Genomic DNA, 144,179 nt, shown 5'->3' on the forward strand with positions numbered 1-144,179 from the left:
TCCGCGGCCTCTGACCATCTCCTGTTCTTCTATCCTGTCCGCGGCCTCTGACCATCTCCTGGTCTTCTATCCTGTCCGCGGCCTCTGACCATCTTCTGTTCTTGTATCCTGTCCGCGGCCTCTGACCATCTCTTGTTCTTGTATCCTGTCCGCAGCTTCTGACCATCTCCTGTTCTTCTATCCTGTCCGCGGCCTCTGACCATCTCCTGTTCTTGTATCCTGTCCGCAGCCTCTGACCATTTCCTACATCATGTCTGCAGTCTCTGATAGGAGTCGGGAGAAGAGTCATTAGTGGGAGCGCCGCAGGGATCATGGGGGTCACGGGAGAAGTCAGACGTGTGTGAACTGTGGAGAGGAGACCATAGGAAAACCAGAGCCACCAAGCTGGAGCAATCTGACTGAGCCCTGCATGGTGCACCTGAGAGGAGGTCAGTGACAGCGCCGCCAGGTCAGTCTGGGGGGGTTGCTGATGTAAGAGAAGTGAATACAATAATAATCTAAGGGGCACTGATATAAAGGTTCCCCCCTATATTAGTAATAGTAACTCCCCTTACCTTAGTGTATTCACTCTGCGGAAGGTGGTCTCTGGTCACCAGAGCCTCCCCTTACATCAGAGTTCCCCCTTAGATCATGATCTGCAGCGTTCCCCTTTACATAAGAGTTCCCTTTCACTGTAAGGGGGATCCCTGCAGGCTCTGATGTAAGGGGGGGACCCAGTGCTGGCCGGGTTATAGTGGCCTGACCTTCATGTAAATGGAGAAATATGTTTTTTGACTTTTGTTTAACTTAAACACATTGCTAATAGCACTAGCTATGTGTTTATAGTTTAAATATTTATACTTGCACTGTTTAGCACTGAAAACAGTAATTGTAGGTACTTTTTTGCAGCGTCAGTAAAAAATTGGTGCCGTTCGTAAATTTTGGCATTCTTGCCAGTAAATTTCACTTCAGGGGGTTGGCAACGCTGGCCATAACGCCAGGGCGCCGTGATGTGGTCAACCCAAAGGTGGGTGCCACACTCGAAGTAGACCCAGAACCACTGGCGTTTGCCCCATAAATACCCCTCCCCAGCATGCACAGCGAGGACAAACCCTCCTGATTGCTGGGAAAAAGCACCCAAACCTTGACTCCACTGCTGCCACCTGCAGCACTGGGGCTGGAAGAACACCCCAGTACAACAGAATAAGCCTGCAGCACAGCCAATCTGAGACAGAGACCCTATTTACACATGGCAAATTTGGATCAGAGTTTAACCACTTCCATACCAGGCACTTATACACCTTCCCGCCCAGACCAATTTTTAGCTTTCAGCACTGTTGCAATTTGAATTACAATTGCGCGGTCATACAACACTGTACCCAAACTAAATTTTTATCATTTTGTACCCACAAATAGAGCTTTATTTTGCTGGTATTTGATCACCTCTGGGATATTTATTTTCTGCAAAAAAAATAAAAAAATGACCGAAAATTTAGAAAAAAAAAGTATTTTTTTGTTTCTGTTATAAAACATTGTAAATAAGTACGTTTTCTCCTTCACTGATGGGCACTGATGGTACTGCACTATGGGGCACTGATAAGGCGGCACTGATGGGCACCGATGAGGTGGCACTGATGTGGTGGCATTGATGGGCACTAATATGCGGCACTGATGGGCGGCACGGATGGGCACTGATAGGCGGCACGGATAGGCGGCATGGATGGGCTTGGATAGGCGGCACGGATGGGCACGGATAGGTGGCACAGATGGGCACAGATAGGTGGCACGGACGGGCCCGGATAGGCGTCACGGATGGGCCCGGATAGGCGTCACGGATGGGCCCGGATAGGCATCACGGATGGGCCCGGATAGGCGTCACGGATGGGCCCGGATAGGCGTCACGGATGGGCCCGGATAGGCGTCACGGATGGGCCCTGATAGGCGTCACGGATGGGCCCTGATAGGCGGCATGGATGGGCACTGATAGGCGGCATGGATGGGCACTGATAGGCAGCATGGATGGGCACTGATAGGTGGTACGGATGGGCATAGATGGGCACTATTGTATGTGTTGTACTAATGGATGCCAATCAGTGCCAAACAATGCCTGCCAATCAGTGATGCCCATTGTGGGCACTGATTGGCATCCATTTTGTGTGTCCTCATCCCTGGTGGTCTAGGGTGGCATCCTTTTTTTTTATTTATTTTTTCACTGGTGGTCTATATGGCCATCCCTGGTGGTCCAGTGGGCATCCTCGGGGGGGGGGGGGGGCTGTGCTGATGATCGATCAGCACAAACCCCCCCCTGTCACAGGAGCAGCCGATCGGCTCTCCTCTACTCGCGTCTGACAGACGCGAGTGAGGAAAAGCCGATTACCGGCTTTTCCTATTTACATCGTGATCAGCCGTGATTGGATCCGTTAGACTGACACCCTGCAACAATGATCGCCGCGATGCGCGCCCCCAGGGGCGCGCAGCGGCTCAGAATCCTGAGAACGTCATATGACGTCCAGTCAGGATTCTACAACCACTTTGCCGACGTCAATATGTCATTGGCGGGCGGCAAGTGGTTAACTACACTGTGATCTCCCTCTAAATTTAACTAGCACCGATACGATAAAGCTACACATATATTTCAGTGACAGACAATAAGTACACATAATTTGCTTTGGGTTCTTTCTGTCCTCTGTAGGGGTTAACTTGTAAAGAGCCTCCGCCTTCTTTATGCAAACAGATTTTTAGTTTCGTTTCTTCTTCTTCCTTGTTGCTAGAATGGCGTCGTCTGCTCTAGGAGACGAGCTGAGCTGCTCCATCTGCCTGAACCTTTATACGGAGCCGGTGTCGCTGAGATGTGGACACAACTTCTGCCGGGATTGTATTGTGACTGTTCTGGATACACAGGAGGGGTCCGGAGTTTATTCCTGTCCGGAGTGCAGAGAGGAGTATGTAGAACGTCCTACTCTGGAGAAGAACAGGAAGTTGTGTAACATTGTGGACAACTTCAGATCTACACAACAAAAGGAGGAGAAAAGTGAGATCCTCTGTACGTATTGTGTGGATTCTCCGGGGGAAGCTGTTAAATCTTGTCTACATTGTGAGAATTCTATGTGTGATAAACACCTGACCGCCCACAACAAGACAATGGACCATGTGCTGGTGGAACCCACCTCGTCCTTCAGTAGTAAAAAATGCTCCATCCACAAGAAGCTTCTGGAGTATTACTGCTCCGAGGACGCCGTCTGTCTATGTGTGTCCTGCTGTCTGGTGGGGAAACATAAAGGACATGAAGTGGAACTTCTAGAAGAAGCTTTGGAGAAGAAGAAGGAGAAACTGAGGAATATTCTCGAAAAACTGACTATGACAAAAGAGACGGCTGAGAAGAACGTTCAGAATCTACAGGACCAGAAGAGTAAAGCACAAGAAAAAGCAGACGATGAGAAGAAGAGAGTCACTTGCCTGTTTGAGGAGATCAGGAGACAGCTGGAGGTCCAGGAGAAGAGAGTCCTGAGTGAGATCTCCAGGCAGGTAGAGGAGGTCTCGCTGTCACTCAATGATCTCATTAAACAGTTGGAGATCCAGAAGGACGAGCTGTCCAGGAAAATTGGTCACATTGAGAAGTTGTGTAACATGACCGACCCAATAACTGTCCTACAAGGTCAGGAATCGCACACCGGTGACCAGAATGTGGAGGAATCTTTTGTTCATGATCTGGATGATTTTATGATCTCACTTGTTTTACACAAATCTATAACTGACCTTATCACTAATATGCAATTGAAAAACAATCTTTATACACAGGATGGAACTGATCTGCTACTGGATAGAAAAACTGCCTTTGACTTTGTGGCTTTATCTGATGACCTGAGAACAGCATCCTGCTCTGAAACAGAACAGAATAGGCCAAAATTACCACAGAGATTTACAAAATACAATCAGGTGATGAGTATGGAGAGTTTTTCCCGTGGGAGACATTACTGGGAAGTAGAGGTCGGGGACTGTGGGGATTGGGATGTGGGTGTTTGCTATCCCAGTATAAAGAGAGATGGAGAGGAGTCTAGTATTGGGGATAATAACAAGTCCTGGAGTTTCTGCAAAACTGAAAATAAATATGGATATCTACATGACTCTCAGAAAGAACCGTTATACCCGGAGTCTCCTGTGCAGAGATTGGGATTATATTTGGATTATGAAGATGACCGTCTGTCCTTCTACCAGCTGAGTGACCCCATCAGACACCTCCACACCTTCACCACCACCTTCACCGAACCCCTCCATGCTGTCTTCTATCTGAATAAGGGAGCCTGGGTAAAGCTGGTATCTCCGGTGTTTTCTATCAAACAATAATTTACATAATTTATTTTTTATAAAATGTTGTCATCAATACAAATAATAAAGTAGGTGAAATCCTCTTGGGCGTAGTTGCATCTGAGAACATCAAAGAAGCTCTATATTAGCAGTGAGGCCTAGTTCACATCGGAGGTTCTTGTCATGCGATTTGACAGGTCAAATCGCATGACAAGTCGCACCCTATTGTCGGCAATGGCACAGTTCAAATCGGTGCGATGCCGACTTTACGGTGCCGCATCGATTTGGAAAAGTAGTTCCTGCATTACTTTTGACGATTTTGGGTGCGACTTGCATGGACCTCTGTGCATGAAGCCACACAGATGTCTTCCAAGTTGCACCTGAAGGCGCACTCGCAGCTTTGAAATTGTGCGGCTTCTGATGAAGTTGCGCGATTTTAAAGCCGCATTCTATGAACGAGGGCTTAACCAACATTATTTGAAAGAGATTTCAACAGCATTCAGAACGATACATGTTTATATCCCCTTATGCTAAGGCTACATTGACATCAGTGATTTAGGTCGGTGCAAACTGCAGCGCGAGGAATCTTCTGATGGAGTTGGATGGGGGTGGAGCCAAGGGGAGAGGCTGCAAAATGAGGTTCCATCTAGGGCAGTGATGGCGAACCTTGGCACCCCAGATGTTATGGAGCTACATTTCCCACAATGCTCATGCACTCTGCAGTGTAGTAGAGCATCATGGGAAATGTAGTTCCAGATCATCTGGAGTGCCAAGGTTCGCCATCACTGGTCTAGGGTGTCAAAAATCCTTGCACCAGCCCTGGCCATTACAAAATGAATATGCCAGAAATTATTGGGTAAACTTACTAAGTAAAGCTGGCCTCATACCTGTAGTATTTCATTGGAACCTTCAGACAAAATATAAAAATTGATTGTCTGACCATCTGATGGCGCCTTCCTGGACTTTATTTTTTTTTGATTATCCTATCAAATTCTCAATTTTCATAAAACGATCCTTCTGCTTTCAGATTAACTTTGCCAAGAGAATGCACAATAACTAGTTATGATTTTTCTCAGCTGGGAGCGATTCGGCCGCCCGGAGCGTCGCTTCTCTCCCCCCTCCTGTCCGCCGGCGCCTACATTGCCACTCTGGGCACCCAGCCGTGATGGCTTTCGGCTTCACGGCCAGCCACGCACTGTGCATGCGCGAGTCGCGCTGCGCTCCTGGAGTGGACAGGCGATCTCCTGAGACTCGTCACGTGTCCCAGGAGATTGCCTAGAGGGAGGGGCCGTCTAGGTGGAGAGGAGGAGTCGGCTAGGCGGCAGGAGGAAGTGCCACTCAAATGTGGCATGTAAGGGGGCGAGGAGTGCTTAAAGCGGAAGTTCCACTTTTGGGTGGAACTCCGCTTTAAAGTAGTTGTAAAGTTTTGTTTTTTATTTGTTTTGTTTTTTTAAATAACAAACATGTTATACTTGCCCCCTCTGTGCAGTTGATTTTGCACAGAGCAGCCCGGACCCATCTCTTCTCGGGTCCCTCTTCGCTGCTCCTGGCCCCTCCCTCCTTTGTGTGCCCCCTCAGCCAGCAGCTTGCTATAGGGGCACCCAAGCTGAGTCAGAGCTTCATGAATCCATTCAGACATGGAGCCCCAACCTGACTCTGCCCCCTCTCTCCCCTGATTGGCTGGCTGGCTGACTGACAGCTACGGAAAGATAAAGTTGAAAAAAATTACTGAGGCTCAGTTCACACCTAAACCGGCCGCAGATCGCACAGCAAGATTGTCCGTCCCTGTTCTCCGTTTCAGGGGATGAATCAGGGCAGAATCTTTGCCTGGATTCTGCCCTGAAACGGAGGCAAAGACGCACAGTGCGCTCCGCAGCCACCCCAGGGCCATGTGAACCGGCTCCATAGAGAGCAGGTCACATTCTTCTGCTATGCAAATTGGGTGCTGAGAAACGCCACATCCAATTCTCATAGGTGTGAACTCAGCCTCAGTGTCCGCTTTAAAGCTGAGTTCAGGAAGAAAAAAAAAATACAAATTTATTTCTCATTAGCCACTGTGCATATAAATCCATTTTGTGTGCTTCAACTGCTTTTACAAACCCAGATATTATATAAAAGTAGCAGTGACCTCATCACTGTGCTGTACATATCCTGTGCTGTGGGAGGTGCCCAGAAGGACCCATTCACTACAGGAGGGGGCGGAGACCAGACCAGTCCCCCTGCACAAGGAGAGCGGGCAGCAGTGATTGGTCTTTCTTACAGGAAGTCTCACACTGGATTACTATACAGATCTGGAAGAAATGCACAAAACTCATCGAGATTCAAGAATACACACGATGAGTATATATAGACAATGGGCTAGATTCATAGAGAGTTACGCCGGCGTATCAGTAGATACGCTGTCGTAACTCTGAATCTACGCCGTCGTAAATTTAAGCGTATTCTGGAAATCAGATACGCTTAAGTTAGGCTAAGATACGAGGGGCGTAAGTCTCCTACGCCGTCGTATCTTAGGGTGCATATTTACGCTGGCCGCTAGGTGGCGCTTCCGTCAATTTCAGTGTAGAATATGCAAATGCGCTGGATACGCCGATTTAGAAACGTAAGTGCGCCCGGCAGATTTTTTTACGTCGTTTGCGTAAGGCTTTTTCCGGCGTAACATTACTCCTGCTATATGAGGCATAGCCAATGTTAAGTATGGACGTCGGGACAGCGTCGAATTTTGCGTCGTTTACGTTGTTTGCGTAAGTTGTTCGCGAATAGGGCTTTGCGTAAATTACGTTCACGTCGAAAGCATTGACTATTTACGACGTGATTAGGAGCATGCGCACTGGGATACGTTCACGGCCAGCGCATGCGCCGTTCGTGAGAAACGTCATTTACGTGGGGTCATGTTTTATTTACATAAAACACGCCCACCTCTTGACAATTTGAATTCGGTGCGCTTACGCCGGCAGACTTACGCTACGCCGCCACAACTTACGGAGTAAGTGCTGTGTGAATACTGCACTTGCCTCTCTAAATTGTGGCGGCGTAGCGTAAAAAACATACGCTACGCCCGCACAAATTTACGTCGCCGTACCTGAATCTAGCCCAATATTTTCTTATCCCGGAGTGCAGCTTTTTCTATTTTTAGAATTTTTTTCTTTCCTTTCTTTTTTTTGCACATCTGTCAGATAAATTACAATGAAGAGATTTTTTTTTTCTCTCTCATTTAGGCACAAGGTAGCCACACCCTCCACCCATATAAAACCCGCCCACTTCCATACAAGTGACTGGGACCACAGCGACACATTCTTCCCCATTCTGAGTTGTGGGAACTTAGGAGAGTGGTAGGAAACACTGCAGAGGTGACACTCATTCTATAGAGAGCTCCTCTTATAGGAGACTGTAATACGATTGGTGTCGGGTTGTTATGTCACTGTTGATTTTATTGGTTGATGTTCGAGAAGATCTGAAGACTTTTTGCTGTTCTAAAAGGAGTAGGGAAGGATTAGACCCTCTGTCAGGTTTTTATTGCTGTCTGTGTCCCCTCTGGAGAGATCCATCCTCTCTATTTGTTCTGGTGAATAGTATCACTGAGAGAGAAAGTCATGAGAAATCCAGAACTTTGGAAGATTTCCATCTATTTATAATCGACACACCTGTACCCAAAAGACACCATACACAATACAATCTGACCATACAATTTCCATACAATTTCTAAACCAGGGTTTGACAAATTTGTTTGTAATCTAGGAGCCAGCTAAAAAAGTTAGGAGCCAGAAAACGCACCCATCCCGACGAGCTTGCGCGCAGAAGCGAACACATACGTGAGCAGCGCCCGCATATGTAAACGGTGTTCAAACCACACAGGTGAGGTATCGCCGCGATTGGTAGAGCGAGAGCAATAATTCTAGCCCTAGACCTCCTCTGTAACTCAAAACATGCAACCTGTAGATTTTTTTAAACGTCGCCTATGAAGATTTTTAAAGGGTAAAAGTTTGTCGGCATTCCACGAGCGGACGCAATTTTGAAGCGTGACATGTTGGGTATGAATTTACTCAACCTAACATTATCTTTCATAATATTAAAAAAAAAAATGGGGATAACTTTACTGTTGTCTTATTTTTTAATTAAAAAAAGTGTATTTTTTTCCCAAAAAAGTGCGCAAATACGGCGTGACAGAAAGTATTGCAATGATCGCCATTTTATTCTCTAGGGTGTTAGGATACAAAATGTATATAATGTTTGGGGGTTCTAATTAGAGGGAAGAATATGGCATTGAAAATAGTGAAAAATAGTGAAAAATTGCATTAGAATTGCTGTTTAACTTGTAATGCTTAACTTGTAATACCAACGGCCACCACCAGATGGCGCCAGCTCACACATCTGGTGGTAATAACTTGTAATACCAACGGCTCACCACCAGATGGCGCCAGCTCACACACAAAAGTTGCCAGGACACTATTTCTAGTCGCCATGGCGACCTGGCGACCGGGAATTGTCGAGCCCTGTTCTAAACAATCTAATTGAGATTTACAATTGAGATTTACAAAAAACTTGGTAATATGAGGACAAACCTCATCTATCCAATCAGGAAGTCCCTTGTACAACATAGTGGTTGGTAGATCCAAAGGAGATTGTATAATAACATTTGTGGTAGACTCAAGAATGTGTTTCGTCATAATTTGGAGAGATTTCCCCACTTCCTGTTGTGTCTCTGGGACAGGAAATAAAAATAAATTCATCAATTGGGACACAGACAGCAAAAAAAAAAAAATGCATCTGCAAAATAAGGCAAAAGCCTTTATTAAAGTTGAAATCCAATCAGATTTTTGGTGTCTCCCTTCCCTCCTCATCAACATGTCATTTAAAATTTCAAATAAAACATTTTGATTTTCATTACATGACTGGTCTCTGTGCTTCTTTATGCAATGCAGGCAGATCAAGGCTATAATAAGGCTTACCTGTAGGTACTGTGAATATCACAGTACCTAGAGTTTCCGGCTTACAGAGTAGGGCCTTCAGAGCAAGTGCCGGAAAAGGCAGTGCGCATGCGCGGGAGTGATGTTATCGCGTCCCTGACCCCAGCTGTCTCAGCAGTGACATTGCAGAGGCTTTGTTCTAAGGTAAGTTTCTCATAATGTGCTAGCATTTAATGCATACTAGCACATTATGACATTGCCTTGCAGGAATTTATTTTATTTTTTAACCACCAGAGGTTGACTAAAGTGTACGTGTAAAGGCCACCACTTGCCGACTGCCGCACACACATATACGTCGACAGAATGGCATGGACAGGCAAATGGGCGTACATGTACGTCCCATTAAATTTGCCGCTGTGTGGCTTAAGTGGTTATCGTGGCACGTGCATAGCCCTGTTCATCTGTATTGTTACAATTCAGGTGGGCGGTTAAAACTGTGGCTCAGCCACCTGTTTGAAAGCACCTAAAGAGATGGGAACTCCAGGTGTGATCTCTATTACATAATTACTTTTGCCCAGCTTGGCACAATGTAAGCATGCAGTACATATTCCCTACCTGTGGGGCCACTGGGGAAGCTGACGATCCCTGGAGCATTTAGTGATGGCAGCGATCTTCCAGGTCCTGGGCTGAGCAACTTCTCCTTTGCATACTGACCACAAGGGGGCGCTCGCTCTGCACTGCTGCCATTCACAGAATGAGGTGCATTTTGAGACATCACTGCCCCTCCTCTCCATATCTTCCAAAGCCTCAGAACAACTTTAATTTAAATAAATGACATTCTGTAAATGGCAGAAATCCCCTGTGGTCAATGTGCAAAGGGGAAGCTGCTTTAGCTTTAACCACTTAAGCCCCGGACCTTTGGGCAGCTAAATGCCCAGGCCAGGTTTTGCGATTCGGCACTGCGTCGCTTTAACAGACAATTGCGCGGTCGTGCGACGTGGCTCCCAAACAAAATTGGCGTAATTTTTTCCCCACAAATAGAGCTTTCTTTTGGTGGTATTTGATCACCTCTGCGGTTTTTATTTTTTGCGCTATAAACAAAAATAGAGCGACAATTTTGAAAAAAATGCAATATTTTTAACTTTTTGCTATAATAAATATCCCCCAAAAACATATAACATTTTTTTTTTCCTCACTTTAGGCCGATACATATTCTTCTACCTATTTTTGGTAAAAAAAAATCGCAATAAGTGTTTATCGATTGGTTTGCGCAAAATTTATAGCGTTTACAAAATAGGGGATAGTTTTAATGCATTTTTATTCATTTTTTTTTTTTACTACTAATGGCGGCGATCAGCGATTTTTTTCGTGACTGCGACATTATGGCGGACACTTCGGACAATTTTGACACATTTTTGGGACCATTGTCATTTTCACAGCAAAAAATGCATTTAAATTGCATTGTTTATTGTGAAAATGACAGTTGCAGTTTGGGAGTTAACCACAGGGGGCGCTGTAGGATTTAGGGTTCACCTAGTGTGTGTTTACAACTGTAGGGGGGTGTGGCTGTAGGACTAACGTCATCGATCGAGTCTCCCTATAAAAGGGATCACTCGATCGATACGCCGCCACAGTGAAGCACGGGGAAGCCGTGTTTACATACGGCTCTCCCCGTTCTTCAGCTCCGGGGAGCGATCGCGACGAAGCGGCTATAAACGAATAGCTGCGCCGTCGCCCCGGATCGCTCCCCGCGGGAATCCGCCCGCCGCTGCCCGCCGACCCCCCACCCGCTAGAAGGCAAGGACGTATATATACATCCTTCTGCCTGTACGTGCCATTCTGTGGACGTAAATTGCCGTGCGGCGGGCATTACGTGGTTAAATATGTATCCTTAATAGCCACAAAGGATATAAATCCAGATAATACCTTGTAAAAATAGCAGTGCCATCATCCCTATGCTGCACAAACCTGGAGTTAGAGCTGTGGGAGGTGTTTAGGAGCTCCACCCATGCCAGGCTTCCTGCAGAAAATCCCATGTAGCGCCTGGTTACTTCCAGGTACCGGTGCTTTGTTAAATTTAGACGGGGATCAGAGAGTTGGTTGGCTCTGATCCAGTTAATCTGTTCAAATTGGGTCTGTCTCAGTTTGGCTGTGCTGTGGGCTTATTCTGCTGTTCCTGGGGTGCTATTCCCACCCCAGGATGGTAGGTGGCAGCAGTGGAGTCAAGATTTGGGTGCTTTTCCCAGCAGCCTATCAGGAGGGTTTCTCCTCGCTGTGCATGCTGGGGGAGGGTATTTATGAGACAGACGCCATTGGTCTGGGTTCTTTTTCGAGTGCGGCATCCACCTGTGGGGTGACTGCATCACGGCGCCCGGGCGAAATGGCCTTCCAGGCCGGGGTACACATGCCACGCAGTGTTCCTGGTTCTGGGAGCATGTTGGTCTGGAACATTTAAAGCTGTGGTGGGGCCCCAGTAATCGACTGGGTCCCCAATCCTGAGAAGATCCCAAGCGAGATAGCTGTTCGGTGGGGAGTCCATCTGAGGAGAGCCAAGAGAGGCTGGCAATCCAAAAGGGTCTCGACAGTCCACCGGGGATCAAGGGAACGGATTACTGAAAGGTTGGTCCCCTGTCAGTCGGTAACCTGCAAACTACCTGAAGGAGATCCAGGCCAAAGTCTATTAAGGAGGATTATCTCCGCTACCTCAATCCTAAGGAGGGTCTGTGGCAGAGACTTTTCCTCTAAGTTCCGGGTGATACTCTGGCTGCCAGGTCAGTGAGAAAGGCCTGTCCAGGTACGCTACACCCACTCTGGCTGGAATGGCGAAGAAGACTCTGGCCCGGATTCACGTAGGAGAGCGCATCTTTGTGCGGGCGTAACGTATCCTATTTACGTTACGCCTCCGCAACTTTGACAGGCAAGTGCAGTATTCTCAAAGCAAAGTTGCGGTGGCGTAGCGTAAATAGGCCGGCGTAAGCCCGCCTAATTCAAATGTGGAAGATGTGGGCGTGTATTATGTAAATGTATTGTGACCCCACGTAAATGACGCTTTCTCCGAACGGCGCATGCGCCGTCCGTAAAAGTATCCCAGTGCGCATGCTCCAAATTAACCCGCAAAAAGCCAATGCTTTCGACGTGAACGTAAATTACGCACAGCCCTATTCGCGAACGACTTAAGCAAACGACATAATCGACGGAAAATTCGATGCTGGCCCGACGTCCATACTTAACATTGGTACGCCTCATCTATGCCTCATATAGCAGGGGTAACTTTACGCCGGAAAAAGCCTAACGTAAACGGCGTACCTGTAATGCGACGGCCGGGCGTACGTTTGTGAATTGGCGTATCTAGCTGATTTCCATATTTCTAGGCGTAAATCAGCGTACACGCCCCTAGCGGCCAGCGTAAATATGCAGTTAAGATACGACGGCGTAGGAGACTTACGCCAGAATTTGTATAAGATACGACCAGTGTATCTGATTCTTTGAATCAGGCGCTAAGATACGACGCCTCAGACTCAGAGATACGACAGGGTATCTGGATATACGCCGTCATATCTCCTACGTGAATCTGGGCCTAAGTGTTGTTGGAAGCAGGACTGTTTCCCTATTGCTACGCCTAAATCTGCTATTTCTCCTTTCACTTCAACTCTCCTATCACCACAAAGTTTTATTGTTTTTACCCGGCTGGATAATAAAGAGCACAGAAAAAGACACTTGTCGTGGACATTCCGTTACTGCTACATTCACCATACACCCCTAGACGGCGGAGGAGCCATGAGGTAACATGCCACCCAAAACAAACCAGCAGCTCATTCGTGGTAGTGCTACATACAGGAGGGGGCGGAGTCATGGGCGTCCGCTGAAATTTTTTCAGAGGGGGGCGCTTTGGCAGCGGCGATACACAGTTGCATTTTACCCTTTCTCCCCCCCCCCCCCACACGTTAATATGGAAAAACACCCCACTGTGCCCCCTGCATCTTTCAATATCTCTTTGTCACTACTGTGTACCCCCTCTCCACAACTGCACCTCTGGACCCCTTTACATTACACAGCACCCCACATCACTGGCCCTCTTTACATTACACAGCACCCCACATCACTGGCCCTCTTTACATTACACAGCACCCTGCATCACTGGACCCCTTTACATTACGCAGCACCCTGCACCACTGGACCCCTTTACATTACACAGCACCCTGCACCACTGGACCCCTTTACATTACACAGCACCCTGCACCACTGGACCCCTTTACATTACACAGCACCCTGCACCACTGGACCCCTTTACATTACACAGCACCCTGCATCACTGGACCCCTTTACATTACACAGCACCCTGCATCACTGGCCCCCTTTACATTACGCAGCACCCTGCATCACTGGACCCCTTTACATTACACAGCACCCTGCATCACTGGACCCCTTTATATTACACAGCACCCTGCACCACTGGACCCCTTTACATTACACAGAACCCTGCATCACTGGACCCCTTTACATTACACAGCACCCTGCATCACTGGCCCCCTTTATATTACACAGCACCCTGCACCACTGGACCCCTTTACATTACGCAGCACCCTGCATCACTGGACCCCTTTACATTACACAGCACCCTGCATCACTGGACCCCTTTACATTACACAGCACCCTGCATCACTGGACCCCTTTATATTACACAGCACCCTGCACCACTGGACCCCTTTACATTACACAGAACCCTGCATCACTGGACCCCTTTACATTACACAGCACCCTGCATCACTGGCCCCCTTTATATTACACAGCACCCTGCACCACTGGACCCCTTTACATTACGCAGCACCCTGCATCACTGGACCCCTTTATATTACACAGCACCCTGCACCACTGGACCCCTTTACATTACACAGCACCCTGCATCACTGGACCCCTTTACATTACACAGCACCCTGCATCACTGGACCCCTTTACATTAGAGAAGAGGGACAGGCACTCTAAATAAGGGACAACTAGAGGGGAGGGAAGCGCTGCAGTCACCGCTTAAATTGGCCCCAGGGCCTGGCTCTCCCTGGCGATTCCAGGGCAAACGACCCCCCTTGCCCTATGGAGCGGACGCCCATGGGCGGAGTCTAGACCAGTCACCCTGCACAAGAAGAGAGGGCAGCAGTGACTGGTCTTCATTACAGGAAGCTCCTACACAGAGGTAAAGTGTCACACTGGATTACTGCACAGATCTGGAAGAAATACACAATGCACACCAAGATTGAAGGAAGAAATTACATGCCGAATGTATTTAGACAATATTTGCTTATCCTGGCGTTCATTTTAAGCCTGCTTCCATGAGTTTAGCTTTGTTTCAGTTCACTGCAGGAAAATTAACTATTTTTGTGCGGAGAATCCAATCACAAAAATATTGGCACACTTCAGATAAGAATTACAATTTAAAATATAACATTCATCCCATGAAACCCTCTCGGACTCCAGCATGTTCCTTCACAGAGTTGTCCACTGGCTCAAGTATTCCAGGTCTACAAGTGAAGGGGGCGGGCATTTGGTGACATTTCTGTACAATTGGTTGGATGGCTTTGGAGATGTTGTGTTGATTCTCTGTATTGGTGAACACTCGATGCCTCGGTCTTGCAGTCTAACGTACTTGAGTGCTTGATAATACCCTGATGGTCACCATTGTTATAGTGACCTAAGAGCCAGAGTAGAGTTGTCACTTTCTTGCCCCGTATTAATGGGATGGAGTTCTGTTAGTTTAGGCCAGCCCCCCCCCCCCCCCTCAGTTCCATGGCAAAAGGCGCACATAAAGCGTCCAATATCATTATGATGGGTCACCGAAGGCACAAGGGCGCCTTGTTCATTTTCCACATCTGCCATTTTTTTCGGATCTCATACCGGACCTAAAGGGGATGAAAAATCAGACAAGTCTATTTAGTTTAAAAAAATAAATAAAAATCTGTTCCTTTTATCCAATCAAGAGAAAAAGGACAGGTTATCTTAGAAGAACCCTCAATCAATGGATGCTTGCCTTTTCCATGCTCCCCTACTATGCATCAGAGCCCTCTACAAGTACCTATAGGTAGATTCACGTAGGGGCGCTTAACTTTAGGGCGGCCTAGCCTAGTCTTTTTAGGCTACACCGCCGTAAATTAGTTAGGCTAGTAGTGATTCTTAAACCACTTACCTGCTAATTTTCGGCGGCGTAGCCTAAAACGAGCGGGCGTAAGCGCGCCTAATTCAAATGACTTGGAGGGGGGCGTGTTGTATGGAAATGAGGCTTGACCTCACGTTTTTTGACACTGCGCATGCGCCGGGCGACTACATTTCCCAGTGCGCATTGCGGCTAAGTAGGCCGTACGGGCCTATTGATTTCGACGCGGACGTAAACGACGTAAATCCCGATTCGCGGACGACTTGCGCAAACTACGTAAAAAATTCGAACCTCGCGGCGGGAACGGCTGCCATACTTAACATTGTTATTCCACCTCATAGGTGGAATAACTTTAGGCGGCCTATCGCTTACGGAAACGACGTTAATCGACTGCGGCGGGCTCGCGTTCGTTCGGGAATCGTCGTAAATGCTCATTTACATAATCTACGCCGGCCGCAATGGAAGCGCCACCTAGCGGTAAGCCAAAATATTGCAATCTAAGATAGAACGGCGCAAGCCGTCCTATCTTAGATATGTTTAAGTGTATCTCTGTTAGAGAATACACTTAAACATAGGTCGGCTTAGATTCAGAGTTAGGTCGGCTTATCTGTAGATAAGCCGGCCTAACTCTTTGTGAATCTACCCACTAGTGCTTTTGGATGGCATAAGGGAGACTTATAACCCCTGTCATGGTTGATTTTTTTTTTTGCCAGCTGTGTCCTATTTGTGAGATTTCCCCTCACTTCCTGTCTCATAGCCAACACGGGAAGTGGGAGGAAATCTCTTCAAAGTGAGGGAATCCCTCTTTGTTACCAGGCTCAACTAGTGTCCCCATTGGAAGATATCCCCTCTATTGCTGTTCAGGGACAGCCCGAAATGTGGGATTTTTTATTTTAACTTTTACTTTTTATGAAAACAGTAAACTTGACAAATAGAGAGGGTGATTCTACCTAATGGAGACCCAGACAGCAATAAAAACATGGCAGGTGTTCTAATTCCTCTTTACTCTATCCAAAACAAAAAAAAAGAGTTAATTGTTGGGTTCCTATGATATTCGGTTCCATCTAGTGGCCATATTGTGGTATTTCAGAAATATGCATTGTGCCCACTAGATGGCACTAAGGATCAAAGGAAATCAACATATTAACTACATAACGACCAGCCGACGGCAGGTTGGCTCTCCTGCGCGAGAGCACGTAGTATAACGTCGGCTCTCCTAGCGGCCGCTCGCTCCTGACTCCCGCGCACGTGCCCGGCGGTCGCGATCACAGCCGGGCACCCGCGATCGTTCGTTACAGAGCGGGGACCGGGAGCTGTGTGTGTAAACACACAGCTCCCGGTCCTGTCAGGGGAGAAATGCCTGACCATCTGTTCATACAATGTATGAACAGCAATCAGTCATTTCCCCATAGTGAGGCCACCCCCCCTACAGTTAGAACACACCCAGGGAACATACTTAACCCCTTCCCCGCCCCCTAGTGTTAACCCCTTCCCTGCCAGTGGCATTTTTATAGTAATCAATGCATTTTTATAGCACTGATCGCTATAAAAATGCCAATGGTCCCAAAAATGTGTCAAAAGTATCCGAAGTGTCCGCCATAATGTCGCAGTACCAAAAAAAACGCTGATCGCCGCCATTACTAGTAAAAAAAAAATAATAATAAAAATGCCATAAAACTACCCCCTATTTTGTAAACGCTATAACTTTTTCGCAAACCAATCAATAAACGCTTATTGCGTAGACGAATACGTATGGGCCTAAACTGAGGAAAAAAATCGTTTTTTTATATATTTTTGGGGGATATTTATTATGGTAAAAAATATTCATTTTTTTCAAAATTGTCGCTCTATTTTTGTTTATAGCGCAAAAACTAAAAACGGCAGAGGTGATCAAATACCACCAAAAGAAAGCTCTATTTGTGGGAAAAAAAGGACGCCAATTTTGTTTGGGAGCCACGTCATACGACCGCGCTCAGTTCTTACCCTAAAGTCTCGTACGCACGATCCAATTGTTGGCAGGGGATTGTCTGTTGACAGACTGTTGTCCTAAAATCTGACCCTTTAGTACGCTCCTTTTGACAATTGTTGTCCAATTTTCTGCCAACAAATGTTAGATGACGGATTAGTACATTTTCGGCGGACAACGGTTGGTTGTCAGATTTTCTGATGGTCAGTACACAAGTCTATCACATGCAAGTTGAAAGTACAAACACGCATGCTCGGAATCAATGCTCACCAAATGTGAAATTAACAGAAGGGGCCCAAAAGGTGGCGCTCAAAAGCTGAAATTCCTCGTAGTACGTCACTACGTTTGTGTTTGTTGCACGAAAATTGTGTACTGTTAGTATGCAAGACAAAATCCTGGCACACGCCCCTAAGACAAAAATCTGATGCTCAGTTGGCCAACAATTGGATCGTGTGTACGAGGCTTTAGAGCCGGCGGGGGACCAATGCTGCAGTATGATTCTTATTTAGAAATACACTTCCCTAACTTTTCTTTTGACATGTTAAGTCAACTTCATTCAAATATCTGAATAAAGAGAATGATTTAGTGTTGCTCATAGCCAGTGCCGGCCCAAGACATTGTGCTGCCTGGGACCAAGAATTAAATTCTGCCCCCCCCCCCATAAAAAAAAATCACGCCAACCAAAAGGCCCCCACATTCATTATTTTATATCATGATAACTAAAGGGGACCCGTCATGGCTCTATACATGTATAAAGAAGTATAAAGAGGACCTGTCATTGCTCTATGCATGTATAGAAGTATAAAGGGGACCTGTCATGGCTCTATACATGTATAAAGAAGTATAAAGAGGACCTGTCATGGCTCTATACATGTATAAAGAGGGCCTGTCGAGACTCTTTACATGTAAAGGAATATAAAGAGGCCCTGCCATGGCTCTATAAATGTATATAGGAGTATAAAGAGGACCTGTCATGGCTCTATACATGTATAACGGAGTATAACGAGGGCCTGTCATGGCTCTATAGATGTATAAAGAGGGCCTGTCATGGCTCTATAGATGTATAAAAGGACCTGCCATGGCTCTATACATGTATCCAGGAGTATAAAGGGACCTGTGAATTGCCGGCGGCCACAATGTCTTTTGCGCAAACTAATCAATGTACGCTAATTGTGTTTTTTTTTGGTACCAAAAATATGTAGAAGAATACATATTGGCCTAAACTGAAGAAAATTGTTTATTTTTCTAAATTTTGGGGATATTTATTATAGTAAAAAGTTAAAAAATATATATGTTTATAGCACAAAAAATAAAAACCGCAGAGGTGATCAAATATCACCAAAAGAAAGCTCTATTTGTGGGAAAAAAAGGACATCAATTTTATTTGGGTAGCGGAGCTGGCGGGCATCAGTATGCTGCCCCCCTAAAAGTGCTGCCTGGTACCCATGGTACCACCCGGTCCCATCATAGGGCTGGCCCTGCTCATAGCATCCAGGTACATAGCTGCTTGCTTTCACTCACCTCTTTATTGGCAAAACAGTACAGCACAGAGACCAGAAAACCCTGTAAGAGTAAAAGAGAATTGAAGGTTGTAATTTTAACCACATAATCATGTTAAATAATCATCCCCCTGCTCGTGTACTCCAGTATTATCAATGCATCAAACTGAGGGGGGAAAAAAAGGTACAGATACATTGTGTTTTAATACAGAAGGATGAAGGGGGCCCTGCTCAAGCCATTTACAATCTAAAAGGGAGGGAAAGGTGTTCCTGAAAGGTATAAGATGTGGAAGATGATCTGATAGAGGTGGCCGAACCGCATCCATGTCGCAATAGCAGGAGATTCACATATCTCTACTGTGGCTCTGGTGCAAATTTGCACAGGAGCCCTATGCATCTTTTGGTCCGTTTTTAAGTCCAAATTCAGCCAAAAATGTGGGCTGAAATTGGACCTGAAACAACGAATGAGGACGCACCAGACCCCTGCTATGAGCCGCATGCGAAGATGGTGTGTGAACCCAGCCTGGCCTAGGCCAGTAAAATTGCAGTAGTCATGGTGGAAGATAACCAGGGAGTGAATATGTTGTTTTGTGGTATTGTTAGTTAAAAAGGGGTGAATTCTGGACATTTAATGGAGGTTTAGCCAGTGAATGGATGTGGGGCCTGAAGGAGAGGTCAGAGTCTAGGATTAAGCCTAGCATCCTGGCATGCGTGGAGGGACCAATAGTGGTGTTATTGATCTCATGAGGTGGGGGTGGGGTTGGGTTTGGAGGAAATATTACAAGCTCATTGTTGGACAGATTGAATTTGAGGAAATGGTGTGACACCCATCAGTGGCGGCTGGTGCTCCATTTTTTTGGGGGGGCGCAAACAAAACCCCAACCAACCCCCCCCCCCAATGTCACTCACATTCAATGTGACCTGCATTTAGACAGATGGATAGATTGGATAGGATAGATAGATAGATAGATAGATAGATAGATAGATAGATAGATAGATAGATAGATAGATAGATAGATAGATAGATAGATAGATAGATAGATAGATAGATAGATAATCAGATAGATAGATAGATAGATAATCAGATAGATAGATAGATAATTAGATAGATAGATAGATAATCAGACAGATAGATAATTAGATAGATATATAGATAATTAGATAGATAGATAGATAGATAGATAGATAGATAGATAGATAGATAGATAGATAGATAGATAATTAGATAGATATATAGATAATCAGACAGATAGATAGATAATTAGATAGATATATAGATAATCAGATAGATAGATAATCAGATAGATAGATAGATAATTAGATAGATATATAGATAATCAGACAGATAGATAGATAATCAGATAGATAGATAGATATATAATCAGACAGATAATTAGATAGATAGATATTCAATCTATCTGATTATCTATCTATCTAATCATCTGTCTGACTATCTATCTATCTATCTATCTATCTATCTATGTGACAGATAATTAGATAGATAGATAGATAGATAGATAGATAGATAGATAGATAGATAATCAGATAGATAGATAGTCAGACAGACAGATAGATAGATAGATAGATAGATAGATAGATAGACAGACAGATAGATAGATATTCAATCTATATATCTGATTATCTATCTATCTAATTATCTGTCTGTCTGACTATCTATCTATCTATCTATCTATCTATCTATCTATCTATCTATCTATCTATCTAACAGATAATAAGATAGATAGATAGTCAGACAGATAATTAGATAGATAGATAGATAGATAGATAGATAGATAGACAGACAGATAGATAGATATTCAATCTATATATCTGATTATCTATCTATCTAATTATCTGTCTGTCTGACTATCTATCTATCTATCTATCTATCTATCTATCTATCTATCTAACAGATAATAAGATAGATAGATAGTCAGACAGATAATTAGATAGATAGATAGATAGATAGATAGATAGATAGATAGATAGATAGATAGATAGATAGATAGTCAGACAGATAATTAGATAGAGATAGATAGATAGATAGATAATCAGACAGATAATTAGATAGAGATATAGATAGATAGATAGATAGATAGATAGATAGATAGATAGATAGATAGATAGATAGATAGATAGATAGATAGATAGATAGATAGTCAGACAGATAATTAGATAGATAGATAATTAGATAGTTAATCAGATGGATGGATAGATAATCAGATAGATAATTAGATAGATAGATAATCAGATAGATAGATAGATATACAGATAGAGACAGAGGGACAGAGAGAGACAGGGGGACAGAGAGAGAGAGAGAGAGAGAGAGAGAGAGAGAGACAGAGGGACAGAGAGAGACAGATATAAGAGACAGATATAAGAGACAGATATAAGAGACAGAGATAAGAGACTTGTAAAGCATGGCTGTAGGTCGCAGAGCAGGGAGCCCTCCCTCACACACAGGAGATGTGTGTAATGAAGGCTCCAGCACAGATCGGGTGAAGCATGGCCCCCCCTCCACTCTCCATCACAAGCTGACAATACATCCAGCAAGGTGCTGCTCTATGTGGATGGAGTGGACACTGGACAGACACTGGGTTAAAAGAATAAATAAAGGGTTTTAACAAGAATATTTTACTTACCTCCATGTCCTGGAGCCAGAGAACTGAAAGTGAAAGTGACACAGCCGTCTGCCCGGGAAAAGCACTGCTCATTTCCTAGCAGTGCAGAAGGAACCAATGTGAGGGGCTGGAGAGACACAGGACCAATGTGATTGGCTGGAGTGGCGTCCTGCACAACGCCACAGAGCTTAAAAAAAAACCTTGCAAATGAAACGTCTTGCTGCAGCATTGGCAGGACGTTTCAATGATGCCTATGCCTTAATATTTCACTGTTCCCGGCGCCCAGAGCCCGCCCCGAACACTTTAAAGGACTTTTTTTTTCTTAAAGGGCCAAAAAAAAAAAAAAATGTTTTTTCATTTTTTTTTTCATTTTCTTTTGTTAATGGCTTTGGGGTGGGGGGGCGGCGCCCAGGCGCCCCCTATGGACGGGCCGCCACTGACACCCATACTGATATGTTGCTCATCGATTTGTGATACATGAGGAGATTGAGGAGGTGAGCCAGAGAGATCTGAGTGTCGTTGGCCTAGAGGTGGTGTTGGGAGCCATGGGAGGTTATCAATGGTCCCAAGGAATAGCTGTAGAGCGATAATGGAAGAGGCTCAAGGATAGAGCCTTGTGATACCCCAACAAAGGGAGAGGAGTGGAAGAGATTAAGTTGTAGGTGACACTGAAGGAAAGATGGGAAAGGTAGGAGGAGAACCAAGGAGAGCGCAAGAGCCATGGAGGTCAAGGGAGCGGACTTTGAGGAGAAGTGTATCAAGGGAAAAAGAGTACCGCTCCAAGCCCTGCGACCTATGCTGTGCTCCCGCCCTGTAGTACTGACAGGTGCAAACTCTGTGCTGATCCGTGGAAAAAAGAAATGTTCCTGGACTGCCGCACTCTGATTCATTCTGTTTTATTGAAACAAAATGAACAAAGGATAAAATCCAAAGCTGTATAACATCCAAAAATTCATGCAACACTGCAATCAATGGTAGAAAGTGGACATAGGGGACAAAAAAGCTAACATGTTTCACATCATGGATAGATGCTTAGAACAGCAGAAAGGTCTAAAGCCCCATACACACGGTAGGACCCTTGTCTGACCAAAATCACATCAGAATTCCGATGGAATTCCATCGGAGTAAAAGAGAACATGTTCTCTATCTAAATTCAGACGGAATTTCTGATGGGGCATACACATGGTCGGAATTTCCGATGGAAAAAGTCCATCTGACTTTTTCCATTCGGAAATTCCGATCGTGTGTACAGGGCATAAGAGTATGAGTATGAAGTAAGAGCAATTTGTTTTAACAGTTAGTAGGTCATTATTGAGTTTTAATAGAGCCGTTTTAGTGGAATGTTATGAGTAGAAGCTAGAAAGTAGGGGGGGGGGGGTCAAAAAGGTTACTATCCATGAGGTAGCAACTTGTACGGTTGTGGACAAGGTGTTCAAGAAGTTTGGAGGCAAGCGGAAGCAGAGATGGGTCTGAAGTTTTTCAAATAGGTGGGGTCCAGTTAGGGGGGTAACCAGTACATGTTTTAGAGGGGAGGGAAAGGTGCCTGTGGAGAGGGAAAGATTGAAGATGTGTGATAGAGAGGCCCAGATTCACAGAAAGCAAGGCGCACATTACGCCACCGTAGAGCACACACAGTACGCTACACCAACGCAGCGCAGACAGGCAAGCATAGCATTCAGCAAGCCAGTGCTCCCAACGCTGCGCCAGCGTGGCGTGGGTTTCGAAGGCGCACATCGGCGTAGGTGGAAGTGGGCGTGAACCCATGCAAATGAGGCATGACCCCATGCAAATGATGGGCCGAGCGTCAGACAGGTACGTATCACAAACTGGGCATGCGCCATGACGTGCACGCACCCCTATGTGCCTGCTCACAACCACGCCGGGAAAACTGCCTAAGCTACGCTGGATCACTGCGTACACACGTCCAACGCACAATACGCCAGCTTGTGTTCCCTGGTGCAGACCTGAGCATGTCTGTTGCTGGGTTGCACCTCCTTTATGGGGAATAACTTTACGCTTTCTCGCGTAGCATGCGCCGGGCACGCGCACGTTCGTGAATCGCCGTATTTCCCTCATTTGCATGTTTGAATGGCTAATCAATAGGAGCGGCACCATGCTCCCAGCCTAAATGTGCGCCCACTCTACGCCGCCGTAAGCAAGATACGTCGGCGGGGTGTAGCCTGTTTTTAGGCGCATATTAGTTTGTGGGTCTGGCGCACAGATACGACGGAGCACATTTGCACTTACGTCGGCGTAACTTGTTATACGTCGGCGTAAGTGCTTTGTGAATCTGGGCCAGAGTATACAATAGAGCAGGAAGGAGGTCATAGTGGTTGTGAGGACAAGGTCAGCCTCAAAGGAGAAAAGTATTGAGTGTGGTGACCTTGGTTGGAGGAGAAAGCTAGACAGTTTGTAGTGAAGCCATTTGTAAAAAATATATAAAAAATTAGCAGAGCTATTCACCCTGTGTAACTGCATTAACGCTCATTCTGTTCAAATGAGGGGAAAAAAATGATGCTGCTAGGCTATTTTCTCTTCAGGTCAGATGCTCTTCATTCATACAAATAGTGTAAATGAGGTAAATACCACATTATGACCACAAGATGGAGCTGATGATTATAGTAAATAAATATTTATCTCCATCTAGTCGCTATAAAATAGCCTAGTAACATTTAAGTTTGTGGAAATTCCCCTAGAACGAATGTACATGACAGGACAAATGACTCTGTACTTTTTTTTTTTTGTAAATGCACCCCTTAGTAATTAATCTACATTTTTACTTGTTGCCAAACTCACCTGGAAAGAGCTGAAGAAGAGGTTAAAGAAGACTTTGACATATCGCAGAACTCCTGATGTTTGCTCATCTGTGGCAAAGATGAACACAACTTCATGGATCCCAAAAAGAGGAATCAGTGTCAGTGTGGCCTTGGCCAATCTGTGGGAGAGAGACTGAATTCATTATAAATTGTGAATGGAAATAGTTTTTTTTTTTTTACAGTATTTGTATCTAATGGGTCAAACCACCATATATTTAAGTAGTAGATAGGTTGGCAATAAGTAAAACTTTACACTGCCTCCTTGTATACCTCCAGAAACTGCAGTGTACCATCATCTTGCCCCCAAAATATATCTAATCTTGCGAACTAAGGGCCAGATTCACAGATGAAATACGCCGGAGTATCTACTGATATGCCGGCGTATTTTCAAATTTCCCGCGTCGTATCTTTAGTTTGAATCCTCAAACCAAGGTACGACGGCTTCTGGGTAAGATCCGACAGGCGTAAGTCGTCCGTGAATTGGAAAGGACGTAACGCACGTCGCCGTTCAAAAAATTACGCCGGTGCAACGTCATTTCGCGCAAAGCACGGCGGGAAATTTCAAAACGAAGCATGCGCAGTACGTTCGGCGTGGGAATGATACACGCCCCATTTGAATTAGGCGGGCTTGCGCCGGACGGATTTACGTTACGCCACCGCAAGTTTACAGGCAAGTGCTTTGTGAATCAAGCACTTGCCCGTAAAACTTGCGGCGTTGTAACGTAAATGTGATACGTTACGCCGCCGCGGATTTACGCGATTCGACCTGAATCTGGCCCTTAATTGTTTTAAAAAAAAAAAAAAGGTGGAGAGGTGGACAACTAAATAAAAATGATTTGTCTTGCCTTCTAGACCAGGGGTACTGAATTAAAATTCATGGAGATCTAAATCGGTAAAATGTTCTTCTAGCCAAATTGTGGGAGACAGGACCGCAATTTTATGCGGTCGCAGTTTTATGCTAAAAAGTCAATAACCTTCCACTGAAAGTCTCCATCCTTACCTACCATTGCCTTCTGGCTCACCACCATCAACCATGCTATACCACTGTATAAGTTGACATATGAGGCCAGAGGGTGTCCAAAAAAAATCTTGAAGGTTTGGGGCTCTTGGGTTGACTCCGACAGCACCATACCACCTGCTCCTTGAAATTTGACTGATACCTCTGCCCATTGAGTAGACCCGAGTGAGCAAATTGATAATTTTATTGTTTCTTTCACCTATTTTCATATGTTTCTATGAATATACTGAGGGGCAGATTCACATAGAATCCGCGGCGGCGTAGTGTAAGCCATTTACACTACGCCGCCACAACTTACTGGAGCAAGTGCCGTATTCTCCAAGCACTTGCTTCGTAATTTGCGGCAGCGTAGTGTAAATGGCCCGGCGTACGGCCGTGTAATTCAAAGGGGGCGGCTTGTATTTAAATTAAGCGCGCCCCCGCGCCGATCGAACTGCGCATGCGCCGGCCGTAAAAATAGCCCAGTGCGCATGCTCCAGCTCATGACGGAAAACGTCAATGAAGCCGACGTGAGCGTCATTGACGTAAAGTCCTATTCGCGAACGACTTAGCAAAACGACGGAAAAAGACAACGCTGACCCGACGCCATACTTAACATGGCATACGGCGGACTGACGTAAGGTTACCCCTTATATAGCAGGGGTAACCATACGCTTACGGAAACAACGTAAACGACGACGAGGCGGCGCAAAATCGTTTGTGAACCGGCGTATCAGGCTCATTTGCATAGTCAAATGAGAAATCACCGTAAACGCCACCTAGCGGCCAGCGTAGAATTACATCTAAGATCCGACGGTGTAAGTGACTTACAACTGTCGGATCTACGCCGTATCTATGCGTAAATGATTCTAGGAATCATACGCATAGATACCCGGGGCCAAAATAACAAATTCCTGCATCTCTAAACGAATTGAACGTAACAAATTATTAATAATAAAAAAATAATAATAAAAAGTTATTATTATTATTATTAATTTGTTACGTTCCATTAGTTTAGAGATGCAGCATTCGTTATTTCGGATAATTAATAACTTCGGATAAATTTGTATTCATTACTTTCACTAACAGGCAAATTTGAAAGAAAATTCCAATATCTATAATTTAATAGTTAGTAATAGTTATTAGTTAGTTATTTTAGATTTTCTAATCTTTGGGTTTTCTTATTTTCGTTCTGTTGAATTTTTGGATTTTCGTTCTTATTTTTGAATGTCCGAATTTTCTGAAAAATTTGTTAAATGAGTTTTCGTTAATTCTAATATTCAACAAATTTGTTGAATTTCGACGAAAAACGAATTTGGAACGAAAAAAAGTTGCACATATCTAAAATACAGTATGTAATGGCACACAATCTTGCAAAAGCTGATCTTTTTAATATTCTTTTATGAGCAATAAAAGTCTAGCTCTTTAAATTAAAAAAAAATTTTTTTTTTTTTTGGCCTATACATTATTGATCTTTTTTAAGTGTTAATTTGTATTTTATGGCAGAAAATTACCATGATTACAATCAGTCCCATTACATTAAGTGCAAAAATAAAGAATTATCATATTTCACGTAGGTGTATTTATATTGCAGCCATCTCAGTGGGGGGGATAGACTCTCCGGGGATGCAGGCTGTTTTCACAAGGATCTGCCAGGGATGGATTCTGCTTCTGGCACATCACATTAATGTATACAGGAGCGAAGGGCAATTTTTTTTGGAATGACAAGACTGCAGAGAAATACATATAATTAATGCATTAAAGTATAGCAGATGGAAAATGTTTACCATGCTCTAAATGTGTGTTTGTTCCAGCTATCATTTATGTACTGATCTGTGTTTACTCTGCATTTTCACGCAAGCTCCCGCTGCACCTCTTATTGAGGGATAAACCCTACAAAAAACCGAACATGCAAAACAAAAACAAAAAATCCAACAAAATCATCAGAAGGGACATTATTTTCCTACGGTGTGATGTGTCCCTTGTGCTAATGTCTTCTAGTACAGTGCAACAGGCTTTAATAGAACTGAGGAGCTGTCACAGGCTCTTATCAAGACTCTCAACTATGCTCACTCTATCTACCTAGCTCTGCCATTTATAGAAGCATTACTACAGCTTCTAGGCATTACACATGATCTATGATTGGAGGAGGTGGACCTTTCAATCATCTGCCTATCTTCCATTCATAGATCACATGTCATTCATAGAAGCTCTAGTATGGCGGATCCTCTGATTCTCCTCCCGGCCAATCGGGAAGTAGGTCTGATACCCGTCACCCGTTTGGCTGAAAGCGTCACTGGTGAAGCTGACTGATGGTCTGATGTGCCTACACACCATCGGTTAAAAAAACGCGGTGACGTAAAACACACAACGCGCTGAAAAAAACGAAGTTCAATGCTTCCAAGCATGCGTCGACTTGATTCTGAGCATGCGCGGCCTTTTGACCGATGCTTTTGCATACTAACGATCGGTTTTGACCTATCGGTTAGGCGTCCATCGGTTCAATTTTAAAGCAAGTTCTCTTTTTTTGACCGAAGGATAACTGACCGATGGGGCCCACACATGATCGGTTTGGACCGATGAAACGGTCCTTCAGTCCGTTTTCATCGGTTTTGACCGATCGTGTGTACGCGGCCTGATCCTGCCGCTGCTCCTCGGATACCCGCCGCCTAGATGGGGTAAGTGCCGGCGGACTGTCCGGCAGACAGTAGGGTGTGTGTGTGTGTGTTTGATTCGCCGCGGGGGAGGAGGGGTTCTGTTTGTCCCCCCCCCCCAAACAAAAAAAACACCAGGCATGGTGCCGCAGGCTTTATAGGGTTGAGACAGGCATCCAGAAAGTGACATATCGCCTCCCAGTCTCCTGTCAGCTGCCCTCTGAAAAGTGATCCTCCACAGATCAGTGAGCAAAGCAAGTGTAAATGAGCCATTGCAGAGAAAGCAGTGTCATCCTCCTGGTCTTGTTTTCTGGCTGATGTGTATGGATCACAAAAACGACCGCACAGAATTAAAAACCTGTGGGTAGATGGGGCAGTTGCCATGGGCAGATTTCAATAGGCATATTCTTTAAGTTGTTTCAATTTTAGATTTTGGGAGAAATACATTTATAATTTTTATTTTTTCCCATTTTCTTCTGGGTAGCATTCTTTACATTTGGGGTTTAAAGCCAATTAAATCTATAAAAAAACACTCCGTAAAGAATGGCTCATGGACGGCGGTGGGCTTACGTGACAAATCTGTCTATGAAGTGGGTGCCAGAAGCAGTGAGTCTATCAACTAGACGGAAGGTCAGTGATTGATTTTTTCCTGTGACTGATACATTGTAACACTCAATTTGTGTCACTGATGGTAAAGCCATCCCCGGCTGTCACATTGTACATCCCCGTGTCACGCTGTATGTGACCCCCATGAGTGGAATGAGTCACTGTAGCGGTGAGTCACTCCTCTGATTGATATTTCAAAAACAAAGGTAATGCGGACGCCAGTCCACTTAAAATCCATTTTTTATGATCTATTCTAGAAGGCAGGTTGAGTCCAATTACATTATAAAGCCATAATGCAATTGCAACGTATGTGTACTAATAATGAAGATCAGTAAACTGAGTCTTGGCTGCCTCGTACCTCGCTGTACTTTATTAATCACTTCAGCTCTGGAAGATTTACCCCCCTTCACGACCAGGCCATTTTTTTTTTTTACTAGTAATGGCGGTGATGTAGCATGACAGCGATATTGCGACAGACAAATCAGACACTGACACTTTTTTGATACTTTTTTGATAACCAGTGACATAAATACAGTGGTCAGTGCTAAAAATATGGGAAGGGGTTAACATCGGGGGCGTTCAAAGGGTTAAAGTGGTTGTAAACCCTTACAGATCACTTTTACCTACAGGTAAGCCTAGATTTAGGCCAGGTTCACACCTATGCGAATTGAGTGCGGCTTAAACCGCATCCAATACGCAGAACATTTCTAAATACATTGTTTTCAATGAGGCTGGTTCACATATGTGCGATGCATTCGCACTGCGCATTGCAGTAAAACCGTGTGCGTCTTTTAGGCATTGTGGTGCGGCTCATGTGCGAATTCAAGCCCATTATCTTCTATGGGTACGCAGCTGATTCGCAGATGTGTTCAGTTCTCTTCAGGAATTTCTCTCATTCAGCTCAATACACTTCTCCCCCACTCTCCTCTCACCCGTAAGTTCTCCCAGGTCTCCAAATTTGCATCTAAAACGTTGCTAATCTGCTGAACACTTCTCTTATCTCTCTGCAGAGATAAGAGAGCTGAAATTTGCACCGCACTAGTGTGATTCAGGCTTACCTGTAGGTCCAAGAAATATCTCCTAAACCTACACGGTTAAGGAGATATTTCCAAAAGACATGCACCGATGTCTACGGCGTGCAGGCGCACTGAGCATGCCGTTACTAACAGCGATCATGCCGATAGTGGCGGCACCCACGCACGTGCGCGGGAGTGACGTCATTGCGGCTCCGGCCAGTCACAGTGCTGGAGCCGCGATACGAGGAAGACACTCGGGGGAAAAATGGCGGCGGCGGTGGTGAGGAACGAGCACCACTGCGGGGGCTTCGGTCTCAGGTAAGCCGGGGTCAAGTCCTGGGGAAAAAAATTTGGGAACTCCCACCCAAGATCCACTCCCCCACCAAAAAAATAAAAAATTATACGCTCATAGGCATAATTACTAAATCGCAAGTTCTTTCTAAATCCCGCGATAACTCGCGGCAGACCTCCGCAATGTCTCCTGGGAACAATGACAAAAGCTCCCAGGAGACATTGCGGCAGCGAGGAAGTGACGGAATACCCGCACACTACCCGATGAATCCATATACAGGAAGCAGCCAGTAACATAAAGTATTACTAAGGTTCGCCTGCCCCTGACAGCGACTCGAGCTGGGCATCGCCGCTTAGTGAAGGATTGGCTCGGGCGGCTCGGCTGCTCTAGTCCTGCAAAGGGAACGGAGTTCCTGCTGTGAAAAAAGTGCAGGAACTCCGTTCCCACGCATTCCCGCAGGACTTGAGCCCTGCAGGTAAGTAATACATAATACTATGCATACTAGCTCATTATGCCTTTATCTTGCAGGTTTTTTTTTCAAGAGGGTTTCACCTCTTTAAAGTGATTATAAAGTCATAAGTTTTTTTTATCTTAATGCATTCTATGCATTAAGATGGAAAAACTTCTGTGTGTAGCAGCCCCCCTAATACTTATCTGAGCCCATCTCTATCCAGTGATGTGCACGATTGCCTCGGCCCTCTGGGACTCTCCATCCTGATTGGCTGAAACACAGCAGCGATGCCATTGGCTCCCGCTGATGTCAATCAAAGCCATTTAAGAGAGAGAGAGGGTGGGGCCGAACTGAAGCTCCATGTCTGATTAAACACCACCAATTGAAAGCTCTATTTGTGGGGAAAAATTAATACACATCGTGTGCAAGGGAGGAGCAGCAGGGGGAGGGGCAGCAACAGCCTCTTCCAGGAGCCCTACCGCGGATCCAGCACCTACACCACCACCTCGTCATTGTCCTCCCAAGCTAAGGCCATGGATCGTTGCATTCTTGCCCGACCCGTCCCGTAGGGTAGTGCGAGTGAGGGGGCCAGGTTTGTTTGCCACCCCCCCCTAAATGATTGAGCACCAGTCACCACTGTATAAAACAATACATGAAAGTGGGGCAGAACACTCTCTGTGCAGAAGTAGTGATTTCTCTATAGCGGTCCAACATGCCCCTATAGCTCTGCAAATGGCAAAGCTCATGCTCTCTGCTGACTGAAGAGCTCTAGCTCTGTTTGCACAGGAGGGGTGTGTCTGACCTCTGCAGAGAGACTACTGCTTCCACACAGATAGCAAAGGCCCCTTTGTACAGTATTCTGTCAGGGGACAGTTTTTCCTGCACAGGCTATCACTAAGTATTACATCTCTCTGAACACCAAGATAATAATAAGAGGTATATAATCATTAAAACAAGCTGTTTGTTGCCACAGACTACTTAAATGTTGCTGCCCCTATGCCACAGCCTGTGTTTGCCACTAACAACAACCAGTCACATCTGCCTTGTTTTATAACCAGCACTTGGAATCTGCCAACTAGAATCTGGTTGCTTTGCAGAATTTGCAGCTCCATTACTCTAGATTTGATTTCAAATAGTTTCCAGTCAGATACCCATAATGCCTTGGTGCTTCTTTATTCACCCCTTTGCTGGAATGCCATCTGTATATAATGATGAGGAGATTAAAAGGGTTCACTAGTGTTCATGTCATCGTTGCCATGGTGACAGCATTGTACACCTCTTGCTGGTTAGTAAAGGAGATTTTTGTTATAGCAATATTTGCAGGTGGATTTATAGTAATCTCTTTTAATAATGAGCACTGCATGGCGCATATATATATATATATATATATATATATATATATATATATATATATATATATATATATATACACACATCACATCAAATATGCATGTGCTTGTCATCTATTTCATTTGAGGCAGATGTGACATAAACATTATTGTTGCATGTACAATTATGACAGATTTTTGAGTATAGCAATTATGCTTTTAAAGGGAACTATTCATGATTAGAATTCAAAGGCATTACATTACAATACATAACAATTTTGACCCCTTAACTACGACAGTTCTCTGTCTGTCTCTGATTCTGTACTTACTAAATCACTGACTTGGAGCAAACATATAACAAGTGCTAGCTAGTACTTTCACCAGTTTGTATTAACACAGTATGGGCTAGATTTACATAGATCAGCGGATCTTTAGATCCGCGTGATCTATGTGATTTAAGATCCACCGCTGCAAGTTTGAGAGGCAAGTGGGTAATTCACAAAACACTTACCTCCAAACTTGCGGCGGCGGATCGTAAATCCCCCGGCGGAATTCAAATTCCGCGGCTAGGGGGAGTGTACTATTTAAATCAGGCGCGTCCCCGCGCCGATTTAAATGTGCATGCGCCGTCCGCGAATTTTCCCGGCGTGCATTGCTCCCAATGACGTTGCAACGACGTTATTGGTTTCGACGCTTACGTAAATGATGTCCATCCGTATTCGAGAACGACTTACGCAAACGACATAAAAAATAAATAAAAATTTGACGCGGGAACGACGGCCATACTTAACATTGGCTGCGCCTCATAGAAGCAGGAGTAAGTATACGCCGGAAAAACGCTTACGTAAACGCCGTAACAACACTGCGTCGGGCCCGCGTACGTTCGTGAATTGGCGTATCTCGCTGATTTACATATTTCTCAGCGTAAATCAGCGAGAACGCCCCCAGCGGCCATTTTTTAATTGCAGTTAAGATCCGACGGTGTAAGTCACTTACACCTGTCGGATCTTAAGCATATCTATGCGTAACTGATTCTATGAATCAGGCGCATAGATACGACCGGCCTAACTCAGAGATACGACGATGTATCAGGAGATACACCATCGTATCTCTTTGAGAATCTGGCCCTATGTGTGTGTGTATATATATAGGTACATTTTAGAAAAGCCCTGAAACGTTACCTCTTTCTTTCTCAGCCATAGCAAGGTACTTACTGAACTTCATAGCTGTATATCTTCATTGTGAGATCTAAGGCACTACTGCATCTGACTGCCAACATCAGGAGATATGAAGTTGGATATTGTGAGGTCACTACTGTTCATGGTTCTCCTTGCTGGAGAGGAAGCTGTACCTGAAGACCTGCAGTGCAAGGATCTCCCTGCTTCTACTTCATTTATTCTGTGAATCTGGGCTTTCTGCACCTCTCCTGCTGCTTCTTGATCATTACCCCACCAGCCATCAGGGGATCTTATACTAAGATGGTCACTTCCACACGGTGACATAGTGCAGAAGTCATGGTAAGCCAGTAATGCTTGTCTTTTCTCAGCACAGCTTCTATGGTATAGGTCTTCTTTAGGAGGGCACAAATGAAAGCATGTTATGACTAAGGCCGGCTATACATGGTTCGAATTCCGCTGAACCGGACAATATTCGAACCATTAGTGGGCAGGCTGAATGTACCAAGTTGATCATTCATTTTCATATGTCCATGCTTATCACACTTCAGCAATAAGACTTGTACATTGCTGCAAACTATAGACAACTCAATGTTTTGCAGACATAATGAAACAGCTCTTGTGCCTAAAGGAATTAGCTGACAGGGCTCACCTTAGCTTGTAGTCAGCATATCCTTTCTGATTGGCTCTCAGTTTTGATAATATCATCTTCAGGATCCTCATAAAGATCAGAAGGTTGATCTGAGATGGAAATAGAAAGACTGATGTTATAGGGAAAATGCGCTATTGGAAATACATTTTCCATTTCACTGTGCAGTCATCTTTGTAAAGTTGCCTACATTATGTGCAAAAATTAAACATTGTACACAATGCTCCTGTTGATATTGCATTCCACACTCCATAGTTACATCTCAGGTTATAGATTGGCTCATCTTAACCGAAACAGTTATAGCTGAAATGCAAAATGTTCTGCTAGTGCCCCCAACACCCCCCTCCCCCCAGACTGACAATGCTGCTTTCTGCTGTACTCCTGTTCTCCTTCATCCAGAGTGGAGGCACTCTAAGACCCCTTTCACACTGACACGTTTTTCAGGCGGTTCAGCGCTAAAAATAGCGCTGCTATACCGCCTGAATAAATCATGCCCTGCAGGCTTCAATGTGAAAGCCCGAAGGCTTTCACACTGAAGCGGTGCGCTAGCAGGACCGCTCCAAAAGTCCTGCTAGCCGCATCTTTGGAGCGGTATAGGAGCGGAATGTTTACCGCTCCTTCCCATTGAAATCAATGGGAAACCGCGGTAATAAAGCCCACAATGTGCCTCTACAAAGGCGCATTGCAGGCGGTATTAACCCTTTTTCGGCCGCTAGTGGGGGTTAAAACCGCACCGCTAGCGACCGAATATCGCGGTAAATACGGCGGTATATCAGCGCTAAAAATCGCGTCGCTATACCATCACCGCACCTCCACTGCCCCATGTGAAAGGGGCCTAATACAGGAGGTGTGTTAAAACGAAAAAATAAAACCGAATCCAGCCACCACATCCAGGGATTGGTAAACTGTAATATATTATATTTTGATTTTGTGTTTAATAATTACAACCTGCTACAATATCCATTATTATACAGAATGCTTCATCTCAAGTGTTCTTATTGATCCTTTTATCTCTTTGTTTTTTCTCTATCCTCTATAACCTCCCTATCCTCATTAATAGCGAAGTTTAAAGCTCTATTCAGAATACGTATTGTCTTTATAACCTCTTTCTTTACATTTCCGCCATCGTTTATCTGTTTTAAGAGGATGCAAATCAACTACGGCATTGTTTTATATAAAGAGGTTACATGGATGATATTTTGAAAATAGCTTTTTCATCATTACTATTAATGAGAATTGACAGGAATTGATAATCGAGAAGAATCAAAGAGATAGAGGAACAATGACCAGCCAATATGTGTCACTGAATATACTGAGAGTATAAAAAGAGTCATACAACGTACTCTGTATTTAGTTTCTGTTAATTCTTAAGTTTTGAAAAATAGTGTGAACATTGTAGCAAAAAGAGCTCCCACTAAGTACGGTCAGGTCCATAAATATTGGGACATCAACAGAATTCTAGTCTTTTTGGCTCTATACACCACCACAATGGATTTGAAATTAAACAAAATTTAACTGCAGATTTTTAGCTTTAATTTGAGGGTATTTACATCCAAATCAGGTGAACGGTGTAGGAATAACAACAGTTTGTATATGTGCCTCCCACTTTTTAAGGGACCAAAAGTAATGGGACAATTGGCTGCTCAGCTGTTCCATGGCCAGGTGTGTGTTATTCCCTCTGTCATGAACGTTCTGCTCGCTTCCGTGGGCATATGCCTGCGCGCGGGCGCGCGCCTGTGCGCATGCGTGGAACACGGCCGTTGCCCGCATCTGTGCGCATGCGCGCACGTTTGGCGCACGTTTGGTGCACGTCATACGCAGCGTCCTGCTGCCTATAAAAGACACTGCCTGAATGGGGCATATTGCGGCTTGATCTGCATGTGTTCCTGTGTTCTTGTTTTGCACCCTGCATTCCGCATCCTGACCCAGTGTATGACCCGGCTTGCTGACTCCGTTACCTTCTCCAACCCTGACCCCGGCTTGCCGACTCTGCCAGTCTCCTGCCTGATTACCAGTTACCTGAACCCGGCTTGGACTCCGACTATTCTTCTGCCTACTGTTCATGCTGATCCCTTCCAATTGTACGACCCGGCTTGTCTGACTCTGCTACTACGCCTGCCACTCTGCTGACCTGCACCTGCTGTCTGCATCCTCTACTCTGCGACCTGCATCACCTGCTCCCTATCCAGCAGTTCCAGCTTCCTCTGCAGCTACACCAGATCTGGCACCCTTACTTCACCGTGCTCAGAGACCTCTGTTCCCATTCCAGCGGTCTCTAAGCCGGGGCTGTACGGGAGGTCTTCCTCCACGCTTCAGGCTCACACTCAGGTACGTAACACCCTCATTATCCCATTTACGAGGAGCTGATAAAAGGTCCAGAGTTCATTTAAAGTGTGCTATTTGCATTTGGAATCTGAGCTGTTCCATGGCCAGGTGTGTGTTATTCCCACATAATCCCATTTACAAGGAGCAGATAAAAGGTCCAGAGTTAATTTCAAGTGTGCTATTTGCATTTGGAATCTGTTGCTGTCAACTCTCAATATGAGATCCAAAGAGCTGTTTGGAACATCCTTAAGGCTTGGTTCACACTGGTGCGTTTTGACATGCGATTTGGCAGGTCAAATCGGCGGTATTTGCCGCAAATTGCCGGCAATGGCACCGTCCTAATCGATGCGGCGCTGCACCGGTTTCAAAAAGTAGTTTCTGTACTACTTTTTGCGATTTCCGCCTGCGATTTACATTGACATCTGTGCAGAAACCTGCACAGATGTCTCTAAAATCGCGGCCGAAATCAGGACTGCCAGCGGAAGTGAAATCGGGAACTCGCAGGGCTTCACTCCCGAAGCCCAGTGTGAACCTGGGCTAAAAAAGAAAGAATGCACCGCTGAGCTCAGCAACACCAAGAGACCCGGAAGACCACGGAAAACCACTGTGGTGGATGACCAAAGAATTCTTTCCCTGGTGAAGAAAACACCCTTCACAACAGTTGGCCAGATCAAGAACACTCTCTAGGAGTGCCCATCAATGCCGCCTCACCTGTTAAGCTGAAAGTCTGCAGTTAAAGCACATCTTGTTCGTTTCATTTGAAATCCATTGTGGTAGTGTATAGAGCCAAAAAGATTAGAATTGTGTCGATGTCCCAATATTTATGGACCTGACTGTATATACTTATCCCCTAGCATGGTTTTTGAAAAGAAACAGAATTCTTTTTAAATATTATCAAAGAACTAATTATTTAGATGTCTCGCACATTTATATGTATTTAAAACCCGCTTTACAATTACAAGTCATTCTCTACCCCAAACTCGCTCATAAATCTTGCGGTTGCGCACAACAGCAACCACAAGATTTAGAGGGGAGGTACAGGTACGTCCATATGCACAGCCGTGCCATTCTGCCAACGTAAATAGTCGTGCAACGGTCGGCAAGCGGTTAATTGGTAAACCATAAATGCAACAAAGAACACTTCAGTTTGTCCAAATATGACTGGCTTTCTACCAAGACCCATCATCTCTTTAAAATATATATATATTTATATAAAAGAGATAATTCATTCACTGAATCCCCATTTCATACAATTGATTTCTGACAAATACGATTAAATTCCAGCAGAATGATCCAATATAGAATGATGACATTAATTAAAAAAAGGTGCACCAGTTTGTACCATGTCAATAGGTATATGTGGTTGGTTGATGAGAAAAGAGATTCTTTACTAACCTTGCCGCGTTGCAAGTTATCTTATTGGTGATTGGTATGCTACCAGTGTATGTACCTTGTTCATAAATAAAGACTATAAATAAAAAGAATACACCAAGTGATAAAGGTAGAAGCGTTGTAACCCATAGCAGCCAATCGGGTTCCATGAGCTCAGTGCAAGCAGAAAAAGATTCATTTGGATCAGGTGCTAGGGGTTACTGCATTTTGTACATTCCTCTTTGTCTTATTCAAATAATCGTGATAGCAGTAACATATGTGCCGGCGTATAAGACGACTGGGCGTATAAGACGACCCCCTAATTTTCCAGCTAAAATGTTGGTTTTGGGATATACTTGCCGTATAAGATGACCCCCTTCCTACTAGTCATGCCTCGCCTCACTGTGCCACCATTACATGCCAGACTGTGCCACCATTACATGCCTCACTGTGCCACCATTACATGCCTCACTGTGCCACCATTACATGCCAGACTGTGCCACCATTACATGCCTCACTGTGCCACCATTACATGCCTCACTGTGCCACCATTACATGCCAGACTGTGCCACCATTACATGCCAGACTGTGCCACTACATGCCTCACTGTGCCATTACATGCCAGACTGTGCCACCATTACATGCTAGACTGCCACTACATGCCTCACTGTGCCATTACATGTCAGACTCACTGTGCCCCATTACATGCCTCACTGTGCCACTACATGCCTCACTGTGCCATTACATGCCAGACTCACTGTGCCCTATTACATGCCAGACTCACTGTGCCCCATTACATGCCTCACTGTGTCACTGCATGTCTTGACGATCCCATACCTTATCCTAAGACATGCAGTATCTGTCAGACCGCGGCCGTCCATTTTTTTCAAAAGCCGCGCCTCCTTCTTCTGCTGTTCCGTAATAGGCGGAACACTCAGCTTCCCAGGAGACACTGTGTTCAGTGTTCCGCCTATCACGGAGGCCCTCTCGTCCGAGGACGAGAGGGCCTCCGTGATAGGTAAACACTGAACACAGTGGCCCGGATTCATATAGGAGATACGACGCCGTATCTCCTGATACGCCGTCGTATCTCTGAGTCCGTCCGTCGTATCTATGCGCCTGATTCATAGAATCAGGTTCCGCATAGATCTCCTTAAGATCTGACAGGTGTAAGTGACTTACACCGTCGGATCTTAGGCTGCAATCTCCCGCTGGCCGCTAGGTGGCGCTTCCGTTTGTATACGCAACAAATATGCAAATGAGGAGATCCGCCGATTCAGAAACGAACGCCCGCCTGTCGTTTTTTTTTTACGTCGCTTGCGTTCGGCTTTTTCCGGCGTATAGTTACCCCTGCTATGTGAGGGGTATCCTATGTTAAGTATGGCCGTCGTTCCCACGCCGAGTTTTGAATTTTTACGTCGTTTGCGTAAGTTGATTCAGAATACGGCCGGAAGCAAGTTACGCTCACGCCGAAACCAATGACGTCCTAGCGACGTCATTGGGAGCAATGCACACCAGGAAAATTTGCAGACGGCGCATGCGCTGTTGGATCGGCGCGGGGACGTGCCTGATTTAAATTGTAGCCGCCCCCTAGCCGCGGAATTTGAATTCCGCCGGGGGATTTACGATACGCCGCCGCAAGTTTTGAGGTAAGTGCTTTCTGAATTAAGCACTAGCCTCAGAAACTTGCTCCGGCGGATCGTAAATCAGATATCTTTAGATCCGCGTAACCTATCTGAATCTACCCCAGTGTCTCCTGGGAAGCTGAGTGGTTCCGCCTATCACGGAACAGCAGAAGGAGGAGGCGCGGCTTTTGAAAAAATGGACGGCCGCGGTCTGCATGTTAGGTTACCGGCGTATAAGATGACCCCCGACTCTTAAGAAAAATGTCAGGGGTTAAAAAGTCATCTTATACGCCGGAAAATACGGTATGTCTCAAGAAAAGAACTAAGACAATCAAGATGTCATGACACACGTTGCTTGGTTTAAGTATCATTAAACAAAAGCAAGAAGTTGCACAAAACCTTTCTTTGTTGATGCGCAAATCATGTTCCTACGCTATACATCAGATTTGTGGAGTACAATGGTTGAGGAGCATCTGTAGAAAACGCGACCAACTCACCACAGAAGCCAGCAGGATGGGGATGCGAATTATCCACCAGTATGCCATGTTGTCATTAAGGGCCCAGCATCTGGAAAATAAACATTTCAATCAGTTATGCCGCGTACACACGATCAGGCTTTTGTCTGGCCAAATCACATTGGAATTCCATCGGAAAAAAATAGAACATGTTCTATATCTAAACTCTGATGGAATTCATCGGACTTTCAGATGAAAAACTCTGATGGGGCTACACCCGATCGGAAACTCTGATGGGAAAAGTCTAATGTTTTTTTTCCATCGGAAATTCCAATCGTGTGTACGGGGCATTAGATCAAGGCCTAATGGTGCCCTCTGTTTTTGCTTATTCCAGTATTCCATGTGGGCTTCCCCCACAAGTCCTTAGATGGCTGCAAATCCATGCCTTACTTCGAGTTGTTGAAGACCTGAGGTTCTACCTTGCTGGAACACAGGAAGGCTGTTCATTTGGGCTCAGGGCAGCCATCAGGAATTATGGGGCCCCTTACACAGCTTCAGGCATGGGCCCCCTGGAGCAGAGAACCGGGGGGGGGGGGCCCCTTTACAAAAAAAAGAAAGAACAAATCTGCGAATTGAGAAGTGGGGGGGGGCCCTTTACAAAAAAAAGAAAGAAGAAATAAAGAAAAATATATATAAAGAAGGGGGGTAGCCATCTGGGGACCTCTGGGCCCTTTAATAAAAACATAAAAAATAAATATATATAAACAAAAATATAAAAATAAACATTTAGAACAAATAAAAAAGGGGGTTTGCCACATGGGGCCCTGGGGACCTCTGAGCCCTTTAATAAAAAAAAAAAAAAAAAATATATATATATATATATATATATATATATATATATATATATATATATATATATATATATATATATATATATATATAAAAAAGAAAAAAAAAAGAAATAAAATAATATAAGAAAATATTTATTTTTATAAAAAAAAAGGGGGGTTGCCATCTGGGGCCCTGGGGACCTCTGGGCCCTTTAATAATAATAATAATAATATATATATATAAATATATATATATATATATATATATATATATATATATATATATACACACATACATACATACTTACACATACACATATATATATATATATATATATAAAATAAATTAAAAAATATATAAAAAATATATATTTTTTTATAAAAAAAAAAGGAGGGTTGTCATCCGGGGCCCTGGGGATCTCCGGGCCCCCCGTACCCCTAAAAAAAATTGGCCCTTTAATAAAAAAAAAAAAAAAAAAGGGGGGGGGGGGTTTTATCCGGGGCCCTGGGGGCCTTCAGGCCCCTAGGGACCTCCGGACCTCTAAAAAAAAATAAAAAAATTGGCCCTGTAATAAAAAATAAAATATATTAAAAAAATATATTTTTTTTAAATTAAAAAAAAAGGGGAGTTGCCATATGGGGCCCTATGGGCCTCCGGGCCCCTGGGGACCTCCGGGCCCCTTACAGGTGTACTGCCTGTACCCCCCTGATGGCGGCCCTGCTTGGGCTGATCTACAAAGCTTCTGGTATGATGGTATGACATGGCCCATGGAACATAGATTATAGATTTTGGACCAATACACATCTTAACCTCCTGGGCGGTGTTCCCGAGTCTGACTCGGGGTGAGATTTTTGGGCTAGGATCGGTAACCCCGAGTCAGACTCGGGCTCGCCTCGCTGGATGTACAGGGAGTTTTACTTACCTTGTCCCTGGATCCAGCGATGCCACCGCGCTGTGTGAGCGAGCAGGACCTCGCTCGATTCACACAGTGCCTCCGTGTGACGCCGATCTCCGTTCCCTGCGACGTTACGACGCACGGGGACGGAGAACGGCGCCAAATTCAAAAAAGTAAACAAACACTATACATACAGTATACTGTAATCTTATAGATTACAGTACTGTATGTAAAAAAAACACACCCCCCTTGTCCCTAGTGGTCTGTCCTGTGTCATGCATGTCATTTTATATAATAAAAACGTTTCTTTCTCCCTGCAAACTGTAGATTGTCCATAGCAACCAAAAGTGTCCCTTTATGTCAAAAATAGTTTTAGATCAGCTAAAAAACAGCGATAATAAATTATAATCACTTGCAGAATTGTGCGATAGCGATTTGTGGGGAAATTCGTCATAAAAAAAAAAAAAAAATGACAGCAACAATTCTGCAACTGAGCAAATTTCAGTGATTTTGATTTGATTACATTATTGAATAATTTTTATTATAATTATATTATTATTTGTTATAATTATTTATAATTATTTATTATATTATAATTTATAATTTTGTTTTTAAAAAAATGTCATACCCGGGATGCCTATTAGAAGCTTGTTTGGTCAGATTTAAGTGAGTTATTTCTAAAAATTACAGACCTACAATATAAAATGCCAAATTTCCTTGCAAATAATGGTACCGCTTTCAGCATGTTTTTTCTGACAGAATCATACCGCCAGGGAGGTTAATGTTTAATTTACCTGGCTACAATACTTTTTTATGCTTCAGCAATTGCAATTACTTTTTTGTTACCAGCAACAAAACTCTAATGCCACGTACACACGATCGGACATTCCGACAACAAAACCGTGGATTTTTTTCCGACGGATGTTGGCTCAAACTTGTGTTGCATACACACGGTCACACAAATGTTGTCGGAGATTCTGAACGTCAAGAACGCGGTGACGTACAACACTACGACGAGATGAGAAAAATGAAGTTCAATAGGCAGTGCGGCTCGATTCCGAGCATGCTTAGGATTTTTGTGCGTTGGAATTGCATACAGACGATCGGAATTTCCGACAAGAACTTTTGTTGTCAAAAAATTTGAGAACCAGCTCTTAAATTTTTGTTTTTCGGTTTTTTCGACAGCAAATGTCCGATGGAGCCTACACACGGTCGGAATTTTCAACAAAAGTCTCACATTGAAAATTTGTTGTCGGAAATTTTTGATTGTGTGTACGTGGCATTAGGCTTCTACAGATTACTGCCACACAACACTCATGTGGCATGGCTTTAATGGTGTGAACTTTGGTCTGTGATCTGTCAGTGACCCAATCCCTGGCCTAATGGTTACTATAGACTTATAGCTAGATTCAGAGAGAGTTAGGCCAGCGTATCAGTAGATACGCCGACCTAACTCGGAATCTGCGCCGTCCTAAGTTTAAGTGTATTCTCAAACTGAGATACACTTAAACCTAGCTAAGATACGACAGCCTGCGCTGTCGTATCTTAGGGTGCAAAATTTAGGCTGGCCGCTAGGTGGCGCTTCCATTGAGTTCGGCGTAGAATATGAAAATCACTAGATACGCCTATTCACGAACGTACGTGCGCCCGTCGCAGTAAAGATACGCCGTTTACGTAAGGCATTTTCAGGCGTAAAGGTATTCCATCAAATAGCTGGACTAGTCAATGTTAAGTATGGCCGTCGTTTCCGCGTCGAAATGTGAAAATTTTACGTCGTTTGCGCAAGTCGTCCGTCAATAGGGCTGGACGTAATTTACGTCCACGTCGAAACCAATACGTCCTTGCGGCGTACTTTGGCACAATGCACACTGGGATATGTACACGGACGGCGCATGCGCCGTTCGTAAAAAATGTCAATCACGTCGGGTCACGAGTAATTAACATAAAACACGCCCCCCCCATCCTCATTTGAATTAGGCGCGCTTACGCCGGCCACATTTACACTACACCGCCTCAAGTTAGGAGGCAAGTGCTTTGTGAATACAGTACTTGCCTATCTAACTTACGGCGGCGTAGCGTAAATATGATACGCTACGCCGCCTTAAAGATGCGGCGCTCTTACTGAATCTAGCTATTATATGATAACACTGCAGATAAATACATGGAGAACAGTAATAAAATGGTAAATAAAATCTTAGTGAATCTAATAAAAAAAAATATTGGCATAATCTTAGTATTGCTATACAGTACTGTGTTGGATTTATAATTGATCAAGAATAGTGTTTTATCTTACTCTTTGTTCTCCTTCAGATATTTCAGTGTCATCCAAGGAACAACAAACAACACCGGAGTCCCTGCAGAGGAGATTAAATAATCATTATTTTGTAAACTGTATCTAAACACAAGAATAACAATTTTATATATTGCAGTTTATCAGTTTTTAGATGTGGTGGATGAATTCCTAATTGGTTTTCTTTATTCAGGCTTTTTTGTCCTTTATATTCACTTGGCACACTTCCTTTCCTAGGATGACAATTCTCACTCAGAATACTACTGTACAGTGGAACCTCGGATTGCGAGTAACGCGGTTAACGAGCGTTTCGCAATACGAGCACTGTATTTCCGAAAATCCTAAGTCGGTTTGCGAGTGTTGTCTCGCAAAACGAGCAGGATTCAGGCCAAATCGGTGTGCAGTACCGCATTTGGCCTGAGGTGGGGGGGGGGGGCGCCGGAGACAAACGGCGATGATTGGCACAGTTTGGAAAGGCCCGAGGACCGTTCGGCTGACCTTGGCAAACCTTGGAAAGGCTTGTAAACTGAGTCTTTCCAAGGTTTGCCGAAGTCAGCCGAACTGTCCTCGGGCCTTTCCGGAACAAATTAATTTAGTTTTCATTGACTTCAATTGGAAACTCGCTTTGATATGTGATTAATTTGTTCCGCATTGACTTAAATGGCATGCAATACCGCAGGCGGCAAGAGGCAGGGGGGACGCTGGAGAGCCTCGGAAACGGCCGGAAAGGCCTGAGGACAGTTTAGCTTACTTCGGCAAACCTCGGAAAGACTCCGTTTACGAGCCTTTCCAACGTTTGCCAAGTTCAGCCGAACGGTCCTCGGGCCTTTCCGAACGGTGCCAATCGTCGCCGTTTGGCTCCGGCGCCCCCCCCCCCACCTCAGGCCAAATGCAGTACCACATTTGGCCTGAGGTGGGGGCACTGAATTACGAGCATTCTCCTGGAACGGATTATGCTTGTAATCCAAGATTCCACTGGATATCTAGCATTGTCACCCTGGAACACGAAGTGCCCTAGGACTACCAAATACCCCTCATTGCCATAAATTAGAGGAGGGGTTCTATAGTTCCCAAAGGTGAAGTGGCCAGGAATGATAACAGTACAGCAAGTTACATGTTCACTGGATATCTGTCAGGATCAACTGATATTTATTTCACTTGTGTAATGTAACACAATTATTTTATTGGTATATTTAATAAAACAAAAGGGACCAAATAAGAGACATTCATTGGAGAGTTCATAGGTACCTGTAGACAAAAAATGAGCACTTTCCTGATTGGCTGTCTCTTCTGCATACACCCTCCTGGCTAACACATTTTAAAGGGAGGGTTCAGTAGATATTTTCAGCCCATTTTACTGCCATCATGTTACCCAATCACAAGCCAGCTGTTGGGGATTTCCTCCTGCTTCCCCCACTTTTATATCAATAGACATGCATACTCTGCTGATCCAAGGGTACATTTTTACTCAAAGATCTTTCCAAAATAGACCTTTCAGTCCTTGCACTTTGCGTCATATCTGACTGCCTTCCAGAGTAAATAAATAGCTTTATAAACTTCCCAGAAATGGCCAGTTTGATTGGGAGGCATAGTTTTCCCCAGTCATTCCTAGTCATCGGAATTGTCCACTTACCCCATCCAAGGTACAGGTACAAGGTGTAATTGTTCTTCTCGGAAAACACGGCACCAATCAGCAGTTTATATAGATAGACTGCTTCCACCACAAACCAGTAGTGATTGGCCAGAATACAGTACTGCATTATCACTTGTGCCGTACGACATCCGACAGCAGCCTGTAACAGTGACATTCTATGTTAAGGTTAATGCTTATTCACAAGGTGCAGCAGAAAGCCAAATGAAATGTTTAAATTGCTTTGAATAAAATACATTTGTCTCAAATTACTTTAACTCTGTTCTCAGTCCTCAAGCTATACAGTGTTGTTGGTTATACTAATGATTTGCTGGTCTACCTCCATTTCCACCAGTTTAATGTAACTCAACCTGCATTCAGCTTGGAGTCATTGGGCCAGATTCTCAGCAGAGTTACGACGGTGTATCTCAGGAAACTCCGCCGTATCTCTGTTTTTTGGCCCGGGTATCTATGCGAGTGATTCCTAGAATCATTTTCGCATAGATACGGCCAAGATCCGACAGGTGTAAGTGACTTACACTGTCGGATCTTAAATGTAATTCGGCCGGCCGCTAGGTGGCGTTTACGTTCAGGTATGCAAATGAGCCTGAAACGCCGATTCCTGAACAAATTTGCGTCGCGTAGCCGTCGCTTACGTTGTTTGCGTAAGCGTAAGGTTACCCCTGCTATATGAGGGGTAACCTTACGCCAGTCCGCCGTTTGCCATGTTAAGTATGGCGTCGGGTCCGCGTCGTCTTTTCCCGTCGGGTACGTCATTTTCCTAAGTCGTTCTTGAATACGACTTTACGTCAATGACGCACATGTCGGCGTCATTGACGTTTTCCGTTGAGAACTGGAGCATGCGCACTGGGCTATTTTAAGCCCGACGCATGCGCAGTTCGATCAGCACGGGGGCGCGCTTAATTTAAATACAAGCCGCCCCCTTTGAATTACGCGGGATACGCCGGGCCTTTTACACTACGCCGCCGCAAACTACGGAGCAAGTGTTTGGGGAATACAGCACTTGCTCCTGTAAGTTGGGGCGGCGTAGTGTAAATAGCTTACGTGACGCCGCTGCAGGATCTTAGAGAATCTGGCCCATTGCATCTAGTCTGTTTTGCTGTAACCATGGCACCACCAGTATTGTACATTGCCCACCCTGGTCCTGGGGTATGCACATACACTAACTATGTTACCAAAAGTATTGCAAAAGTGCCGCCTGCCTTTACACGCGCATGAACTTTAATGGCATCCCAGTCTTAGCCTGTAGGGTTCAATACTGAGTTGGCCCACCCTTTGCAGCTATAACACCTTCAACTCTTCTGGGAAGGCCGTCCACAAGGTTTAGGTGTGTCTCTATGGGATTGTTTGACCATTCTTCTGGAAGTGCATTTGGAGGTCAGGCACTGATTTGAACAAGGACCTGGCTCACAGTTTTCACTCTAATTCATCACAAAGGTGTTCTATCAGGTTGAGATCAGGACTCTGTGTAGGCCAGCCAAGTTCCTCCACCCCAAATTTGCTTATCCATGTCTTTATGGATCTTGCTTTGTGCACTGGTCCAAAACGTTTGCTGGACGGGGGATTATGGTGTGGGGTTGATTTTCAAGGGTTGGGCTTTTGGCAGCTTAGTTACAGTGAAGGGGACTCTTAAGGCGTTAGCATACCAAGACAATTTCATGCTCCCAACTTTGTGGGAACAATTTGGGGATGGCCCCCTTCCTGTTCCAACATGACTGAACACCAGTGCACAAAGCAAAGTCCATAAATACATGGATAAGGGAGTTTGGGGTGGAGGAACTTGACTGGCCTACAATACGAGAATAAAAACAAATGTCCAAAGAGGACTTGAATCTGCTTCAAGAGGCAATATAGCTTGAATTCAATCATATTTCCAACTTCAATAATAGTTCAATTTTCACAAAAACAATAAATATGATTCTAAGAAAAAAAAATTATAAATGAATAAAATGTAAGAGCACCAGATGTAAAAGATCTGAAAAGCATAATTGTTTTGTAATTTTGTCCTTTTAGTTGCTCAAAAATGTTAGATTCCAATGTTAGTGGTCTTAAAGCTGAGGTTCACCCGTATATATGACTTTTTCCCCTTAGATGGATGCTCGTTTTGTCTAGGGGAATCGGCTAGTTGTTTTAAAATATGAGCTGTACTTACCGTTTACGAGATGCATCTTCTCCATCGCTTCCGGGTATGGGCTGCGGGACTGGGCGTTCCTATTTTGATTGACAGTCTTCCGAGAGGCTTCCGACGGTCGCATCCATCGCGTCACGATTTTCCGAAAGAAGCCGAACGTCGGTGCGCAGGCGCAGTATAGAGCCGCACCGAAGTTCGGCTTCTTTCGGCTACTAGTGACGCGATGAATGCGACCGTCGGAAGCCTCTCGGAAGACTGTCAATCAAGAAGGAACGCCCGCTCCCGAAGACCCATACCCGGAAGCGGCGGAGAAGATGCAGCTCGTAAACGGGTAAGTACTGCTCATATTTTAAAACAACTAGCCGATTCCCCTAGACAAAACGAGCATCCAGCTATGGGGAAAAGGTCAAAAAATAAATAAATGGGTGAACTCCCGCTTTAACATTCCCTGTTCTTCAGGGATATTTTTTAAAGAATTTTTTTTATTGATTTTACATAAAACAAAGATGAGTTTTACAACTCGTAAAAGCAAGGAAATGCAACATACAAAACGTATTAATGTAATAAAGTGTTTCTGTACAGTAGAACTCCAGCCAATCTTATTTAACATATAAAATACATCTTCAAGGGTCAGCGACAATACATATATCCTGGGTCATCCCATTTAAAATGGGGTATGTGAAGCATAGAGAGTCATTCATTATGGATACTTTGAACCTCAGCATTGAGAGTAAGAACATGTCGTCTTGTCTATAACAAATATTATCCCATGTACAGGTATTGATACAAATAAATTATTATTCTATTGGTATTGTATATTCCGTTTCCGGCCAAAGAGGGACCAGATTTTTTTTTTTTATTTCTGAGGACAACCTCAAGCTTCATATATAATGGTTGGCATATTCTGAAAAAGGGGGCATGTTAAAAACCTGAATATCACTTTAGACATTTTAACCGCTTCAATACAGGGCATTTTCACCCCCTTCCTGCCCAGACCAATTTTTCGTTTTCAGCGTTGTCACACTTTGAGTGACAATTGTGCGGTCATGCAACACTATACCCAAATAAAATCTTTATGTTTTTTTCCCCCACAAATAGAGCTTTCGTTTGGTGGTATTTGATCACCTCTGCGGTTTTTATTTTTTGCGCTATTAACAAAAAAAGAGTGACAATTTAAAAAAAAAGACAATGGGGCAGATTCACGAAGAATTAGAACGGCGCAGCCACCGTATCTTACCGGGCTCTAAGTCGAATCCAGGAAGATTTTGCGCTGTAAGTTACGGCGGCGTAGTTTATCTCGCGGTGCGTAATTCAAATCGGTGGATAGGGGGCGTGATTCATTTAAATGAAGCGCGTCCCCGCGCCGATTAAACTGCGCATGCTCCGTTTTGAAATTTCAGGCCGTGCTTTGCGCGAAATGACGTCGCAACAACGTCATTTTTTTAACTTAGACGTGACTTACGTCCATCCCTATTCACGGACAACTTACGTAAAAAAAAAAAAATTTGAATTTCAACGCGGGAACGACGGCCATACTTAACATGGCAAGTCTATGTATACACCGCAAAACAGTAGCTTTAACTATACGCCGGAAAAAGCCGACTACAGACGACGTTAGAAAATGCGACGGCCGCGCGTACGTTCGTGGATCGTGGTAAATCGCTAATTTGCATACCCAAAGCGGAAAACGACGCAAACTCTACCCAGCGGGCGCCGAAGTATTGCACCTACGATCCGAAGGCGTACGAAGCCGTACGCATGTCGGATCGAACCCAGAAGCCGTCGTATGTTGGTTTGAGGATTCAAACTAAAGATACGACGCGGGAAATTTAAAAGTACGCCGGCGTATCAGTAGATACGCCGGCGTACTTCGTCTGTGAATCTGCCCCAATATTTTTTACTTTTTGATTTAATAAATATCACAATTATTTTAAAAAAAAACATTTTTTTCCTCAGTTTAGGCCGATATGTATTCTTCTACATATTTTTGGTAAAAAAATGAAATAAAATCGCAATAAGCGTTTATTGATTGGTTTGTGCAAAAGTTATAGCATCTACAAAATAGGGGATAGATTTATGGCATTTTTTTTTACTAGCAATGGCGGCGATCTGTTTTTTTATTGTGACCGTGACATTGCGACGGACATATTGGACACTTTTGACACGTTTTTGGGACCATTCGCATTTATACAGCGATTAGTGCTATAAAACTGCACTGATTACGGTGTAAATGTGACTGGCAGGGAAGGGGTTAACACTATGGGGCGATCAAGGCGTTAATATGTTCCCTAGGGAGTTATTCTAACTGTAGGGGGAGGGGACTCGCAAGGGGAGGAGACCGATCGGTGTTCCTCTGTACTGGGAACACACATCGGTCTCCTCTCCTCTGACAGGACGTGGATCTGTGTGTTTACACACACAGATCCATGATCCAGCTGTGATAGCGGGCAATCAATCGCGGGTGCCTGGCGGACATCGCGGGCATGCGCACCGGGACCCAAGCGATGCGGCGCGCGCCCCCTAGACGGCCGGGAAACCCAGGACGTCATATGACGTCCACCCGGAGGGAGGGAAGGTTCCCGCCGATGTCATTTTACAAGAATCGGTTAAACAGATCTTTGAGCAACTAAAAAGGAACAACTTCAACAATCTTCTCCTCAGATCACTTACATTTGGTGCCTCTATTTTTTCATTCACTCAGAACCACAAAGGTCCTCCACCAGTGAGGACAGACCTTCCTTGAGTGCAGCCTAGAATAAAGCCCCAAAAAATCCTTGCAACAGCGATTTCACTATGATCGTCATCATTCCCCATGTGATCCAACTCCACCACATCCCCAACTATGGCAGAGTATACAAGGACAAATCAAACCATAGAGCTTACATATCATCTGGAATATCTGACAATAGGTTATGGAATTTTTAAACATTGTGGAGAAGAACAAAGTGACTCTCACCTTGTTGCTGATCAGGACCTCCCAGTCAGACACATCAATGATTTGCATACCCCATCTCTTCTCCTGCAAAACGTCCTTCACGATGACTGAGATGCCACGCAGTGCAAAGGAGAAGAATAGGTTGGTGTGGATGTAATTCCGCGTACAGCGCAACTTCCTGGAAAGATATCAGGAAACAAAAGGATTGTAAGGGTTAGTAAATTCATGAGAGCGGTTTTTGATATGGGCAGAAGACATTTACCCAAGACCCATCAACCCACCAACTCCGTAAACATATGATCAGTGAAAAGCAGACACTTACCTACACATAGTGAGGATCAGCAAGGACGAAAGGAGCGCCAACAGAGACACTGAGTACCCAACAGTGTACAGGACTCTAAAACTAAGTAACAAGTCCTTTGTCACCTCCTAAGAAACAAAGACATGAATTCACCAAATAACTACCGTGTTTCCCCGAAAATAAGACCTACCCTGAAAATAAGGCCTACTGTGATTTTCAGGGAGGGCTGCAATATAAGCCCTACACCGAAAATAAGTCCTAGTTTAACCACTTCAGCCCCGGAAAGTTTTACCCACTTCCTGACCAGGCCATTTTTTGTGATATGGCACTGCGTTGCTTTAACTGCTTAAATTAAATGAAATTGCGTTGTCGTGGGACGCTGAACCCAAATATAATCAATGTCCTTTTTTTCCAACAAATAGAGCTTTCTTTTTATGGTATTTGCTCACCTCTGACAACCGTGTGCACGAATTTACGCACAGGTACGTGATTTTGCACACCGGGCCGCCCTGCCGCAGTATGTACGTGGGACAGTTAAAGTGGCTGTAAAATCCTAGAATCCACTCTAATACAGTATTATATCATGTAATCATGTTTGTTTCTGTAATCGAATTGGGCAAAATACCTTCGGTACAGCGCTGCTCGGCACTCAGCTGATCTCCTGCTGCTCCCCTTTGTCTCCAGGCTTTCAGCAGGGGGAAATTGGGCCCGCCCCCCTGCAGTGCTCTGAGCGGGTAAGAGACCACTGGAGGGGTCGCGGAAGTGCTATAAGAAGGTATTTGGAACAAGTATATTACAGAAACATACACAGGTTACATTATATAATACAGTAATAGAGTGGATTCCAGGATTTTACAACCACTTTTACTCTATTCCACTGGGGATTCCTGACAGGCAGGGAGGGAGAGGGGGATGCAGAACATGACACGATAAGACCTACCCTGAAAATAAGCCCTACTGTGTCTTTTGTTGCCAAAATTAATATAAGACCCAGGCTTATTTTCGGGGGAAACACAGTAAATAAGGACTACACTCATTTCTGAAGCACAAGATTCATACATTTGACAGGAGCTCCTCAGTTATGTGGCAAAATAACAAATTAAGAATGTACTTTAAAAGTCAGTAACATTTTGCAAACTTGAGTTTGGGAAATCTGAATTTAATAATCTTCTGGCATCTCGGGCAGAATAATTATTGCATTCTGAGTGGGTTGAAATATTCCCAAAATGCTATTAGGCATTCACATTTATAATCAGCTGAATACTAAACATAATGAATTTTGCATATCAAGATTTACTTGTCAAAACAGACAAACCCAACTGGAATACATATTTCTCTATTCCTGGCATGTGGTTTTGCTAATAAACATTTAAAGCCTGCTTTAATGATAAAAACTGCTTCTTCATCTGAATTGTAGATACTATTTTGGGCTAAAAATGAAACATTAAGACATTAAGTATCTATCTATCTTTCCTGACACTCTCTGTCTGGTTGAAATGCCCCATGGAGTCAGTAAACTTTACAAAGCAGGGAGAAGGAGAGAGGGAGAGGGACAATGCATTTAAATTTTAAGCTTGAACTATTGATCTCTGTATATAACAGGATTTTTTTTTTAAGTAAGACGTATGAGATTAGCCTGCTGTATAAATATTTAGAAAAATTGCAATCATTTATGCTTATTTGACTTAATATTTTCTTTAATTATATTTGCTGACTATAATAAAATAAAAATTAAAACAAAAACAAGTACAAGACCACAGTACATATTCATTTTTAATGAAATAAAAACACAAAATGAAGTCACCTCATCTCTTGTCACCTCCAACTCATCATCGCATTGTGATGAGTTTCTCCAAGGCTGGGTTCCATTGATCGTCTCCCACTGACCATCTACACCACAGCGTCTTGATACCAGTCCATTCTTCACTGCCAACACACACAACATTTATTGGCTGAATAAAATGTGTTCCAAATCCCTGAACTCTGGCCTAATGTATTGCATTGCGATAAAAGGTCTTGAGTCACTTCTTGATGATTTATTTGCTGGTCATTATAATGGGGCCCCAGCCATGGTTGTATTTGGTATACCCTAAAATTTAAATGACAACATCCCATTGCATAGTTTCGACACTTGTATCATGGGCCTATCCTAAAGTTTATCTATATCCAGAACCTTTTTCTTTAGTTAGCATTGCAAAGGGTTAGGCTAGGTTCACATCACGATTTTTACATCCGATAATCGGACCGTTAAATCGGATGGAATCGTATATGACAAAATCGTATGTAATCGTATGTCAAAATGTATTTTTTAATTCGGATTCATAAATCGCACAGCTAAATTTTCCATCCGATTTTCACTAAAAAATCGTATCCTGATTTTAAATAATGTCTGGCAATGGCCATAAAGTTTTGGCTATTTGAATGTTTTTTTTTTGTTTTGTACAATAAAGCTTGTTTCAATGAACAAAAGGGGTGTGGTTTAGAGCGTGGAGAAAGAGAGACGAGCTTCTGATTCAGTGATCAAGCATTTCTGTGTTTTATAGCATGATTACCTCATTACTTTTGAGATTGAGGATGCTGCAATGGAGGAAGAGGCAAAGGAGACACTTTCTATCAGGGTATGAGTATCTTCAGGGGTGGGCAGCCTGTCTCCTCACGTACTTCCTGTGTGTGTGTGGGAGAGAAGCCACGCCTTTCAATTATGTAGAGAAGTGCTTTCTGGGAAAAAGAAGATTCTTGAAGTTTCTAGCTCGTTCCAGTGTCTAGTGCGCATGCGTAATAAAAAATCGGGTACGATTTATCGGATAAAAACGCACAGTCATCCGATTTATTACGATTTAGATTGACCACAATATAAAAAAAAATCGGACACGATTTTAATACGATTTCAAATCAGGACCAAAAATCGTGGTCAAACACGATTTTTGATGCGATTTTAAATCGTATCAAATCTGATGCGGATCAAATCGGATGCACTTGGGGACCTTCATTAATGAATGGAAGTGGATGGATACGTTTTGCCATACAGATTTGTACGATTTCAAACCTAAGAATCGTGAGAACAAGTAGGATGATAAAATCGTGGTGTGAATGCACCCTTAGAATACCTTTTTGGCCAGTTCACACCATAGAAACGCAGTCCGGATGCGTTCCAGGTGCTTTTCTGCAATGCACGTTTTTGACGTGCTTTTGATGCAACCTTTTTTCGTAACCTTACATAAGGACAAGTGTGTTCACTAGTGTGAACGATGCCATTGAAAACCATATAACCTACTTTCCATGCTTTTTTGATGCCGAAAAAAAACACACTGGACTGCATGTGGTGTGAACTGGCCCTTTGGGTTTCACTGCTATCCAAGAGATTTCAAGCAGGAAGTGAGGGAAAATCTACATCAGAGAAAATAATACAGAAAAGTTAAGTTACAGGGGTTCTAAGATTACCTATATAACTTTTTATTTTATTTTATGTTTTACCCCAGGCTGTGTTGCTGTTGGAAAGTTCCCTTCATTTCCTGTCTTATGAAAGAAACGGTTGCCCCCAAGGACAGGAAGTGATGGAAAATCTCTCTAATTGGCCTCGAACAGCAGTAAAACTTGACAAGGATTCTAATCTGTCTCCACCCTATCAAAAAAAAAAGGGTTGGCTATAGATACACTTGAATGAAGTCCAATGGGCTAGATTCAGCAAGAATTTACGTCGGCGTATCTATTGATACGCCGCGTAAATTCAAAGCTGCGCCGGCGTATCTTCTTTCTGTATTCAGAAAGCAAGATACGCCGAAATTAGGCTAAGATCCGACTGGCGTAAGTCTCTTACGCCGTCGTATCTTAGTTGCATATTTACGCTGGCCGCTAGGTGGCACTTCCGTCGATTTCAGCGTAGAATATGCAAATGAGCTGGATACGCCGATTCAGAAACGTACGTGCGCCCGGCGGATTTTTTTATTTCGTTTGCATAAGGCTTTTTCCGGCGTAACGTTACTCCTGCTATATGAGGCATAGCCAATGTTAAGTATGGACGTCGGGACAGCGTCGAATTTTGTGTCGTTTACGTCGTTTGCGTAAGTCGTTCGCGAATGGGGCTTTGCGTAAATTACGTTCACGTCGAAAGCATTGACTATTTGCGACGTGATTAGGAGCATGCGCACTGGGATACGTTCACGGACGGCGCATGCGCCGTTCGTTAGAGGCGTCATTTACGTGGGGTCATGTTTTATTTACATAAAACACGCCCACCTCTTCTCAATTTAAAACAGATTTACGCTACGCCGCCGTAACTTAGGGCGCAGGTTCTTTGTGAATCCAGCCCCAGCCTCACTAAGTTACGGCGGCGTAGCGTATCTCAGATACGCTACGCCCGCACAAACTTACGGCGGGCTTTCTGAATCTAGCCCATTGTTATTAGAGGCAGCATAGGGACTGCTTTACATGCAGTGCAAATCCTTTAATCAAGTGAAAGGAAAGAGAGTTCCATGTTTCCAGAACTTAAAAAAACCTTGAGATTCCTCTCTACACCCCCTGCATCCCCTTCTCCCTATAGTTTTCTTGAATCTAGTTGAATTTGTCCAATATTGTTTAGAGTTGTCCAGAAAAGAGAGACAAAATAAGAGTTATCACAATCTTCCCATTCTGAGACATGGTGCCTCCTCTAACCCTTTACTTTATTTTTCACTCTAACCTGAGCATATAATATCAGCCCTACTTATCCAATACCAAAATCTACCAACCCTACAAAATAACATGGAATTGACTACAAATGGGAGCGAATTGACTTTCAATCACTCAGGATTCATTAACCCAACTAATAAGGCTCCAATGTAACAGCAAAATGAAAAATGTGTGTAGCGCCCTGCTCCTATTGAGTAGGCGCCATTTGTAAATTTATGTTATCTGAGCTGTAGTTTAGCTCGGAAAGATTATGTCAAATTATTGGTTTCTGTTCCAGTTTAGCTGCGTTGCACATTTTCCACTTGACTGTAGGTGTCGCTGTCACCACGGGTCAAGGTTGAAAATGCAGCGGGCTGAGTGTATTGAGTATTCTTTTCCCAGAAGCAGCCCAGCAGGCGTGGTCCCCGCCGCTGTGTATTCTGGAAGAGGGTACTTAAGGGACAGACACTGCTCTGGCGGGGTTTTCCGATCCTGACCTGATGACCCTCCTGGCCTCAGGGATGTGCTAGCAGTTTTTTCCGGCCTCGGGGCCCGCTGGCCCGAGACTCCGCTACTGAGAGTAGGCCCAGGAGATGCTGGGGCCTACTGGTCCAGGGGTGGTCCTGTGCTGTCTTGCGTGTGTATGCAAAGCAGGCTTGACAAGAATCACGTTGAGAAAAACGTTGTTTTTTTCCATGACATTTAAAGCAATCATGTGTACGCGGCATAAGTGTTGGTGCAGACATTTGTGAACAACTCTTCAAGGAGGACCCCTAAGGCCCCATACACACGACCGGTTCATCCGATGAGAATGGACCGCTGAAGTGGCCTGATGGTCTGATGTGTGTACACACCATCAGTTCAAAAACCGATCGGGTCAGAACGCGGTGACGTAAAACACACGACGTGCTGAAAAAAGTTCAATGCTTCCAAGCATGCGTCGACTTGATTCTGAGCATGCGCGGGTTTCGAACCGATGCTTTTGTGTACTAAACATCGGTTTGGGCCGATCGGTCAGCGGTCCATCGGTTCGATTTTAAAGCAAGTTTTAACATTTTGGTCCGAAGGACAAAAGACCGATGGGTGGTACACACTGTCGGTTTGGACCGATGAAACGGAACCTCGGTCCATTCTCATCGGTTTTGACCGGTCGTGTGTACGCGGCCTTAGACAAATGTGGTGAGGTAACGGCAGGTCCAAATTCAAACCAGCGCCCCCTACGGGGGGTATTGCTACATGTAAACTACTTCTTTTTTCTATATAGTATATACCAGCTCTCTCCACCAATACATTTTTATATGTTTTGTGTTTGCAGTGTTATATATTTATTAAAAATGTTGTTAAAGAAAATCCAACCGTAGATTTTAGCTGCTGTTGACCTATGTCGGTGAGGTACATCAGTTGACTACTTGCATTCCCATCCCTATAATTTTACTTATTTCTTTGATACATTTAAAGCTCACTGTTAAAATAAATTTCCACTTTTAAAGCAAATTTGTTGTAGAAAGATACCTTTCTGGAACCAGGGAAGGTAATGGGGACAGGATACGCTTGTGATAGTCCCGGGTGTTCCATCTGGCCAGCAGGCATACATGTCAAAAGTACGGTTGCAGTGCAGCCCTATGAAACAAAAGACAGAGAAGCAAGTTCGGGGAGAGGGGGCCATTAGACCGCAATTAAAATGAAGGATGATCATTACAAGGAAGAAAACCTTTTCCTATTATTACTAGATCTCTCTCGTGTAGGTAAAGGGGTGAACCGGGGTTTTTTTCTTACACAGGGGCGGACTGACAACTCATGGGGCCCCCCGGGCAATAGAAGATTATGGGGCCCCTGGGCTTACAGATGGCCACCATGCCAGGAGGCAGTGCAGAGGCGGGCCAGCTAAAATCTCGGGACTTTCACATCAGAAGCATGTTGGCTTCAGACATATCAGGGACAGATGTAAAAAAAACACAGGGCCAGATCCACAGAGCAAGTACGCCGGCGTATCTACTGATACGCTGGCGTACTTTCAAATTTCCCGCGTCGTATCTTTGGTTTGAATCCTCAAACCAAGATACAACGGCATCTGGGTTAGATCCGACAGGCGTACGTCTTCGCACGCCTTTGGATCTAAGATGCAATCAATTCTTCGGCGTCCGCTGGGTGGCGTTCACGTAGTTTTCCGCGTCGAGTATGCAAATTAACTATTTCCGACGATCCACGAACGAACGAGCGTCCGTCGCATTCTTTTACGTCATCTCTAGACGGCTTTTTTCGGCGTATAGTTAAACCTGCTATTTGGTGGCGTATAGTTAAACCTGCTATGTTAAGTATGGCCGTCGTTCCCGCGTTTAATTTGAATTTTTTTTTTTCGTTTGCGTAAGTCGTCCGTGAATCAGGATGGACGTAATTTAAGTCCACGTCAAAACAATGACATCCCTGCAACGTCATTTAGCGCAATGCACGGCTGGAAATTTAGGGACGGCGCATGCGCAGTTCGTTCGGCGCGGGAACGCGCTTCATTTAAATGAAACACGCCCCCTACCCGCCCAATTTGAATTCCGCGCCCTTACGCCGCGAGAGATACACTACGCCGTCGTAACTTACGGCGCAAATTCATTCAGGATTCAAACCAAAAAAAGTAAGTTACGGCGGCGTAGCGTATCTCAGATACGCTGCGCTGGGGCAGATCTTTGTGGATCTGCCCCAAAGTCTTTAATTTCATTTGTAAAAAAAAAGATACAAAGTCATAACCACTATCTATCTATAAATATATATATATTTTTTTAAAGAAACACTGGTTAAAAGTATTGATATTTGCAGCAGGCATGGCAGAGCTTCCCCAGCGATCTGGAACCTGCTCATTACATATACAGCTGAGTTTACACCAATCTCCATCACAAGAAAACAACAACTGTAATTATCTTCCAAGGGGGCACCACTACTGGCTGAGATGTGAATGCCGCATATTCTTTCTATAACCATATACTGTATGTCATCGTAAACACAGAGCACAGTCCTGTAATACTGTTATTTCCATGTGACTCATATAACGGCCAAACGTCACTAAGCTCCTGTGGACTGGCAGATTAAAGTGACACTTTATAAACCAATAAATGTACCACTGAAAAGAAAGCAGTTAATACTTACAGTACCTGCCAACAACACGGGAAAGGTTAAAACGATCCCTTGCAGTGAGACTTTGGGGCTTGTTCACACTAGATGCCATGTGGGAACGCGCTGCAAAAAAATTGCTACCTTTTGCAGACACACGGGTGCCATTAATTCTTGTTGGTATCCCCATGCAATGGGGTACTATTCCTTCCACTGGCATCAGAGATGCTAATTCTCACACTGACACCAATTATGGGGCACAATTCCTCCCACCAGTGTTGCCAACCTACTAGATTGAAATTTACTGGCACGACACCCAAAATTTACTGGCGCAGCCACGTTTTTACTGGCATTTCACCAAAGTTACTAAATTAAATTTTTAGGTGCAAATTTCAGTATTTAGGCTACAAACAAGTATGCTAGGCAAATAGCAATGTGATTTAAGGTAGATATTAAGATAAAAAAACATATTTTTGTTATTTTCGATATAATAAGGGCAAATTATTTAGTCACATCACCCCCTGCCTCCATCCCCCTCTGCCACCAACACCCCCTGCCTTCATCCCCTCTGCGGTGCCACACTATCTCCCTGCCTCCAAACTCCCCCTGCCTCCAATCTCCCCCTGCCTCCATTCCCCTCTGTAGTGCCACCAACAACCCCTGTCTCCATCCCCCACCCTCTGTGCTGCCACCATCCCCCTCTGCGGTGCCATCAACATCCCCTGCCTCCGATCACCCCCTGCCACTAACACCCCCTGCTTCTATCCCCCTCTGCGGTGCCACCGCAGCCACCATCACCCCCTGCCTCCAATCACCCCCTGCCTCCAATCTCCATGTGCAGATCCAAGCCGAACCGATCTCGGCTATTTTTACTGCCACATTCCTGTAACCACGGACATTGACGAACGGGGGGGAAAATGCCCGTTTATTACGAACTGTCCGTAATACTACGGACGGTTGGCAACCCTACCTCCCACAGACACCAATTATGTAATTTTATTACTTCCACTGACCACCTAGCCTATGGCAGTGTTTACTCCCACTAAAGCCAGGGCATTTTCTATCCCACTGGTCACAGTCTGGCTCCCCTAAAATTTAAAGGGCAGTAAACTGGTCCTTTGTTTCAAAAGTTTGGAGACCCCTGGTATAGAAAATCGGATGGCCCTAGGAAAAGTAGTAGCCCCCTATCTTTTGACATTGATAGGGATTGCAATAAACACAGAGAAGCTGCTTCGTTTTGACCAGTTGTGCTCTCCATGATCTGCTGACCAATTGTGATCTCCCAGATTTACTGAAGATTCTTTATAATTAAAGATGGACACGGGGGTGGACTGACAACTCATGGGGCCCCCAGGCAATAGGAGATTATGGGGCCCCCAGGCAATAGGAAATTATGGGGCCCCCAGGCAATAGGAGATTATGGGGCCCCCAGGCAATAGATTATGGGGCCACACAGTATACATATACACAGAATATACACACACACACTGAAAAGATACTGGAGAGGCGAGGCAGCTATAATCTTGGGACCAAAAGGATGTCGGTAAGGGACATTTCAGGGACAGATGTAAAAAAAAAAACACAAATTCTTACATACTGTCCCTGGTTTTACTGAGGCTGGCAACCCTGATGGGGCCCCCTAGTGGCATGGGGCCCTCGGGCAGTGCCCGAGTGACCAAATGGTCAGTCCGCCCCTGGATGGACATCCACTGTACCTAAAGCCTCGTACACACATCCGAGGAACTCGACAGGCGAAACACATCGCTTTGCTCGTCGAGTTCCTTGTGAAGCCGCTGAGGATCTCGGCGAGCCAAATTTTCCCATTCCTGTCGAGGAAAAAGAAGACATGCTTTCTTTTTGGCCCGACGAGATCCTCGACGGTTTCCTCGTCGAAAAGTGTACACACGACCGGTTTCCTCGGCAAAAAAAAAAAAACCCAGCAAGCTTCTTGCTGGTTTTTGCCGAGAAACTCGTGTGTACGAGGCCTTAGGCTCCTGCTCTTCTTGTGAACCCTCCTATATATACCAATAACACTCTGTATGCATAGTATACACATAAACTTGCCTTTGAGTAAAATTCACTTGTTGACAGCTAACAGAAACTGGATTTTAAGCCTATTAAATAAAACCCAATAATGATAAAAATCCGTCAGGTCAATGCTATGTCAAACCATTTCTGTGTGCTTAATTGTGCAGTCACAGAAAAAAATAAACCACCAAGCTCCCAGTCTATGACAAAAGACGTGTAAAAGAGTGGTGCCAGCTAACCTAGAGGGCGCGGTGTGCTTGTCATCCATTGGTAGCAATCTTCTTTATATCGCATCCACTCTTCAACGGTTTTCTCCAGAACCTTCCCAGCAACACTCTGTACAGGACAAATAAAAAAGTCACAAGTCAGAGCATTGTCATTTCTCACATATTGGCAATACAGTATTGACCCTGTTGCATGCGACCGGAAAAATAGATTTCTGGGTAACGTGATCCTGACTTGCCCCGCCCCTCCCGGGTATAGCTGTTAACCCCTTGGCGCCAAGCGTATGCGGCCTTGGCTTTAGTGGGTTATAGCAGGATGATGCCTGCAGCTACAGGCATCATCTCAGTACTGTTTTTTAGAACGGGCTTTCTAGGGCTAACAACCGATACGGCTAAAAGCCGCTCGGCTGTTATACCGGAGAAGCGGGAAGGGACATCCCACCTCCCACCGCTTTTACCGGGCCTCCCGTCCCACCAGGAGACCCGATCCGCAATGCACCACTTCCGGTGCCTCGAGACAGACTTCATTCCAGTCTCCTGTATGTAAACACGAAAGCAACGTCACAACGTCACTTCTGGTTTACTCGGCTGCCAATGGCGCCGGTTTAAAAAAAAACAGTATTCAGAATCTCCATTTTTTTGGCAATCTGAATATTTTGAAGTGCAAAGGAGGGACTTGGGGTCTTTTAGACCTCCGATCCCTCCATAAAGAGTACCTGTCACCACCTATTACTGTCACAAGGGATGTTACATTCCTTGTGACAGTAAAAAAAGTGATCAAAAAATTGTGTAAATAAATAAGGAAAACATTTTTTTTTAAAGCGCCCCTGTCCCCGCAAGGTCGCGTAGCGGGGAGAGGTCCCAGAAGATTGCCCGGCTATGCAGGACAGCACAGGAAGACATGCACTTGCAGCTTCACAGCCAGATGCCCACAGTAGTATTGCCAGCGCCGTGGACAGGCGGGGGAGAAAATGGAGGGTTCAGGTGGCCATGTTGCTGGATTGTGGGGCAGGTGAGTGTCTTTTTGCACACACTCGTGGAATGGCGACAAACTACGGTACCTAAAAATCTCCATAGGCGATGCGTAAAAAAGAATTAATGGTTACCAGGTTAGAGTTACAGAGGAGGTCTAGGGCTAAAATTATTTCTCTCGCTCTGACGATCGTGGCGATACCTCACATGTGTGATTTTAACACCGTTTACATATGCGGGCGCGACTTGGGCGCATAGAATACATTAAGGTGAAAAACTCTGAGGGCTTACAACCCCTTTAATGCTATATTGGTACACATGGGAGCTGGAATTTAGAGAAAAAAAAAGGTGAACTTTTATCCTTTAACCATTTCCCGCCCAAGGACGTCATATGACGTCCTGGAATTTCAGTAAGGATATCTTAATGGATGGGTGCAGTTACAGGCATTATTCAGATATCACTATTTTCAGCCGGCGATTCTGTGCACCATAAGAATGATCATAGCCGCAGTTCCGATGCTTGATCATTCTTATATGTGATGGGACGGGACGTCCCCCCCTCCCGCTGCCATCTGGTGCTTCTCCGGTACCGTATGACAAGCATAGCGATTTCTGATGACCAGATGGTCACCATTCATCTCTATGACCGTCGGAGGCCTGGGCGCGAAGCTATTGCGGCTGTCAGCATGAGATCGATGAATTTTTTTTCCCAGGCCCCCTGCTTTTCAGCAGGGAGGAGAGATGTGGGGTCTTATTGACCCCGCATCTCTCCATAAAGAGGACTGGTCACAATATATTCTTATTACAAGGGATGTTTACATTCCTTGTAATAGGAATAAAAGTGATCAAATAAATTAAAATGTAAAAAAAGTGCAAAAATAAAAAAAATTAAGATAAAAAAATAAAAAATAAAAATGTATTTAAAACGCTCCTGTCTCCGGTATCTCGCACTCAGAAGCGAACACATACCCAAGTCCCGCCCACATATGTAAACGCTGTTCAAACCACACATGTGAGGTATCGCCGCGTGCGTTGGAGCACGAGCAACAACCTGTAGAAAAAATGTAAGCGTTGTCAATGGAGATTTTTAAGTACTGAAGTATGGCGCCATTCCATGAGTGTGCGCAATTTTAAAGCGTGACATGTTAGGTATCTATTTACTCGGCGTAACATCATCTTTCACATTATACAAAAAAATTGGGCTAACTTTACTGTTTTGTTATTTTTTAATTCATGAAACTGTTTTTTTTTTTTAAAGGCATTTGAAAAATTATTGCGCAAATACTGTGCGAGATAAAAAGTTGCAATGACCGCCATTTTATTTCCTAGGGTATCTGCTAAGTAAATATATATAATGTTTGGGGGTTCTACGTAATTTTCTAGCAAAACAATGATGATTTTTGCATGCAGGAGAGAAGTGCCAGAATAGGCCCGGTATGGAAAAATGATATAAACAAGGTTTCGAAAAAATAAGCAACACAGATAATTAAAATGACTTATGTCATGTTGATCCCATTTATATGCACAAGTAAATCCCTACATCCCTTTCAATAATGCACATTACAGAAGAAGTCACTGTTACGTTGAAGGTTAATAAATATAATTATCTAACACTTCCTATGATGGAGAAATTGTTTCCTACACTACAGGACCCCGTGAATATTTATAATTATTCAGTGATTATGATGAGTAATTGGACATAATTAAAAACATTGGCTCGAATGTAGATCACCCTAATTACACAATGCTGTGCTGGTAAGGGGCAAAAGTACTTCCTATCGGGGCCCCGAAGGTTGCAAATGGCACTAATTGGGTGTATTACCTTGCCCTCATTCTATATAACCAATTATACTCTGATTACTGTTCATTTGACATCAATGTACTAAGAATAGGACTTTGAACATTGATAAATCTTTGAAGGGATTGTGGCACCAAAAAGCAGCGTTTCCGAAAATTTCTTCAGCCATGGCACCCTTTAAAAATATGCAAAATCTCAAGACACTCCAGGTGACTTATAACTTGATTTTTTCAGGATGGACAACCAACCAGTGAATAAAGATCAGCAATTACTCTTCGAGGACTCTAGCACACCAAAGCCATTCGTTTCTAACACTAATTGGTTTCTAAGCAGAGCTACATCAGTGGCTAGATTCACAAAGAGTTACGCTGGCATATCAGTAGATACGCCGTCGTAACTCGGAATCTAAGCCGTCGTATGTTTAAGTGTATGCTCAAACTGAGATGCACTTAAACCTATCTGCGTCGTCGTATCTTAGGGTGCAATATTTCCGCTGGCCGCTAGGTGGCGCTTCCGTTGAGTTCCGCGTAGAATATGCAAATGAATTGATACGCCGATTCACGAACGTACGCTTGCCCGTCGCAGAATAGATACGCCGTTTCCGTAAGAGGTACGCCGGCGTAAAGATAAAGCTGCCCCCTAGGTGGCCTAGCCAATGTTAAGTATGGCCGTCGTTCCCGTGTCAAAATGTGAAAATTTTACGTTGTATGCGTAAGTCGTCCGTGAATGGGGCTGGACGTAATTTACGTTCACGTCGAAACCAATACGTCCTTGTGGCGTACTTTGGAGCAATGCACACTGGGATATGTACACGGACTGTGCATGCGCCGTTCGTAAAAAATGTCAATCACGTTGGGTCACCAATCATTTACATAAAACACGCCCCCCTCATCCTCATTTGAATTAGGCGCGCTTACGCCGGCACCATTTACGATACACCGCCGTAACTTAGGAGGCAAGTGCTTTGTGAATACAGCACTTGCCTCTCTGACCTAAGGCGGCGTAGCGTAAATACTATACGCTACGCCGCCTGAAAGTTACGCTGCCCTACCTGAATCCAGCTATATAAGTCCAGTATAACAAACATGTTATACTTTGATAAACTGAATAAGCTAACTAAGCTAACTAATGACTCATGACCTTCCTAATTGATACAGCTGCTGGCACTGATCACAATCTCATAGGTGCATAAATATATAAAAACAAATAAAATTCCGTGCTATATTAAGATTACCAATGTGATATGACACATATAAAATGCATAAATATCTTAGTGCAAACCATGCATGCTATTAAACATATCAAACATATATTATATAAAATGTCCATTGTGCTGGCAAATTAAACAATAACAGATGAAAAGTGCCACACTATATTGAAGTAACCAGTGTGATATGAAACATATAAAAAAGTGCTTAAATGACTTGGTGCAAAAGGGATCAGTCACGTGTCTTCCTCAGGGGGATTGTCACAAACCCCCTGAGAAAGACACGTGACTGTTCCCTGTGTCAAACACGCTTAGGGGAGAAATATATCACTCTGTGTGTAATAATAAACAACTAAATTAACTTTTTGATGATATTTAAATTTTATGAGATGCACCTGTGTATATATATATTCTGGGGTCCCACGGCGACTCTCGCAGCTCCTCCTCGCAAGAGTTAACCCCCTCTGGGAAGCTCTCTACCTTGCGGGCGCGCTCCCGTGTGATACACTCTGCAGATATTGCCGGCAAGTGTATGACTCGGCCTCCGGAAGCCAATGGCTGCGCTGCTATCAATCTAACCAATGAAGAGCCAACAAGCCGCTTGGAAAGCGATGTGGGAATGAGCCCACGGAAGTTAGGGGGTTAAGGTAAGTAAAACAGGGGCCCGGGGGGAGGAGTGCAAGGTGTTTTTTCACCTTGACGCACAAAGGTTTACAACCCCTTTAACCAATAGAAAACATATATCTTTCTCTGCTGGCATGTGTAAATCATTCATGTAAATACAGATAGGGATAGATAGATAGATAGATAGATAGATAGATAAATAGATAGATAGATAGATAGATAGATAGATAGATGCCCTAATCTATCCTCATACTTATTTTGTATATACTGCTATAAATACATTGGGCTAGATTCAGGTAGGGGGACATAAGTTTGTGCGGGCGTAGCGTATTCTATTTACACTACGCCTCCGCAACATAGACGGGCATGTGCAGTATTCACAAAGCACTTGCTTCGTAAGTTGCGGCGGCGTAGTGTAAATCTGTCGGCGTAAGCGCGCCAAATTCAAATTGTCAAGAGGTGGGCATGTTTTATGTAAATAAAACATGACCCCACGTAAATGACGTTTCTCACGAACGGCGCATGCGCCGGCCGTGAACGTATCACAGTGCGCATGCTCCTAATCACGTCGCAAATAGTCAATGCTTTCGACGTGAGCGTAATTTACGCAAAGCCCTACGACTTACGCAAACGACATAAACATTTTAGAATTTGACGCGGGAACGACGTCCATACTTAACATTGGCTATGCCTCATATAGCAGGAGTAACATTGCGCCGGAGAAAGCCTTACGCAAACGACGTAAAAAAATCCGCCGGGCGCACGTACGTTTCTGAATCGGCGTATCCAGCTCATTTGAATATTCTACGCTGAAATCGACGGCAGCGCCACCTAGCGGCCAGCGTAAATATGCACCCTAAGATGCAACGGCGTAAGAGACTTACGCCAGTCGGATCTTAGCCTAATTTCGGCGTATCTTGCTTTCTGAATACAGAAAGAAGATACGCCGGCGCAGATTTGAATTTACGCGGCGTATCAATAGATACGCCGGCGTAAATTCTTTCTGAATCTAGCCCATTCTTCTTAACAACCAAATTCTTCTACATGCTTGGCATGTATTTTTCAATCCATCTAGAAAATATGTTTGAAGCTTGTGTGGAATGGAATTGATGAAACAAAAACACGACAAGATAGCGCTGTCCACTTCATCTAAGCAGCCAGATTTGTGTTTTAATCAATACTACATGTCAAGTATTCTGCCAGTGCACATGAGTCCCATTTTCCGTGAGCCTGCCTGCTGAAATGTTTTTCTGGAGAAGACTTGTAGCAGCATGTGAAGCACACAGCAAATTATTGCACATGGATGGAAATGATTTTAGAATGCTTATAGCCTAATAAAATAACGCAGTGAACAATGATGGGTTTTATGCCAAAGCCACCAATCACATTCGTGGAAGGACTCATTCCCACCAGACTGCATTTTCCTGTGTTTTAAGGGAAACTCAATTAAAGTTAAAAAGCAGTAATAATGTATGGGAGTTATTTAGTAATGGGGGAACTGGTGCATGCAGTATTTTTGGTCTGATGATCTGCAATATCTTCTTCAGATTAATTCTATAGGGCCCTTGGAAGCTCATCTAAAATGCACATATAATAACTGCCTGAGCAAGTATCTTAAAGAAGAATTCCAGGTATGAATATTTTTACATTATTCTGCTTGAACCAATTTAACTATGCATTTACTATACCCAGGGCCACCATCGGGAACCCCTTACACAGCTTCAGGCATGGGCCCCCTGCAGCAGAGAACCAGCGGGGGGGGGGGGGTGCCGCGAATTGAGAAGTGAGGGGGTGCCGCGAATTGAGAAGCGAGGGGTACCGCCACGAATTGAGAAGCGGGAGGTGCCGCCGTGTTGAGAAGTGGGGGGTCCCGCGAGTTGAGAAGCGGGGGGGTGCCGCGAGTTGAGAAGCGGGGGGGTGCCGCGAGTTGAGAAGCGGGGGGGTGCCGCGAGTTGAGAAGCGGGGGGTACCGCCGCGAATCGAGAAGGGGGGGTATCGCGGGTTGAGAAGCGGGGGGGCTGCTGCCGTGAATTGAGGTGGGGGGGCTTGGGGTTCTGGCCGGGCCCCTGGGGACCATCTGGCCCCTTACAGGTGTACTGTCTGTACCCCCCTGATGGCGGCCCTGACTATACCTAAATAGGACGCAATATACCTTGCGAAACGCGTAGAGGCTGCTGACATCTACAGGACCACGCGCTGATCGCAAGATTTTGCATACACGGCTGGAGAAGCTTGGTGCCGGCATACGGGCACAATAAAATGTGAGTGTAATACCTGCTTTTAATTTAAAAAAAATAATAAATGTTTTACATACTACACTATGAGGGGCGCTCTGTGAGCTTTTGTAGAAAAAGAGACCACACTAGTATACCCAAGGCATCTGGCAGTTGTTGGAAACGCATAAGAGGAGTGGTTATCCCGGGAATGAACCAAAGGCATTTATTAAATGAGATCTGGTGAGTGGCCATTTTTTACAGTGATTGGACTACCACGGAAGTGGTGAAATCACGTTGTGTTTTAATATCTCACAGGAGAAGTATTGATCGTTTTATGAGCACTTGGCTATTATAATGGGACTTTAAAGGGAAGAGGATCAACTTAGAAATCCTCTACTTAATTGTTATATTTGTATATATTTTTTTCACATATACATTTTATTTTATTTTTTGTGGTTATTGTAAAAGTTGTTTGTTTCTATGGTAAGGATTCCCTAAATCTGATATAGGGGAATGCACGTTTTCTAAGAGCACTATTCAATACGTGTATGGCACAGATATGTATGTGTTTTTTGCATTTTTTCTGAAAAGAATACTTGTATATAAGCACTATGGGCCAGATTCATAAAGAATCGCGAGGGGTGTAACTTATCGTCTTTACGTTACACCGCCGCAAGTTTTTAGCGCAAGTGCCTGATTCACCAAGCACTTGCGTGTAAACTTACGGCAGTGTAACGTAAAGCTGTCCAGCGCAAGCCCGCCTAATTCAAATGGGGCGTGTACCATTTAAATTAGGCGCGCTCCCGCGCCGAGCGTTCTGCGCATGCTCCGTGCGAAAATTTCCCGACGTGCATTGCGCGAAATGACATCGCCCAACGTAATGTTTTGAATGGCGACGTGCGTAACGTACTTTCGTATTCCCGGACGTCATAAGGAAAAAAAAAAAAATTTGAAATTCGACACGGGAACGACGGCCATGCTTTAACATGGCTCGTCTAAAGTTAAGCCATGAAAAAGCAGGCCTAACTTTGCGATGGGAAAAACCAACTAGCGACGATGTAACGAACGCGCGTACCTTCGTGGATCGCCGTAAAAGCTAATTTGCATACCCGACGCTGGAAAACGACGCAAACTCCACCCAGCGGCGGCCGAAGTATTGCATCCTAAGATCCGAAGGCGTACGAAGCCGTACGCCTGTCGGATCTTAGCCAAAAGCCAATGTATCTTTGTTTGTGAATGACAAATAAAGATACGACGCGGCAAATTTGAAAATACGCCTGAGTATCAGCAGATACTCCGGCGTACTTCTTCTCTGAGTCTGGCCCTATGTACACATTTATATATAGACATATACTCGGCGGATTGTCAATAGAGGTGATATGTACTGGGGCTAACAAATAGTGCCCAGAAGTAGGTGGATATAGATTAACCACCAGGGTAGCGCAATCCCTATACTACACTCTATGTACACTCTATGTACACTCTATGTACATCGCAATCTGCATTCTATGTATGATGTTAGTATGTGTCCTATTGTAATAAATGGTAATGTATTCATAATCTTTAATCCATACACCAATCTGTTGCAGTGTTGCCAACCATCAGTATTTTTTCTGGCAGTCAGTAAAAAAATTGGCACTTTTCTTCTGCCAGTAAATACCAGTAAGAGGAAAAGGTTGCCAGTAAAAATATGGCTGCAACACACGGCTCAGAACTGCGGATGCATAGTTCTGGTCCGGAGGCGGTCAAGACTGTCCAAGTGCCTCCTACAGTGTGTTCAGTCAGTGCCGGCAGGGGACGGGACTGGTGGAGGTGGTGCCTGAGAGTGTTGTGTGATGTCATGGTGCAAGGGAGCCAAGTGGAGTGGCCGGTGCCTCGTGTGCATGTCTGAGGGATGGGAGCAAGGCAAGCCAGGAGCAGGACTGTCTATGCTGTTTGGAGTGGAGGGACCACCCGGTGCGGAGAGAGACTGTCACTGTGACTCCAGAGGGGACGTGTTGTGTTAGGTATCTTTGCTGCTGCACACTGATGTCAGTGTCACTGTGAGTCAATTTCATGTTTGTGTGCTGCCCGTTCTAATTTCTTGCCCTCCTGAGCCCTGTCCCTGAGCTACCTACTTACTATATCGAAAAAAGAATAAGAAATATGTTTTTAGACTTAATATTGTTTTTAGACTTAATATCTACCTTAAATCACATGTCTAATTACATATGGGGCCAGATTCTGGTAGAATCCGCGGCGGCGTAGCGTAAGCCATTTACACTACGCCGCCGCAAATTACTGGAGCAAGTGCCGTATTCTCCAAGCACTTGCTCCGTAATTTGCGGCGGCGTAGTGTAAATGGCCCGGCGTAAGGCCGCGTAATTCAAAGGGGGCGGCTAGTATTTAAATTAAGCGCGCCCACGCGCCGATCGAACTGCGCATGTGCCGGGCATAAAAATAGCCCAGTGTGCATGCTCCAGCTCACGACGGAAAACGTCAATGACGCCGACGTGAGCGTCATTGACGTAAACTCCTATTCGCGAACGACTTAGGAAAACAACGTAAACGACGGAAAAAGATGACGCTGATCCGACGCCATACTTAACATGGCATACGACGGACCTTCGTAAACTTGCCCCTCATATAGCAGGGGCAAGTTTTCGCCTTACGGAAACGTCGTAATTTCACTGCGTCGTCCGCGCGTACGTTCGGGAATCTCGCGTAAATAGCTAATTTGCATAGACGACGGGGAAGACGAGGCGACACCTAGCGGTGGGAAAAAAAATTGCATTCAAGATCTGACAGCGTAAGAGCCTTATGCCTGTCAGATCTAATGGATATCTATGCGTAACTGATTCTAATGCCGCGTACACACCATCACTTTATGTGATGGAAAAAAATTACATTTTCTGTGAAGTAAAAAACAACGTTTTTGAAACTTCAATTTTCAAAAACGACGTTGCCTACACACCATCGTTTTTCTCACAATGTTTTAGCAAAGTGAGGTTACGTTCACCACTTTTTTCCATTGAAGCTCGCTTCATAACTAGCTCCTGGGCATGCGCGGGTTTAAAAACGTTGTTTTAAACGTCGTTTTTTGCCACACACTGTCAATTTCTGTGAAACAAAAAACAACGTTTTGAAAAACGACACATAAAATTGAAGCATGCTTCAATTTTTTTTTGTCGTTTTTCACAAGACATAAAACGACGTTTTCCCCCACACACGGTCATTTAAATTGACGTTTTTAAAAATGTCGTTTTTTTTCATCACATAAAGTGATGGTGTGTACGCGGCATAAGAATCAGTCGCATAGATACGACGGCCCAGATTAGGACTTACGACGGCGCAAATGGCGTTGCGCCGTCGTAAGCTCTTTGAGAATCTGGGCCATTGTACTTATCTGTAGCCTAAATACTAAAATGTGTACTTAAAACTTTAATTTTGTAACTTTTGTAAATGGCAGTAAAAACTTGGCTGTGCCAGTAAATTTTGGACGTTGTGTCAGTAAATTTCAATCTGGTAGGCTGGCAACACTAATCTGTTGTGTTATTTCAAAGAATTTTGCATTGGCTAAACGTTAACTCAAATTAATTAATCGTTCAGGCGTTCCGATATAAAATAACAAGGTCTTTGAACCTGCAGACTGGAGAAATGGGAGCCGTTCACGTACGCAAGACAAAGCCTGCCATCGTAAGTAATTTGAACTCAGCTGGCAAATTAGTAGAAGTGTTTTGTTGACAATGGTTAAAAAACAAAGCAAAAATAAAAATGAGAGTGTGCATCATGGAGCTGTTAAGATTTTTTTTTTATAATTGAATGGTTTGTATGAGAATGTGGATGGCAGGGTATTCAGCTGTAGCTATAGAAAACATAAAGAAATGACAGATTCTGGAGCAGATCGCTGATTAAAAGAGCATCTACAAGGAATAACTCTAAATGTCAACCTCCCCTTGGTCTAATAATTGGAACCATTATTGTGAAGAGCCCCAGAGACATCAGTTTAGTGAGTCTGTGGCCCCGGTTATGGGTGTACTTACCTGCGAGTGACAGAGGGTGCACAGGCTGAGCAGGGAGAGCAGAGGCGAGGAACGCATCCAGCTGAAGGGGCAAAACAAAAACAGGATTAGCCATCAACACCCAGCAACACGCTCACAATGTTACTATCACAGCATGTCTTCTGAGAATCAGAGCATTTAAAAGGAGCATGTCCCAATGAAAATATGCCATACCTGACTTGTCTTTAAAAATGCATTCTCTACTGTTATCCACAATCTTTTTTTGCTTTACTGTTTAGTGAAGTTTGGGTGAGAGGCACTTAAAGCGGAGTTCCGGCCACAATTTCACTTTTTAAATATAAATTCCCCTGTAATACACAAGCTTAATGTATTCTAGTAAAGTTAATCTGTAAACGAAGGTCCGTTTTGTTAGGTTGTTACAGCATTTAGACACTTTATAAAATAGAAATTGACTGGGGCCATCTTAAGTGTGGGCATCATGAAGCCAGACTGTATGACTTCCTGGATTTCAGCCTTGCAGATCTTGCACATGCTCAGTGCTGCACAAGCAGTGTAATAGGTTTCAGATCAGGTTTCAGCACCTGTACTGTCCAAGTCACATGATTCTTCGAGACTGGGGAGTGCACAGACTGCTGGAAAGTTACACCCACTACATTCCCAGGAGTCTGTGCGGTGTAGGTTAGGAAGCTTAAGCACCTAGGTGCAGGAAGAGGGAAGAGTAAATATTCTGCCTAGCAACAACACTTTGAAGGCATCTAAAAAATTATTATTTTTTTCTTAACCTCCCTGGCGGTATGATTCTTTCAGAAAAAACATGCTAAAAGCGGTACCATTATTTGCAAGGAAATTTGGCGTTTTATATTGTAGGTCTGTAATTTTTAGAAATAACTCACTTAAATCTGACCAAACAAGATTCTAATAGGCATCCCGTGTATTACATTTTTTTAAAAACAAAATTATAAATTATAATATAATAAATAATTATAAATAATTATAACAAATAATAATATAATTATAATAAAAATTATTCAATAATGTAATCAAATCAAAATCACTGAAATTTGCTCAGTTGCAGAATTGTCGCTGTCATTACTTTTATTTTTTTATGACGAATTTCCCCACAAATCGCTATCGCACAATTCTGCAAGTGATTATAATTTATTATCGCTGTTTTTTAGCTGATCTAAAACTATTTTTGACATAAAGGGACACTTTTGGTTGCTATGGACAATCTACAGTTTGCAGGGAGAAAAAAAGGTTTTTATTATATAAAATGACATGCAGGACACTGGGCAGACCACTAGGGACAGGGGGGGTGTGTTTTTTTTACATACAGTACTGTAATCTATAAGATTACAGTATACTGTGTGTATAGTGTTTGTTTACGTTTTTGAATTTGGCGCCGTTCTCCGTCCCCGTGCGTCGTAACGTCGCAGGGAACGGAGATCGGCGTCACACGGAGGCACTATGTGAATCGAGCGAGGTCCCGCTCGCTCACACAGCGCGGTGGCATCGCTGGATCCAGGGACAAGGTAAGTAAAAAGTGCCTGTGGATCTAGCGAGGCAAGCCCGTGACTGACTCGGGGTTACCGATAGTAGCAAGAAAATCTAACCCCGTGTCAGTCTCGGGAAGACCGCCAGGGAGGTTAAAGGACTAATGACATTTTTTTAAAACTACTGATGTAATGTTATATTTATGGGTGGAACGCCACTTTAATCTAAATCTGCTCCAAAACAGAGTCCATGGTGTCAAGTCTTTCATTAGGGGAATACTGTGATTCGATATCAGCTGGTTTTAGAATCAAGATGGCCTACTAGGTGTCAGAAACCATGAATCAGACCAAGACAGAAGTACAGTTAAATCACACTTGTTTAATAATAATAATAAAAAAAAAAAAAGGTAAACAGAGTAAGCGTAGTCAAAACATAGCCAGAGTTCAGTAACCGGATCGGGTAGTCGGCCAAGCCAATGTCCAAGAGTAGGGATGAGCCGAACACCCCCCCTGTTCGGTTCGCACCAGAACCTTGTCCTCTGGTTAATCTATCGTGTGTACGAGGCCTAAGACAAATTCTTTATTAAAATCGAGAGCTACTCACACAACTAAAAAACATGCACATATCTTCATAAAAACAATCCAGGTCAAGCAAGACGGCATCTGCCTTTACTTCCAGGTAAACTGATGACGTGATCAAGCCACTCTTCCCTATGCGTTTCGTCACAATAGGACTTCTACTGACAAATATATCACTGTTGTGTTTGCAGCTCTTTTACTGTCAGGGTTGAGTTCACCTGCTGATGGCACTGGGGTTCAGTTTGCAGATGGCTGCAGCTCTAGTGTCCACCTGCAGGTGTCTCCCAGAAGACAGCAGGTTCTGATCAGCCACACCTGGCTCCAGCTGCCAGGTGGACGTCACTATCCTGTCTGATTGCCTCCTTGCTGCCAGATTGTGCCTGATAACCTTCCCTTGTCCTGATCAATCCTGCACCCTTCTGCCTTGATCCATGCTCTTGTTCCAAGCTCTTGTTCCCAGTTGTGTCCCCAGTCGTGTTCCCTTCCTTGCATCCATGTTGCCTTTGTGTCTTATGTTGTAGATATTTAGATAGATTCAGTAAGAGTTAGGCCGGCTTATCAGTAGATAAGCCGACCTAACTCAGAATCTACGCCGACTTATGTTTAAGCGTATGCTCAAACAGAGATACGCTTAAACATATCTAAGATACGACGGCTTGCGCCGTCCTATCTTAGATTGCAATATTTTGGATGGCTGCTAGGTGGCGCTTCCATTGCGGTCGGTGTAGAATATGTAAATGAGTACATACGCCGATTCACGAACGTACGCCCGGCCGCCGCAATACATTTACGCCGTTTCCGTAAGCCATTATCAGGCCTAAAGTTAACAATGTTAAAGTATGGCCGCCGTTCCCGCTTCGAGATTCGAAATTTTTACGTTGTTTGCGTAAGTCGTCCGTGAATAGCGATTTAGGTTGTTTACGTCCACGTCAAAATCAATAGGCCAGTGCAGGGAAAGTAGCCGCAATGCACACTGGGAAATGTAGGCGCCCGGCGCATGCGCAGTAATAAAAAACATCGAAAACGTAAGGTCAAGCCTTATTAACATAAAACACGCCCCCCTTACACACATTTGAATTCGGCGCCCTTACGCCCGCCCGCTTTAGGCTACGCCGCCGTAAGTTAGCAGGCAAGTACATTGTGAATCATGTACTTGCCATGCTAACTTACGGTGGCGTAGCTTAAATTCCTTAAGCTACGCCGCCGCAAAGTTAGGCATAGGTACCTGAATCTACCTAAAAGTATATAGATGTAGTTAGGTTCATTCGTTTTTCTTGTTCTTGTTTGCTGGAGTGGTTAATGCTTTCACTGGTTGCTGTGTATGTTTATTGGTGTGTGTTCACTGTAAATAAATATCACTTTAATGATAAATACTTTGTTTGGTCTCAGTTCTTCTCAGAAGAAGCTCCATTCGGAACTCTTCAAATCTACCTTGGGAAACAGAATCAAAACAATCCATCCACATCAAACAGCCGCAGATACACTGGATGCCATAAACGCAGCCCTGCTACAGTCAGCCGATTTAGTAGCACCGAAACGCAAAGCCTGCATCCGAAAAAGAAAGTCCGGCTGGTTCAACAACCAGCTGTCGCTTCTGAAGCAAGAGCGCAGAAGGGCGGAAGCCACCTGGAAAAGAAGTCCTGCAGAGGATAACCTCATCATCTACAAGGCAATAACAACACGATATCATAAAGAAATCTTCAAAGCCAAGAAACATCATTTTTCTATGGCGATTAACAGCGCCCTAAACCGCCCCCGCGAACTCTTCAAGATGGTCACCCAGACCATGAACCCAGGATGTCTTGAAGTCCCCAACTCAGACACCCAAGAGTTCTGCAATGAACTATCGGATTTCTTCATCAACAAAATTGAAAGAATCCGGGAAAGCATCATGCAGAACAATACCCCCCTCAACCCCACCGTCAATCAACCACAAAACACCCACAGAAACGCTCTACAATCAACAAAGTTCACTCTGGAACCGATCTCCATCGATACCACAAAAAATATCATTGGTGCTTTGCGGAACAGCACATCGCCCAATGATATCATCCCCACCAAACTGCTGAAGGAATGTGCCGACATCCTGGCACCACCCATCACACAGCTTATAAACCAGTCATTTAAGGAAGGCACAGTGCCATCCCTGTTGAAAGAGGGCACAATCCAGCCCATCTTGAAAAAACCTAACCTGGATCCCAAGGACCCAACTCACCGCCGTCCCATAACAGGCCTAAATATTCTCTCCAAGATAATGGAGAAAGTAGTGGTACAACAGCTGCAACAGCATCTAGATACCCACAATCTACTGGATCCATTACAATCAGGCTTCCGTCCCGGACACGGGACAGAAACGGCCTTACTCAAAATATGGGACGATGCCCTCGAGGCCGCAGACGAAGGAGAATCTTGTCTCCTGGTTCTGCTGGACCTAAGCGCAGCCTTTGACACGGTAGACCACAAACTGTTACTGATGCGACTAGCCAAGGTAGCAGAAGTCGCAGAAGGTGATTTACCATGGTTTTCTTCCTTTCTTGAAAACCGATCACAAACAGTTAAATTGGGTTCTTTCACGTCGGAAAAGCGCACGGTGTCATGTGGAGTCCCCCAAGGATCCCCCCTGTCACCGGTGCTTTTCAACATCTATCTTCGCCCTCTCTTTGATATTATCAGTAGCCAAGAACTACTCTATCACTCTTATGCAGACGATACGCAACTGTATTTTCGCATCTGCAACAAAAAGGATCATCATCCCAGTTTAGAGAAATGTCTCTCTTTGATAGAAAACTGGATGACTAAGAGTTATCTTAAACTCAACAGTTCCAAAACAGAACTTCTTATGTTTCACGCCAGCCGAAAGAGTCAACTGGCAACAACCTGGACACCCCCGCCCATTCTGGGCCAAATCATCTCCCCTAGCTCCAAAGTCAAAAGTCTCGGGGTCATCTTCGACACCTTCATGACAATGGACGCACAAATAGGGTCAGTAGTCAGCGGAGCGCACCATCTGTTGCGCCTACTACGCAGACTTATTCCATTTATCCCCAAAGAAGACGTAGCAGTCGTGGTGGGAACAATCGTGAATTCCAGACTGGACTATGCTAATGCCCTTTACCTCGGACTCCCAAAGTACCAAATCTCCCGTCTGCAAGTCGTACAGAATACGGCCGCCAGACTGGTGACTGGGGAAAAAAAATGGGAATCAATCTCACCTTCGTTGAGAACCCTTCACTGGTTGCCAGTAAAAGACAGAATTGCATTTAAAGCACTCTGCCTGACACATAAGTGCATCCATGGGAAGGCTCCGCAATATCTTTGCGACAAGATAGAACCTCACAATTCGAATCGCGTTCTGCGATCCACCGACCAAAATCTGGTCAGGGTACCAAAAACCAAATACAAGTCCAAAGGAGAAAGAAGGTTTGCTTTTCAGGGTCCGAGACTATGGAACGCTTTACCAACCAGCATTCGGTTGGAGGAAAACCACCTGACTTTCAGAAGACGAATCAAAACTCTGCTCTTTTGATGTCATGAGACACGAACAACTAGCGCCCAGAAGCGATTCAGTTCGCATGCGCCGCGCTTTATAAGTTTTTCATTCATTCATTTTTCATTCATTCATTTTTCATTCATTCATTCATTCAGTTCCTCTGTGTAGCTACGTGTCTGGTCACCTTAAGGTGAAAAAAACATTACCTTTACAACCCCTTTAATCCATTATGGGAAATACTATACTACGCTTCTTGACCGGCATACTTGTTCTGGATTATTGACTCTGAATTTATAAAAAAGACAGTGGCCCAGATCCACAAAGAACTTACGGCGGCGTATCTATTGATACGCCGCGTAAGTTCTACGATGCGCCGGCGTATCTTTGTTTTGTATTCACAAAACAAGATACGCCTGAATGTGGGCTAGATCCGACTGACGTACGTCTTAGTACGCCGTCGGATCATAGGTGCATATTTACGCTGGCCGCTAGGTGGCGCCTCTGTTGATTTCCGCGTAGAGTATGCAAATTAGCTACATACGCCGATTCTCAGAACGTACGTCCGCCCGGCGCATTTTTTACGTCGTTTGCGTAAGGATTTTTCCGGCGTATAGTTACCCCTGCTCTATGAGGCGTATGCAATGTTAAGTATGGACGTCGTGCCAGCGTCAGGTTTTCCGTCGTTTGCGTAAAACGTTCGCGAATAGGGCTTTGCGTAAATTACGTTCACGTCGAAAGCATTGACTATTTGCGACGTGATTTCGAGCATGCACACTGGGATACCCCCACGGACGGCGCATGCGCCGTTAAAAAAAAACGTCATTTACGTGGGGTCAAGTTGAATTAACATAAAACACGCCAACTTAGTCATTTGAATTTCGCGCCCTTACGCCGACACATTTACACTACGCCGCCGTAACTTACGGCGCAAATTCTTTGTGGATAAGGAACCTCCGCTCTAAGTTACGGCGGCGTAGTGTATCTGAGATACGCTACGCCGGCCTATATATGCGGCGAGGTACGTGGATCTGGCCCAGTCAGTCACTATAACAACCAGGCTACTAGTATTTTCAGCCAACTGTCAGTATTGGCAGGTTTGACGGGTTTGGTTGGACTAGAAGGCGCCTGTAACTGCGTCTGTCTTGTAATGCACTGGCAGTAAGAATTCTGTTACATTTCACTGTGTAGCTGAACAGTTTCCTCAGTCACAGCTGTTGTATTATGTGGATGGAAGACACCACCAGGCACTTCAGACAATACGTGGGTAGAGTTTAAAAATAAAGAGCCGTGATTATACATTACTCACAAATTATTAATTAGCCAAATGATCAGAGTAACTGTAACCACTTCCATACCAGGCACTTTTACACCTTCCTGCCCAAGCCGCTGTACCCAAACTATTTTTGTGTATCATTTTGTTCCCACAAATAGAGATTTATTTTGGTGGTATTTGATCACCTCTGCAAATTTTATTTTTTGCGCAACAACTAAAAAAATCCAGAACATTTAAAAAAAAAAAAAGTTTTTGGGCCTGATTCACATAGAAATGCGTTACGCTGCGGCGGCGTAACGTATCCCATTTACGTTACACCGCCGCAAGTTTACAGCGTAAGTGCTTGATTCACAAAGCACTTACCTGTAAACTTACGGCGGCGTAGCGTAAATCCGCCCTGCGCAAGCCCGCCTAATTCAAATGGGGCGGGGACCATTTAAATTAGGTGCGTTCCCGCGCCGAACGTACTGCACATGCTCCATCCCTAAAATTTCCCGACGTGCATTGCGCTAAATGACGTCGCAAGGATGTCATTGGTTTCGACGTTAACGTAAATGGCGTCCAGCGCCATTCACGGACGACTTACGCAAACGACGTGAAATTTCTCATTTCGACGCGGGAACGACGGCCATACTTAACATTGGCTAGACCACCTAGAGGGCAGCTTTAGTTTTACGCCGCGTATCTCTACGGAAACGATGTAAATTTAGAGCGACGGGCAAAGCGGACGTTCGTGAATCGGCGTAACTAGTCATTTGCATATTCTACGCCGACCGCAATGGAATCGCCACCTAGCGGCCGGCCTAGAATTGCAGCCTAAGATCCGACGGTGTAAGTCACTTACACCTGTGAGATCTTAGGGCTATCTATGCGTAACCTGATTCTATGAATCAGCCGCATAGATACGACAATCGTATCTCAGAGATACGACGGCGTATCAGGAGATACACCGTCGTATCTCTTTTGTGAATCTGGCCCTTTATTTATTTCTGTTAAATAAGTAAGTTTTCTTTTTTAATTATGGGCTCCGATGAGGTGGCACTGATGGGCACTAATGAGGTGGCACTGATGGGCACTGATGAGGTGGCACTGATGGGCACTGATAGGCGGCACTGATGGACACTGATAGGCGGCGCTGGTATGTGGCACTGATGGGAATTCATAGGCGGCACTGATGGGCACTCATAGGTGGCACTGATGGGCACATATGGGTGGCACAGATAGGTGGGCACTGGGCATGGATGGGCACTGAGAAGTGGCACTGATGGAAACTGAGGGGTGGCACTGATGGGTGGCACTTGTTTATTTACAATTTTTCCAATCAGTGCCCATGTTGCCAGTCAGTTCCCATTTGTGGGCACTGATTGGCATCTATTGTGCATATTTTTTAAATGTGGATGGCCATGGGGGATGTACCTGGTCATCCACATGTTTCCTCCAATCCCTGGTGGTCCTGGAGGCTTCCCTGTGGTCTAGTGTGGGCAACCGAGGGGGGGCTGCGCTGATAAACAATCAGCGTGAACCCCCCCTGTCAGGAGAGCCGCCGATCGGCTCTCCTCTACTCGCGGTCTATCAGACGCGAGTGCGGAAGAGCTGATCAATGGCTCTTCCTGTTTACATCGTGATCTGCCGTGATTGGACACGGCTGATCACGTGGTAAAGAGCCTCCGCCGGAGATGGAAACGTCCATCTATGAATTATATAAAATATCTTTTGCGGGTAAAAGACAATGCTGGCGGCTGCAATACTAGGACAGGTGAGTACCCGATTTGCAAAGGTAACAGCGGGAGAATCATCTGAAGAAAAAAAGAAAAAGAAAAAAAAAACATATTCCCGTGGAACCCCCGCTTTAACAACCAGCTTTTACTGCGCCCTAGTTGGGCGCAGTGCATTGCAGGGCATGGCAAAACAGACAGTTTCCATTGTCGGCTCATCGGGTGGCTGTGTCAGTTTCATTCCGGGACATTGTATTGTCCTGGAATGAAGGTGCCTGGGACCTGGGACAGAACTGCAAAATGCGGGACACGTGGTCACCCTAACCCACACACACCCTCCAAATCACATCAAATAGTGGGTGTAGTCAGTCAAATTTCACGAACAGTGGGAGGGTCTTAAAGGGGCATTAAATAAGAGGATTTCATTACATACAGAGGGCCAGATCCACGTACCCTGGCGCATATTTCCGTCAGGCGTAGCGTATCTAAGATACACTACGCCGCCGTAACTTACTTTTTTTTGAATCCTCAACGAATGTGCGCCGTAAGTTACGGCGGCGTAGTGTATCTTTGGTGGCGTAAGGGCGCGCAATTCAAATCGATGCGATGGGGGCGTGTTTTATGTAAATACATCGTGACCCGACATAAACAACATTTTTTTTGAACGGCGCATGCGCCGTCCGTGGGGGTATCCCAGTGTGCATGCTCGAAATTAAACCGGAACAAGCCAATGCTTACGACGGTGACGTCATTCTACGCAAATCCCTATTCGCGAACGACTTACGCAAACAACGTAAAAAATTCTAAATCCGATGCGGGAACGACAGCCATACTTAACATTGAGTACGCCACCATATAGCAGGGGTAACTATACGCTGGAAAAAGCCGAACGCAAACGACGTAAAAAAAATGCGCCGGCCGGATGTACGTTCGTGGATCGCCGTATCTAGCTAATTTGCATACTCGACGCGGAGTTCGACGGAAACGCCACCTAGCGGCCGCCGGAAAAATGCACCTAAGATCCGACGGCGTACTAAGACGTACGCCTGTCGGATCGAGCCCAGATGCAGTCGTATCTTGTTTTGTAGATACAAAACAAAGATACGACGCGGGAACTTTGAAATTACGCGGCGTATCAATTCTTCTGTGGATCTGGCCCAGAGTGTAGAGTTCAGGGGGGGTTACACACAGAGTGCAGAGCTGTCACTTGTAAACACAGAAACCGGACTTCAATGTTTACAAGTGATTGTGGTGAGCAGCCCCCCCCCAAGGGTCTGAGCCAGAGGTTCAACCAAGTTCCCCCTGAAAAAAAGCCCTATATACTGTGGGCCAGATTCTCAAAAGGCTTACGACGGCGCAACGCCATTTGCGCCGTCGTAAGTCCTAATCTGGCCCGGCGTATCTATGCGACTGATTCTTAGAATCAGTTACGCATAGATACCCATTAGATCTGACAGGCGTTTACGCTGTCAGATCTTAGATGCAATTTTTTTTCCCGTCGCTAGGTGTCGCCGACGTCGTTTTCCCCGTCGTCTATGCAAATTAGCTATTTACGCGAGATTCCCGAACGTACGCGCGGTCGACAGTGAATTTACGACGTTTCCGTAGCATTTGCGACGTGTAAAGTTGCCCCTGCTATATGAGGGGCAACCAATGTTAAGTATGGCCGTCGTTCCCGCGTCGAAATTTAAAAATGTACGTCGTTTGTGTAAGTCGTCCGTCAATGGCGCTGGACGCCATTTACGTTAACGTCGAAACCAATGACGTCCTTGCGACGTCATTTAGCGCAATGCACGTCGGGAAATTTTAGGGACGGCGCATGCGCAGTACGATCGGCGCGGGAACGCACCTAATTTAAATGATCCATGCCCCCTACCTGGATCATTTGAATTAGGCGGGCTTGCGCCGGAGGATTTACGCTACGCCGCCGCAACTTTACAGGCAAGTGCTTTGTGAATCAAGCACTTGCCCGTAAAACTTGCGGCCGCGTAGCGTAAACGAGATGCGTTACGCCCACATAGTTTTACGCCAGTATACGAGAATCTGGCCCTGTATATATATATATATACACACACACACAAATACACATACACATGTATTACACACATATTTTTTCCTTTAAAAACAAGAGTTGGATTTGAACATAAAAATAGAAATCAGATGCTTGGTCCCATAGTATTGCTTTGTATTAAAGGTTTTTCTATAATAGTGTTTGTCATAAATCTAATTATATATATAAACAGAAAAGGAAAGTGTGGTTTATTGTTAGAAACTGTTTATCAAAGCTGTTTTCACACCTACGTGTTTTTGCTTAGACTGGGGTCCAAAGGCACAGAAAAGGTTTGCAGATCTCATGAGACAGCACGTGCGTCACCGCTCCACTACGGCACGCTGTCACCTTCATCACAAATGAGGTTATTTTTAACAATGATGGCAAAATAGCAAAAAAATAAATAAAAAAAACATTGCATTTTAAAGTGACATAGTTTAAAAGAGAAAAATAATTTCTTGTTTTTAAATATGGACGATCAGCATAAAGTGGCAACTACAAGTATACTATGAATACAGGATGCCATTGCTGGACTCATTATGGAAATGTTGGCTGTCTGGCTCTCAGACTGGCCCTTTGGTTTCCGTATGTTCTGAGTCACTGACCTGGAAAAGACTATGCAGATCAGGAAAGTCAGAGAAAAATCACAAGTCCTTATCCGCATCAATGGTCCAGATCACTGAAGCATGGCATCTAGGTAACTAACATTTTCAGGAGAAAAGTATCATTTATCAAAACATTTTTTTACAGTTGAACTCCAGTCAAGCAGCTATATACATAGTTGAAATTATTTATATATAAGAACTGTTATCTGCTAAAGGATTTGTAATTCTGCTCAGCCAGTCTTGTGTTTCAGACACAGCACAGTCAGGTTCTGGACCTTCACTAAGGCCCCTTTCACACTGGGGCATTTTTTGAGCGTTATTCGAGCGAAGCCTCATCTGCAATCCCAATGTGCTGGTAAAGCACCACTAAGACCCTAAGGGTTTAGGGCGTTTTTGCAGCGCCTTAGTGTGAAAGGGTAAGGCGTTTTTACAGCGCTTTCAATTCATTTCAATGGAGAGGGGTGTTTTTGGAGCGTTTCTTTTAGCGCCCAAAAGCTGCTCCAAAGATGCTGCTTGCAGGACTTTTCTCAACGCCCCGCCAGTGCAACGCCTCAGTGTGAAAGGGTAAGGCGTTTTTACAGCGCTTTCAATTCATTTCAATGGAGAGGGGCGTTTTTGGAGCGTTTTTTTCAGTGCCTAAAAGCTTCTCCAAAGATGCTGCTTGCAGGACTCAGTGTGAAAGGGTCCATTGAGATGCCTGAAGAGCGTTTTATGAGCGTTTTAATAGCGCTATTTTGAACTCTAAAGCGCTGTAAAAACGCTTCAGTGTGAAAGGGGTCTTAAAGCGGAGGTCCGGTAAAAAAAAAAAATTAAAAGTCAGCAGCTGCTAACAGTGTAGCTGCTGGGGAGCTGCGGTGGCTCAACGCGATTGGCACTGCGCTGACAAGCCATTCACCTCTGCAGCTAGGGGTTCGGATCCCGGTCGGCTACATGTAGGGTTGTCCCGATACCACTTTTTTAGGACCGAGTACGAGTACCGATACTTTTTTTCAAGTAGTCGCCGATACCGAATACCGATACTTTTTTTTAAATGTGTCCCCAAATGCAGCCATGTCCCCCCACAAATGCAGCCATGTCCCCCCACATCCAGCAATGTCCCCCACATCCAGCAATGTCCCAATATCCAGCATTGTCCCAATATCCAGCATTGTCCCCCATATCCAGCAATGTCCCAATATCCAGCATTGTCCCCCATATGCAGCAATGTCCCCCATATGCAGCAATGTCCCCCGTATCTAGCAATGTCCCCCGTATGTAGTAATGTCCGCCGTATCCAGTAATGTCCGCCGTATCCAGTAATGTCCGCCGTATCCAGTAATGTCCGCCGTATCCAGTAATGTCCCCCGTATGCAGCAATGTCCCCCACATCCAGCAATGTCCCCCACATCCAGCAATGTCCCCCACATCCAGCAATGTCCCCCGTATGCAGCAATGTCCCCCGTATGCAGCAATGTCCCCCACATCCAGCAATGTCCCCCACATCCAGCAATGTCCCAATATCCAGCAATGTCCCAATATCCAGCAATGTCCCAATATCCAGCATTGTCCCAATATCCAGCATTGTCCCAATATCCAGCAATGTCCCAATATCCAGCATTGTCCCAATATCCAGCAATGTCCCAATATCCAGCATTGTCCCAATATCCAGCATTGTCCCAATATCCAGCAATGTCCCAATATCCAGCATTGTCCCAATATCCAGCATTGTCCCAATATCCAGCATTGTCCCAATATCCAGCAATGTCCCAATATCCAGCATTGTCCCAATATCCAGCATTGTCCCAATATCCAGCAATGTCCCAATATCCAGCAATGTCCCAATATCCAGCATTGTCCCAATATCCAGCAATGTCCCAATATCCAGCAATGTCCCAATATCCAGCATTGTCCCAATATCCAGCATTGTCCCAATATCCAGCAATGTCCCAATATCCAGCATTGTCCCAATATCCAGCAATGTCCCAATATCCAGCATTGTCCCAATATCCAGCATTGTCCCAATATCCAGCATTGTCCCAATATCCAGCATTGTCCCAATATCCAGCAATGTCCCAATATCCAGCATTGTCCCAATATCCAGCATTGTCCCAATATCCAGCAATGTCCCAATATCCAGCAATGTCCCAATATCCAGCATTGTCCCAATATCCAGCAATGTCCCAATATCCAGCAATGTCCCAATATCCAGCATTGTCCCAATATCCAGCATTGTCCCAATATCCAGCAATGTCCCAATATCCAGCATTGTCCCAATATCCAGCAATGTCCCAATATCCAGCATTGTCCCAATATCCAGCAATGTCCCAATATCCAGCAATGTCCCAATATCCAGCATTGTCCCCCATATGCAGCAATGTCCCCCGTATCTAGCAATGTCCCCCGTATGTAGTAATGTCCGCCGTATGCAGTAATGTCCGCCGTATCCAGTAATGTCCCCCACATCAATGTCCAGCAAGGTCTCCCCATATGCAGCCATGTCCTGTCCCCCTTACCTTCATCGCGCCGCATCCCCGCTGCCGCCGACTGCTTAATATGGGCGGGGAACAGCTTTGAACAGCTGTAATGATTGGCGCCGCGCTGCGTATAGACACTCCCCCTTGCTCGGGATTGGACAGTTCACCCGAGCAAGGGGGAGTGTCTATACGCGGCGGGCGGGAAAGACTACAGCTGTTCAAATGAATGCTGTAATGTTCCCCGCCGGCGGCGGCGGCGGGGGGGGGGGGGGAAGTATTCTATTTTGGTATTGGGGGTATTTGCGGGAGTACGAGTACTCCCGCAAATACTCGGAATCGGTCCCGATACCGATACTAGTATCGGTATCGGGACAACCCTAGCTACATGTGAATTGAGTTTGGTGGTCTCAGCCCGGCTCCCGGTGGGTGTGCTATGCGAGGTAAGCTTGCGCTTAGTATGCCCACCCCCCTCCCGCAAAAACCACCACACTTACACGCACTCAAAATTGGGTTAACATGCACGCACTTTGACCACGCGGTCTCTAAAAAAAGAGGCGAAGGACTAACGGGGCTGGTTGAGCGGGCAAATCCTCTCACTCCCTTATAGGGAGTCCCTCTGCCCCGTTGGGCTTCAAAGCGGAGCAGGTAGGGTGGGCTGTGTGGGAGGACCCCCTCACACACCCACCATTGCCACCCGGGGCATGGAGAAAGGTGGCAGATTGCCTCTGGGGGAGGCCTGCCTACTCCCAACTCCTGCAGTCCGGCTCCTCTCTCGGTTACACGCACAAAATACACTAAAAAAAAAAAAAAAAACACTGCAGCTGCTGACTTTTAGTAAAGGACACTTACCTGTTCTAGTCGCCAGCAATGTCAGCCCCCGCCAAGGCCGATCCTCGATCCTGGCAGCTCCAGGCGCCGCCATCCACAGTAAGGGAAACAGGCAGTGAAGCCCGTGCGGCTTCACTGCCCGTTTCCTACTGCGCATGTGCGAGCAGCGCGGCGCTTTGTGAATGGGCCGGCTGCTTTTGGGATACACACAGTTCCCAGAATGCAGAGCGCCCCATTCACAAGAAGAAACCAAGTGTAGCAACAGCTATTTAGGGTGAGTAAAAAATGATTTTTTTTTTTCATTTTCTTTTTTTTTCTCTTTTTTTGATTTTTGGTGGAAATATTTTTTTCAGGGTGGAACTCCGCTTTAAGAAGCAATACAGCTTAGTCAAGACCACACCCACAGCCTGCTGATTGGGCAACAAAGGGGCAGCAGGCTGATAAGCCACCATTCTGCTCAGTCTTCGGCTCCTTTACATGTCTGGGTACCCACTGTCAACACATGAGCTGTTAGTGCTGAAATAGGAAAAGCGAATCGACTCAAAATTTCAGTGAATGCTATTTTGAACCTGTACTTAGTGGCCAGTCCCTTAAAAACAATATGAAGCAAAGCTTGTTAGTAGGTTCAGGCCAGTTTTAGGGCTAATGGGCAAACTGATAGAAATGCAGAAAATTTCCCTACAGGACAGACAGTGCACAGTCCACATGGGCTTTGCTGCTTAACTGCAGACAGGAAACAGGACTTTATTCAGGGAAAAGGCATACTATAGATGCATCTACAAACTTATAAACACTGCCATCTACTGATGAAAGAATATATCGCTACTAAATACTGATGTACATTAGTTGTTGCACAAAATACAATTCTGTATTCCAACACCCCCACTCAACAACTACGCCTTATATTAGGACCATTTTTATAAATCTGTTTCTTGTATGCGGTCAAATGCTCTGATCCACTTTTGTTTCTCATGAGTTGGAAGTCTTTTCATCTCATCCCATGAATCTGGCTCTGGTTTTATTGCTACATGAGCAACATAGAAAAGACATTTGATTGGGGTGCATGTATTGCTTCTGGTGGATTTCCTGATTGAAGCCTCTTGTGGCCTGGTTTCTTCTTTTACAGCATTTGGATTGTCTGTGTTCATTTCTATTTCTCTGTTCACTTTGTTGCTTTTCTTAATGTGACACTGATGTGGAATTTCCCTCAGTTTAACCACTTAAGACCCGGACCAAAATGCAGCTAAAGGACCAGGCCCCTTTTTTGCGTTCCTGCACTGCGTCGCTTTAACTGACAATTGCGCGGTCGTGCGACGTGACTTCCAAACAAAATTGGTGTCCTTTTTTTCCCACAAATAGAGCTTTCTTTTGGTGGTATTTGATCACCTCTGCGGTTTTTATTTTTTGCGCTATAAACAAAAATAGAGCGACAATTTTGAAAAAAATGCAATATTTTTTACTTGTTGCTATAATGAATATCCCCCAAAAATATATAAAAAAAAATTTTTTTCCCCTCAGTTTAGGCCGATACGTATTCTTCTACCTATTTTTGGTAAACAAAATCGCAATAAGCGTTTATCGATTGGGTTGCGCAAAATTTATAGCGTTTACAAAATAGGGGATAGTTTTATTGCATTTTTATTATTTTTTTTTTTTACTACTAATGGCGGCGATCAGCGATTTTTTTCATGACTGCGACATTATGGCGGACACATCGGACAATTTTGACACATTTTTGGGACCATTGTCATTTTCACAGCAAAAAATGCATTAAAAATGCATTGTTTACTGTGAAAATGACAATTGCAGTTTGGGAGTTAACCACAAGGGGGCGCTGAAGGGGTTAAGTGTGACCTCATCTGTGTTCTAACTGTAGGGGGGTGTGGCTGTAGGTGTGACGTCATCGATTGTGATTCCCTATATAAGGGAACACACGATCGATCATGGCAAGACAGTGAAGAACTGGGAAGCGGTGTTTACACACAGCTCTCCCCGTTCTTCAGCTCCGGGGACCGATCGCGGGACTCCAGCGGTGATCGAGTCCGCGAGTCCCGCGGCCGTGGTCACAGAGCTTCGGACCGGGTCGCGGGCGCGCACCCGCGACCCACAGCTGGGCATTCTGCCGACGTATATCGGCGTTAGGCGGTCCTTAAGTGGTTAAAGTGTTTGTGTCAGTTCATGAAATTTCTTAACACACTGAAGTTTCCTTGATGATTACACTTCTACCTTATTTGTGTCTTGGTGTAGAATTCTGTATCCCTTTTGAGATTCACTGTACAACACAAGTACTCCTTTGTGCTAGCATCTCATTTTGTATGTTTTTTTTTTTGGTATGTGTATATGGGTTTTGCTTCCAAACATTTTTAGATGGTTCAAATTCTGAGCTTTTCCATTCCACTATATCTCTACTAAATACTGATGAACAGTAGTTTTTGCACAAAATACAATTCTGTATTCCAACATAAACTACTGCCAAAAAAGGGTACGGGAAGTTTGGCAATGCCACAGAGGATGTGCCAATGCAAAAAATATTTTTAGAGAATACCATACAGTTGGGAAAGAGTCTTCTCATGGGGCTTCAAGGAACACACTGAAAATATACAAATCCTTTAAATAACGTGCTTATGGATACCTTACCTTAGCTGTGTTTGTTGTTAAAGCGGTTCTCCACCCTAAAGTGAACTCCCGCTGATCGGAACCCTCCCCCCCTCCGGTGTCACATTTGACACCTTTCAGGGGGGAGGGGGGTGCAGATACCTGTCTAAAGACAGGTATTTGCACCCACTTCCGGCCCGGCATTCACGGGCAAAAGACGGGCATTGCGTCACATCCCGTCGCCCCCCCTGTTGTGTGCTGGGAACACTCGGCTCCCAGCACACAGCGGGAGCCAATCGGCGGGCGCGGCGCGACTCGCTCATGCGCCGTAGGGAACCGGGCAGTGAAGCCGCAGCGCTTCACTTCCTGGTTCCCTCAGCGTGGATGGAGAGGCGAGCAGCAGGGTGACGAGCGATCGCTCGTCATCTGCTGTGGACGGCGCTGGACTCCAGGACAGGTAAGTGTCCTAATATTAAAAGTCAGCAGCTGCAGTATTTGTAGCTGCTGGCTTTTAATATTTTTTTTTGGTGGAACATCCGCTTTAAGGAACTGGACAATTTTCATGGGCATGCTAAGCGACAGCGTAAACTGGCAATGTATAATTGGCAGTGAAATAGATTTTTATCTTTTACAAATTACCTTGACTAACATACTGCAGCAGCACCCCAATCTTTTGGCAGCTTTAGCAGTGACATGCTTTTGTTGTAAACCCTTAAGCCACGTACACATGACCGTTTTTCATGATGGTCGTTAAAAATGATCATGTGTAGGCTCCAGAGCATTTTTCTCGTCGAGAAAAATGGGCATTAAAAATTTAGAACATGCTCAATTTTTTCTCATCGTTTTTCACGTCGTCATTTTTCTCGACGTGAAAAACGGTCGTGTGTACGCTATAACGACGGGGGAAAAAACACGCATGCTCAGAAGCAAGTTATGAGACGGGAAGTTAGCATAATCAGCCCAAAGGGTGGCGCCATCTGAATGGAACTTCCTCTTTATAGTGCCGTCGTACGTGTTGTACGTCACCACGCTTTGCTCGAGCATTTTTTATCACGATCGTGAGTATGCAAGGCAGGCTTGACAAGAATCACGTCAAGAAAAACATAGTTTTTTTCCATGGCTTAAAAAACGGTTGTGTGTACGTGGCATTACAAAGACCCCTCCCCCTTTCCCCATTCACAGAGCACACAAGAACAGAGCTGAGGCTGTCGATCACAGGCTGTGTGCTGGAGGTCCCTCCCCTGTCACCTTTTTTCTCTTGGTGTCAAGAAAACTTCTCAGAAGTGATTCATGCAGATAGCAGAGGAACGAGGCAGTAGACAGAAAGGATGCTTAGTGCTCTGGATTATGAAGTACACACTACTATAGAGGGATATGCTTTTCTCATATTTCAAGTCTGCGTAAACCAATTAATATCGGCTTATTGTGATTTTTTTACATATCGGCCTAAACTGAGATATTTTTTTTTTAAATTGGAATATTTATTATAGCAAAAAGTACAAAATATTGTTGTTTTTTTTTAAACTTGTCGCTCTTCTTTTTTTTTTTTTTTAAAGTGTATTTTGTGCGTGTACTCAAGAGAGGAGCCGGACTGCAGGAGTTGGGAGTAGGCAGGCATCCCCCAGAGGCAATCTGCCACCTTTCTCCATGCCCCGGGTGGCAATGGCGGGTGTGTGAGGGGGTCCTCCCCCCACACAGCCCGTTCTACCTGCTCCGCTTTGAAGCCCAACGGGGCAGAGGGACTCCCTATAAGGGAGTGAGAGGATCTAGCCCGCTCAACCAGCCCCGTTAGTCCTTCGCCTCTCTTTTTTAGAGACCGCGTGGTCAAAGTGCGTGCATGTTAACCCAATTTCGAGTGCGTGTAAGTGTGGATGTTTTTGTGGGAGGGGGGTGGGCGTACTAAGCGCAGGCTTACCTCGCATAGCACACCCACCGGGAGCCGGGCTGAGACCACCAAACTCAATTCACATGTAGCCGAGACCGGGATCCGAACCCCTAGCTGCAGAGGTGAATGGCTTGTCAGCGCAGTGCCAATCGCGTTGAGCCACGACAGCTCCCTGTCGCTCTTCTTTTGTTTATAGCGCAACAAATAAAAACCACAGACGTGATCAAATACCAACAAAAGAACGCTCTATTTGATAAAATCATATTTGGGTACAGTTTTGCACGACCGCGCAATTGTCATTCAAAGTGTGACAGCGTGGAAAACTGAAAATTGGCCTGGGCAGGAAGGGGGTGAAAATGCCCGAGATTGAAGTGGTTAAAAGGCACAGGGACGCCCTTCCATCAGCGGGGATACCGCTACACAAGATTACCTGGATTCTGCAGATCAGACATATCTACACTAAAATACTGCGGACAATTGGCAGTTCTCGTGATTGTTTTATCACTACTCCACATGCTGCAGAGAAAAGCCTAAAAGTCAGATATTTATAGCACCTTATCTCGTGAAGGACACTGCAGAGGGAAATGTTACCAAAGGAGACTACAGAAAATAGCGGACGATGGAAATGCTCAGTTTATCCTCCAAACAACTATTCGTACCAATTGTACAAACAAGAAATTTTGCATTGGGCAAACATGCCAGGTTATACCTATGGAGAGGGGAGGTGGATCATTCTAAATCCTGGTGTAGGGTCTAGATCAGTGGTGGTCAACTTTCTTGACATGGGGGGTCCTCAAGTATGGCCCTCAACATCACCAAAGGACTACACATAAAATTCAGTAAATATTCAGTGTCAGAGACAGCAGACATACAACAGAATAGGGCTAGGGTGACCACATTTCCAAACTACAATTCAGGGACCCCCCCCCCTTCCCAAAAATCAGCTTGTGCTGTAACGAATCACAGCACAGTGATTGGACACAAGAGGTGGGATTTATGATTTCTCCAATCACAAACAGAGGGTGGGGATCGTGCTCCTCCAGGCATTCCTGACCAGGACAAGTACTCTCAGGCCCCTTTCACACTGGGGCGGGAGGCGCAGTGGCGGTATAGCGCCGCTAAAAATAGCGGCGCTATACCGTCGGAATTGCCGCTAGCGGTGCGGTATTAACCCCTGCTAGCGGCCGATAAAGGGTTAATGCAGAGGCGCATTGCGGGTGGTATTACCGCGGTTTCCCATTGTTTTAAATGGGAAGGAGCGGTATACATACCGCTCCTCTCACCGCTCCAAAGATGCTGCTTGCAGGAGATTTTTTTCTCTCCTGCCAGCGCGTCGCCTCAGTGTGAAAGCCCTCGGGCTTTCACATTGAGAAGGCTGGACAGGAGTTTTTCAGGTGGTATTTTGGCGCTATTTTTAGCGATGTACCGCTTGTTAAACTCCTCAGTGTGAAAGGGGTCTTAGTGAGTAAAGCGGTGATGTAGCAGCCTTTTTTGGAGGCATCAGATTGGCCCGGGGGGGGGGGGGTGGCTGTGTCAGTTTCATTCCGGGACAGTGTTGCCAACCGTCCATATTTTTACGGACAGTTCGTAAAAACGGGCACTTTTTCCCCCGTTCGTAAATGTCCGTGGTTGCGGGAATGTGTCAGTAAAAATAGCCGTGAACGGTTCGGCTTGGAACTTGCGCATGGAGATTGGAGGCAGGGGAAGATTGTGGCACCGCAGAGGGGGGTGAAGGCAGGGGGTGTTGGTGGCAGAGGGGGGTGAAGGCAGGGGGTGTTGGTGGCAGAGGAGGATGGAGGCAGGGGGTGGTGTGACTAAATAATTTGCCCTTATTATATCGAAAATAACAAAAATATGTTTTTTTACCTTAATGTGGAGTTCCACCCTGAAAAAAAAATTTACTCCAAAAATCTAAAAAAATAAATAAAAAAAAAATAATAAAAAAAAAATGTTACTCACCCTAAATAGCTGTTGCTATGCGGAATCTGCCTCTTCATCCTCCGCGGTGGATTCTCTTCCTCCTCCTACACTCGTTTTCTTCTTGTGAATGGGGCGCGCTGCATTCTGGGAACTGTTTGTTTCCCAGAAAGCAGCCGTACCATTAACAAAGCGCCGCGCTGCTCGCGCATGCGCAGTAGGAAACGGGCAGTAAAGCCGCACGGCCTTCACTGCCTGTTTCCCTTACTGTGGATGGCGGCGCCTGGAGCTGCCAGGATCGAGGAGACCCCCTAGAGACCCCCTAGAGCCTTTAGCACATCTGTGCCAACACCACTCAAAGATGGCTGCATAGGGAATAGGAGCAGGGCAACAATTTCAACTTTAAAAGTCAGTCTACAAAAATTACACGTTACTTGACAGGTATGTTTTTACAATGAAAAAAATATGATGTTATGTGCACTTAAAGATGCCTAAAGACATTATGAAGACTAGCACCTCCGACAACACTGAAGGCATTAATATATATATATATATATATATATATATATATATATATATATATACATATATATATATATATATATATATATATATATATATATTGTATATAATAAAAAAGCATTTCAGAAATTCTGCAACTCATACGAGTCACCATGCAAGACTTCCCTCACAGAACTGCGTATTTGACAGCCGTGGCGGCCACACCGTTTCTTTACATTACATGTGAAAACTGAATAAATAATTCATTTTCACCCAATATTCTCATTTACCTCTCTGTCTCCTCTAAGGATTTTTTAAAGACCAAGAAAGAGAGCAAATGATATAGAATGGATTTAAATGAGAATAATGCTAACGTAGGGGTAAACAGGAACTCTCCAACCTCATCAGTAATTCATAGGGATTCATATAGGTAATTAGGAAAAGTATACGCGGGAAATTGGAGTACAGAGGGCCGGGGCTCTAACCTTTGCCTGCTTCTCAGCCGTATTCAAATATAGAAAGCTGTTCTGAACCCAATCATCTAAGAGGCTTTGACAGCTGTCAAGCAATTGACGTTGATAATATTGATGAACATTTTAATGAGGTAGTGCAAAATTACTGCTCAGTGGAAGTGCGGAGGCTTGTATACACAGCCAGAAGTGGTAAGAAAAAAAAAAGACTTGATACCAGGCTCTGGTACTGAAGGACCCACTCTCAGTGGCGTAACATGGGCTGTCAGTGCCCAGGGCAAGGCAAGAAATTTGCGCCCCCGGACTTTTCCCACTCCCTGAGTCCCTTCCTACAATAGTACTGATATACTGACCACTACACTAACCTCTACACTGACCTACATGATTCCTAGACTGACATACCTACCTGTCCACTGCACTGACCTACCTGATTCCTACATTGGCCACTACACCGCACACTGACCACTACACCGCACACTGACCACTACACTGCACACTGACCACTACACTACACTCTGTCCACTACACTGCACAATGATGACTACACTGCACACTGACCACTACACACTGATCACTACACCGCACACTGACCATTACACTGCACACTAACCACTACACTACACACTGACCACTACACTACACACTGACCACTATACACTGACTACTACACCGCACACTGACCACTACACTACACTGCACACTGACCTCTATACACTGACCACTACACACTGATCACTACACCGCACACTGATCACTACACACTGACCACTACACACCGACCACCAGGGCTGGTGCAAGGATCTTTGACACCCTAGGCGATACCTAATTTTGACGCCCCCCCCCCCCTCGGCTGAGACCCTGACTCCACTTTACCCTGAAACACATGACCTATCTGACCCCTACACTGACCCCTGACACATCTACCTGACATATGCACTGATCCACCTGACACTACTTCCTGCACTACTCACATTACACTGACCATTACACTGACCTACCTGACCATTACACTGACCTACCTGATACATACACTGACCCACCGACCTTAAACCTACACTGACGTCCCCCCCTCCCGCCGCCATCCGGTGCTTCTCCAGGCTCGGGCCCGGAGAGCGAATCGGTCGGCGCTGCTGGAAAGTTTTTCTCGACGTGATTCCCCTCAAGCCTGCCTTGCATACACACGATGAAAAAAAATGCTTGAGCAAAGCGCGGTGACGTACAACACATACGACGGCACTATAAAGGGGAAGTTCCATTCGAATGGTGCCACCCTTTGGGCTGATTATGCAAATTTTCCTTCTCATAACTTGCTTCTGAGCATGCGCTTTTTTCCCCCGTCGTTAAAGCGTACACACGACCGTTTTTCACAACGAGAAAAACTAGAGCATGTTCTAAATTTTTAATGCCCTTTTTTCATGTCGAGAAAAATGCTCTGGGGCCTACACACGATCGTTTTTAACAACCAATTAAAAAAATTGCATTTTTCTCGTCATGAAAAACGGTCGTGTGTACGTGGCATTAGTCATAAATACTGCCAGTTTCCTGCAAGATGCCACTTATTTTCTGAACAAGATCCACAATATACAGCAATTACCACCAAATACACTTCTAGTCACTATTTCACTTTCAATAATAATATCTATCTTCACTGTATGGGTACTGCTATGGGAAGAAAAATGACACTCCAATATGCAAACTTATTTGTGGCTGACCTGGAAGACAAATTACTGAACAGCATTCAATAAAACCCATATATATATATATATATTAGAGTAAATTAATCCATAAAAAATCGTGATCTCGATTCAACCCCCCTGACAATCTCCAGTGCAGAGTTTGCTGATTCTTTTTTTTATATAACAATTGGAGAGACTTATCAGCTGTCAAAGGAAAAATATCCCGGCAGTCTGCCAAGTTTAGATCAAAGGGATAAACTTCTATGTGTATGTGTGTGTGTGTGTGTGTGTGTGTGTAAAGAAAAAATCCGGGCAGTCTGCCAAGTTTAGATCAAAGGGATAAACTTCTGTGTGTGTGTAAAGAAAAAATCGGGCAGTTTGCCAAGTTTTGATCAAAGGGATAAACTTCTATGTGTGTGTGTGTGTGTGTGTGTGTGTAAAGAAAAAATCCGGGCAGTCTGCCAAGTTTAGATCAAAGGGATAAACTTCTGTGTGTGTGTAAAGAAAAAATCGGTCAGTCTGTCAAGTTTAGATCAAAGGGATAAACTTCTGTGTGTAAAGAAAAAATACGGGCAGTTTGCCAAGTTTAGATCAAAGGGATAAACTTCTATGTGTGTGTGGGTGTAAAGAAAAAATCAGGGCAGTCTGCCAAGTTTAGATCAAAGGGATAAACTTCTATGTGTGTGTGGGTGTAAAGAAAAAATCAGGGCAGTCTGCCAAGTTTAGATCAAAGGGATAAACTTCTATGTATGTGTGGGTGTAAAGAAAAAATCAGGGCAGTCTGCCAAGTTTAGATCAAAGGGATAAACTTCTATGTGTGTGTGGGTGTAAAGAAAAAATCCGGGCAGTCTGCCAAGTTTAGATCAAAGGGATAAACTTCTGTGTGTGTGTAAAGAAAAAATCGGTCAGTATGTCAAGTTTAGATCAAAGGGATAAACTTCTGTGTGTAAAGAAAAAATGTGGGCAGTCTGCCAAGTTTAGATCAAAGGGATAAACTTCTATGTGTGTGTGTGTGTGTGTGTGTGTAAAGAAAAAATCTGGGCAGTCTGCCAAGTTTAGATCAAAGGGATAAACTTCTGTGTGTGTGTAAAGAAAAAATCTGGGCAGTCTGCCAAGTTTAGATCAAAGGGATAAACTTCTGTGTGTGTGTAAAGAAAAAATCGGTCAGTATGTCAAGTTTAGATCAAAGGGATAAACTTCTGTGTGGGTGTAAAGAAAGAATCCAGGCAGTCTGCCAAGTTTAGATCAAAGGGATAAACTTCTGTGTGTGTAAAGAAAAAATCCGGGCAGTCTGCCAAGTTTAGATCAAAGGCCAAGCATGGTGGTGGGAGTGTCATGGTCTGGGGCTGAATGAATGCTGCTGGCACTGAGGAGCTACAGTTCATTGAGGGAACCATGAATGCCAACATGTACTGTGACATACTGAAGCAGAGCATGATCCCCTCTCCTCGGAGACTGGGCCGCAGGGCAGTATTCCAACATGATAACGACCTCCAATATGAACACTTCCTTGCTAAAGAAGCTGAGGGTAAAGGTGATGGACTGGCAAAACATGTCTCAGACCTAAACCCTATTGAGCATCTGTGGGGCATCTTCAAACGGAAGGTGGAGGAGCGCAAGGTCTCTAACATCCACCAGCTCTGTGATGTCATCATGGAGGAGGGGAAGAGGACTTCAGTGGCAACCTGTGACGCTCTGGTGAACTCCATGCCCAAGAGGGTTAAGGCAGTGCTGGAAAATAATGGTGGCCACACAAAATATTGACACTTTGGACCCAATTTGGACATTTTCACTTAGGGGTGTACTCACTTTTGTTGCCAGCGGTTTAGACATTAATGGCTGTGTGTTGAGTTATTTTGAGGGGACAGCAAATGTACTCTGTTATACAAGCTGTACACTCACTACTTTACATTATAGCAAAGTGTAATTTCTTCAGTGTTGTCACATGAAAAGATAGAATAAAATATTTACAAAAATGTGAGAGGTGTACTCACTTGTGAGATACTGTAAGAAGGATGATTTCTGCACTCCTGTAGGACATCATTTCTCACGACTAGATCACACCATGCATGTTTTAGTACTTAAATGGAATGTCAAAACTACTCAGGAAAGGAAAACAATTGAATTAAGAATGATGGGCCAAATCCACAAAGACCCGGCGTAACGGCGAAATTCTAATTTAAGTTACACTGCCTTAAAATTTCTACCTAAGTGCCCGATCCACAAAGCACTTACCTAGAAATTTCTGGCCGTGTAACTTAAATTACGCCGGCGCAAGGCGTTCCTCATTTCATGGGGGCGATTCCCATTTAAATGAGGCGCGCTCCCGCGCCGGCCGTACTGCGCATGCTCGTGACATCATTTTCCCGACGGGCATAGCGCAAAATTACGTTACGCCGGGCTTTGTGGATTGCGACGGGTCAATAAAGTTGCGTCGGGAAAAAAAAAGATACGGCGCGAAAAAAATATTCAAATTCGAAAAAAAAAACGCGTCGCTAGACAGAAGGGTCTGCTTTTACATGGTGTACTAACTTTACACCATGTAAAAGCAGCCCTAATTTTGCGTATGCAACTTAATACTTACGGAGAAAAAACGAAGCAGAAAAGCTTTGTGGATCTCTGTAAGTGCTAATTTGCATACCCGAGGCGGCATTTCGACACAAAATGCCCCCAGCGGCGGATGCGGTACTGTATCCTAAGATCCGGCAGTGTAATTCAATTACACATGCCGGATCTTCTCCCTAACTATGGAAAACTGATTCTGTGGATCAGTTCCATAGTTAGGACCAGGGATACGACGGAGTAACAGCAGTATCTCTTTTGAGGATTTGGCCCGATAATTCTATTTGACATAAAAGATAATGGACTAAATATGGACTTCCTCAGGGATTGTCTTAACTTTCTGCTAAAACAGTGTATTAGTGATGCTTTGGCCTTGAAGAAGGAGGCACATGCCGAAAACGAAAAAATTTGGATGTTAGTGCAAAAAAAAAAAAAAATTGTATCACGGATAGAATTCAGTTGTTTAAAGAATACTTTAGAATCTGAAGCAAGCAATATAGAGCACACCTCATTTACTGCCTGGAGGAAATTCAGCATCCCTTCCCTTCTCAGCCAGGAAGTCTCTGACCAACCCTTAAGGCCGTGTACACACGGTCGATCCATCCGATGAGAATGGTCCGACGGACCGTTTTCATCGGTTCACCTCTGAAGTGGCCTGATGGTCTGATGTGCCTACACACCATCAGTTCAAAAACCGATCGGGTCAGAACGCGGTGACGTAAAACACACGACGTGATGAAAAAAACAAAGTTCAATGCTTCCAAGCATGCGTCGACTTGATTCTGAGCATGCGCTTGCCAAGGGGTGCAACTTGTAATTTCATAAACAATCACCTTCCCACGAGGTACTGCTGGCTTGCTTGCCTCTGTTCACCTTCTGATCACCTTCCCACGAGCAGTACCTCGTGGGAAGGTGATTGTTTATGAAATTTAAAGTTGCACCCCTTGGCAAGCGGAGCAAGGTTTAAAAAGCTAGGGGCGCTCACCTTCTCATCGCCAACCGATCTGAACTCTGAGACTATGAAGGCCACCAGCCATCGTTGAGTACGGATTGGTTCTAGTACAAGTGGAGGATTCACTACTGCCTTACAAAATCTCTGGTTGAGAGATATGTTGATAGTGGTCCGGCAGGACCCAGATTTCTGGTAAGCAGCTGCATGATTGGTGGAGGATTCACGTTTGGTGCTCAAATTACAACATTCCTGGAATCTTCACGGGTGTCTTCATTTGTCATATGGATTTACCACTTACTTTCTAAAATTTATTTTTGGACTTTATGGACTTTATATCACTAATTTTGTTATTTTTCATTTCAACAATCATTGGAGTTATGGTTTATTATCATTTGTGTTATTGATCACTGGGTTCATATACACCATTGCTAGCAGGGTAGGCAATCACGGCCCCCTGACTCCATTGAATCATATATCATATAGATTCAATGGTTTTGCACATGCACTTGCTCACAAGTTTAAACACAAGTGCACATCTGGGTTTAGCGCAATTATTCTTTTTATTCATATAATAAATGCATTAGAGTTTCCCTCACTCAGTGTACTTTAAAACATGGTGGTGTGGGTGGGTGCATCGAGTCCTGGCAGATGTTTGTGCTGGAACTAGCTGTCAATGATGGACTAAGATAAGGTGTTGCTTAGTGCATGTGCCCCTGGAGTGGCAGTCCAGGGGTATCTGAGAATCACTGTGTGTAAGGGACACTTTGATTTAAGGATACCACGGTCACTGCACCAGATACACACTTTTTTTAGCACCTGCCTCCTGGGCCGGGCCTTTTGGCTAGGACCGGAGGAATTTTTTATTCCTGGCCGGAGGGCCTGGTGATTGTACACCACAATGACCAGTTCTTCACTTTCCTCTTCACTATCCCTTCCCCCACTTTATTTTATTTATTGCCTATGTTTGTCACCTTTTTGTCTTTTTTTGTTGTGCACGTTTTGTGTCACTGTGTGATCAGTAGGGTGCCGGTCCTCGGGCCAGCCCTGAACGTCTTGGGAGTGGGTGGACATGGCCTTCTGGCTTAGTTTTCCTGCTCTCATGGGGTCTCCCTTCGGAGGAGCCCCACTTAGTACTGGGAGGGTTCTGTTTCGGCAGTTCCTCCGAGGAAGTTGGGTCCGTGTCGGCTTTGGTTGCTCGGACCACAGTACCTGAGTCCCCGTCTGGAGCCTAACGCCCCGGGGATCAGGGTTTTGGGTCCTTTCTTCACAGGAGGACCACTTGACGTTGCACCCATCTGCACGTTTTTGTGAACAAAAAGGTGTTGCTTGAAGTCCAAAAAGGCCCAAGGCACCCTTGGGCAAAGGTAAAGGTAGGGTGAACGGTTGCAGAGCACCATGATGATCAAGGCTCGTGTCTTTTTTTGCTCCTCATATCTCTTTTCCCTTTCTTCCCCTATATTTTTCTACCAGTACCCTTCCTTTTCCCTTGCTACACAAGTACTTCTTGCACAAAAATATCCTCTGTATACTTTCTCTGTGCCAGCCCGGAAGCTTCTGCCCAACATTAAAGGTTCATCGGGGCACGTGTCTATTACACAAAATAATTGTTTCTCTCTTTGCAATTATGCGTCCCCCAGACATAAGCGGTTATCACTGTGACCTAGGGCTTGATTTGTCTAGAGCTTTTCAGCCGGTGCCCCAGGGTCTAGATACAATGCGAAAGGGGGACTAATGATACATTTAATTAACTTCTGGGATTCTCTTCCTGATTCTGTACGATTGCTCTGTAGCACAATGTAACCCAAGGAACAACTCTTGTGATGTCATCAGGGTTTCTTACATGCCCTGATGGTTCATCTTAGAGCAGCACAAAGCTAATTAAAGGGGTTGTAAAGTAATTTTTTTTTTTTAAATAACAAACATGTTATACTTACCTCCACTGTGCAGTTAGTTTTGCACAGTGTCCCCGAACCTGTTTTTCTGGGGTCCCTCGGCGGCTGTCTCGGCTCCTCTCCGCAAGAACTCAACACCTTCATGCGAGCGAGCACGCATGCTGTTGAGTTCCTGCGGGCCAGCAGCTATTGCCGCTCACTGTATCACTCAACCCCGCCTCCGGCGAGCCACATCATTGGATGAGATTGACAGCAGTGCTGGGTAAAATGGGCCGAGATGATTGAAAAGGCAACAGTAACTCAAATAACCACTCGTTACAACAAAGGTATGGAGAATACCATCTCTGAACACACAACACATCAAAGGCAAGGAATCAGATGAGCTACAGCAGCAGAAGACCACACCAAGTGGTCTTGGTCTGTCAGCTAAGAACAGGAAACCGAGGCTATAAGTCACACAGGCTCACCAAAATTGGACAATAGAAGATTGGAAAAACATTGCCTGGTCTGATAAGTCTCGATTTCACCTGCAAAATTCAGATGGTACGGTCAGAATTTGGCGTAAACAACATGAAAGCATGGATATATACCGTATATACTCAAGTATAAGCCAAGTTTTTCAGCCCTTTTTTTAGGGCTAAAGATACACCCCTCGGCTTATACTCGAGTCAGTGTACCTAAAGGGCTGCGGGCGTCCATTTTTCAAAAGTCGTGGCTTCCTCCTGGTCCCGTTCCGTGATAGGCGTTTGACACTGTGTTCCGCTACCGCCTATAACGGAGGTCCTCTCATCCTCGGACTCAGTTTCCCAGCAGACACTGTGTTCAGGGTTCCACCTATCACGGACGCCCGTTTGTCCGAGGATGAAAGAAGGTCCGTGATTGGCGGAACACTGAATACAGTGTCTGCTGGGGAACTGAGTCTGAGGATGAGAGGACCACCGTGATAGGCGGTAGCGGAACACAATGTCAAATGCCCATCATGGAATGGGACCAGGAGGAAAAATGGACCCCGCAGCCTGTCAATAATTCAGGTACGCTATGGGCACAGTAAGGTTGGGCTGCAGAACCATAAAAAGGAAGGGACAACACACTGGACTTTTGAATTGTCTTGCTTGCAAGTTTTTGGGCAAACCTCATGTTTGCATAATGAAAGCCATTGCACCCATCTGCCAAGAATAACAAGCACAGGAAATGAGCAGTGAAAGTACGCTATTTGCTGTGTGCAAGCCTCTCTGAACTCTGTTCTGTCATATTATTCTTTACCTGATATTGTTCTTAGCACCTTTGCCACTTGATATTGTTTGTACACTCTCATGTATTGAATGAAGCAAATGAGTGCCCAAATCTTTGACATAAGCACAGCGAGGCGTGCAAATGGGCACAGTGAGGCGTGCAAATGGGCACAGTCAGGCGTGCAAATGGGCACAGTGAGGCGTGCAAATGGGCATTGTTGACCCTCTTTTTCGCTTACAGTAGCTGTTGCATTCTCACCCTAGTCTTATACTCGAGTCAATACGTTTTCCCAGCTTTTTGTGGTAAAATTAGGTGCCTCGGCTTATACTCGAGTATATACGGTGTATATATATATATATATCCTTAGATTCCAACAAATACCTTGGGTGCTCTGGATGCCACACTCTAATGCGATTGCAGACTTGTGAAAATGGGGCAGTCACACATTCCTTATTACACCAGCCCGATTAGATTACATCCAAGTGCTACACTGATTGTTTTCAATTACCAGTTTCTTTTTTTTTTTCTTTTTTCCTGAGTCATTTATATTTAGAGGTTAATATCTGGGGCTGCCCTATTTAAAAAAAACCTGTACTAGCAATTGTTGGGAATTCTTTTCTCGTTTTTCTTTTACCTCTCTTTCTAAAACCTCAACTTCCCTGACCGTCAGGCAGATTTTCTACCTTCAATACTAACGTCAAACAAGCCTGCAGAAAATGACTTTTGACTTCCTTGATCTGCATACTACTTCTTGGTCAGGTGACCAACATTTTGGAATGGAGGATGTCAGCAATAGTGGAACCTACATTTTCCTTATGGCAGGTCTAATTTAAAGTGAGAAAAATATAAATCGCGCTACCTCTAAACCGTGTGAAACAAATGTTTGAATCACAAAACACACATAAATCATAAACTATGTGGTATATGATGGTATATATAAATCACTAATTTACCAAAAAAGACAAGAGAGGTTGATAGCCACTAGGGGGCACTATATAGCACTCTCAAGTACCTCAATAACAGTGAAACAGTGATAATATTGATAATGAACATCAAAAGAATTTGGATCATATCATCAGATCAATAAATATTAACCAAATAAAAAAATATATATATAGACATATAAATAAAACAAATAGTGTAGAAATAACGTTTATAAATGTTTAACACATGAAATGCCAGACACCCGTGCTCTGTGCGAAGTTCCAAAATCAGTTGAAAACGTGTCCAAAGCAAAGTGATGTATCCTCCACCAAACTATAGATTGGCTCCTTACCAAATCGCCATTAACCCTTATGACAGGGGATCATGAACAGCATATAATAGGTAGTCACTCCCAGTCTTGCAGTTCAGACAGATACGATCCTTAACATTGGGTCTCATCCATACCTTTGCATGGGTTGCGCCTCCTATATGGGAAATAACTTTACGCCGGACGTACGACTTACGCAAACCGCGTATATTATGCACCGGGCGCAAGTACGTTCGTGAATCGGCGTATCTCCCTCATTTGCATATGTGCATAGAAAATCAATAGGAGCGGCAAATGCGCCCAGCGTAAATATGCGCCCACGATACGACGGCGTAGGCAAGTTACGTCGGTCGTAGGAAGCCTATTTTTAGGCGTATCTCAGATTGTGGGCACGGCGCACAGATACGACGGCGCATAGTTACACTTACGCGGCGTATCTTGAGATACGTCGGCGTAAGTGCTTTGTGAATCCGGGCCGAAGTGGTTTATATTTACAACAAATCTTTGAAATCACCTGCCACATAGAAGTAGGTTAATGGTACTATGCTGCATAAACTATCCAAGTCAGGATCTATCTATCATCACGTGACAGCTTGACCTACGTCTACATATATATAGTGCATACAGAACTTGCACATATATCTGTATACAGTATGGGCCAGATTCACAAAAGGGATACGACGGCGTTTCTCCTGATACGCCGTTGTATCCCTGTTTCTATCTATGCGACTGATTCATAGAATCAGTTACGCATAGATAGCCATAAGATCCGACAGGTGTAATTGTTTTACACTGTCGGATCTTAAGATGCAATACCGCGGCCGCCGCTGGGGGGAGTTCGCGTCGTAAACCAGCGTCGGGTATGCAAATAAGAAGTTACGGCGATTCCCGATGGTTTTTCGCGTTCGCTACGTCGCCGCTAGTCTAGTTTCCCGTTGCAAATTTAGTCGTTTAGTCGTCATTTTGGGTGCCCTAACTTTAGTCAGCAATCGTATTGCTGTCTAAAGTATGGCCGTCGTTTGCGTAACACGTCCGGGAATACGGAAGTACGCTACGCGCGTCGCCGTTCGAAAAAATGACGTCACGGCGCGCTAACCCCAACGGGAATTGCAAAACGGAGCATGCGCAGTAGGTCCGGCGCAGGAGCGTGCCTAATTTAAATGGCACACGCCCATTTGAATTGGCCCGCCTTGCGCCGGAGTTTTTTTTTTGCGGCGTAGTTTTCATCGCAAGTGCTTTGTGAATCAGGCACTTGCGATGAAAACTTGCGGCGGTGTAACGTATCTACGATACGTTACGCCGCCGCGATTCTACGTGAATCTGGCCCCCTATTTTTAGGCGTATCTCAGATTGTGGGCACGGCGCATAGATACGACGGTGCATAGTTACACTTGAGATACGTCGGCGTAAGTGCTTTGTGAATCCGGGCCGAAGTGGTTAATATTTACAACAAATCTTTGAAATCACCTGCCACATAGAAGTAGGTTAATGGTACTATGCTGCATAAACTATCCAAGTCAGGATCTATCTATCATCACGTGACAGCTTGACCTACGTCTGCATATATATAGTGCATACAGAACTTGCACATATATCTGTATACAGTATATTTGTAATGTATATATATATATATATATATATATATATATATATATTATATCTCAATGGTATAGAATAGAAGTAAAGCAAGCCTATCTTCAACAAATCACACCCGTCCTACAAAAGGGAACTACTAACTCTCATTGTAACACAGATTGGGAGTCTATACTAGGAATTCCACATTGTACACAGACCTATTGACAATATCACCAGCAAAAACTTTCCAGAACTCTAGCCAAAAATCCTAGCATCACTGCTGAGTGATCATTGACAGTATCTATACATTTTCCTTCAAATGCAAAATAAAATATTCTTTAAATGCAATATGTGTATAAAAGTTTAACAAAAATATCTATCTTCAAATACATATCTGATCTCAATGATTTTTGTCTTTCCTTTGGTATTCAATAGACTCAGTTATTATATACCAGGATATGGGTCCTTATTTCCAAGAAAGTGACAGTTATTTTTTCCTAAACTTAATAAAAAATTTAAAAAATAAAACAGTCACATGGCTGAAATCATAGGTTACCTGGATTTCAGTAAAGGATATTTTCAGAAAATTTAAATACCATATATTGCATATTGCTGATAGATTCCATTCATTGATCGTACATACGAGACTTACCTGGCTGAGCAAGGAATGGTCAAGTGTAGCCAGTATAGTGCGTACTTCATTGCCTAGGCAGGTGCCAGTAGTATGTTTCACATACAGATCTGATCAGTAGCCTTCTTGCTTCTTAGTATAAAGAAATCTATACTACATTGCTTCGAAACTCTCCTTGTATCGCTCTCCCTTCCTTAGATTTCTCATCAGTTCCATGCATCCCTCTCCCAGACCCCTCCTCTGCTCACCCCTCCCTTCAGTTTCCCTGTCTTTGCATTGAATGCACTAACTGTATTCCTCTATTCTCCACGCCATTCCCAATGCTAGGATCCCTCGTCTCTTTTCTCAAGATATTTGGGGTTATTTACTAAAGGAAAATCCACTTTGCACTACAAGTGCAAACTACAAGTGCAAAGTGCAGTAGAGCTTCCCATCATTTCAGATCTACCCCTCAGATTTACAGGGACTGCACTTCCAAGTACAATTTCAGTGCAATTTCAAGTGCACTTTGCACTACAAGTGAAATTGCACTTGGATGTGCAGTGGCTGTAGATCCGAGGGAGACATGCAAGGAAAATAAAAAACAGCATTTTAGCTTGCACGTGATTGGATAATTAAATCAGCAGAGCTTACCTTCATTTCAGATCTACCCCTCAGATTTACAGGTACTGCACTTCCAAGTGCAATTTCAAGTGCACTTTGCACTTGTAGTGCAAAGTGGATTTGCCTTTCGTAAATGACCCCCAGTGTGTCTCCTGAGCAGGGATAGTGCTATGGGGGTTATTTAGGAAAGGCAAATCCACTTTGCACTACAAGTGCAAACTACAAGTGCACTTGAAATTGCACTTGGAAGTGCAGTCGCTGTAAATCTTAGGGGTAGATCTGAAATGATGGTAAGCTCTGCTGATTTTATTATCCAATCATGTGCAAGCTAAAATGCTGTTTTTTATTTTCCTTGCATGCCCCCCTCGGATCTACAGTGACTGCACTTCTAATTGCACTTTTAGTGCAATTTAATTGCACTTGTAGTTTGCACTTGTAATGCAAAGTGGATATTCTTTTAGTAAATAACCCCCTATGTGTCCCTGTGGGTCATGTCTAACTGGCAGTACTGGTCAGTCTAGAGACCCATTTTTGCTAAAGTTTACACGTGCGCCATGGACAGGCATTTCATCCATGTTTTTAAAGCATCACGAATGCCTGTTAATGCTCTGTACCAATTCTGTCCATTGCAGTTGACAGTGTAGTTCACATGGTCACATTCATAGTGCTTTGCGTGACGCCAAAACGTATTTATTATGCAGCGTTCAGCTGGCTTTTCAACTCCCCACATGTCTTCTTTCGTGTCAATGTAAAGGCGCCGCAAAAGCACCACAAATGCCTAACAAATGTGCCAATTGCATATACAGTATAAGTTATAGTACAGGAATCCATACAATAAAAAAACCAACACTGAGGAGGCATCTGGCAAGCATTATTCAAAGTGTTACAAAACCCACAACAGTAAAATCAGTGGGCCAGATCCACAAACGAATTACCCCGTCGTATCTCTGTTTTGTATCCACAAAACAAGATACGACTTAATCTGGGCTCGATCCGAAAGGCGTACGTCTTAGTACGCCGTCGGATCTAAGGTGCATATTTACGCTGGCCGCTAGGTGGCGTTTCCTTCGAATTCCGCGTCGAGTATGCAAATTAGCTAGATACGGTGATCCACGAACGTACGTCCGGCCAGCGCATTTTTTTACGTTGTTTCCGTAAGGCTTTCTTCGGCGTATAGTTACCCCTGCTATATGAGGCGTATTCCATGTTAAGTATGGCCATCGTTCCCGCGTCGAAATTTTAAAATGTTACGTCGTTTGCGTAAGTCGTTCGCGAATAGGGCTTTGCATAGAATGACGTCACCGTCGTAAGCATTGGCTTGTTCCGGTTTAATTTCGAGCATGCGCACTGGGATACCCCCACGGACGGCGCATGCGACGTTAAAAAAAACGTAATTTACGTCGGGTCACGACGTATTAACATAAAACACGCCCCAATCACATACATTTGAATTGCCTGCCCTTAAGCCGCCTTAGTTACACTACGCCGCCGTAACTTACGGCGGGAATTCTTTCAGGATACAAAAAAAACCCTGTAAGTTACGGCGGCGTAGCGTATCAGACACTACGCCGGACGGAAGAATGCGCCGCCCTACGTGGATCTGCCCCAGTCTGTATATGCGGTAAAGCATGCTTGTTATACTACTGTGGACATACCTCCCAACATTTTGAGATGGGAATGAGGGACACCTATCAGCAAAAGTATGCAGGTATAGGACACACACCCCTGCCACGCCCCCTTAAAGGAGAATTGTACAAAAAAAAAACAAGATTGGTTAAACCCACAAGTGCCTTTTTCACCACTACTATTCCTATATATTGGGTTTTGGAATTTACAAATGCAGACATTCAGGGCTTTTTTTCTCAGAGAATAGGTGCAGGAACTCCTCCCTTCCAAGCCACCATTGACTCCCCCCCCCCACCCACCTCCGAGCAACAATTGAACCCCCTGCAAAAATAGATCCCCTCCAGCATCAATAGACCCTACAGGAGCAAGCAACGGAGACCCCTCCCTCAACAGTACATACCTCCTAGCAACAACTGACCCCCCAGCAACAATAGATTCCCCACGAGCAACAGAAGAACTCCCCAGCAACAATAAACCCTCTTGTTTTGCAAAAATAGATTCCCTCCAGCAACAATATATCCCTCAGCAGCCAGCTTCAATAGACTCTCCAGCACACCCCAGCACCTCTTTCCATTACATACATTCAGTTTGGGAGGTGCCGGAACTGCGTTCCCCCGCGTTCCCGCTGAAAAAAAGCCCTGCAGACATTTATTAATCAGATGAAAGGTTTAGCACTGGAAAAAACTTTTTGATAGATAAAATGTGCATTTTATGTACAACTATATAGATCAGACCAAAATGAGGAGGAATGAGGGACAGATGGACATTGCTCCAAATCGGGGACAGTCCCTCCAAATCAGGGACATTTGGGAGCTATGCCGGTGGAACCTAAGGGATTAATCCTCAGTATTGTGTAAAAAGGCCCTGTGATCCTATCTTCTCTGATCCTTCCTTTCTTCCACAGTCCCCAATCCATTTCCTGATAGTATAGAGCAGGGGTCTCCAAACTTTTCAAACAAAGAGCCAGTTTATTGTCTTTCAGACTTTAGGAGGGCCGGATTGTGGCCAGCAGGGGCAATAAATGTCAATGGCCCAGTATTAGTGAAAATAAATATGGCCCCAGGGTTGGTGGTTAATAGGAAGAGGAGTAGTATCCCATCATTGGCATCGGTGGAAGATATAGTGCCCCATTGTTGGTGTTAGTGGGAGAAATATTGCCTCATATCAGTGGGAGGAATAGTGCCCCAAGGGCCAGGTAAAGGCTAGCAAAGGGCCACATCTGGCCCTCGGGTGGTGTGTACTGCTAGAGAGTTTTTTTTTTATCTTGGGAGAGTGCATGTGATCAGCACAGAACCAATCAGCACTGTCCAGAGAGTCAGGATTCCTTCAGCCTCATAGAACAGCCAGAGTAGAATGCAAACTTCTCAGACCTACAAGCTTTAACCAGGCACTGAGAGAAGTCACAAGACTGCACTAAATGATGATGAAAAAATGTATTTAGCAGTTTAGATTTACTAAAATAATTGCATTTCCATGCTCTGTGTACTGTGGGAGACCAGATATAGTGAATGCAGGTTCTGGGTTTAGTAACACTGTAGCATAATGCAAATGCATCAATAACACATCTTAACACAACAAATGCATTAGTTCTCACTTATGGTATCTAAAATTTTAACGCATTAAAGTACAGCCAAATTTTTTTTTTGTATGGCAGTCAGTCACAGGAGTACAGTTCGTTCTGCACTCATGTGGCCCATTTTAGCAGACAGCGGGCCAAAGCCTACTGTCAGATGACGTCACAGAGCCAGTCCAGGCTAGGGAAAGGTTGCAACCATATGGTTGAGATCCACCCGGATGTCTGGACAGGTACCTGGCTCAGATTCTCAGCATCCTGTAACTGAGAATCTGAGTCAGCCACTGTCACCCCTTTACAGCCCAGCGCTCCAGTGAGTGTGGGGGGGAGGGGGTATAGTGCAGAGAGCCACTGACTGACAGTCACCAGCTCTCTGCTCACAGAACACGGAGAACTGAGCAATCAGCAGCGTTTGATCGCTCAGCTCTCAGTCTAATGCCTCGTACACACAATCGGAATTTCTGATGAAAAAAGTCAGATGGGATTTTTTTATCGGATAGTCCGACCGTGTGTATGCCCCACCAGACTTTTTCCATCGTAATTCCGATGGAATTAACCCCCCTGGCGGTATCCCCGAGCGTGACTCGGGGTTGATTTTTTCTACCAAAATCGGTAACCCCGAGTCACGCTCGGGGTAGACATGCAGAGCCTGCAGCGCGCGCTGGCTTACCTTCTCCTGGATCCAGCGATGTCACCGCGCTGTGTGAGCGAGCGGGACCTCGCTCGATTCACACAGCGTCCTCCTGTTCCGTCGATCTCCGTTCCCTGCGACGTTACGACGCACGGGAGCAGAGATCGGCGCCAAATTCAAAAAAGTAAACAAACACTATACATACAGTATACTGTAATCTTATAGATTACAGTACTGTATGTAAAAAATACACACCCCCCTTGTCCCTAGTGGTCTGCCCAGTGTCATGCATGTCATTTTATATAATAAAAACCTTTTTTTCTGCCTGAAAACTGTAGATTGTCCATAGCAACCAAAAGTGTCTTTTTATGTCAAAAATGGTTTTAGATCAGCTAGAAAACAGCGATAATAAATTATAATCACTTGCAGAATTGAGTGATAGCGATTTGCGGGAAATCCGTCATAAAAAAAAAAAAAATAATGTCAGCAACAATTCTGCAACTGAGCAAATTTCAGTGATTTTGAGTTGATTACATTATTGAATAATTTTTATTTTAATTATATTATTATTTGTTATAATTATTTATAACTATTTATTATATTATAATTTAAAATTTTGTTTTTTAAAAAAATGTCATACCCGAGATGCCTATTAGATTCTTGTTTGGTCAGATTTAAGTGAGTTAGTTCTAAAAATTACAGGCCTACAGTATAAAACGCCAAATTTCCTTGCAAATAATTGTACCGCTTTCAGCATGTTTTTTCAGACAGAATCATACCGCCAGGGAGGTTAAAAAGAGAACACACCGCGTTTTGGATGGTCGGAATTTGGTCTGTCCGTGTGTATGCAAGACAGCTTGAGCGGAATTCTGTCGGAAAAACCCGTTAGAGTTTATGCCGACGGAAAAACCAAACCGATCCTGTGTATGGGGCATTAGAGCTGTAGGGGGGACAGATGCCGCATCGAACCGATGCTGCATCCACCTAGGTAAGTATGATTTCTAATAAATAAAAAAAAGACAAACTTTTCTTATAATGAGCTCTAATGCTGCGTACACACGATCATTTTTCGGCACGAAAAAAAACGTTGTTTTAAAAAAATGTCATTTAAAATGATCGTGTGTGGGCTTCACATAATTTTTCGGGTTCTAAAAAACGACAACATTTTTTTTCGAACATGCTGCATTTTTTAACAACGTTTTAAACAATGCCGTTTTTCGGGTTGTAAAAAATTATCGTGTGTGGGCTAAAACGACGTTAAAAACCCGCGCATGCTCAGAAGCAAGTTATGAGACGGGAGCGCTCGTTCTGGTAAAACTACTGTTCGTAATGGAGTAAGCACATTCATCACACTGTAACAGACAGAAAAGCGCAAATCGTCTTTTACTAACACAAAATCAGCTAAAGCAGCCCCAAGGGTGGCGTCATCCGCATGGAACTTCCCCTTTATAGTGCCGTTGTACGTGTTGTACGTCACCGCGCTTTGCTAGAGCATTTTGTAAAAACGATGGTGTGTGGGCAACTTCGTTCTAATGATGAAGTTGGAAAAACTTTGTTTTTTCTACATGCCAAAAAACGTCGTTTTTTTTTCATGCCGAAAAATTATCGTGTGTACGCGGCATCAGGCTTTTCTCAGACAGGCAGTCAGCTTAGTACCCTTCTGTAAAGCATAAGTGATCGGCAGAATAGCATTGACTGACAGGGAACACTACAGCTGCCTCTTGATGCCCATTTTTTCATCTTTTTTTATTTGCGGAACAGCAATTGTACATTGCGGCCGGGATGATACTGCAACTGTGAGCCAAACATTTCACTCGCGATTGCATTGTAGCCCTATTAATCTCAATGGGTCAGATTCAGGTAGACTTACGACGGGCGTATCAGTAGATACGCCGTCGTAAGTCCGAATCCCCGCCGTTGTATATTTAAGCGTATTCTCAAGCTGAGATACGCTTAAATATTGCTAAGATACGACCGGCGTAAGTCTCGTACGCCATCGTATCTTAACTGCATATTTACGCTGGCCGCTAGGGGCGTGTATGCTGATTTACGCCTAGAATATGTAAATCAGCTATATATGCCTATTCACGAATGTACGCCCGGCCGTCGCAGTAAAGATACGCCGTTTACGTAAGGGGTTTTCAGGCGTAAAGATAAACCACCAAAAAGATGGCGCAGCCAATGTTAAGTATGGACGTTAAGTATGAATTTTTGAAGTTTTACGTCGTTTGCGTAACTCGTCCATGAATGGGGCTGGCCGTAATTTACGTTCACGTCGAAAGCAATGACGATTTGCCAACGTCATTTGGAGCATGCGCACTGGGATACGTCCACGAACGGCGCATGCGCCGTTCGATTGAAACGTCATTTACGTGGGGTCACACTTAATATACATAAAACACGCCCACAGCTTCAACATTTGAATTAGGCGGGCTTACGCCGGCCCTAATACGCTACGCCGCTGTAACTTCGGCCACGAAATCTTTGAGAATACCATACTCGCCTCTCAAAGTTACGGCGGCGTAGCGTATAGGAGATACGCTACGCCCGCCTAAAGGTATGTGAATCTAGCCCAATAAATTTTTTTGACAGGCGGTGCTGCCTGTCAAATTCTGCAGTCCGTGGTAAAGACTTTGTGAAACAAACAATATGATTTCTATTAGATACCTTTAGATTGTTTGCAGTGCATATTTGAAATGCATACTTGATATGTCTCAATAAGAATGCATTGAAAGTGAAAAATGCTGCAGTCGCGAAGCAAAGCATCATGGCCACAGCACGTGTTCAGCCTTGTTAGGTTGAAAGGTGGCAAGACCACAACTCAGTCACCTGTTTTTATCATCCCCTGGTCACCCATATGAAAGAACTTTTTCCCAACGTGATTCCTCTCAAGCCTGCCTTGCATACACATTAGGGTTGTCCCGATACCACTTTTTTAGGACTGAGTACAAGTACCGATACTTTTTTTCAAGTACTCGCTGATACCGAATACCGATACTTTTTTTTAAATGTGTCCCCAAATGCAGCCATGTCCCCCCCCCCATATGCAGCCATGTCCCCCACAGATGCAGCCATGTCCCCCACAGATGCAGCCATGTCCCCCACAGATGCAGCCATGTCCCCCACATATGCAGCCATGTCCCCCACATATGCAGCCATGTCCCCCATATATGCAGCCATGTCCCCCATATATGCAGCCATGTCCCCCCACATATGCAGCCATGTCTCCCCATACCTAGATACCGCCGCCGCCTAGTTAATCAGCGTGCGGGGAACATTACAGCTTTCATTTGAATAGCTGTGTGTTCCCCGCCGCGTCGCGTATAGACACTCCCCCTTGCTCGGGATTGGACGGGTGATCTGCACTTTGATAGACAGATCACCCGTCCAATCCCGAGCAAGGGGGAGTGTCTATACGCGGCGCGGCGGGGAACAGACAGCTATTCAAATGAAAGCTGTAATGTTCCCCGCACACTGATTAACTAGGCGGCGGCGTTGCGGTATGCGGCGGCGGAGGGTTGGGGGGTAGTATCGGATCTGACATCGGGGGCATTTGCGGGAGTACAAGTACTCCCGCAAATGCTCAGTATCGGTCCCGATACCGATACTGGTATCGGTATCGGGACAACCCTAATACACATGTTCAGTCAAAAAAACGCTCGACCAAAGCGCGGTGACGTCCAACACCTACGACGTTCACATAAAGGGGACATTCATTCAAATGGAGCTACCCTTTGGGCTGCTTTTGCTGATCCTCGTGTTAGTTAAAGTTTGGTGAGAGACGATTCGCACTTTTCAGTCTTCGTGCTTTTCAGTCAGTTACAGCGTGACGAATGTGCTATCTCCATTACGAACGATAGTTTTAACAGAACGAGCGCTCCCGTCTCATACTTGATTCTGATCATGCGCTTTTTTCCCCTCAGGAAAAGCATACACACGAGCGGTTTTCACGACAAGAAAAAGACTGACAGGAAACACGACGGGAAAAAATAGAGCAGGTTCGAATTTTTTTGCGGGCAGTTTTCTCGTCGGGAAAACTACTATGAGGCTTACCCGACCAATCTAAAAAAATTGCAGTTTTCTCGTTGGGAAAATCGGTCGTGTGTACGAGGCATAAGACTATTGTGGTGCTGTAATGCACGTTACCTGTGCTGCTGCGTTATGATGCCATTCATTTTAAATGGCACCCCAATGCGCTAAGGTAATGCATATGCTTTGTAGTGTGCCACACAAGTCAGCAATGCACCGCAGTTCCTTGCAGTGTATTAAAAAAAATTGGGACGTTTTGGTGCTTTGGCAGCCTATTTTTATTGGGCTAGATCAGGGATTTCCAAACTTGTCAATGTGAGGGCCACATTGTATAGTGAGATACCGCTGCTCACAGGTGAGTCACCGCTGCTCACAGGTAAGTCACACAGACCATAACCCACAAAGTATGATGCAAACGATGGGGTGCATGCCCTGCCACTGCTAGCAGAGATCAAATAGAAACAAAAGTCGAATGACTGCACACCCACACGGTGCAATATCGCCTTTATTGGTATCAAAAATATTGTAAAAATAACCAAGTAAAGACAGGCAAGGGATGATAAGGTTGACGCGTTTCACACGAAGTTCGTGCTTCAATATGGGAATGCAATTACCAGCTCAATATATACGTGAAGATCAAAATTCAAACACACGTTTTTAATCACATAATTATATTTCCTATTTCAAGTCCTGTCATATGCATTGTTAGAACTTTCAAAATATCACTGAAACAATTCACATAATACAAACAGTGAAAATCAAAAACAATAATAATATATAAAACTGTGAAACTATCAAACAATACATTGTAGAACTAAAATCATGAAAAGGCGCACCCCCCTTTTATTCTCCCTTTATTATTCTACGCTTTAGGGCACTGCCCTCTTTCTAATTCTCTCTACTTCCTGGTTCTGTTCTATGATTTAACTTATAAAAAAAAAACACCATGGCTGTTCGGTACCACAGTACGTGTCCAACTAGAAAAAGGATGTATTTCCCAACAATGCAAATGATGTTTGGGTAATCTATACACATATATCTTTATTTTGTACCAATGTTATGTTGACTGCTCTGTAATTGTGGTCCCTGTGGACCAGTTTCCTGATATAAATAAAATAAAAAATAAAAAATCATGAAAAGGCACAGCAGCACCTCATTGTGGAAATTTGTATCATCCAGACATCATATAAATATTAATGTCAGGAGATATCAGGAAATGTGTCCATATTTGCGAATTCTTATTAAAAGAGAGGAACCAAATTCTATACAGATGTAGCACCCTGATGTTTAGGCAGGGCTGCTATTAAATTTAGTTTCCAGGCGATAGTTGCTTTGGCCAATTGTTAGTAGATCAATTGATTTCCCCCCAATTCTGGACTTGCTGCACTTTTACCTTCTGTCACTAGGTGGCACTGTAGCTGGTGACATTGGATAAGGCAAGGGCAGATTAGGAATGAATGGGGTGTCTCAGCCAATGGGCAAGGATTTTCTTGGGTCCCTTGGCCTGCTGGGAGAGCCTATTAATTTGGGTGGAGTCCTAGCGAACCACCTTTCCCCATGCCCTGGACGCCACTTACACTGCAGAACGAGTGTTATTCTATTGACAGGTCCGCGTTCTGTCGGTCTACTTGTGTTGTAGCATGTGAGATGATCAGAGTGACAACCGAGCGAGGACAGCCGGCAAAACACAAAATTCACTCATAAATATGCACCAGCAATAGATACATGACTAAACTTACTTTTTCACCTTTAAATGCAACATTTAAAGGAAGCACAACATTTCACCAAGTTTTCAGTCTGTGGGTGAAAAAGCTTTTACAGTATGATAGCAATTGCACACAGTGAAATTTCATCCAGCAATCATTACTACCCCATCGATAATAAGGGACTTTCCAATATGTCTGCGAAAGCGGAGTTCCACCCAAAAGGGTAAGCTCTGCTTGTTCGCACCCTCCATTGCCCAATTTTTTTTTTGGGGGGGGGGGGGAGTACATGGTTTTGACAGGTACCTGCTCCCACTTCCTGGTAAGATCGCCACACGGCAATCACTGTCATTTCCGGCCCCTTCTCCTTCCCCCCGTTGCCTTCTGGGACACACAGAGGTCCATCCAGAAAGCTCATGCGCAGTAAGACCCCTTTCACACTGGAGCGTAGTGCAGGCGCTATAGCATACCTCCCAACTGGCACGGATTGTGCGGGACTTTCCTGCAATGACAACAAGAGAGGATATTTTCCCGCATTAGTGAAGAGGAGGAAGAGGTGGTCCGAGGTCCCCCACCCCCCTCCCCATGCTCCCTCCTAAACTGCAGCACAGGAGGAGGAAAAGGCGTAAACATGAGGAGGGTAACCCCCTCCCCCCGCCCCCGCTCAACAACTTCTAAATGTCCGACCCCCAAAAAAAAAAAAAACGACATCCAGCGGCAGCACCCCCCTAAACAACTTCAATGATGTTCATTTAAAAATCTTTGGCATCCCGCGGCAGAACCCGGAACCCCCCCCCCCCCCCCAACAACTTCAATGTTCGTTAAAAAATCTTTGGCATCCCGCGGCAGCAACCCCCCCCCCCCCCCAACAACTTTAATGTCCCGCAGAACAATGTTGAAAAGTCGGGAGGTATGGTATGAGCTTTTAACTTCATCTTGTTCTTCAGCTTTGAAAATAAAACTTATAAAGCTGATTGGTTTCTGTGCAGCGCTGCACCAGATTTTGCACTCTCCAGTCTCCAGTTTCAGTAAATCAACCCTTTTGTGTTGCATAATTCTATTTTATTAATAGTAAATAAAAAAATAATAATATTAATAATATATTTACGATCACTTCACATGGATGAGAAACATAAAAGGTTAATGGTATATCTGAAAAAAGTGAAAAGACCATATATTTGTTCTAACATAATATGAATGAAACTCATAAACATGTATTTTAAATTACTAGAGTTTGTCGGAATTCAATTTGTAAATTCGAGAGAGCAGAAATATATTTCACATAAATTGGATCAGTTTGTACTTTTGCAGTATGGAGAACATAGCTACAAATAATTCCAGTGCTTTAAAAGGTACCTTTGAATATTAGATTTAGTTTACCTTCTGATAAAGATAAGAATTTTAAATCACTTTGTGATGAAAACCAGGCTGGGGGAACGGTTCCCATAAAATGATACAGTAAGAAATGCATACGTTTTTTCTACATTAGAGCTTTGAAAATGACCTTCTTCATATAGCAATATATATATTAGTATATCGTTTTGGAAGTCTGTCCAAGTTGCCGGGAGGAACTTTTTTAAAGAGACACTGGGAAGAACATTTACAAATAAAGTCATGGCCATTGTTTCCCTTAAAGTGGCAGTAAACACTGTTTTACCACTTAAACCTACAGGTAAGCCTAAAATAAGGCTTAGGCCGCGTACACGCGGTCGATCCAAACCGATGAGAATGGTCCGACGGACCGTTTGCATCGGTTCACCGCTGAAGTGGCCTGATGGTCTGATGGGCGTACACACCATCAGTTCAAAATCCGATCGGGTCAGAACGCGGTAAAGTAAAACACACGACGTGCTGAAAAAAACGAAGTTCATTGCTTCCAAGCATGCGTCGACTTGATTCTGAGCATGCGCGGGTTTTGAACCGATGCTTTTCTGTACTAACCATCGGTTTGGACAGATCAGGCAGCGGTCCATCGGTTCGGCTTTGAAGCATGTTTTAAAATTTTGGACCGAAGGAAAACAGACCGATGGGCTATACACACGGTCAGTTTGGACCGATGAAACTGAACCTCGGTCCATTCTCATCGGTTTTGTCCGACTGTGTGTACGGGGCCTCACCTGTAGGTACTGTGAATATTTCCTAAACTTGCACTGTTTAGGAGATATTTAGAGTGCATACAACCGGTGACATCACGGTATGCCAGACATTCAGATCCCATGCCGTAAATGGCCGCTACTGCTCTCATACGTGGGAGTGACATCATTGCGCCCCCGGTCACTCATGTAGTCAGAGGCTGTGTACCCAGAAGGAAGACCGGGTGAAGGTGGAAGCCCTCTCAGTGGTGACAGCGTGCTGCTGGAGGGCTTTTTTTTAAGGTAAGTTTCTCATAATGTTCAACTGCTTTAAAGAGACCCTGTTATTGGACCATTTTTGTGTTTTTAAATCTTAGGATATGTACATTTAACATATTTTATGCATGCTATTTGCCTGTAAAAGAACCTTAGAACGGACCGAACGTTCGCGCGAACATTTAGAACCCCATTGACGTCAATGGGACTTGAACGCTCGAATTCAAAAGTGCTAATTTTAAAGCCTAATTTGCAAGTTATTGTCGGAAAACGGGTTTGAGAACCCGGGTCTTGCCCCAGGGAACATGTATCAATGGAAAAAAAAGTTTTAAAAACGGTATTTTTTTCTGGAGCAGTGATTTTAATGATGCTTAAAGTGAAAAAAAAAAGAAAAGAAAAATTCCTTTAAATATCGTACCTGCTGGGTGTCTATAGTATGCCTGTGAAGTGGCACGTGTTTAGAACTGTCCCTGCACAAAATGAGATTACTATAAGAAAAAAGTAATTTAAAACTGCTTGCGGCTTTAATGTAATGTCTGGTCTCTGCAATATGGATGAAAATCATTGAGAAAAATAGCACAGACACAGACAGTACACACACCACGTAGCTTTAGGTTCACACTGCAGAGGATACGGGCATTACACACACCACGTAGCTTTAGGTGCACACTGTAGAGGACACAGGCAGTACACACCACATAGCTTTAGGTGCAAACTGCAGGGGACACAGGCAGTACACACTACTTATCATTATCACTATCAGGGTTTTATAGCACCTGAGTCTTCAGTCTCAATCTGTGAAACAGAAGCCAAAACTAAATTTACCTAGCAGTCTAATGCCTGCAGGGTCGGCACCAGCAATAGGCAGGTCAGACAGCTACCTAGGGTGCCAGGGTAGAGGGGCATGCAAAATCTGCATTCCCAGCCACTCGCTGAGGATTCGGATTTTTAAAATACCTGTCCCTCGAGCAGTGACGTAGCGTGGGTGAAGGCCAGGACTATGGCCCTGCGTGCAACATTTAGAAGGGCACTGTCAGTCCCGAGTGTGCTGCCTCGAGCCCAGTCAATATTGTGCGGCCCGCAGAAGCTGCTCATGGTTGTAATGTCAGGCAGGTGGTGGTGGGAGCACGGCGTGGCGGTGTCCTTGGGGTGCGGCCATCCATCCCCACATGGTGAGACCGAAGGAGGCCGCGCCCGTGTGGAAGGTGAACACTGAGAGCAGCTAGGAGACCAGGAGAGAGAAGAGCTTCACAGCCTCCTTGACACCCAAAGAGGCACGCAGAAGCATCCCAGGAGTCCCAAAGCCTTGACTCAGTCTCCTCCAACCTCTTTTCTGCTCCAGCATCAGCAGTGAGGCCCGGAGGACAAGGACGAGCGGGAGGCACAAGCTGACAGGGAGCTGCTGGAAACAGCAGCAGAGCACCTCCCAGATCAAGAAGGTACTGGGCATCATACACTGACTCAGACCTACCTGCAGATACAGACAGGGATAGGGGAGGGGGGATGAGGAGAGACTGCGGATAGGGACAGTGCTAGGCAGGGGTCAAGTCCTGGGGAAAAAAGTGTGGGAACTCCCACCCAAGATCCACTCCCCCACCAAAAAAAATAAAATGATACGCTCATATGCATAATTACTAAACCGCATGTTTGTTTTTTATTCGATCCACTGTACCTTAGTAATCCTTTATGTTACTAGCCGCTTCCTATATATGGATTCATCGGGTAGCGGGATTTAGAAAGAACTTGCTTCTTTCTAAATCCCGCAATAACTCGCGGCAGACCTCCGCAATGTCTCCTGGGAACAATGACAAATGCTCCCAGGAGACATTGCGGCATCGAGGAAGTGACGGAATACCCGTACACTACCTGATGAATCCATATACAGGAAGCGGCCAGTAACATAAAGGATTACTAAGGTTCGCCTGCCCCTGACAGTGACTCGAGCTGGGCATCGCCGCTTAGTGAAGGATTGGATGCTCTTGGCTGCTCTAGTCCTGCAAAGGGAACTGCGTTCCTGCTGTGAAAAAAGTGCAGGGACTCCGTTCCCACGCGTTCCCGCAGGACTTGAGCCCTGGTGCTAGGGGTCTCTTTCTCATCTCCCCCTCTCTGTCAGCCCATCCTCCCCGTCCATCCCCCCTCTCTGTCAGCCCCTCTCTCTCTCTCTCTACCACCCTATCTCTGAGCCCACCGTTCTCTCCCAGCCCCCTTCTCTGTCTGCCACCCTCTCTCTTCATCCCCCTCTCTCTTTCAGCCCCCTCTCTGTCTGCCACCCTCTCTTTGAGCGCCCCTGTCTCTCTCTCTCTCTAAGCCCACTCTCTCTGAGCCTTTCTGTCTCTCTCTCAACCCCCCCTCTCTGTTGACCCCCTCTCTCTCTCAGCCCCCTATCTGTCCCTCACCCTTTCTCTGAGCCCCCCTCTCTGTCCGCCACCCTCTCACTCTTAGACTCCTCTCCCTAACGCTCTCACCCCCCTTTCTGTCAGTCCCCCCTCTCTCTCAACTACCCTCTCTACACCACCATCTCTCTCTCTCAGCCCCCTACCTCTCTCGCTGTCATCCCCCCTCTGTTCACCACCTTCTCTCTAAGTCCCTCTCTCTCTCAGCCCCCCATCTCTCTCAGCCCCCCTCTCTGTCAGCCCACCTCTCTCTATCAGCCCCACTTCTCTCTCTCTCTCTCAGCCTCCCTCTATCTTTCAGCCACCCTCTCTGTAAGCCACCCCCCTCTCTCTCAGCCACTCTCTCTAGTAGAGATGGAGTGCTGTGCAGTGTGTAGAGGGCTATTTAGGGGTGTAATCAGTGTAGGGGGTATCTGGGAGTTTGTGATCAGAGTGGAGGGTATCTGGGGGTGTAATCAGTGTAGGGGTATCTGGGGAGGTGTGATCAAAGTTGGAGTATCTGTGGGGTGTGATCTGGGAGTTTGCTTATGGGGGGAACCCAGCCATGTGCTGTCAGGGAAGAGGAAACATATCCTTTTTCCTACTTAGTAGGAAAAAACTATATGTCTCCTCTCCTAGTCACTCCCATTCCCACACAGTTAGAACACAATGAGGGAACACACAGTTAACCCCTTGATCACCTTCTATTGTTAACCCCTTCCCTGCCAGTGACATTTACACAGTAATCAGTGCATTTTTATAGCACTGATCGCTGTATAATTGTCATCGGTCCCAAAAAAGTGTCCGATACGTCCGTCGCAATGTCGCAGTACTGCTAAAAATTGCAGATCACCTCCATTACTAGTAAAAAAATAAAAATGCCATAAATCTTTCCCATAGTTTGTAGATACTGTAACTTTTGCGCAAACCAATCAATATACGCTTATTGCGTATTTTTTTTATCCAAAATATGTAGAAGAATATATATTGGCCTAAACTGATGAAGAAATTTGGGGCATATTTATTATAGCAAAAAGTAAAAAATATATTTTCTTTTTCAAAATTGTTGCTCTTTTTTTGTTTATAGCACAAAAAATAAAAACCGCAGAGGTGATCAAATACCACCAAAAGAAATCTCTATTTGTGGGAAAGAAAGTACGCAATTTTTTTTTGGGTACAGCATTGCATGACCGCGCAATTGTCAGTTAAAGCGACACAGTGCCAAATTGTAAAATATGCTCTGGCCAGGAAGGGGGTAAAATCTTCCAGGGCTGACGTGGTTAATGGCCCCTTCCCCAGGAGCTTATGCTTCCCTTCTCTCCCTAGCTCAAAAAGAAATCAATAGAGCCAAAAAAAAAAAGATTACAGCGACCTGTAGGACAATACAAGCTTGAAGCTTATACTTTGGTTGCATTTAAATGTCAAAGGTGACAACTGTCTCTTAATATACTTACAGTATATTCTAATTGACATTGAATTTTTCTGTTCACCTCTCTATTGCCTGTCTGCCAGGGACATCGTGCGCCACTAGTTGTCACTGTCTGCTCTGCAAACTCCACATCCACATATCCTCTCCTCTTTTTTTTTTTGCAGTTGTTTACTTTGTATTTCACATAATAGGTAATAAATCATGAAGATGACGCTTATTGTAAAATGAGAATACTTTGTACTCAATAGCATACATTCCAACATGAGCTGGAGCAGGGAAATGGACTGACTGGAGCTAGGCAATATTTTTTTCCATTAGCCAAACAATAAAGCAGAAGATGTGATTTGACTTGGTCACACATTTGCATTAACTACTTGCTGACCAGCCGCCGCAGTTATACGGCGGCAGGTCGGCTCCCCTGCGCGAGAGCCTGTAGCTCTACGTCGTCTCTCTAAGCGGCCACTAGGGGCGCGCGCGCGCCCCCCGCTCGTCCCCAACTCCCGTGCGGGTGCCTGGCGGGGGCGATCGCCGACGGGCACCCGCGATCGCTCGTTACAGAGCCAGGAACGGGAGCTGTGTGTGTAAACACACAGCTCCCGGTCCTGTCAAGGGAGAAATGCCTGACCGTCTGTTTATACAATGTATAAACAGCGATCAGTCATTTCCCCTAGTGAGTCCACCCCCCCTACAGTTAGAACACACCCAGGGAACATACTTAACCCCTTCCCCGCCCCCTAGTGTTAACCTCTTCCCTGCCAGTGGCATTTTTAAAGTAATCAATGCATTTTTATAGCACTGATCGCTATAAAAATGCCAATGGTCCCAAAAATGTGTCAAAAGTGTCCAAAGTGTCCGCCAAAATGTCGCAGGACCGAAAAAAAATCGCTGATCGCCATCATTACTAGTAGAAAAAAAAAAATTAATAAAAATGTCATAAAACTACCACCTATTTTGTAAACGCTATAACTTTTGCGCAAACCAATCAATAAACGCTTCTTGCGATTTTTTTTTTACGAAAAATATGTAGAAGAATACGTATCGGCCTAAAATGAGGAAAAAAAACTTTTTTTATATATTTTTGGGAGATATTTATTATAGTAAAAAGTAAAAAATATAAAAAAAAATCTAAATTGTCGCTCTATTTTTGTTTATAGCCCAAAAACTAAAAACCGCAGAGGTGATCAAATACCACCAAAAGAAAACTCTATTTGTGGGAAAAAAAGGACACCAATTTTGTTTGGGAGCAACGTCGCACGACTGCGCAATTGTCAGTTAAAGCGACGCAGTGCCGAATCGCAAAAAGTGCTCTGGTCTTTGACCAGCAATATGGTCCGGTGGTTAAGTGGTTAAAACATATTAATAAAGCACGATAAACAGTTGCAAAAACGTACCTGATATCATCTCAGGGATCTTGTGGCCGTTTCCATCATAGCTGTGGGCATTATGAAGCCCAGTTTCTGAGAGAGGTGCATGCTGGGGTTTTTAGGCACAGTAATACAAGTACCAATATAAGTTCCTTTTAATGTTTAGGGTCCCGAAATTGTATCTGATTTCGGAGGTATAACTATGTTTAGTCTCGAAGCATGGAAGAATAATGTGCTATGGCAGGGTTTGACAAATTTGCTTGGAATCTAGGAGCCAGCTAAAAAAGTTAGGAGCCAGAAAATGCGCCTGTCCCACCAAGCTCGCGCGCAGAAGCGAACACATACGTGAGTAGCGCCCGCATATGTAAACGGAAAAGCCTAATGTAAACGTCGTAACTTTACTGTGTTGGCCGCGCGTATGTTCGGTAATTCGCTAGCTAATTTGCATACTCAACGCGGAATTCGACGGAATTCGACGGAAGCGCCACCTAGCGGGCAAAAAAAAAAATTGCAGTTAAGATCCGACGGCGTAAGAGACTTACGCCTGTCGGATCTAATGGATATCTATGCGTAACTGATTCTAAGAATCAGTCGCATAGATACGACGGGTCAGATTAGGACTTACGCTGGCGTTCATGACGCTGCGCCGTCGTAAGTCCTTTAAGAATCTGGCCCATACTGTTTGGGGGTTCTAATTAGAGGGAAGGAGATGGCAGTGAAAACAGTAAAAAAACACACATTAGAACTGCTGTTTTACTTGTAATGCCAACGGTTACCACCAGATGGCGCCAGGTCACAGAAGGCAGCTTGGGCCTTCACAAGGCTGCAAAGCCGCGGCCTAAATTACCGGATCCTGTGCCTCCGTGCGCCCCCACCTCCGCGCGATTGCAGTGGGCCCGCGACGGGCGGAAATGGAGGCCGAGGCTTTGCGGCCTTCTAGGCCACGGACTCAATTACCGGTGGGCGTGGGCGCCAGGTCACAATTTCTTGTCGCAATTGCGACCTGTCGCCCGGATTTTGTCGAGGCCTGTGCTAAGGTAATGCACCATAGTATCAAGATGGCTTTAGTAAGGCATTTATAGCAGGATTCTCATATTAAATCTGTTTTGATAGTCTTCTGTCATCCCCTGCACAGTCATTTGCAGTACTTACTAACACTTAAAGTGATCGTAAACCTCAGACATGAACTATGAACAAAGCATATCCCTCTATATTGTGTACTTGTCTCAAGCCAGAGTGTCATTTCTGTTTTCTGCCCCATTCCTCTGCTATAAGCATGAGTCACTTCTGACAAGTTTTTCTGACACCAAGAGAAAAATGGTGACAGGGGAGGGACCACCAGCTCATTGACAGTCTCAACTCTGTTCCTGTGTGCTGTGTCCCTTCTCTTCAATCAGCTTTATCACTGATATAACTTCAGCTCGCCATCTCCAGCTTTTCAGAGCTGAGAGATCCTGTGTAAATTTTGCACTTTGAAAGGATGTAGGGGAAAGACGGCTGTAGATAAACAGGTACAATTGACATAGGAGGATATGTTTCATCTCTGTATATCACCTGAGGCCAGCCTCTTCACTGGTTCACTGGGTATATGTGAGGGTTTACAGTGCCTTGAAAAAGTATTCACTTTCCACATTCTGTCATGTTAAATCATGCTGATTGGATTTTATGTGATAGACCAACACAAAGTGGCACATAATTGTGAAGTGGAAGGGAAATGATAAATGGTTTAAATTTTTCTTTACAAATAAATATCTAAAAAAAATAAAAATATCTAAAATCTGCCCGTGGTAATCTTTTTATGTTACTAGATATCGTCTTTCTTCTGGGTTGAATGACGCCCAATATCATTCAACCTGGAAAACTGAGGACATACCGTGAGTGCACCCTGAGAGAGCATCGCCAAGGTAGGTACATAAAAAAAAACAAATCAATTATTGCCCAATTATTATTAGTGCACTTGAAAAGCCCAGAGTCTGAAGCTGGACTTTAGTTCTAACCTGAAATTTGGTGTCTCCATCACTCGAATAGCTTTTGCAGTGATACAGTTTATAATAGTACCAGTCTTACCCAAGATGGTCAAAGGAGACACAGTTACCTAAGCTGTCCTCCCTTCTCTCCAAAGTGATATCTTATGAGACCTCTCAGTGCTGAGGCTTTGCTGTCATATCTTTCTAGATTTATAATTGAACCCATGTATGTTGTCTTTTAGCTAATGTTTCCAGGCAACTGGATGTTCCAATAACAAGGAAAACGCAGGACCTGCCATTCTCAAGGTCATTGGTCTCCTCTCGGGAGATGCCACCTGGACTTGTTTTAGCAATTATTTTATATTCATTTACATTTACAGTCAAAAAATGCATCCTGCATACTCTGTGCATATTAACAGTATGAATAAACACATTATAGGCAGTGGGGAAAATGGCTCACTGAGGCAGAGATTTACATAAAATACATCAATTAAGCTGCTGACAACAATTGCAATGAATTAGACACATTGCCAGAATGCTGAGACTTGTGGTAAGGGCTATGCAAAGGATTCATTCTTCCCCAGGCCCATGGGAATGATGATCAGGGCCGGATTCCAGACAAGGCCAACAAGGCCAGCCCTCGGGCGGCAGTGGGTGCAGGGGCGGCACTTTTATTTCGGGAGTCCCCCCCTATCATGTCACGGATGGTGAGAGGAGAGAAAACAGGGGGAAGAGGAGGAGAGAAGGTTCTCAATGTCATTTTCGGCAGCAGCACCCCCCAATGATCAATGTCATTTTTGGCATCAACACCCTGCTTCTCAGTGTCCTGCCGAAAAAGTCCCCCGGCGGATAATGTCCCCCCTGTACTGCGCAGGCGGGGGCGGCATTGAAGGACCCGGCCTTGGGGCGGCAAAGGGAGTAAATCCGGGCCTGATGATGATGCCCTTTTTAAATGCTAAAACCATAGGTGTAATTGAAATTCAAAAGGAGCCATGGATTAGTATTCTAACTGACGCTGACTCAAACCTCCTTAACCAGTTGGGACCCGGGCCAATGTTGAATGACGGCCACAAGGTGGCTCTACAGGTCCAGGAGGCTGTCATATGACGTCCTCGGGCCTCCGCCTGCTGGCGCGTGCCCGCCGATTCACTAAGGTGACGACGCGATGTCCGCCAGGTACCCGCGATCGGCAGTCGCAGAGCCAGGGATGTGGATCTCTGTGTATAAACACAGAGATCCACATCCTGTCAGGGAGAGAGGAGACCGATGGTGTGTCCCTTGTACATAGGGACACCCATCGGTCACCTCCCCCAGTCAGTCCCCCCCCCCCCACAGTAAGAATCAACTAGCAGGGCAAACATTTAACCCCTTGATCGCCCCCTAGTGTTAACCCCTTCCCTGCCAGTCACATTTATACAGTAATCAGTGCAGTTTGCTGTATAAATGTGAATGGTCCCAAAAATGTGTCAAAAGTGTCCGATGTGTCTGCCGTAATATCGCAGTCCTGACAAAAACCGCCATTACTAGTAAAAAAAAAAAATATATAAAAAAAATGTCATAATTCTATCCCCTATTTTGTAGGCGCTTTAACTTTTGCGTAAACCAATCACTATACGCTTAGGGCCAGATTCACAGAAGAGATACGACGGCGTATCTCCTGATACGCCATCGTATCTCTGTGTTCCGGTCGTCCTAACTATGCGACTGATTCAAAGAATCAGTTACGAATAGATAGCCATAAGATCCGACAGGTGTAATTGAATTACACCGTCGGATCTTAAGGATGCAATTCTAGGCCGGCCCCTAGGTGGCGATTCCATTGCGGTCGGCGTAGAATATGCAAATGACTAGTTACGGCAATCCACGAAGATCCGCGCGTTCGTCGCAATCTCGTACGTCGTCGCTAGTCGGTTTTTCCCGTCGCAAAGTTAGGCCTGCTTTAACATGGCTTATCTTTAGAACAGCCATGTTAAAGTATGGGCGTTGTTCCCGCGTCAAATTAATTTTTTATTTTTTTGCGTAAGACGTCCGGGAATACGAAACGCCGTAACGCACGTCGCAGTTCAAAAAAAACATTGGGGCGCCGTAATTTCGCACAAAGCACGTCGGGAAATTTTAACACGGAGCATGCGCAGAACGTTCGGCGCGGGAACGCGCCTAATTTAAATGGTGCCCGCCCCATTTGAATTAGGCGTGCTTGCGCCGAGCGGATTTACGTTACACCGCCGCAAGTTTACAGGTAAGAGCTTTGTGAATCAGGCACTTACGCTGTAAAACTGCGGCGGTGTAACGTAAATGGGATACGCTACGCCGCCGCGGAGTAACGTAATTGTACCTGAATCTGGCCCTATACGCTTAGTGTGATTTTCTCTTTTTTTTACCAAAAATATGTAGAAGAATACATATCAGCCTAAACTGAGGAAAACATTTTTTTTTTTTGTAGAAATTTGGATATTTTTTATAGCAAAAAGTAAAAAATATTGGGCCAGATCCACAAAGAACTTACGGCGGCGTATCTATTGATACACTGCGTAAGTTCTACGATGCGCCGTCGTATCTTTGTTTTGTATCCACAAAACAAGATACGCCTGTATGTGGGCTAGATCCTACCGACGTACGTCTTAGTACGCCGTCGGATCTTAGTTGCATATTTACGCTGGCCGCTAGGTGGCACTTCCGTTGATTTCCGCGTAGAGTATGCAAATTAGCTAGATACGCCGATTCTCAAACGTACGTCCGCCAAGCGCAATTTTTTAACGTCGTTTACCTAAGGCTTTTTTCGGCGTAACGTTACCCCTGGCTCTATGAGGCGTACGCACTGTTAAGTATGGACGTTGGGACAGCGTCAAATTTTTCGTCGTTTACGTTGTTTGCGTAAATCGTTCGCGAATAGGGCTTTGCGTAAGTTACGTTCACGTCGAAAGCATTGACTATTTGCGACGTGATTTTGCGCATTCGCACTGGGATACGTCCACGGACGGCGCATTCGCCATTCGTAAAAAGCGTCAATTACGTGGGGTCATACTAGATTAACATACAACACGCTCACTTCAAGCCTACTTTGAATTACGCCGGCTTACGCCTACGAATTTATGTTGCGCCGTCGCAACGTTGGAAGAAAATGCTCTGAGGATACGGTGCTTGCCTCTCTGAGTTGAGCCGGCGTAGCGGAAATGAGATGCGCTACGCCGGCCTATATATGCGCCGATATACGTGGATCTGGCCCATTGTGTTTTTTTTTCAAAATTGTCGCTCTTTTTTTGTTTAAAGCACAAATAATAAAAACCGCAGAGATGATCAAATACCACCAAAAGAAAGCTCTATTTGTGGGGGGAAAAGGACGTCAATTTTGTTTTGGAGCCACGTCGCATAACCGCGCAATTGTTATTCAAAGCATGACAGTGCTGAAAGCTGAAATTTCGCCTGGGCAGGAAGGGGGTATATTTGGCCAGTAAGCAAGTGGTTAAAAACCCACCTACTGTTCCTGCCAGCTGTTGATGTTATTGGTTTTAATGAGTTTGAGTAAAATGTCACTTTTTTAATACTTGGTCACTGCCCTCAGAGCATCCTGGCACTTCCTTGTCTGGTGGAGTCTGGAGCCCTGATACTGAAAGGAGACTTATACCCTAACATTTTCTCCCTGTAAGCCATAGCAAGAATTTGAAGTAAAGGACTGAAGTGACTGGCGCCCATCTCTATCATGGCTATATTCTCTGTGGCCTTGAATTCAACCTGAGGCAATGCTAGCACTCTTCCTGCACTGCGGGGTATGTTTTCCCTTCCTTTAACTATAAATATGACAAACCTGCCCCTTAGGCCCCATGCACACGAGAAGCAAATGCAAACACATGTAAACTCAAGTTTTCAAAGGCAAAAAACGGCGTTTAAAACGCCCGTTTTTGCCGTGAATTTTGCAGCGTTTTGCCACATTTAGCGGCGTTTTACCGCGTTTGCGGCTATCAGCATTCATAACAAAGACATTGTAGACCCTTCCAAAGCTTTGAAACGCAAAAACGTTTGCGTCTGAACCCAAAATTTTGCGTCTGGAAAAACAAGCCTAAACCCAACTGCTTTAAAACGCAAAAAAAACGTGAATGTGTGCATGGACACATAGGATAACATTAAATGTGTTCAGGGCCAGTTGAAAAAAATGCCCAAATGCCTCTGAACTCGAGTTTACCAGCGTCTCGTGTGCATGGGGCCTAGAAGCTCGAAATAATTAAATTAGACACTGCTACTCCAGTTATCTCCACTTACTTCCTGGTCCCGTGCTGAAAGTCTGGCCTGCTGCATTTTGAACACAGGTGGTTGGCTGCTCAGGACGGGCACCATTTAGAGAATGCTTTGTATTTTCTTAATGAATGCATAGTGATCTCTAATTGGACATGGTGGAGAATGTAACATCACCACCCTGCCCCTCTTTTTTTTTGCTATCCCATGTTTCATTGGGGAGAATTTCCTTGACTTCCTGACCAGTAGACTGCAGTCCCTTGAGCAGTAGAACTTTAAATGGACATCACTGGGACACCATAAGCAATGTTCCAGGCCAGGCAAGCCTTAATACCAGTGCACCAAGGGTTAACAGCAGCAACAGTCACTAGAATCTCCCTCTCAGGCCTGTACTCATAGTGGCCCTAGGACTTGAATGTCTCCCACCAGACAATATCTTCATTGAGCCTCCAGACTAGATCCTTGGTGGAACCCCTCTTTTAGCTCTCTAGGAACTTGCAGAAGCTATGCACAGCTGTGACTTCTATGAGACTAGCAGGATCTTCAGCTGAATTGCCAGGAAAGGCAATAGCACTTCTGGCTGGGAACCTCTCCCCCTGTGAAAAACCCCTGCTCTACCAGGCTCCAGACTATTTATTCACTCCCCCAGCCACCATCTGGGCACCTCCTTCCAGGAATTTGCTAGAGTTGCATAAATATTCAGGCTGCTCATTTGATTCTCCCACCCACTATTTTCTTTTCACTATATTCTGAAAGTCTCCAGAAGGCAGGGAGAAGCAATCAGACTTGCAGTCTGCAGAGCCCAGGGTAGACCAAAGTAATCACATGCTGCTCTGCTAATTACAGTGAACCACAATAACTAAATTTGCCTTATGTTTACTTGTGTGATAATTTTGTGAATAGACACTGGTTAGCTATTATATTCACAATCTTTCACTCTTATTTACTATCCCCACTTGAAAAGCTGTCTCATTTTGATTTCATGCTATTACAAGATGTAACATTCAGAGAACGCAAAAAAATGTGGAAAACAAGAAATGCTGGAAAAACATATTCCCAGAGAGAAACTTTATTATTTATGAAAGAAATTTTTTTTTGTTCTACGAAGCTTTGAGGCACCTGAAATTTAGAAATGAAATATGAATAAAATATGAATAAAATATGAGCTGAGTCAATAGGAGTCACTAGTTATTGAAGGAAATCCTAGCTTAGATAGGAAGGACATTTGTATTGTACATAGATAGTTCAAAAAGATCCATCAGTCTTGAAATTTATGTAACCTACTGAAATAAATATTGTGTGGCTAAGAATAAAGGTTGATTGATCTACGGACCACCAGCTGTTGCAGAACTACATGTCCCATGAGGCATTGTAAAACTCTGACATTCACAGACATGACTAGGCATGGTAGGAATTTGTAGTCTTGTTAAAATTAATTCAGTTGATAAGTATTAATGTGTAGCACCCTGGGGCTTAGTCAGGGATGCTCCTCACAAATTTACTTGCCAGGAGTAGTAACCCTGGTCAATTGTTGGAGATCCATTGATTTCTCCCTTTAGCCTTGTTGCACTTTCCTCTTCTACTACTACTAGGTAGGTGGCCGGGTACTTGGTGGTACTAGATACAAGAAGGGTAACCCAAGGACAGGTTATGGGTATATGGGGTATCTCAGCCAATGGGCAGGGGTTTTCTTGAATCCCTTAGCCTGCTGGGAGATCCTATATATTCGGGTGAGGTCAGGTGATCTATGTTCTGTGCCACCCGGACGGCTGTCTGGGTGGAGGTGTGTCATGTGCCCCAGCCTTCTAGGCCGGAGATTGGGCCTATCCCGGGAACATCTGGCTATTAGGCTGTGTGAGGGGGATTCAGAGGGTCTAGTGAGAGAAGTCAGAGTTGAAAAACTATAATGCCTAGTACACACGATAGGATTTATCCGCGGATACGGTCCTCCGGACTGTTTCCGCGGATAAATCCTCTGAGGATTTTGAATCGATGGAGTGTACACACCATCGGATCGAAATCCACGCCGAATTCCCATCGCGATGACGTGTCGCGCCGTCGCCGCGATGATGACGCGGTGACGTGCGCAACGCTGTCATATAAGGAATTCCACGCATGCGTCGAATCATTACGATGCATGCGAGGGATGGGTTCGGACGGATCGATCCGGTGAGTCTGTACAGACCACCGGATCGATCCGCTGGAGCCGATTCCAGCGGATAGATTTCATAGCATGCTAAGAAATTTTTATCCGCTGGAAATCGGTCGGCCCGAAATATATCCGCGGATCGTACACACCAGCGGATCTATCCGCTGAAACCGATCCGCGGATCAATTTCAGCGGATCGATCCTCTCGTGTGTACGGGGCCTTAGAGGCAGTTGTAGTGAAGCTGAAAGAACTGTTACGTTTAAGTTAGGAACTGTTAAAGACTGTTGCCATACGAGACAGCAGTCCTGCAGACGTGGCGCCTTGTTGGGGCTTTTCCCTGCACAGCTGTCCTTCTATTGAAGTCTCGGAGTCTGCCAATTGAATCTACAACTATTTAAGGGTGTCCTGGGCCTAACCCTCTTTCCCCCCCAAAAATAAAAAGGACTGTTAAGAGAAATAAAACCTCTTTTACATCCTTCCTGTGTCTGGCACCCAAAAACTTTGTCCACCTCGCACCCACTATGCCTCACAACCCACCACATACAGAAGGATGTCAGCTATCTCTGGCCGGAAAAGTTCTCATTAGACTGGACAAAGCCAGAGACCTTGCTACAATGTATGTATTTGGTACATTTGAGGTTAAAGCATTTTAGAATGTTTGCAGAGCTTTTGTATATATTAATTTGTGTTTAACATTTTATTGTGCCAGGGTTTTCAAAATGACCTTCAATAAACAGAAAACGGTTTAAAAAGATTAATGTATTATGCTTAGCCCTTATTATCATCAGATTATACAATGCAGACAGACCTTGGCTCTTTGGTCTTCCATAAAAAAACTAAAAAATAACAAGAAAGGCCATAGGAATTAAGCATACAGATGGTTGAAATTTTGTTGGCTCAAACTGATAACAGCATATCAGGGATACAAACTAAAGAAAAGAAAACACTTTGTTGTTGTTTATAGCAATTCAAGTGAATCTACTGTATACTCAAAAGGGAGAAAATATGTTATTCTATAGGGAACATCTAGAAATGTTAATTGTGTCTAAGCAGTACACTGAAAAGTTTACCTTAGTTTCGAATACTTTCAGAAAATTATTAATGCACTCCCTGAGCCTTACAGCTGTATACCTTTCGGCCCCTTATACACTGGGGGCGGGAGGCGTGGTGGTGGTGGCGGTATAGCGGCGCTAAAAATAGCGGCGCTATACTGCCGGAATTGCCGCGGGATTCGGCCGCTAGCAGTGCGGTATTAACCCCCGCTAGCGGCCAATAAATGGTTAATACCGCCCGCAATGCACCTCTGCAGAGGCGCATTGCGGGCGGTATTAGCGCGGTTTCCCATTGTTTTAAATGGGAAGGAGCGGTATACATATCGCTCCTCTCACCACTCCAAAGATGCTGCTTGCAGAAGAATTTTTTCTCTCCTGCCAGCTCATCGCCTCAGTGTGAAAGCCCTCACACGCCAAAGCATGCAGGTCAGGTGCATGCTTTGGCCAATCAGTGGTCGTCAATGCACTGCGATCTCGCAGTGCATTCTGGGGCGTTCTGCTTTGGACGAACTTGCCCCATGTGTTCGTTTGTTCTCCCTAGTAATTGCTGATTTAACCACTTGAGATCCGCGCTATGGTCGAAAGACGTCCACAGCGCGGCTCTCAAGTACCGGGTGGACGTCCATAGACGTTCTGCTGTTGTTGATTCCTGTGCGCGCCGCTGGAGGCGCGCAGCGGGGAAACAACGTGCCCGGCGCATCGCTCGGAAGCCGATGCGAGTGACTGGCGGCCGCGATGTCCGCCAGACACTAGCGAACGTCGGGAACACAGCCGGTAACACAGCAAGACGTGGAGCTCTGTGTGTAGACACAGAGCTCCACGTGCTGTCAGGGAGAGAGGAGACCGATCTGTGTCCCTTTACATAGGGACACAGCATCGGTCACCTCCCCCAGTCACCCCCTCCCCCCACACAGTAAGAACACTATGTAGGGAATACATTTAACCCCTTCCTCACCCCCTAGTGTTAACCCCTTCACTTCCAGTCACATTTATACAGTAATTAGTGCATTTTTATAGCACTGATCGCTGTATAAATGTGAATGGTCCCAAAATTGTGTCAAAAGTGTCCGATACGTCCGTCGCAATATCGCAGCCCTGACAAAAAAATCGCAAATCGCCGCCATTACTAGTAAAAAAAAAAACAGAAAAAAACCCATAAATCTATCCCCCATTTCGTAGGCACTATAACTTTTGCGCAAACCAGTCGCTTATTGCGATTTTTTTTTTTTTTTACAAAAATACGTCGAAAAATACGTATCGGCCTTAACTGAGAAAAAAAATAGTTTTTTAAAAAAAAAATTGGGATATTTATTATAGCAACAAGTAAAAAAAATATATATATTTTTTTAAATTGACGCTCTTTTTTTGTTTATAGCGCAAAAAATAAAAACCGCAGAGGTGATCAAATACCACCAAAATAAAGCTCTATTTGTGGGGAAAAAAGGACGCCAATTTTGTTCGGGAGCCACGTCGCACGACCGCGCAATTGTCAGTTAAAGCGACGCAGTGCCGGAAGCTGAAATTTTGCCTGGGAACGAAGGGGGTTTATGTGCCCAGTAAGCAAGTGGTTAAGCTAATCTACAAAGTCAATAAATTGTTTGGTGTATGAATATATCTGGAATTTAATTCTACTCTAAGGAGCAATGCAATTCTTATTAGGCGTAGGATTAATTACTGAAATCTGCATTCAGATTCTCTGGAGATTCCACTCTAGGTGTATTTGTAGTAACTTCTTTAATTGATTGTGAAAGATTTGTGCACCAGAAAAGAGAACACAAAGGCTTAATTAACTAAACCCTAGAGCTCAGGATCCATTCTTAACCTGCTGCACTACCTTTAGACCCCATTCACACCTGAGCGACAAAACGCCAGACGCCGGACGCTTCTGTCGCTCGAGGGGAGAATTCCCATTGCTGTCTATGGAGATGGTTCACATCTCATAGACGCCGAACGCCTGTCGCCTGAAAAAAAGTCCCGGACCCTTTTTTTCAGGCGACATAGGCGTTTTCCCATTGACAGCAATGGGAAGACTTTGAGAAAAAAAAAAAAAAGTGAAAGTTTTGTACTCGCGGCAAAATACGCCGCTACACGCGAACGCGGCTGTCGCTCAGATGTGAATGCAGCCTTAGAGCGCTAGTGGCAGATTACTTCACAGTAACGCCAATCATTGCTAATTGGGTTCCCACTATAAAGATAAATGGCTTATGGTTAAATGTACAATTTTTGAAATGGTAAAAATAAAACATCTAATGTAGAAAATAATTGTTGTGCTGCTATTTATTTTGCAGTCTTAGCACTCACTAAAAAAAAACGGTTTTGAACAAGAAAAGGGGCGTAATGTCAGTGTTCAATTTAATACAGACCTTAAACTAAAAGCAATTAAAAATGACCTGTGCAAACAGACTACTTTTATGATATGAACACAACCTTGAATGGAGAACAGGATGATTAGTTAGAAAACCTTGGGCTAGATTCAGGTAGGGGCGCGCATAGTTACGGCGGCGCAGCGTATCGTATTTACGCTATGCCGACGCAACTTACAGGAGCAAGTGCAGTATTCACAAAGCACTTGCTCCGTAAGTTGTGCCGGCGTAGCGTAAATGGGGCCGGCGTTAGCGCGCGTAATTCAAATGTGGAAGGGGGGGCAAGCGCCGTCCGTGTACATATCCCAGTGTGCATTGCTCCCAAGTACGGCGCAACAACGTATTGGTTTCGACGTGAACGTAAATTACGTCCATCCCTATTCGCGAACGACTTACGCAAACGACGTAAATAATTTAAATTTCGAAGCGGGAACGACGTCCATAATTAACATTGGCTGCGCCTCCTAATAGCAGGAACAACCTTACGCCGAAAAAGCCTAACGTAAACGACATAAATAAATTGCGCCGGCCGTACATACGTTTGTGAATCGGCGTATCTAGGTCATTTGCATATTCTACGCCGAAAACAACGGAAGCGCCCCTAGCGGCCAACGTAATATTGCACACAATTATACGCCGCCGCATTCAAGTTACGTCGGCGGAGGAAGCCTGTTTTTTAAGCGTATCTGCCTTTGAGAATCGGCGTAACGGTACGCCGATGCAGATTTGAAATTACGGCGGCGTATGTGGAGATACGCCGTAGTATCTGCTACCTGAATCTACCCCCTTGTAACCACATCAAAAATAAAACAAGAAGAGAAAAGTAAAAGCAATATAAAAGGTGGCAACATTTATATTCTATCCCTTAGCCCAGGTTCACACTGGACTGCGGGAGAAACCTGCACAGATGTCTCTGTAATCGTGGCCGAAATCGGGAGTGAAATCGTGCGAGTTCAACTGAACTCGCACCCACGGCTTCACTCCCGCAGTCCAGTGTGAACCTGGGCTAAGGAATAGAATATAAATGTAAGTCGTGGGCCGAAATCGCAAAAAGTAGTACAGAGACTACTTTTTGAAATCGGTGCAATGCCGCAGATGCAGCGTCGCACCGATTAGGACGGTGCCATTGCCGGCAATTTGCGGCAAATACCGTTGTTTTGACATGCGATTTGACACGCCAAAACACATGTCAAAACGCACCAGTGTGAACCAGGCCTTAAAGGGTCACTAAAAGAAAAACATTTTTTGGCTGAAATGACTGTTTACACGGTATAGAGACAGAATAGTTAACTGATTCCTTTTAAAAAATATTAAAAATAGATAAAAATCAATCATATAATGTACCTGTAGATTTTTAGTTTCGTTTTTGCATTTAGTTTTGTTTTAGCATGTTATGCTGTATCTGTGCTGGACAGAGCCATAGAGCAGTATTGGTTTGAAAACGAAACTAAAATCAGTACTGTGGTGATCAGGAAACAGACAACCAGGAAGTGTCCAAAACAGAGGAGAATTACAGCAACATCAGAGCAAAAACGAACAATGAGGACATGAAACCAGGACTGCAGTAAGGTAAAGGAAGCTATTTAGCTAAAAAAAAACAAAATTCCTTTAGTGACCCTTTAACCACTTCCATACTGGGCACTTACGCACCTTCCTGCCCAAGCCAATTTTCAGCTTTCAGCGCTGTTGCAATTTGAATGACAATTGCGCGGTCATGCTACACTGTACCCAAATGAAATTGTTATCATTTTGTTCCCACAAATATAGCTTTCTTTTGGTGGTATTTGATCACCTCTGCGACAACTAAAAAAAGACCGAAATTTTTGAAAAAAATTAAGTGTATTTTTTCAGTTTTTTTTGTAAGTAAGTACGTTTGCTTCTTCAATTATGGGCACTGATATGGCGGCACTGATGGGCGCCGATGAGGTGGCACTGATGGGCACTGATGAGGTGGCACTGATGGGCACCGATAGACGGCACTGATAGGCGGCGCTGGTATGCTGCACTGATGGGCATTCATAGGCGGCACTGGGCACTCTTTGGCGGCACTGATGGGCACTCATGGGTGGCACTGATGGTTACTTATGGGTGGCACTGATAGGTGGGCACTGGGCATAGATGGACACTGGGTGGCACTGATGGACACTGAGGGGTAGCACTGATGGCATTGCTGGGCAACATTTTAGCCAGTGCCCATTTCCTTTTTTCCCCACAAATAGAGCTTTCTTTTGGTGGTATTTGATCACCTTTGCGGTTTTTATTTTTTGCGCTAGAAACAAAAAAATAGCGACAATTTTGAAAAAAAACTATATTTTTTACTTTTTGCTATAAATACCCACAAAAAATATATAAAAAAAACATTTTTTTCTCAGTTTAGGCTGATACGTATTCTTCTACATATTTTTGGTAAAAAAAAAAAAAAATTGCAATAAGCGTATATTGATTGGTTTGCGTAAAAGTTATAGCGTCTACAAATAGGGGATAGATTTATGGCATTTTTATTAATATATTTTTTTTACTATTAATGTCGGCGATCTGTGATTTTTATCGTGACTGTAACATTATACCGGACACATCGGACACTTTTGACGCCATTTTGGGACAATTGTCATTTATACAGCGATCAGTGCTATAAAAATGCACTAATTACTGTGAAAATGACACGGGCAGTGAATGGGTTAACCACTAGGGGGCGGGGAAGGGGTTAAGTGTGTCCTAGGGAGTGATTCTAACTGTGTGAAGGCTGAAGTACCAGTGACCCAACACTGATCACTGCTCTCGATGACAGGGAGCAGAAGATCAGTGTCCTGTCACTAGGCAGAACAGGCAAATGCCTTGTCTACATAGGCATCTCCCTGTCCTGCAGCTCCGTGACACGATCGCGGGACACCGGCGGACATCGAGTCTGCGGGTTCCGCGGGCACGTTCATGGAGCTCAGAGCGTCATCCCAAAACGAGAGCCGATTTGATGGTGGGCGGGCGGCAAGTAGTTAAATACCACCGAAGGAAAGCTCTACTTGTGTGAACAAAATTCCAAAATGTATTTGTGTACGGTGTTGCATGACCGTGCAATTGTCATTCAAAGTGTGACAGCGCTGAAAGCTGGCTTAAGCAGGAAGGGGGTCCAAATGGCCAGTATTGAAGTGGTTAAAAATAAGACCCCTTTCACACTGAGGTGCATTTTTAGGAATTTTAGCACTAAAAATAGAGCCTGTCATGCCTCTCCATAATGAAAGCCAGAGGGCTTTCACACCGAGGAGCATTTTTAGGGGGTTTTAGCACTAAAAATAGCGCCTCTCATGCCTCCCCATAATGAAAGCCTGAGTGCTTTCACACTGAGGCGGTGCGCTTGTGGGATGGGAAAAAAATGTCCTGCAAGCAGCATCTTTGGGGCAGTTTGGGAGCGGTGAAAAATAAAAATACTACAGCGCTACTATAATCTAAGGCCCCGTACACACGGACGGACAATCCGGTGAAAGCGGTCCGCCGGACCGTTTTCAGCGGACATGTCCGCCCGGAGATTTCTGTCTGATGGTTGTACACACTATCAGACAGAAATCCGCGCGTAAACAATACGATGACACGGCGACGTGGGCGGCCCTGGAAGTTCAAAGCTTCCACGCATGCGTCGAATCAGTACGACGCATTCGAGGGATGGCGGTCGGTCGGACGTGTCCGGTGAGTCTGTACAGACGACCGAACACGTCCGATGGACAGGTTTCCAGCGGACAGATTTCTTAGCAGGCTAAGAAATTTTTGTCCACTGGAAACTGTCCGATCCGCCGGACAATTGTCCGGTCAGGCCTACACACGACCAGATCTGTCCCCTGAATCTGGTCCGTCGGACCAGTTTCAGCGGATAGATCCGGTCGTGTGGACGGGGCCTAAGTCACACCACACAATTAATAAACAAATGTATAAAGCTGCAATAAGTGAAAATGGTGACCCAACCCAAAATAAACAATAAAAATTATATAGAACAAATTGCGCTAAAAACAACTAATAATGTCATACCAAGTGCAAATTTATGTACTTGGTATCACATTATTCGTTGTTTTTAGCGCAATTTGTTGTATATAATTTTTATTGTTTAGTTTGGGAGCGGTGTTGCCCGGCCCATTAAAATTAATTGGCAGCGCAACACAGGCGCTTTTAACCCTCTCTACGGGTTAAAAGCGCCCGACCCCGCTACTGGACAAAAGCGCCGCTAAAACTAGCGGCACTTTACCACTAACGCCGGTCGCTTTCAGTGTGAAAGTAGGCAGTCATTTATGACACACAGTGTTTCAACAAACTAAATGTCATTTAATTACAGTTTATATCTACAGAAATGAGTTTTACTGCAAAAAAAAAACAACACATGATTAATGCCGTAGACAGGCTCAGCTATGAGCAGCCCATCACCACACACGGCCACATCTTTCCTCACACACTGGTACTGTTGTACAGCCCAGGCACTGGCAGTATTACCACAGCGTGAGAATAGAACGTAGTGCGCATGCGCTGCCCTGTAGGCTTTCCCCGCGTTTTTCTGAGCCCTCTGAGTCACCGTACGGCAGTGGTTGTCATGGCAGCGAACGCCTCCGCCTGGTTACGGCCTGCTTCTTGCAGTAGCCTCCTGTTGTGACGCGGAATACGGCGGCAGCAGCACCATGTCTTACCGGGACCTGCGGAGTAAGAGCTGTTCTTGTATCTGTTCTCCTGTATTATGTATTACACTTCCTTCTTATGGAGCTGGAAGCACCTAGTAATGTCTGTGTGTACACCTCACTTAGTATTACAGGCATTTATACCTCACCGCTGTCCTGTAGTCCACAGAGGGGCCTGTGTGAGGGGATAGCACGGTCACCCACTGCCCCTGGTTCCTGGGGACAATTGGAGGGGCCCTGGGGCCCTCAGTAGATCACCATTAGGGCTGATATATAGTTTTCCAGGTGTGTCTCCCCCGGAATGTCTTGTCCTTAATAACAAACCGAATGATCAAATCGGGAAAACTTTTCACTGCGACAGGCTGAGCGTAGATGTGCGGTCACGGGGTGGTAAAAATGTGCGTTTGAGCTGCATTTTTACTGCCCCCTTTAACCACTTGACCTCCAGGAAGTTTTGTCCCCCCCCTTCATGACTAAGGCCCCTTTCACACGTGCGGACCGTTCAGATCCGCCTGTCAGTTTTTTCAGGTGGATCTGAGCGGGCGCTCCATGTACCTCCTATGGAGCGTCGGATGTCAGCGGTGACATGTCCGCTGGCATCCTCTCCGCTAAAGTGTGACGGATGCAAATCGTATGTTGCATTCGTCTTGCGGATCAGATGGATGAAAACTAACAAATGGTTCGTCTTCATTCGATCCCCTCCCCCCCATAGAGGAGAGCGGAGATCTGACTGGTCCGTCTCTGCACAGTGTTTAAGGGGGTTGTAAAGGTAAATGTTTTTTTCACCTTAATGCAGCCTGTCGTACTTAATAAGTGGAGTTAAAAAAATAATAATTTTTGCATTGGGAACCTTTTTGTTTATTAAAAGTCTTACAAACATACAACCTAAGAGCCGGTTCACACTGGGGCGACTCGTCAGGCGACTCAGCCGCCTGACAAGTCGCGTCCCATTCTATTCACCAGAACCGTTCTAATAGGAGCGACGCAATTCGCTCCGACTTAGAAAAAGGTTCTTGTACGACTTCGGGGGCGACCTGCATTGACTTCTATACAGAAGCCATTTTGCTAATCGCCTCTGAAGTCGTCATCTTCAGGATGACTTGCCGAGTCGCCCCCAAAGTCGTGCCGCCCCAGTGTGAACCGACTCTTAAGGGGTTGTAAAGGTTTGTTTTTTATTTTCTAAATAGGTTCCTTTAAGCTACTGCATTGTTGGTTCACTTACCTTTTCCTTCCATTTCCCTTCTAAATGTTTTTTTTCTTTGTCTGAATTTCTCACTTCCTGTTTCTCCTAGGGAGAACAAACAAACACATGGGGCGCTCGTGGCAAGTTTGTCCGCCGCAGACTGCCCCAGAATGCACTGCGGGATCGCAGTGCATTGACGGCCACTGATTGGCCAAAGCATGCACCTGACCTGCATGCTTTGGCCAATCACAGCACAATGTGCTGTGAGAGCCATGATTTCAAATGCACAGGCTGCCTTAAAGCGGGGGTTCACCCTAAAAAAAAAAATCTAACATTACATCCAGCATACCAACGACATTTACAGTATACAGGTCTTTTTTTTATTTTTTCGCCGTACTTACCATTATATTGTGATTTTCTCCCTGGCTTCCAGGTTCTGATTCCCGTGGGACTGGGCGTTCCTATCCCTGGGTTAGATGATTGACGTGTTATGAAAAAGTTCCCATGTCGCACAAGGCGCGTCACCAGTTTTCCGTAAATAGCCGAGCTGCGAGTCGGCGCTATACGGCGCCTGCGCAGTCAGCTCTACACGGCAGGCGCTGTATAGCGCCGACTTGGGTTAAAAATCCACGCATGCTCAGAATCAAGTTGACGCATGCTTGGAAGCATTGAACTTCGTTTTTTTCAGCACGTTGTTGTGTTTTACGTCACCGCGTTCTGACACGATTGTTTTTTTAACTGATGGTGTGTAGGCACGACTGACCATCAGTCAGCTTCATCGGTTAACTGATGGAAAAATCCATCAGACCGTTCTCATCTGATTGACCGATCGTGTGTACAGGGCATTGGAGTTCCTTGGCTAGGCATATACATATGTACATAGCTTACACTTACACGTTTACTAACGGCAATATCCAACTTTAGTCAAAGCGGCACAGTTTGTTTTTATCTACAGTCGCCCCTTACCTGCGTAACCATTTTTTTGGTAAAAGGTGAACAAATCCTTTTAGAACAGTGGCATCTCACTGAGCATTCCTAATGCGAGTAGTCCTTATATCGTCTTCTGAATGTACATTGCTATTTTGTTCTTTTAATGGTCTTTAAAACCTGGTGATGGATGAGAACAAAGCATGTCTATCAGTAAACCCTGAAGTGCTAGCAACGGTGTCCTGTGTTAACTAGTGCTTAACTTGTTTTTCAGATTTTACAGAAATGATGAGGGCCCTGGGATACCCTCGTCTCATCTCTATGGAGAATTTCCGCAGTCCCAACTTTCCACTGGTTGCAGAAGTTCTCATTTGGTTAGTTAAAAGGTATGTATCTGTAAATATTGAGTCCATCTACCCAGATCTTGCTAGATGGATAGTTTTTGGTGTTGTCTGCTTATCAAATCAAATGTATACCTTTTTATATAGAAAAATAATTTCTCCACCCATGTTCTTTTGCTTATAACAATTAACATTGACAAAAAGCTATACCTGCAGTAACAATTGTGCTGTGGAGGGCAGGGAAGTGAAATGCTGTAGAGCCCTCTTCTTGGGTCCCTCGGCGGCTCTTCCTCTCATCAGATAACCCACTAGAAGAAGTGCTCTCCCAGGGGGGGTTACCTTGCGGGCGTGCTCCCGAGTCCAGCATTTGCGTCCATAGACACGAATGCCGGACTTGGCCCCACCCCCCGGTGCCCACATCATTGGATTTGATTGATAGCAGCGGTAGCCAATGGCTGCGCTGCTATCAATCTGTCCAATCAAGAGCCGGGACCCCGAGCAGAGAGGGAGAGCGCGTCTCCACCGAGAGAAATACGGGGCTCAGGTAAGTAAAACGGGGGGGAGGGGGGGGGCTGTCACTGCCAGAATTTTTTCCGCCTTAATGCATAGGATGCATTAAGGTAAAAAAAACACGAGGGTTTAAAACCCTTTTAAGGTCTGGACATTGGTGGGAATTGTACCCCATCTTTGGTGTCATTAGGAGGAATAGTGCCCCATTGTTGGAGTCATTGAGAGGAATTCTAATACAAAGGTACACTCCAAAGAGTGTGATTCCTCAAATGGGACTTTAAATTTGGGTGACTGTTAAACCTCAAAAAAATATATATAATACTAAAAGGTTCTTAAGACGTTTTTATTGAAAAATAGATATGAAAGGCTGCTACTAGCTATACATAGCCTTTCATATATTTTTTCAATAAAAACGTCTTCTGAACCTTTTGGTATTATATATATTTTTTTGGAGTGTACATTTTGTATTTGTATTCAGGGATGTGGGTGGAATTCTGCCCCTTCATTTGTGTCAGTGGGGGGGAATCCTGCCCCTCTGTTGGTATAAGTGAATGGCAATAGTGCCCTAAGGGCCGCAGTTTGGAGACCATTGCTGTGGAGGTCCTTTAGACAATAATTCTACTGGACTTCTAACTAATTTGATATTTAACCTAGCCCGCTGCCTTCACTGAGCCATCCTGCATTGAGCCAACTGGGAAATGCCAGAAATTCAGTGAGAAATAGTGGCTCTGCCATTGCAATTCTTACAACAGTTCGGGAATTTATTCAGTATATAAGTATAAAACAACTTGCGTGAAAAATGTTGGAGCATTTGCAGAGTGCTAGAGTGGGTGGGAACTTCCACATGCAGTTTTTCTATTGAAAAGCCTATGGCGTGCAAAGCGCACCCAAAAAACTCCACCTGGTGCAGAAAAAATGTGCACACACATAAAGAGTGAAACACAAAAAAGTGGTGCTGCGTCAATCGGTCCTCCGCAAGAAGGACCTGACCCTGATCCCCCGGGGCGTTAGGCTCCAGACGGGGACTAAGGTACTCAAGTGGTCCGAGCAGCCGAAGCCGACACGGACCAAATTCCTTGGAGGGTCTGCCGAAACAGAACCCTCCCAGTACTTGGTGGGGCTCCCCCGAAGGGAGACCCCATGAGAGCAGGCGAACTAAGCCAGAAGGCCATGTCCACCCACTCCCAAGACGTTCAGGGCTGGCCCGAGGACCCGGCACTTTACTAATCACACAGTGACAATAACGTGCACCAACAAAAAAAAGACATAAAGTGACAACACAGAGGTAAATAAAAAGAAAGTGGGGGAGAAGAAAGATAAGGGAGAGTGAAAGTGACCATCGTGCAATACGGCCAGGAATAAATAATTCCACTGGTCCTAGCCAAAAGGCCCGGCCCTAGAGGCAGGTGTAAAAAAGGTGGTATGGTGACATGACCAAGGTGCCAAAAAGCAAAAGTGCCGGTAAAAACACTAGTGCGATTACGGCACCCCTGGACTGCCACTCCAGGGGCACATCACCATAGGCTTTTCAACGGACCCTGGCCCACAGCCCGGACCAGCAGCACCCTTCCCAGCCAGGTAGGTAAGAGTTCGGAGAGATTGGGGAGAGCCCACGCCAACAGGCTATTCCCACTACTCCCATCCCTCCCTCCTAATCACGTTCGGGAAATACTAACCGCTCCCCCGGTGGAAAGGAGGAGCTAGTGTTCTCTCCCGAACAACTGACCGGGGCAGGCACCACAAAATCCAGGCCAGAAGGCCAGGGGCCCGGCCCTTCAGCTTCGACCGCATGTTTCTCTGTCCAAATCAGAAGGCTTCCACCTCCACGCCAGCAGGATCTGCATCTGCCAACCGCCATCCCTTTCCACCTCGCCGTGTACTAGGGACGGTTAGCATAGCGCTCGCTACTTCCACATGCAGTGTCACAGGAAGACTGCCGGAACGTCTCTAAGTGATCCACGGGCACCTTGTGTTAGCCGCAGCTGGAGCCTCGATGAGCCTCATGGAAATGTCTGCTGTGTGTCTCTGGGTGGGAGTGGTCCAGGGCTGCAAATTGCTTTTAGAGATATATATCAGCATACAGATGCATGCCTTTTCATTAAAATTTTAAACTTTAATCTTTTTCATAAGATGGTTTAGCGCTGAACATTATACCAATATTGTGTATGTGTTTCCTCCTAAAGAAACACAAAATAACTGTCAGTCTCCCTCAGTCTGGGGCTCCATGCAAGATCTCACCTTGTGGAGTTTCAATGATCATGAGAACGGTGAGGAATCGGCCCAGAACTATACGGCAGGATCTTTTCAATGATCTTAAGGCAGCTGGGACCATAGTCATCAAGAAAACAATTGGTAACATACTTTGCCATGAAGGACTGAAATCCTGAAGGGCCCGTAAGGTCCCCCTGCTCAAGAAAGCACATGTACAGGCCTGTCTGAAGTTTACTAATAAACATATGAATGATTCAGAAGA

General features: G+C 44.7%; 3 protein-coding genes across 3 annotated transcripts in view; 2 read left to right on the plus strand and 1 right to left on the minus strand.

Annotated features, from left to right (window-relative positions):
• The first annotated feature begins 387 nt into the window (after positions 1 to 387).
• Positions 388 to 4,387, plus strand: LOC120943327 (E3 ubiquitin/ISG15 ligase TRIM25-like). The gene is made up of 2 exons (XM_040356562.1): positions 388 to 428; positions 2,751 to 4,387. Exon 2 carries the CDS (start codon positions 2,752 to 2,754, stop codon positions 4,321 to 4,323), a length of 1,572 nt encoding a protein of 523 aa, XP_040212496.1. The 5' UTR covers positions 388 to 428; position 2,751; the 3' UTR covers positions 4,324 to 4,387.
• A 10,052-nt stretch (positions 4,388 to 14,439) lies between these two features.
• On the minus strand, positions 14,440 to 104,844 carry LOC120943328 (glucagon receptor-like). The gene is made up of 14 exons (XM_040356563.1): positions 104,678 to 104,844; positions 71,051 to 71,111; positions 60,227 to 60,323; positions 56,373 to 56,480; positions 52,018 to 52,139; positions 50,235 to 50,341; positions 49,934 to 50,090; positions 44,829 to 44,988; positions 43,199 to 43,259; positions 39,222 to 39,291; positions 33,407 to 33,495; positions 24,216 to 24,354; positions 18,821 to 18,862; positions 14,440 to 15,082 (listed from the first exon to the last, which is right to left on the minus strand). The coding sequence occupies exons 1-14, from the start codon at positions 104,725 to 104,727 to the stop codon at positions 15,014 to 15,016; spliced, it is 1,332 nt and encodes a 443-aa protein (XP_040212497.1). The 5' UTR covers positions 104,728 to 104,844; the 3' UTR covers positions 14,440 to 15,013.
• Positions 104,845 to 138,640: 33,796 nt separating this feature from the next.
• CLUAP1 (clusterin associated protein 1) overlaps positions 138,641 to 144,179 on the plus strand; it is a 76,783-nt gene continuing 71,244 nt past the window's right edge. The window contains exons 1-2 of the mRNA XM_040356564.1: positions 138,641 to 138,770; positions 141,130 to 141,241. Of these exons, the coding sequence (XP_040212498.1) occupies positions 138,749 to 138,770; positions 141,130 to 141,241 (134 nt within the window). The 5' untranslated portion in view covers positions 138,641 to 138,748. The remainder of the gene's footprint in view (positions 138,771 to 141,129; positions 141,242 to 144,179) is intronic.

The sequence above is a fragment of the Rana temporaria genome, chromosome 6 (genome assembly GCF_905171775.1).
Source record: "Rana temporaria chromosome 6, aRanTem1.1, whole genome shotgun sequence".
NCBI classification, from domain to species: domain Eukaryota; kingdom Metazoa; phylum Chordata; class Amphibia; order Anura; family Ranidae; genus Rana; species Rana temporaria.

What these genes read in the sequence shown, in the direction of transcription:
- LOC120943327 (XM_040356562.1), top strand. Translation starts at nt 2,752, where the DNA reads ATGGCGTCGTCTGCTCTAGGAGACGAGCTGAGCTGCTCCATCTGCCTG.
- LOC120943328 (XM_040356563.1), bottom strand. Translation starts at nt 104,727, where the DNA reads ATGAAGTACGCACTATACTGGCTACACTTGACCATTCCTTGCTCAGCC. An exon ending in TATCTGAAGGAGAACAAAGA is followed by an intron (nt 39,292 to 43,198) that starts GTAAGATAAAAC and finishes TTTATTTTCCAG; the next exon opens with ATGCTGGGCCCTTAATGACA. An exon ending in CCATCCTGCTGGCTTCTGTG is followed by an intron (nt 33,496 to 39,221) that starts GTGAGTTGGTCG and finishes TTTCCATCTCAG; the next exon opens with ATCAACCTTCTGATCTTTAT.